Source organism: Heterocephalus glaber, unplaced genomic scaffold, assembly GCF_053883595.1.
Source record: "Heterocephalus glaber isolate CG9 unplaced genomic scaffold, H.glaber_assembly_v1.0 deba00001688, whole genome shotgun sequence".
Taxonomy (NCBI): domain Eukaryota; kingdom Metazoa; phylum Chordata; class Mammalia; order Rodentia; family Bathyergidae; genus Heterocephalus; species Heterocephalus glaber.
The window spans coordinates 10,310,891-10,455,069 of NW_028258413.1; the positions used below are offsets into that span (position 1 = coordinate 10,310,891).

The 144,179-nt window shown below is 41.4% G+C and overlaps 3 protein-coding genes across 33 annotated transcripts in view; 2 read left to right on the forward strand and 1 right to left on the reverse strand.

Annotated features, from left to right (window-relative positions):
* Positions 1-16,558: 16,558 nt before the first annotated feature.
* LOC101700953 (alcohol dehydrogenase 1) lies at positions 16,559-32,517 on the forward strand. The gene is made up of 9 exons (XM_004875423.3): positions 16,559-16,689; positions 18,008-18,109; positions 23,509-23,647; positions 24,696-24,783; positions 24,897-25,116; positions 25,295-25,555; positions 26,176-26,311; positions 28,793-28,931; positions 32,382-32,517. The coding sequence occupies exons 1-9, from the start codon at positions 16,651-16,653 to the stop codon at positions 32,404-32,406; spliced, it is 1,149 nt and encodes a 382-aa protein (XP_004875480.1). The 5' UTR covers positions 16,559-16,650; the 3' UTR covers positions 32,407-32,517.
* LOC101700329 (neuronal acetylcholine receptor subunit alpha-2-like) lies at positions 28,925-77,504 on the reverse strand. Of its 31 annotated transcripts, none has more exons than XR_015446412.1 (17): positions 53,374-53,658; positions 53,182-53,220; positions 52,987-53,090; positions 52,856-52,894; positions 52,704-52,743; positions 51,964-52,088; positions 50,043-50,173; positions 48,812-48,943; positions 47,942-48,178; positions 47,718-47,808; positions 47,185-47,323; positions 46,613-46,648; positions 46,092-46,246; positions 45,869-45,994; positions 44,984-45,139; positions 42,136-44,573; positions 38,726-40,421 (listed from the first exon to the last, which is right to left on the reverse strand). XR_015446412.1 is itself a non-coding variant. In XM_087198762.1 (16 exons), the coding sequence occupies exons 9-13, from the start codon at positions 48,027-48,029 to the stop codon at positions 45,944-45,946; spliced, it is 471 nt and encodes a 156-aa protein (XP_087054888.1). In that variant the 5' UTR covers positions 48,030-48,178; positions 48,812-48,943; positions 50,043-50,173; positions 51,964-52,088; positions 52,704-52,743; positions 52,856-52,894; positions 52,987-53,090; positions 53,182-53,220; positions 53,374-54,939; the 3' UTR covers positions 38,726-40,421; positions 42,136-44,573; positions 44,984-45,139; positions 45,869-45,943. The 31 variants fall into 31 exon arrangements, 8 of the variants coding, with proteins under 8 accessions (XP_087054888.1, XP_087054887.1, XP_087054884.1 ...); XR_015446410.1 differs by having other exon boundaries at positions 46,092-46,249; XR_015446422.1 differs by having other exon boundaries at positions 42,136-43,658; positions 43,863-43,952; positions 44,412-44,573; positions 46,092-47,808; positions 53,374-54,934.
* A 66,356-nt stretch (positions 77,505-143,860) lies between these two features.
* LOC101700590 (uncharacterized) overlaps positions 143,861-144,179 on the forward strand; it is an 8,440-nt gene continuing 8,121 nt past the window's right edge. Inside the window, exons 1-2 of the mRNA XM_087198766.1 lie at positions 143,861-143,981; positions 144,161-144,179. The exon at positions 144,161-144,179 is cut by the window's right edge and continues 42 nt beyond it. Of these exons, the coding sequence (XP_087054892.1) occupies positions 143,948-143,981; positions 144,161-144,179 (53 nt within the window). The 5' untranslated portion in view covers positions 143,861-143,947. The remainder of the gene's footprint in view (positions 143,982-144,160) is intronic.

Genomic DNA, 144,179 nt, shown 5'->3' on the forward strand with positions numbered 1-144,179 from the left:
GATAACCATTCTTTCTGGAGTAAGGTAGAATCTCAGTGTTGTTATAAAGCTAGTGATACTGAACGTTTTTTCACATATATACTGGCCATTAGTACTTCTTCTGAGAAGTGTCTATTTAGTTAAATTGCCTATTTTTTGAATGTTTTGGTCTTTTATTTTGGGGGTCTAATTTTTTTTAGTTCTTCACATATTTGAAATATTAATCCTCTGTCCTAGGAATAGCTGTCAAAAATTTTTTCCCATTCTGTAGGTTGTCTCTTCACTCTGTTGGTTTCCTTTGCTGTGCAGAAGATTTTAGTATGATATGATCCCACTTGATCCTTGGTATTATTTCTTGAACAATTAAGGTTCTGCAGAGAAAGTTTGCTACATCTATGTCTTCAAGAGTTTTACCTAGTTTATCTTCCAACAGATTAAGTGTTTTTGTTTTGACATTTGGATCTCTGATCCATTTTAATTTTAATTTAGTACATGGTGAGAAACATAATTTAAATTCAATCCTCTGCATGTGGATAGCGAATTTACCCAGCACCATTAGTGGTCCAGTGTTTATTTACATATCTTCCCTCTAGAGTATTATTTTGGCCTCTTTGTCAAAGCTCAAATGGCTGAATGTGCCTGGAGTTATTTCTGCATCCTTTATTCTGTTCTATTGATCAACATGTCTGTTTTTGTGCCAATACCATTTTGTTCTTTTTTAAATTTATTGGTACATTTTATCTATACAATATGATAACATTCATCATTGAGAATTTGTACCTTTACATGATATATCTTGGTTCTTATTTTTTTCCCATTCTCCTACAGGGGAAGTGGGATGGGTAGGGGAAAGGAAAGAAGGGAAAGGAGAGACAAGGTGAGCTGGTCCCAGCACCCAGAAGGAAGCTCCCTACCTCCATCCCAGGCTCCTAGGGCAGAGAAGGTGAGCCAGTCCCAGCACCTGGAAGGAAGCTCCCCTGCCGCCATCCCAAGCTCCTAGGGCAGAGAAGCTGAGCCAGTCCCAAAACCCAGAAGGAAGCTCCCCTGCTGCCATCCCAAGCTCCTAGGGCAGAGAAGGTGAGTCATGTGGGCACCAGAAGCACCACCCCCATGGAAATGAGAAGACACATAAACAAGCCTCAAAAAGAGACTTCCAGATCACCCACAGCAACCCCAAAGGGAAACAAGATGGAACAATCTGATACTCAATTACCTGGACTCTCTAAACTGGCAACAAAAGAGGATCTGGGAAAAATGAAATCAGAAATAATTACTCAGATAACAGCAAAGATTTTACTCATGGTACAAGACATGATTAATAAATCTAGAGAGGACACAGATTAAAAAAATAGAGGATCTGAGAAACATGATGGAATCCCAATATAGGAAACAAATGGAATCCATAAAACAGATACAAACAGATTTCCAAGAGATTAAAAACTCCATCAAAAGTCTGCGCAGCAGAATGAACCAGTGTGAGGACAGAATTTCACATATAGAAGATAAGATTGCAGTTAGTGAGGAGGAAGAGAAAAATTGCTTTAAAATTGTAAGGGAACACGAGAAATCAATCCAGCAGCTGCTAGACAATGCAAAGAAGAATAACATAAGACTGATTGGAGTCAATGAAGAAAGAGGAGAGAGTGCAGATGACATAAAAAAAATCTGTCCACAGAAGTGATGGCAGAAAACTTCCCAAGGAGGGGAAAAGAACTTGACATACAGATAAGTGAGGCATATAGGACTCCAGCTAGCCTTAATCAAAAAAAAATCTACACATAGGCATATAATAGTTAGGATTCCAGAAATCCAACAGAAGAACAAAATTCTACAAGTGGTGAGAGAAAAGAAACAAATCACATACAAAGGAAAGCCCATCAGAATCACAGCAGACTTCTCAATGCAAACCCTCAAGGCAAGAAGAGCTTGGAGTGATGTATTTCAAGCCCTAAAGGAAAACAGCCTCCAACCCAGATTGATGTACCCTGCAAAACTATCTTTCAAAATTGATGGAGAAATAAGATACTTTCATGACAAAGAACACCTCAGGAACTTCGTGAATACCAAACCAGCACTCCAAAAAATTTTAGACAATACCCTAGGAAAAGACAATGAGGATCACAACCCCAGGAAACCCAGCAGAATGAATCCATTGGGCGTGACAAATTAAACGCAAAGGGGGAGAATCCAACAAAAAGAAAAAGTCATGACAAGGCTTTTAAAACTTTTAATTTCATCTCCCTAATGAGTGTATAATTCAATCTTGTTATTGTACTGATTAGTATTTTTCTGATTCTAGAGTTGCACACCATTCCTTATGCCATACTGGCTATTTATCATCTTCTTATGTCTACATTTTAATTGGGTTGTCTATTAATGAGCTCTAAGAATTCTTTATATATTCTGGTCATAAGTTATATGCATTGGGAATATGGTCTGTTTAAGGACTACTTTTAATTTTAATGATGTCATTTAAAGTTCTAAATTTTGATGGAATCTCATTTATCAATTTTTTTCTTTTATACATCATGTTTTTTGTACCCTAGGTAGTTCTTGCCTACCCTGAATTCATAAATATTTTCCTTATAACTTCTTCTTAAAGTTTTATACTTTTAGGATTTCTTATTTAGGTTCATAGATCCTTTCAAGTTATTTTTATGTATGGAAATAAAGGGTTGAGGTTAATTATTTTTATATGGATACCAGGTGTTCTAGTGCCGTTTGCTGAAAACACTATCTCTTCCTCGCCTCTTGAATTGAGTTTATATTCTATAAAATGCTAATGCTAAATAATCTTTCAAAACGCAGTGGACCGTATATGTGTGGTTCTATTTCTAGATTCTCTGTTTTACTCCAATGATCTATATGTCTTTCCTTACACCAACACTGCCTTGATTACTATAGCTTTAGAAGAAGTCTTAAAATTAGGTACTAAACGTCTTCCAACACTGTTTTGGTTTTTTTGGTTTTTTTGGTTTTTTTGGTTTTTTGTTTTTTGGTACCGGGGATCAAACTCGGGTCCTTGTGCTTGCACAGCAGGCGGTGTTTTTGTTTTTAACTTTTCTAGGTCCTTTGTACTCCTACATAACTTTTAAATTTCAGTATCCAGTTCTTCATTTATAGCAAGTATACACAGACCTGAATTTTTATATATACCTTGTGTTTTCTAATTCTGCTAAATTCAAGTACAAGTTATTGGGGGTCCTAGAGATTTCTTAGTATTTTCTCTGTAGATGATCATTTCATCTACATATAAAGATTTTGCTTCTGCCTTGCCAATCCTTAGTTGTGTCATTTTATTGCCAGAGTATTTTGGTGGGGACTAGGTTTCAAAGTTTAATGGAGAGATAAAGAGTAAGCATATCTGCCCTTGTTCCCCACCTTAAGGAGAAAGCATTGGATCTTCTCCATTCATGTAAGACATTCTTGCTGGAAGTATGGAGGGCATGTCTTTAATCTGTTGAGAAGGTTCTGTTCTACTTCTAGTCTCCTGATAGCTTTTACCATGAACAGCTGTAGAATTTAGTCCAATACTTTTTCTCCAACTAGTGACAGGATCATATGGCTTTTTCCTTTCCTCTGTTTAAATGATGACTTTTGGGGGTGGATCTTCCCATGCTGAACCAACACTGCCATCCCTATAACAAAACCACTTTCTACATACTGCAAGATCTTACTTCTAATAGTTTGCTTTGTTAAACAAATTTCTACCTATGTTCATACTTTTTTCTTCTATTATCTTTATCCAGTTTTAGGATTAGCACAATGTTGATTTCCTAAAATGAGGGGAGAAGTGTTCCTTCTTTTTTCTGCTTTAATTGTTTGATATAATTTATCAGTTAAAATGTTTATGAGCCTGCTGTTGTCATATAGGTAGGTTTTCAAGCTAGGAATATACTTTCTTTTATAGGTGCTATTCAAATTTTATATTTCCTCCAGAGTTAGTTTCATTAATTTGTCTTCCAAGTTACTTCTTAGAAGTTGTCAAATTTATTTCAAAAAAGATTTTTGTAATATGCTTTCTATATCCTTTCAAATTCTGTAAAATCTGTGTTAATGTCTCCTAGATCTTAATACTGTAATTTTAAAAAATGTATAAATGATATTGTGTAACAGGAAGGAAAGGTCTAAAAGAGCAGGGGAATTGGGAGGGGTAGGGGAAGGGAAAAAAAGGAAAGGAAAAAATATGAGAAGAGGAAAAAATGGAAAAAAGGTCTTTGCAAATAGGGAAGGGTGGAGGGGGTGAAGGGAGGGCAAGGGAAGGGGAAAAAAATAAGAACCCAGAGACTCATGTAATGGTACAAGATCCCAATGATGAATGTAACTGTATTGTATACCTAAAATGTACCAATAAAGTTAATGGGGAAAAAATAAATAAATAAATAAATTTATTTTACAAATTCAAAAAAAAAAAAAAGAAGGGAAAGGAGAAAGTATGAGAAAGTGAAGAAACAGAAACAAAGTCTTTGTAAATAGGGAGAGGTGGAGGGGTTGAAGGAAGGGCAGGGCAATGGGGGAAAAATACCATGTTGCTTTTATCACTGCAGCTTTGTAGTACAGCTTGAAGTCCAGGATTGCAATGCCTCCTCCTTTGCTCTTATTACCCAGAATTGCTTTTGCTCTTCTTAATCTAAATGAATTTAGAATTGTTTTCTACAATTCTGTGAAGAACGCTATTGGTAATTTGATAAAGATTGCAGTAAATATGTATAACAGTATGGCCATTTTGACAATACTGGTTCTGCCTATCCAGGAAGAGGGAACATCTTTCCATTTTCTTTTTTTTCTTTTTTTTTTTTTTAGTTCTTTTATTGGTACATTTTAGGTATACAATTCATTTACATTTATCATTGGGTGTTTGTACCTGTACATGACATATCTTGGTTCTTATTTTTTTTCCCCATTACCTGTGCACCCTTCAACCCCTCTGCCCTTCCCTATTTACATAGATTTCATTTCCATTTTTTTTTCTTTTCTCATAGTTTTTCCTTTCCCTCTTTTCTTTTTCTGATGTCCTCTTCAATCTACTTTTTCAGAGTACTGTAGTTTTTGTTGTAGAGGTTATTCATGTCCTTTGTTATGTTAATTTCTAAATATTTGATTTTTCTTGATGCTATTTTGAATGGTATTATTTTCCTATTTTTTTCTCAGTGAATTCATTAGTGGTGACCAGGAACACTATGATTTTTGTGTGTTGATTTTGTAAGCTGCCACATTGCTGATATTAACTTCATTATCTATTTAATTATCCCTGCTTTGAGTTTACCAATCATACCATTGATTAGTTATTAATCTCTTTAATCATTTTTATTAATTGAGGCCTGTGGATTTTTACTATCTCCTTCTTGATGCTCCAGGGATTAGCTTTGGTAGAGTTTAGAATTTTTGGAGAGATTTTGCTGATTTGTCTTCCCATGTTCCTATTGTTGTGGTGTGTGTGTGTGTGTGTGTGTGTGTGTGTACATGTGCATGCACATGTGTGTGTGTGTGTGATGGGGCTTGTGCATTGATTATAGTGAAAAGACTTTGTTGCTAGTATGAAAATCTCTTTAGCTCATGTCTGAATTTTGGTGATGGCCTCCAGGAATGGCTAGCTATAAGCCTTTTTTCTCTGTCCCAAGATCTGACCACCTCCATTAATTTGGAAGAGGAAGATGCAGTGTAATTGGCTCATCACCCAGTTCTCCAGGAATAGACTGTAGTGTTGGATTTTTTTGTTGTTGTTGTTTTGGTACCAGGGAATGAACTCAGGACCTTGCGCTTGGGAGGCAGGCTATGGCACCACTGAGCTAAATCCCCAGCCCTAGACTATAGTACTTTTTTTTTACTGTAGTATTTTTAATGACACAAAGGCCATCCAAATATTAGCATACAAAGCAAATCTACTAATAGCAATAAATGTGCCACCTTGGTGATAGAACCTAAACCAGCAACAACAATAGCATCAAAAACAAATTGGATATTGACATACCATAAGAATCAATAATGTACTCCCCTTTACCATGGAAAAGGAGACCTCTCTGTCCATTCATCCCAGGCTGTGGCCACTCTTTAAGCTGAGACATATTCTTGCTTATTTTGATACATGGGGAGCATGATCAGACCTCAGATCTGTGCTTGATGTAGACGGCAGGCCAAGATTTCAAGCAGACAGTTGTGTTTAATGCCACTGCTTTCAGACCCAACCACTTCTGAAAGTCACATACCAAGCATGGCTTCTCACCATGGGGAGCAGGATTGTGCTGTGCCCTTCCAAGCCTTAGCTTAAACTTCTTTGGGGGTCTATGTCCAACTCACTCCCTGTTGGTAACTGCTTCCTGTGGCTCTCTCTTACCCAGTCACTGTGAATGGGAGAGTAATACTGGGAATTCTGAAGTGCAGTTGTTTTGTAGTTTTTCTATGGCTTACGCTTAAATAATCAACCCCTTCCAGAAATGGTGCTTGATTAAACATTCTCTAGCAATATGGTGGGCACTGTACTTAATTCTTTCTCCAACTGTAGCCTGCAGTGTGGAAAGAGTCACTTTTGGTTTAAAATGTCATGCTATTTTTGCAGTTAATAATAGCCAAAGGCTTTTCTTGGGGCTAGCACTGTTGGCCTAGTCCATTATTTCTCCCTGGAGCTCCTGACCCTCGGGGATTACCTTGCTTCTTTGGAGACAGGTTCCTTTTTGGAGGAGCCAGGGGGAGCTTCCAGACTCATTTTTTTTCTCTGTGGTTGTGCTCCATTTCTCCACCTTCTCTGTAGTTTGTAACTTTCCTGTAAGTTCTCTCCCAAATCCTGGAAATCTACTTTTTTTCTGTTTGTCAACTGTTGTGTTCCATGTGCCTGGATTCCAGGTTCCAGAGAGGCTGTATTTTGCTGCCAATTACTACTCTATCATTTTGGTCTCTCCCACAGAATTATTTATAGTAGCCACAGCACTCAGTAGCTTCTGAGGTACAAATAAATTGTCTTTCATGTTCAATGACAAATTCTTAAAGAATTCTATACCTATCTCCATGACTTACTTGATTTTTAAAAAAGTGTTTTGATCACTTTGTTATTTCTCACATAGCTTTTTTGTTTTGCAGATTATGAAACCAGAGATTGCATTCCCCAAATAGTGACTGATTACTTGCAAAGTAAGATTAATATAGATCCAATAATAACTTATCAGCTGCCTTTTAGCCAACTCCACAAAGCCTTTGAAATGTATCATGCTGGAAAAATGTGAGTTTTTGTCTGATGATCATTCTGTTTGGTAGAAACATAGAAAAAATGACTTTCAAAAACTTCCCAGTGAGTTTGTGAGAAATAGATAGTTGTACCTCTCATATCTTTTAGATGCTTCACCATGTTTTTAATGACTACAGTCATTAGTGTAACAAATGGTTATACTTGTAAGCCACTCTTTGAGAAAGGCCCATTTGACCTATTTTGGAGAGATGTTCAAGAATTTGGCATAACATTATTATATTTTATTTTGGTCAATTATTATTTTTCTTGTTGGAGAAATTATAAAAAATGAGTTGACATTTCTGAAATCAAAAAGTCTTGCAAAAAAAATTAGAGTCCCTACCTATGGAACAAACCTTTTGTAAGTCATTTCTGACAGATGGGCAGCTTACTTCTGCTAGAAAACTTCCAGACAGGGATCATCCACTCAGTAAGTGCTAATTTATTTACATGTTCTTTCAAAGCATATATAGTGATGGTGCACTCCTTGCCAGTAATATTATAAGTTCTGGAGATACTCTAAAGAACAAGCACCTTTAAAAATATAAGCACAGGGCCGGGGATTTAGCTCAGTGGTTCCGGCGCCTGCCTCGCAAGCGCAACGTCCCGAGTTCGATCCCCAGTACCAATAAATAAATAAATAAATAAATAAATAAATAAATAAATAAAAAATAAGCACAACTGTGATGAGTACTTTGGTCTTCTCATCTGATGCCAAGCAAGTCTCTAATGTTGTCCCCTCTACTTTACTGGCATTCTTAATTTGCTTAGCAGTTGCTTTCATATTTATATGTTTAAAATGTATTCTGTTATTTTTGTTACATTTGACCTACCACATTTCACGTAGCATGTCAGCCCATTTAAATCAGGATGAAGACCCAAAACCCCACTAATAATTTTAGAAAGATAATAAAGTATGGAGGCAGGCAGTGAACACTTGGCAAAAGGAAAAGAACTGGGGGGAAGCACTTCTTTTCTTTACCACTTAGACATTAAGCAAGATTCTGATCATAAAATTCTTCAGTGGAGTGTTAGCGTATTTTTGTGTTCATGCAGCCAGAGGGAATTGTGCTTAAAGATGAGGCCTTCCTTCTATGGTCAGTGTTGGATTCTGACCCAGACCCTACTCAGATGATAACATTAAAATACAGATGAATTAGGATGAAGGTAGAGTTGGTGATGGGAACATTTAGGCAATGCAAGTTTTTCAGGATATGGTGTTTAAGTATTTACTGAAATCATCATTTCCCAGGCGATTCTGTTATTTCATTATTGAAACTTTATGTTTCAGCATTTGGTGTATTGTGCTCTTCTGAGATCTCAAATTATAAAAACTGCAAAAGCATTCTTGGGGACATCCTTTTCTGTTTCACCTCCCTGATTATTTCAGTACAGTTGAAAGGGAAGCATCAAAGATGAGAATAGAGTGTGGTTTTACAAAATAAAGTAAATGCCTCTTGAATGTACTAAAATAAAATATATTCTAATAACTGGTAATATATGATTCATTCTGTGACTTTCTCTTTTTTTCATTCTGTGACTTTCAAAAAAAGAAATTATGAAATTTGATTGGTGACATACTGACACGCCCATCCACCCAACTGATCTGCCATTAGTCCAGGAAATTTGTCACTTCATGATCACTTGTTCCCGCCCTCAAGGTAACTTCGTATTTGGCAGATTTCCCTGCATCCTTTGCACTACTCCAGAGTTGAAATGATGGTTTTGCTGCTTCTCCAACATGCTATGGTGTCATAGTCTTTGGAAAGCTTTCTGAAGACACAGTAAGCCATTTTCTATTCCAGGGTCTTCACACATCCTTTGCCTCTATCTGTGATGTGGCACACTCCTTATTTGCCCCCAAACACACCCTATTTGGAAAAATTTGCTACCTCCACCCTATGAAGAAGGTACAGGACTCTCTCACAGGGACTCATAAAAACTACAACCTCATCTCTTCCTTTCAGTTTTTTTCTCTTCATCAAACCTAGTAGAATAAATTCCTCATTTGTGGTTGGAAAATTGAGAGAAGGGGGAAAACTCCATTCCTTTTATTCTAGTATTTTTATCTCTGACTTGAGTTTTTCCATTGTTTTGAAACACAAAAGCCACAAGAAAAATTGATTTTACACTCTGGTTCAATACCAATATTCCTTTCTAAACTTTGAGCCCAGAAGTGCATAGTTGATTTTATGGGGGAAATCCAAGTATCAAAAAAAAAATACATGAAGACCAAAAGAAGTGACTATTTTAGGTATGATCATGCTATGCTAACATTTTCTCTGGGACAAGCAATACAGACATCAAGGAAGAGGAAAAATTATCCTAGTGGAAAGATTTAAGGGATTGCATGAATAAAATGCTAGCAAATTAACTAGGCATGGTGGCACTCATTTGTAATCCCAGAACTTTCAGAAATTGAGGAAGACCACAATTTCATATCTAGCCTGGGCATCTTAGTGACTTCTCAAGACCCTGACTCAAAATAAAATGCAGAATGGGTGATGACTGGGAATATATCCGAGTATGAAGGCAGAGGGTTCAATACCCAAACAAATGAGCAAAAAATATTAGCAAATTGAATTCAATAGGACATTAAAAGGATTATGCATCATGTCCAAACAGATAAGGATAGCTCAACATATGTAAATCACTAACTTTGATACACCACATTAACAGAATTAAAGAGAAAAATCATATGATCACAAAATCGTTAGACAAAATTTATCATCTTTTCATGGTAAAAATACTCAGTAAACTGGGAACTAAGGGAGATTATCTGAATTTTAAACAGATTTTATATGAAAAACCCACAGCTATCATACTCAATGATGAAAATAGAAAGCTTTTCTTTCTGGTTCTGAAATAAGACAACATTTCCAGCCTTATGATTCTCATGACAAGAAAATACTGGAAGTCCAACACAGAGAAGTTAGGCAACAAGAAGAAATATTGGGCAATCACTTTTTAAAAGAAGTTAAATTTTCTCTGTCAGCAGAAAACATGATTTTATATACTGAAAAGACTCCACTAAAAATATTGTTAGAATAAGTGAGTTTCATGTAGTTGCTAGATGCAAAATCAATCCACAAAAATCAGTAGCATTTCTCTTTACTAACAATAAACTACCTGTTGAAGTTTGGATTTAAAATGTCTCCCCAAAGACTCATGTGTTCAGAGGTGTAGCTCTTGGAAAGTGACTAGATCATGAGGATTCTTACTTCAGGAGTAGGTTAATTCAATGATGAATTTGATAATTTTATGGGACTATTGGGAGATAATGGAAATGTAGAGGGTGGGGCCCAACTGAAGTCAATGGGTCATGGGGGCATGATCTTGGAGATTGTATCTTGTCCCTGGCAATAGTGATGCTATGCCACACCCTCTCTGCCATGATGCTTTGCCTCATTACAGGCCCAGAAAAGCATAGCTATGACCATGACTGGAACCTCTGAAACTGAGCCCAAATAAATCTATCTTCCTTTAAATCGGGTTTTTATAGTTATTTTGCCACAAAAATGAAAAGATGACTAACATTCCATTCAAGAAATAAATTCAGGTCAAGATGGAATGAAAATACTGGATTTAGTCGCTCATCTGAAATAACTTGAAATAACTGAAAAACATTTTAATAAACAAAGAATGCTACAGTAATACATACTATACAAAATATACAATACATAAAGCAATCGTTTCTAAGACACAAACATTGGGCAACGAAAGATAATATTCTAGATTAAAGGGAAACAAGTGAATTGAGTCCATAATTGTCCCAGTTTAATGTCTGGAATTCATTTCTAGTTTGGGGCACAGGGAGAAAAGCCACAGTTAAACCTCAATCATTTCATAAATCTAGAAGACAAAGCCTGGGGTACAAGTAGCCATGGAGGCCAAGGTGACTAGAGTTTATAGCACCAAGTGCCAGAAAGTAGGGCTACACAGAGGGAGAATGCTAGGAATCTACAAAGTGTTCTCTTTGAGTTTTCAGTTGAATGATAATGAGTAAGAAGATTACCTAAGGTTGAAGGAAAATTCACCCTAAATTTGAGATGGAAAAAGACAATACCTGTAGCAAACAGACTCAAAAATAATTCTGTTTTCCTCCAGATCCTATATAACCTTTTAATAAGGTAGAGTGCTCTAATGGGTTTTATCTCAGTAACATCACAAAACTAACTCTAAACTAAGCACTGCTCTGATCTTGATTAACAAAACCTTTAAAGCAAAATATTAAAGGATTGCACAGTCTAGATGATACTTTGAACTTCATGCCAAAAAGAAGTTCAAAGATATTTATAGTAATACAAAAACATCCAGCACACAACAAAGTAAAAAAGCCTGCACCCATTCAGAATTTAACAGACATGTTACTCTTGTACCATAAAAATTTATCCTATCATTTGTGATTATATTGATGAAACTGGAGATCATTATGCTCAATGAAATAAGCCAGGCACAGAAAAACAAATACCACATAACTTTACCCATATGTGGATTCTAAAAAAGTTGATCTCACTGAAGTTGAGAGTATCAGGGTCTGAAGAGAGTGAGGAAGAGGAAGAAATGAGCAGAGGCTTATTAATGGATATTAAGTTATAGTGACATAAGAGTAAAATCTTCTGGTTTTTACAGTAGAGTAACTATAGATAAAGTTAATATTCTGTATATTTCAAAATGTTAGGAAAAAATACTGAAATCTTTCCATCATAAAGAAAAAAGAATAAAGAAATAATGAATGATTGAGGAGATAGGTAGGTTCACCCATTTAAACATTATACAGTTTATGTGTGATAGTTAATTATGGTGTCAACTTGAATAAGAAATGCCTTATGGATTAGTTTAGCACAGCTCTGGGTCTGTCTGGCTGATGGACTTACTAAAGAGGAAAGATCCACCCTATGTGGATGGCACTAACCAATAGGCTTAAGTCTGTGTGGAATAAGAAAGGGAAAGAAGCAGGCAGTCTCTCTTTTATTTCTTCAGAGGAGCTCCAGTCTTTGCCATCACCTCTGAACATCCATTTCCAGGCTTCCAGTGCAGACTCATCAGCCTTCCAATGTAGAACTCACGCCACACTCTGCAGTGAGCTCCAGGCCTTCAACTTTTGACTGGATCTGCCGGCTCTCAACATGCAAAGGGCTCTTTTGTATTCTTCCACCCGGACTCTACAGGTGGCCATTGTAAGCCTAGTTTGTAAATCCATATACATGTATATATCCATCCATCCATATTCTGTTCCCCTAGTGAACCTTAATGAATACAGTATGTGTGTATTAAGACATCATATAGCATGCATGAATATATCCTTTTAGTTGTACTGTTGATGTCGCCCAAGTCCTTCACGCTAAGCTATATCCTCAGCCGTTGGTTTTTGTTGCTGTTTTGTCCTGTTTTGTTTTTTGACAGAGTATCACTAAGTTCCGCAGCCTGGGCTCAAACTTGCAATTCTCTTACCTCAGCCTCTTAGAGTGTGTACACATATCCTCTAGTCCAATCATAAATGTAGCCCTTATTCTCAATTGAATCCTCCTGAGGCTGGTATTTTGGTGTATGGGTGGAACAAAAAAATTTCTACAATTTAGATAAATTCAAGGTGTTTGATTTGCTGAAACAATTTGATTTTAAAAACTAGAGTTATATCTAATGACCCTTAAATGAGCTGCAGACTGAGCAAAGATGAGAAAAAGGAGTAAACTCCAACATCATCATATATTGAGAATCTTGGAAGGATTAGTAAAGTATATGTTGATTTACTCCTTTTTATCTTATGGTTTTTAATATAGTATAAGAATCCTTTAAAATTAAGTATAAAACTATCAAATGGCACAGCTTTTCTATTGCTAGACATTTACCTAAGAAATATGAAAGCATATGTTTTTAAAAGTCTTACACACAGACATTCATGGCAGCAATAATTACAAACCCAAAACTAGAAACAACACAGATGTCTATCATGAGAATAAATGGAACATATATTCATTCAATTGAACACTACTCCTCAATAAAATGAATGAGGTATTGATCAAATGCTACTGATAATCACTGCAGCAAAGATTAATCTCAAAAAAACATTAAATGCAAGGAGACAAAATGTTGCTTCCATATATAAAAAATTCTATAAAATGCAAACAGAACTATGGTGACAGAAAGTAATCAGTGGCTGACTAGAGACAAGTGGAGGAATGGAGAAGACAGAAGATATTATAAAAGAGCATAAGGAAATTTTGTAAGGACATGGATATGTGCATTATAATTGTGATTATATATATATATATATATATCTCATGGTGTGTATGCCCTTTAGATATTTGCTAGCAGTGAGAACTGCAATCTACAAATTAAATTATGACTAAAAATAGCAAAGTAGTCAACTGCAAATGATGTGTGCCACATTTGGTCCCTCCTTTTAATTCCTTTTAAAATGTATCATAAAATAACATTATTGTTGTCATTCCAGAGATAAATGGACCTCCCCTTCCAATTAATAAGTAAATTGTCAAGACTGATGATACCACACTGTTATGATTTTTATAGTTATGATTTCTTCCTATTTTGATTTTGAGGCATCTCTCTTGTGAATGGTCATAAGCCAAGGCAATTTCTAGGAAAGTCCTGATCAAGGGAAAATTAAGATATGTAGTCAGATTAGACACAACAAAGAGAAGCCAAAATGCATGAAAAGAGAAATTTATTACTCACAAGACTCAGAGAGGTCAGGAGTGACAATGGGAAACACCCAAAAAGTTTAGAAGCAGTAGATGGGGAGCAAGAGAAAGAGAAGAATGTGGGATTTTCCTGAGGAAGACTTTACTAAGTCCTCCATCCTGCTATGCCTTAGGGATTTCCCTAGCAGGGTTCTGTGATGGACTGGCTAGTTCAAAGAAAACATATGTGAAGTGGGAAACTTACTTACATGACTCTGATGTTAACTAGTAAGTTTTACCATGGCAACAGTGGGTGTGTTGGGCTTTGGGCCAGTGAGGTGGGGATCAAAGGGGTCATATTACAAACAACTACATGTGAAGGGAAGGTTTAATGAGGCTAAACGTGACAGGGTATGACTGAGTTTCAAGTAAGTTATGTCAGGCCAATTAATATTGAAGTAGCCACTATTTTGAACAAATTTATAGCACATCAATAGATTATGAAAAACTTTATTGCAAACATAATGAGGCATTATGGCAAGAGTATAGCAAGCTTTCAAGCAGGTTCAAATTGATTTAAGAGAACAAGTTTAAGTGGATGGCTTTGGGTTTTATTGTGGTTAAGGAGTGAGTGTAGGGTAAGAGTTCCACAAGCTCTTGCTTGTGTCATTTGAACTTCACACCAACACCAAAGGAAAAGGTTTGAAGACTTTCCTATAAACTTGCTCAGATGTGAGACAATAAAGGAAACAAGAGAGGTGAGAGTTTAAAGGTCACTGATCAGCAAACATCAGTTTGAAGACTTAAATTTGCCAACAATCATTTAATTGGATTTAACATAAGTAAGTCATTATGGAATTCTATGTGGCCTGTACCCTGAGCCTGTTAAAGAAGGTAAAATTCTACTGAATTTTTGTTCCCAAGCCTAGTTTTATATTGTGTGAAGGGAAATGAATAATTTGATCACTTACAATAATGTCTGTAACTCTGAAGGGAAGCCCTGTACTATGGCCTCTTAGAGAGGCCTTGAATTGTGCCCTTAGACTGCATACATGCATTTACATGTGACTTTGATTTATAATTTATAATTGTGAATATCTGTGAAACAGGAAATTTCCCAGAATTCTTTATTCCAAAGAGACCAATGTTGGATAAAATTTTGCTGCTACCTTTAATCAGACTAACTGAGAGTATCGTTGGCAACTGTGCAGACTTCATAAATATGTGTATATGGAGCTAATTATTGCCTGAAAGATCTTCTGACTAAGATGCCTGCCTAAAGATCAGTCAATTCTTCTAATTCTTGAATTCGATCTCTCCCAAGCAATATTCAGGTTAACAGGATGAAAATCAGCAACTCTTCAGTGAGTTTCATGTGTGTGATTGTGGCATTACCATCTGTAGAACATATAAAATCCTTGCTCTTCATTAGTTGATCCAAGTGGCTCATGATGTAGCCAAGGTGTCCAGAATAAGGGTGACCTCTTGCAGCACAATGACATCTGGTTAGGTACCAAGGACAAGTGAGGGCATTCGTCTCCTTCATGCTCCATGTATTAACCTACCTTTAACTCACCCCTATAGGTCTTCCTCTAGGAATCCTTGGAGGACATGTCAACCTTGCCAAGGCATAATAGACAGCTGGGTATAGAAGTTCACAGGCTCAGAGTCTGTAACAATCTCTCTCCCAAAAGAGCTCCATCTATGTTCAGAAGTTTTCATTTTAATGGTGCATAGTGTCAAGCCTAGAAATAGAGTATTTTGCATCAGAAGCCATTATTAAGTAAGCCATGCAGCTTTCTATGTGGTCTGCTGCCTAAGCCTTGTAAGGGAGAGGGACCACTTGAGGGCACGATCCCCATTCAGAAGCTCCAGGAAACATGAGACAGGTTACTAAAGCCTTTTCCCTGAAAGAATGTCTGGTGGGCACTAATGAGAGTGCCTTTATATTGTATCTTATGGATTCTACAATTTTGTTATAGGAGAACCCATTCAAAATCCGTTTATTTCAAAGTGACAGGATAAATTGGCTTAAGCAAAGCTTGTAAAGAATACGTTTCCTCTAACCTCCCTCCAAAGGTGTAAAAGATGTTGGATTTATTTTCACACTGAGGTGCTAGGAGAACCAGTGACTCTTTTCGGTTGATATCAGAGATGCAGTGGCCCTCATCAGACAGAATGATGCCCAAATGTCACTGAGGTTATGAGGTTGTTCTTTCTGTGGGGCAGTGCCCATACCCTATCATGAGTGCCTTAGAATTCTTGCTTATAATTCTTTGAAAAAATAAGTGCAAGCCTGAAGAAAATTAGAGGTTTTTAAAAGTCAACATAGGCAATAATTGACTCATAAACTTTTTTTTCAAAATTGCAATCTCATTCTGATATACAGCTAAACAATTGCTATGCTTTGCCTGTCCTCTTCAAAACTCATGTTGAAATTTAATTGCTAATACAATTGTATATGGAGGTGATATCTAAAAGAGGTGATTGGATCATAAGGTCATAAAAGAGGCTATTATTTTTCCTTCATTTTTTTCATTTTCTTTCAAAATTTTCATTTACTTTTTTTCTTTTTCACTAGCCCTCTTTCCTTTATCACCAAACCTTTCTCTTCTTCATCCTTCCTGTTCAATTTCATATCTTCCTTTTTTTTCCTATCTCAATGTTTTATTTCTCCCTTTTATCCCTCACTCATTAGTTGCTGAGCAGTGGCTGAGTCACTCTGAGGTGTGAGGAAACTCTAATATAAACTGAGTCTGGTTGGTGAGAAGACAGAGAGTTCTACTTCTGAGCCAGCCAGAAGGAAAGATGCAGCAAGCTGAAGTCTCCACAGAAACGTCAAGCAAAGTAAGTCATGGTTTGCTCTTGAAATGTAGTCTCATGTATACTCTCACTAGTAAATAAACTTTGCTACCTAAGGCTGTGTTGTAGATACTGCAGGAATGCATGTGTGCATGCTTTACACAAAAGAAATGTTCCTGGTAATTTGTAAGTTGATTTTTAAGAAATAAGATCAAAATGTGAAAAATGTAGTACCACTTAAAGAAATAACTTAGTCAATCCTTCTGTAAAACACAATAAAATATTGTACAAAATTAAATCATTCTCCAAATACAGCCAGTTAGTAATATAGAAAAATCAATAGATAAATATCAAAGCTTGAGTTGTGTAGAGATGTGTAAAAATAAAATGCAATGAATGAATATAGGTTATAAGACACAGAAATTAAGTATGAATGTAGGATGAAATGTTCTTCATATTTTACTAGAATGAACTTTGACAAAAGAAGCAAAATTAATAGTGCTTCTTGTCCTATTTACAAGATAATAGTCACTATTTCTTATATTATTCACATAATTCATTCTTATATTCTGTTTTAAATAAGTGATTTATATTAGAAATTACAATGCAGAAGTTACACTCAGAAAAATGGAACCAAGCTCCTCAAATCAGTTGCCCAATAAAAAGAACCTTGTGACATTTAGAATACAGAGAAGAAATCCCTTAAGTGTACCATGAGGCCATACTCTTAAGTGAAATAAATAGGACACACGTGTAAATACCGAATAATATCACTTGTGAGAAACTGAAAGTGTAAATAAGGATGAAAATGATTAAAACGAATAATTGATAATTTGAAATGGGAAAAGGTCCAAAGGTGGAGGGGTGGCGGGAGGGGAAGGGGAAAGGGAAGAAAGGAAAGGAAATATTATGTGAAAGAAAAAAAAAGGAAACAAAGTCTATGTAAATAGGGAAGGGCACACAGGTAATGCGGGAAAAATAAGAACCAAGATACATCATGTTCACGTACAAACACCCAATGATAAATGTAAATATATTGTATACCTAAAATGTACCATTTAATATATAAATTTAAAAAGTTGTTTAAACAAAAACAGATGTCTCCCATTATAACAGTTTGCATTATTCATATACATATATATATATCATATCCATACATGTCTCCCTTGTAAAAGTTTGTATTATTCATATATGTGTATTATACATGTGATTGTTTTCAGTAAATGTAGTAGATTATGTGTACTTCAGAATAGTAAAAGCAGAACCAATCAGTACAGTAAATGTGAATTTAACTTTATGTCTCATCTGATTTTAATTTAATAAGAGTAAGCTCACTTCATCATTTCATTTTAAATGTATGTAGGTCATCACATGCTGGGCAGCCATTGCCTGGACAGCAAATGCCCCATTGTCCATTGAGAAGGTTGAAGTTGATCCACCAAAGCCTGGTGAAGTTCGAGTTCAGGTAAATATAAATGAGATTTTTAGTAAGTATTGCTGCAGACGTGTGTTTAGAATGATTTTACAGTTTTAGGAGAACAAATGTCATATATAAAGATAATTGATATATAAAGATAATTAGACTTCCCATGGTTTACACCAGGTCTATATTGCCATACATAATATTTGATCATTGCATTTTATTAAAATGTCACAAAAATAAGATATGAAGCTACTTAAATTAAATATTTTAAATACACTATGGTTTTTAAAAATTTGAAAATCAACACAGGCTGTTGTTGACCCATAAACCTCTTTTTTCAATAGTTATTCTGGTGTGTGGCTATATAATTGTTATGGTGCAATTGTTCTCTCCAAACTCATGCTGAAGTTCAGTTGCCAATGCAATGGTGTAGGGAGATGATTGGGTTATGGGGTCACCACCTTCATAAAATGATTAAAGTTGTTATCATGGGAGTGGACTCTTCAAAAGGATAAATTCAGCATCCACTCTTCCTTTTGCACACACATGCTATGACACACAGGGAAGTCCTTGTCAGATGCCAGATGCGCTGTTCCTGGACTTCTTATCTTCCATAATGAGGAGCCAAATAAACTTCTGTAGTGTAAACATTACCCAGTCTGTGGTATTTTGTTATAGCAAAAGAAAATGGACTAAGAGGACAACAGAGCAGACTGCTCACAGTGAGAATGGTGAGAAGACTGAGCTCCTTAAACTCATCCAGCTCCCACCCCGAGTCTTCACTGCAGACACAGCAGATTTAGAAGACTGCAGCCGAGATCACTAATTTCTGTACCCCCAGTTCTCATTAGTAGGGAAGAAGTTCACACCATGAGGGCAAGATGAAAAGAACTCATTGTCTTCCCCAGGGGCTATAGTAGAATACCACTGACTATAGTAGAATACCATTGACATTTTGTTTAAAAACAAAATTCATTCTCACAGTTCTGGAGAATGAAAGCCTTCAACCTCAGAGTCACCAAATTTGGCTGTCTGCTTTACAATTTTTATAAGCAGAATAATTTACATCTATCCAATACATAGTACAGAAACTTGGCTGTCTGCTTTACCTGTTGACTATAGGTAAATAAATCATTTTTCATTCTCCCCTGAGTGCTCTTTCTTTGCTCTTTAGTATTGTTTTCAATTTCGTGCTCACTGGCAATAAATAAACCATTTTTAAACAGACTTTTCTGGAAAAGTATACTTCCTATTACCAGTAGTAAGATTTAAGTCTAGTTTTTACTCCTGGTCTTAGAATACTCTGTTTAGTTTCATTAAAAGTTATCAGGAGGGGCCGGGGATTTAGCTCAGTGGTTCCACTGCCTGCCTCGCAAGTGCAAGCTCTCAAGTTTGATCCCCAGTACCCCCCCAAAAAAAGTTATCAGAAGCAGCATTTAAGGGTTTTATTGTCTTCGACCTTATTCATGTTAGATATACAAGGTCAATATCCTTTCCTTAGTTAACTAAACAGTGATAAACTTCAGAACTTCTTTTTAAACAGGTAACTAATAGCCTAAACTGCAAAGTGGTAAATGTGCTCTGCAGCCATTAAAATGTTGAGGAGAAGAAGAATTTCTATATTACCAGCTGTCTTGTAACTGTCTCACACACAAAAAAAGCAGTGTTTCTTCCCACCTGTCTCCTATTCATCATGGCATTCATATCCTTCCTGGTATAAGATGTGTACTGCCCAATAACTTAGAAGAATTAACATCTAGCTGATAAAAACACATAAAATAGAATTCCCACTAGAAATAAATGATTCTATTTTCTCTACAATCAATATTTGGTATTATCAGGTATCTTATGACTAAAATTTACATTTTCCTGATGACTAAGGAGTCTGAGCATATTTCATACTCTAGTGGCCATTTGGATGTCCTTGGGTGTGAATTAGGTGATGGTCTCTTGTTAATATTTTCTAATTTGTCCATCTTTATCTTATTTATTTATAGTTTTAAAATATGGATATATACTAGATAATATAATATATAGACAGATATCTAGATTATATATTCCATATACATATGTGTTACAAATTTCTTCTTCTAGTCTGTAGCTTGACTTTTCACCTTCTTAATGGTTTATATATGAAGAGAATTTCATAATTTTATTGCAGCCCAATTCATGAGTACTTCTTTTTATATTTCAATTGAGAAATCATTGCTTGTCCCAAGTTCAGGATGATACTGTCCTTGTTTCTTGTCTAGAATATTAACTGATTTTTATTTTACATTTAGATTTACAGATTAAAATCATCCAGTAGCAACTTTTTCGTCTTTGTTGTACCCAACTCATTTTCTTCCTACTGTTTCAGAATTTAAGAGATCAGAGAGACCAACAGGTAGAACAGGAGGATTTATTTAGGTGTGCCCTGGCTCAGTGGACTCAAATACAAAGGCTGAGCCCAGGACAAAGGAAGACCTCTAGTTTTATACATAGTGCTGAAGGGGGATTGGTCTACCTAATGGTGCAAAACTTGTGGGTGGGCAAGCAAGTTTACAGAAGCAAAACAAACGCCAGTTTGCAACTTAGCACATCTTGGTAGCCTTGGAGGGGTGAAGAGAAACAGGCTTTTACAAAAACAGGATGTTGTGAAACTGTTACATATAGGAACAAAGTTGGCAGGACAAAGAACATCAGTCACAGGAAGGGGGAAGACTAAAGGGGAATTGCGTAGGTTGGGGAAACTTGTTTTTCCTTCTTTTTTAAAGTACTGCTTCACTACTTATATATTAAATTGATCTAGTCTTTGAAAAGCTGCATTTCACTCCTGTACTTCAGTGTCACTTTGTCGTAAATAAAATAGCTGATATGTCTGAGTCTGTTTCTTGATTTTAATTCTGTTCCATTGACCTATTTCTTTTATTCTTTGGAGTGGAAGACATTCATTTATTTATCTTTGCAATAAAACCAAATGCTGCTTTATAATAAGCCTTGATCTCTTACAGAATAAGTTCTGCAATGTGTTCTTCAAATATTTCTTAGTTACCCTTGACATTTTGCACTCTTGCCTTGACATGCCCCAGAATATTGTAATTCTTCACCACAAATTTTACCTGACTTTTCTTTAGACTAAGTATGGAATCGTCCTCACACCTCATTTTCAAAGGATTGCCACATTAGTTCATCAGACATGTTTTAATAAATATATAAAATAGAAGGTAAAATGCATAACTAAATAAGAAATTTTATATTTACTTTGTAGAATAGTATTCAGTTTAGTTGGTATGAGGTCTCTCAACTAGATCAACATCATGAACCTCTGGCAGGATTTCACTGAAATTTTATCACTACATTCAATCAGTTGATGCTCAGTTGGATTTATCCTATTGCTAGTCATCTGTTACATTGTACACAAATTGTTTACTTTTCTTTAGTGGAATCTTGAATTTGAAAAACCTTTGTCATAGTTGGAAGCTGAATTACTCATGTATAATTTCTTTTAAAAAATTTGTTTTTGCTTAAATTCTTTTATTGGTACATTTTAAGGTATACAATACCTTTACATTTATCACTGGGTGTTTGTACCTGAACATGATGTGCCTTGGTTCTTATTTTTTCCCCATTACCTGTGCACCCTTCACCCCCTCCACCCTTCCCTATTTACATAGGCTTTGTTTCCATTTTATCTTTTCTCATAATTTTTCCTTTCCCTTCTTTCCTTTCCCCTTCCCCTCCCACTTCCTCTACCCCCTTGGACCTTTTCTTCCTATTTCAAATTACCAATCATTCATTTTAATCATTTTAATCCTTATTTATACATTCAGTTTCTCACACTAGAGAAACTATTCAGTATTTACACACATGTGTCCTATTTATTTCACTTAAGAGTATGGCCTCAATGTGCATCCATTTAGCTATAAATGTCTCTAGTTTCTCATTCTTTATGGCTGAGTAGTACTCCATTTTATTAAAAAACCACATCTTCTCATGTATAATTTCTAATTCATACTTAAATGATCTTTTCAGTTAAGTACTATCATTCCAAGTTTACAAATAGGGTGTTTGATTTTGAAATTTATTTCAAACCAGTTAATTGAGACTGCCAATGACTGAGTATTAGACCATCAGGGATATTTGAAATAGTTCATTGAAGTAGGAGAAAAATAGAACACAAATTTCATTCATCATACAGAAGAATAGGCTAAAACAATATGGAAAACAAAAAGGAATGTAGAGTAAGATTATTTATAGAGCAAGAATAACAAATTATTTTGCTTGGAGAACTAAATAGAGACTTGAATGGCAACAACTAGGACATAATTAGCCAGAGATTTCCTATAGTCAAAACCTAATGCAGAAAGACATGACCTTGCAGGAGAGCTAATTGTGTCCAAAACCTGAGAAAACAGACCAAGGAAACAGATAAATGTCTTCCACCTTCAAAGATCAAAAAAAGGAATAAATAAAATAATGCACCATTGAACTAGTTGATCAATCAGATTGGCAAAATTACCAGAGCTCCAAGGATCAATATCTGCTGACTAGGAAGAAAAACAGTAAAGAGAATATCTATGTGGAACTTATTAGTTAGTGCCTTACCAATAAAGATGGAAAGGACTTGCCACCAACTCTATTCACCTGTAGGGTCCCCTTACCCTAGAGGCCGGCTAACTGACCATTTGAACTGAAAATCAATTACAAGTTGGAAGGAAGAAAAAAATACACCATGGCAGAGTCTTCAAGGAAAAACCCTTGCACTCTCCTTTTTGGGCATGTCAAGAACTAACATGCTAGGACCAGGATCTGGAAGTTAACATGAAAAGCCTTGTGCTTTAGCCTCTGACTGGTAGGTAGAGGACAATGCAGGGAGAGAAGCATAAGAATGTTCTCTCCCAGGATTTCCTTCCACTTGAGTATACGTACTAAAATAGACCTCAGAGTTTGGGTTATCTGCTTTCTTTCTTTTTTGGTACCAGGGATCAAACTCAGGACCTTGACTTGTCAGGCAGGCACAGTGCCACTGAGCTAAGTCTCTGGCCCAAGTGTTCTTTGCTTTCTTGTATTCCACTGAACACATAACTCTTCTTGGCAAGGAACCAGATAATTAAGTCTCTAGGTTTATGATATAAAGGAGATCTAGGGACCAGGGATTTAGTTCAGTGGTTTCACCGCCTGCTGCGCAAGCTCAACTACCTGAGTTCAATCCCAAGTACCAAAAAAAAAAAAAAAAGGAGATCAAGAGAAAAATTATAAAGACAAGGACATACTAAGTGGTTTGGTCCTTTTTCTGAAACAGCTCTACCATATGGACACAAGTGATAGTGCCTCAAATGAATAACCCAAGTTTTAAAGAATATATTTTGCCTCTAGACCTTGAAATATTGCATTTTTCTGAAAGATTCAGTAATTTTATGACAAGATATTTTATATCCAGTCATTTAATCACCTTTCAGATTATATCCTCTGGGCTCTGTGGCACAGATAAGCACATCCTGGAAGGGAAAAGCAGAGTACCACTCCCTGCAATTTTGGGCCATGAGGGAGCTGGCATTGTAGAGAGTATTGGAGAAGGTGTAACCAGTGTACAACCAGGTAGGTAACTGAGCAAGATGTAGTGCGAATGCCTTTTCTAATTCACTGTTTGATTTTCCCCAAAGGTATCATAAAGGCAGCAAAATCATCAGATATTGAAAAAAGCATTACAATTCATTCACATACCAGACTTAGTGCAAAATATAGGCAGTCTAAGAGTCAGAATTTTCCAAATTTGTGTTTGGCTGAAAGGACTTAAAGAAAAAGAATAGTTTTTCTGTACAGACTACCAACCAAAAGTTGAACCAATAATTGCAAGTATATATAATGTATCATAATATTGGTAAATTAAAAATATGTATGATTAAGAGCTTTTTTCTATACACACATACACACACACACACACACACACACACACACACTGGATAATCTTTTAAATTGACTGTGTCATTCATAATAATTTTCTCCAGAATTTCTGTTTGTTTTTCCACATTCATGCTTTACTTTATCTCACATTATTTGAATAAGAAACACAGTTTATAGATTCTTTTTGCCCACTTCAGCATGAGGAAAGAGAAGCTTTGGCAAAATTATCTTATTTAGTTGATTTAACTACTTAATGGCAGAGCTAGAATTAAGGACACAGGCTGCCTTATCTCAAATTCTAAACTCTTGCCCAGTAATAGACTATTTCATAATGAGTTTTAATTTTAGTGGTAACACTAGAGTATTAATTCATTCTTTCAACAAATATTAAGTATATAATAAGTGCAAACTACCTTTCTCCTGAGATAAAATGCTAATTAAAATACACAAGCTTTATACCACAAACATTGATTATCATTCTTAGAGTTAACCTTTCTTACCTTTGAACTTCAATGTTACTACAGACATAAATCTCAAAATTCTCATTGCCCTTTGTTCATTTGTATTAAAATTGATTTGTTTTCATTTCAAAATGAAGTGTTCATTAACTTCAAAACTAATGACAATTTTCATTACAACATGTTGATTGTATCTACTGCAATTTTCTGTCGATAAACATGGTGTTGATTCTGTAACGTCCTCACCCAAGCTGTTAACCACACACTTTTGTTCTCTTCCGTAGGAGATAAAGTTCTAATGTTCCCTGTTCCTGAATGCAGAGAATGTCGATTTTGCTTGCACCCCAAGGGTAACATGTGTTTGAAGGAAAAGTTAGTCTCAATTTCTTTCACTTCCTCTCACCCCATGTACTTTCACTGGCACAGGTATTGACTTTGAGCTAAAATCTTTTCTTTTTTTGTCTCTCTGTGTATCTGTGGAACAGAGTCCTCTCTCCAACTGGATTAATGTTAGATGGAACCAGCAGATTTACTTGCAGAGGAAGGAAGATTTATAATCTTTTTGGCATAAGCACATTCACTGAATATACCATAGTGCATGAGATTGCAGTGGGGAAAATCGATGCTGCTGCTCCTATGGATAGGGTGTGCATCATGAGCTGTGCAGTGCCTACAGGCTTCGGAGCTGTGTTTAACACTGCAAGGGTGAGAATACACTTCAGAATTGTGCGCAATGATTTTAGCTACATAATGCAAACCTGGGGTCATGCACTCAAAGAGCTAGTTACTACACTGTTAAAGCCAAAATGCCTTTTTTCTTTCCCTTTTAACACAGGAGCATCAGCTATGGATGCTTTGTAGAGTTTATTCTCTGAACTTTCAGGTCACCCCAGGTTCCACCTGTGTGGTTTTTGGACTTGGAGGAATTGGCTCAGCTGTTGTCATGGGCTGCAAAGCCTCTGGTGCTTCTAGGATCATCGGGGTTGACATCAATGAGAAGAAGTTTCCCCCGGCAAGAGCACTAGGAGTCACGGACACTCTCAACCCACGGAACCTCAAGAAACCTGTCCAGGAGGTGGTGAAGGAAATGACAGGCGGTGGTGTTGACTTTGCCTTTGAAGCTGTTGGACTCACTGATACCATGGTGTGTGGTCTCGGGGCACAGTGAGGGGTGCTGCCCGTCAACATATGGGTACACGTTAAATCAACTTCACAAAGACCTGAAATTACTCTAATTTTGTTTTGTGTTTTGTTTTGTTTGGGGAAGGTTGGAGAGGTTTTGTTTTATGTTGGGAATTAAACTCAGGACCTGGCATATGTAAGCACATTCTATCATTGAGTTAAACCCCTGTTTTTAGTACAATTACTAACATTACTTTTTTTTTGTACCAGGGATTGAACCCAGTACTTTGGGCTTGCAAGGCAGGCACTGTACCACTGAGCTAAAGCCCCAGCCCTACTATCATTACATTTAGTCTGAGCACATCTTATATGCCTCATATTGTGATGATACATTTTCATATTTTATCCCACTTAAATTTTGTGTCACCTTTACTAGTTAAGTAGTAATAGTATCCACATTTTAAAGATTAAAAATCTTAATCACATTGAATTTAAGAGTTTACTCAAGATCTCATGAGTGTACTGCATAATTTTCAATGCTATGGTATTTCTACCATATTGTTATCCCAAGAATATGTTTTAGGATTGTGAGTATGAAGATGTTGGGCTATTGAGAGGTTAATGTTCTACTTCTGGAATTAGGTTGCAGCTTTGGAATCATGCCACATGAGCTATGGAGTATGTGTGATTATTGGAGAACCACCCTCAAATTCACAGCTCTCCTTTGACCCAATGCTGATTCTCCCTGGGAGGACTCTGAAAGGTGGCATTTTGGGAGGTAGGTCTTTCATCTTTCTTTTTCCTTCCCCAGAAGCTCAGACACCCTGCCTGCTCCTTGGTAAGAAATGGAGGTGAGGGAAGGTAGGAAAAATAATTTTCTATGAAAGGAAATAGAAGATAGTATATCAAAAGCAGAATAGTGTGCATTTACCTGCCAACATAGATACTTATTACCTATAATAGCAAAAAGAAATTATGAGTTTAACATTGATAAGCTATCGGAGAGTCACATTTTATGGTATTTATTGGCACTTCGATATTCCCTAATTGGTAGAGAGTCATTATGTTTCTGGGAAAAAGATTAAAAGAACATCTCACTGTGTTGATCCATAATTTTCTCCTCATCAATCGCCCTAATTTGCTTTTTAAGAACAAAACATGTAACTCTGTGTTGAATGTCAGGCTTGTCTCTGTGTTTGAGGCTTGATCTCCAGGATGGTGCGATGGAACTGTAGGAGGTGAGACCTTTGAGGAGGTCCTCAGGTCACTGTGGACATGACTTCAGTAGGGATTGTGGTGAGACCTGGGTCTCTTCTTTCTCTGAGTTTGCTTCCTGGCTCATAATAAAAGCAGTTTTCTCCACCAAATGCTTCCACAATATGTGCCCTTGTTAGAGGCCCTTGTACATACAGTTGTGGATTGGAACCTCCAAAAATGCTAGTCAAAACAAAGCTTTTTCTCTTTGTATTAATTATCTCAGGTATTGTATAACAACGAGAGGTGAGTTGATATTTGTTACAAACGGTGCACGAGAGACTACCCTTTATGTGAGCAAAAGACTGGGTTTATTCTGTCTGCTGATAGGCTGAGATCATGAATGATTTCAGCAGCTAGTCAGGGAAGAAGCTACATTTTTATAGGGTTTGAGGATGGGGTTATAATCCTAAGGAATCTGGGTGAAATGCTTGGGGTCAAAGTTCCAAGAACAGCCACTGTAGGCGTTGCATGTAATACTGGGCTTCTTGGTGCCACGGAAATTGTATGTCCTGTCCTTAATTTTCTTTATGGCCATCTGTTCTGTTTACTGAGGGCAGCATGGCCCTTCAGTGGTCTCCTGTTGTTTATTGAGGGCTGCATGCTTGCTCAGAAGGTCTTATTAGCATCAGGCATGTCAATATTTATTAAGCAACATAAAATGTTTGTAGTCAGGGCTCTGATAAAGAGTACCAGCTATCTCTTTATAAAAGAGCTCAACTTTTCTTTGGAGCAAAGTCTTAATTAATATTTTGTTATGGCCCTAAATAAAACTTTAAATATCTATTTTTAAGACTTTGTTTAGAATATAAAGATCTAGGTTCAGCTTTGCCACTGTCTAGATGTCCACTGTTATCTTAAAATATACATGAGATTTGCTTTAACCAAGTGTAGAAGATGATATACACATAGACAACTGTCTCGAAAGAACATCTGCCTACAGTTCCCAAGAGCCATGGGCATTCCAACCCACACAAGGCCATACAGTGATGCACCAGGGTCCAAGAGGAGGAATAAGAAATGAAGTGGATGTTAGGGACCAGAACTTTATTATAGTTTTTAAAGGAAAGAACAGACAACACAGGGGAGGCAAGCAAGTTTAGACTTAAACAACTTGAATAATTTTGATGGATGGTCCTAGTTATCTGTTAACTGGCCCCGAGGTACTTTAGGGATAAGGATATTGTCTCCACTGTCTGATAACAGGAGGAGAGCATAGAGGAAATGGGGTTTTGTTCTTGATCTTGGTTTATTTATGTATCAAAAGTGTGCTCCTAGACAAGTTCTCTGGTCTCTCTAGGAATTCCCTAATCTTGGAAGGCAGAGACCCTCCTTGGATCCCCAGGGACGTAAAATGCAAAAGCATTATAAAATCTAGAAAATAGAAAATGTAATCAAAGCAGTCAATGAAAAATATTCATACTCTCTAAACTTTAGTCCTCTCAAAGTTATAAAAACAGAAAAAGTAACCTATGTATCTGCCTTAAGCCTGATGATCAAATAATAGATAGGACCTAGGACCTAGGACCTAGGCATGGTGCTCTATGGCAGCACTCTTCAAAGCACGACTACCGATTGGATATATCTCTGGGATTAAAATGTGAGTTCTGTGAAGTAGATGTATTGGAACTTCTTGTGGAGGGAGACCGGTAACTCCAGTCCATCCAGCTGGAAGGTAAGCTGCTAAGGGCGTGGTAGTGGCCTGCAGACAAAGAAGAGCTGTGGGTTCATGCACTGTGGTCAGCACAGCATGCTCCACAGTCCACAGGGCTCACCTAGGTAGGACTCCTCTAGAACACGCGGGCCACCTATTAATTGAGCAGTACCTGGATTCTCCTATGGAGTAAATTACCTTCCTTTTTATGCTTAGGACAAGGATGAAAGATGAGCAGTTGACTATCTGCTAACAATGCTTTTATAATCTTTATACACAAATAGTTCATTGAATTCTTTGGTCAGTTTTGATAGTTTTTATGTCATGTTACTTTTTCCTTTCCTTCTACAGAGTATAAAACGAGATCCTCTATTCCTAAACTGGTAATAGATTATATGCAAAAAAAATTTAACATAGACCCACTTATAACCCATCAGTTGCCTTTTCAAAAAATTAACAAGGCATTTGAATTGCTCCATGGCGGACACTGGTAAGTACCGTGTGTGAGTGGTGTGTGTGTGTGTGTGTGTGTGTATGTGCGTGCGTGTGTGAGTGTGTGTAAGATGTGCCAGTGTGAGGTATTTTACACATCTGACTTTATCAAAAATTTTATGAAAAATTTACTATTTCACATTTCAGACATATTTCTATGCAGAAAATAGTCATTAAACATTAAACTGTATGACAAAACTTTGTGCTAGGCCCACAAGCAAAATAGAGCTAAGTATAATGCTGTCTTCAGGTTGTGGATGATTTGGTCTTGGAGTGCAAGATACTATATCCTGTATATGAACAACTTAAATATGAGGCTGAATATTATGTCTGGTCAGAAAATCCAAGAATCAAGAGACCTAATTTCTTACTGAATAGAGTGAGGGGGGTACTCAGAGAGAAGGTGACCACTGGGGTGAGTCCGGGGAGCTTCTAGATCTGTAACATGAAGATTCTGGGTGTAAAGCACTGTAGAAATTGGGACTATGTACAAGAACCAGTTACATCAGGCAGAAGCCTGGGAGGCTAGGAGACCCTCTGCTTCCCTGGCTTGACCCTCTCACCCTGGCAGGAATGCAAGAGGTGAGGTAATGCTGACTCTAAACTGAAGATCCTCCAGGCATGAAATGAGGAACTCCAAAAAAAGAAAGAAAGTGAAGCAGAGGTTTAATTATCATAATCCAAAAGCAGGGACTGCCAAACAGCAAGCAAGCTGAGCTTCTCAGCCTGGTGTCTTTGCCTTATACATACTTACAGGGATAAGCTGATTTCTAAAAACTATTTTACTGATTGGTATAATCTTGGCCAATCAGGGTCTTAGCTTTTGTTTCTGGGCTAAGGTTTACATGGTCTGGCATGTAGCAAATGCATCCACAGTTCTCACAGAGGACAACCTCCATTGTAAGTGTGTGGTCATCTCTTCCACGTCAGCCTCCCAGGTCATGCCCTATACTGCCTACTTCCCCCGGTCTGTCCCTACAAGCCCATAGGAGAAAGAACAAAATGTGAATGTAGTAAAAAGCAAACAGTCCAGATTGCAAGGAACAGATTGTGTTAGTCTTTGGTTGCAAAATATTTCTTGTGTCAATAAGTAAAAGTTCAAGAACTTTGACTTCCAAAGAGAGCTAGGATTCTCTAGGAGGTTATCCTGCCTTTCCTAAGCCCAACTATGTGATATTGCTATGAAATCCTACTTTAAAGTGATGAGTATAAATCAATAATAGTTTAGGTTGAAATTATTAATTCTATTGAATAGACTGACTGAAATTAACTTAGAGCCAAAGGATCTGAAAAACACAAATGTTGCATTGTTTGATCCTGAAGCCAGTTGCCAGCTGTCAGACCTGTTCTTCTTTTATGTATATTGAGATCAGAGAAAACAAGACTAGGTTTTATAGGATCTATAACAATGTGACAAAGTAGATTTATAGACTTTTGAAACTGACTCTCCTTTAAAGAAATCTTTAGCTAAACATTCTGCTACCATACTCATACCAGATTAATCCAATGCTTCTTACATACACAATAATGTATATGAGAAAACCTAAACTAAAATTTAGACACCACATAGATTTTCATGAAGATTCAATTTAACATTCACAAAAAGAAATTTAAATCAAACAATAGGAATAAATAAAAAGACACGTAATTTTTTGAGAAACTGAGATAGTCATTAGTGCTATGGAGAATATGCTTTTGTTTATGGGGTGGCCACTTTTACAGAGTTAACACATGAAAAGAACATAAAAGCTCCCATTTTTGCTCTTCACATTAACAATGACTAACACTGTGATTACAGATAAACCCTGGCCATTAATTTTAAACTCTGAAACCTAATCCAGAACTTCCTCCTGGAACAAGGTAGTTCACCAGCTTGTCATAAATGCCTCAAGCAATTTACATTATAAGTGAATTATCAGCCAGTGTTACTTCTCTTTAAATTTTGTTAGAATTGCCTTGATAATTAAGCATTATTGAGAAACATTAGACTTTGGCACAGATGAAAAAAATTAACATTTTTTAAACATGGCAGTGTGTGTTTGGTAACAGGATAAAATGCAGTAGGAGGACCTCAATGAACTTTTCTGAGGAAAGAAAGCAAACCAGACCTCTGGAGCCATATAGAAACTCCTGGTCTACAAAAGCATTAGTAGACTTCAATCCCACTAACAGAAAGCACTCATAGAACCCTCTGTGCTAAGGGACCCTGAGAACTTAGATTTTTATAGGTTATGAGCAGATGAAAGCTCTGAAGCCATTTGATATCTCTTTCATTTATGGAAAAGAAAATTAAGACCCAAAGAATTACAAGCCATTTTCCAAGATCACACAGTTACCAGCTGAGCAGATTCTTCCAGATTCTCACTATTCCTTTGTTTTTGTGAATCTTCCATGTTATTCTCATATTTCATCATTTTACCTCTTGCACTCAACCCCTCAGTCACATTATGTGACTTCTTTCACTCCTTCCCATCCTGCTCCTAAGGATAATGGAGGCTCATGACCCTGTACCTTCACATTTGTAATCCCTCATGCTGGGATATAGCCCACCCATACCCACCTAGCCAAACTCTGTGGCTCTTTAACTCCTAGACATCCTCCAACTCTGGGCGTAGTGAGGTCCTCAAGATCCCTGGTTGCGCTCATTCCATCCTTACTTTCTCTATGCTAACATGTAAGATGCTGCATTATAATCACAATTAGTGATTTGTCAGATGAAATTCTTGAATGTCACTTTTTTTTTGGTACCTGAGATTGAACTCAGGACCTTTGTTTTCAAGGTAGGCAGTGATAACACTGAGCTAAATCCCTGGCCCTGTCACATTTTTAATTATAACCCCATCGGCAAGTACAATGCCTCAAACATGGAAGTTGCTCAGTAAAGAAAAATTCTGTTTAAATGAATCATTATATAATATCAGTTAATGAACAAATTCCCTAATGCAAATACCTTAGAACAGTGGATTTAGAATACTATACACATCTAGGGAGCTTTCCAGTATTCAGTGTATATTATTCTTCCTAATAGAGAACAGTTTGACAGCTATTAAAAGTAAGGGCATATGCAGAACTTAGAAACTAGAGAGGGCCTGTGGGACTCTTCTCCCACCAGACTAGCAAGCAGTCAGCTGGAGTGATCAGAAGTCAGAGCTGAAAGAACCCTACAACTTTGGATCACAAGGAGATAACAGCTCATGGATCCTCTTGCTTTAGTTTCTTTGCTACTTACTCACTGCTAAAAGAAGATCCTATAATTGCCAGTTACCCACTGGACATGATTCCAGAGACATTTTCTGGTGTCTGTGGGGGAAAGGAGAATGTAGAGATGTTAAATAAACATGGGTAGACAAGTCTGTCTCTTAAAATACATATGCTGTAATTATTTTGTATGAGTTGTATTTGGCAGGAAAGTTAATGGCTTCAATATTTGCATCTTTTTGTGTTTCAGCATCCGCTGTGTCCTCTTGTTTTGAGATCCAGATCATGAAGATTGAAAAATGAACATCTCTTACAATGATTCTTCAGTCTTCTTTGTCCCCTGGGTAACCTAGTTGCAATACATAGAGGCCAGGATAAGAAAGAAGGGATTTCAAGAATTTTAAGAAGTAAAACTATTACAATAAAATTAACTATTTTGGAACATGTTTATATTTTGGCCTAAATCTTGAGGAGAAGAAACAAGAATTGGTTACTTATAAAAATGGCTTTGAATCTACACCAAAGATCTCATTTTTGGGGGGAGGTGGTACTGTGGACTGAATCCAGGTGTTTTTTAATTGAGCTACATCCTCAGATTTTTTTAAGTTTTAATTTTGAGACGGGTTCTTGCTAAGTCACTTAGTTGCCAGCCCAGGCTCAGACTGAGAATCCTGCTGCTTCAGCCTGCATGCTAGGATTACAAGTGTGGACCACCATGTTCATCACAATCTCACTTTAAATTGGTTTTATTTTGGAAAGGTCTCAATTTGGCTTATGTTTTTAAAAAACTTATTTAGACTATAGAATGCTTCTCCACCACCCCATATGTATCTGAGTTGAGTTGTTTCAGAAATAACTTCACTGATGTCTCCCTTCTTGAATGCAAGCTAGACATAAAATGGGCCAAGCTTTCCTATTTGGATTGGTGGGAAGAGTAACTGCTGACCAGTCTTCTCAAGTGGTGTAACAGCTTGACCTGCACTCTTCAGTAAGCCTTATGTAAACAATAATGCATCTTTTCTATTGTCCCTTAATATGCTGTTCCATCTTCAGTGGGCCTGCAGTCATGGAGTAGACTTGAGAAAAGGCCCAGCTGCCTGCCACACACGTCCCTCTGATTCACAGACTTGTGGCTCTGCAAGATGAAGGGAAATATCCAGCCCAGTGGGAGGAGCACTTGCAAGGCTGCTCCTGCCCTCCCCAGATAGCAGCAGGCTCAGCAATTTCCTTCTGCCCCTGGGACCAAAGTGGTTCCCTCACAGGGCCTGACACCTATTGCCACCATGAGGCCCGTAGATAGCAAAATTAACAGGTGTTTTCCTTCTGTGATGTCAGTGTTTCCAGATAAGCCATTACTTTTATCACACTGTGGACAGACTCTGTCCTAAGCTGTCGTCCCCCAGTGCATGGGTGACTGTCACTTACCAAATACTGACTCCTTGACTTCGTGAGCCTGAGCTCATAGGCTGCTGACTCTGTCTGCTCTGTCAGTCATCAGGACATAGGTGCCAGGGCTGCAGGGAAAGGGCACACCCTTCCCTGGGAACCCTCAAGGCTCTTGTCAGATGTGGATATATAGAAAAATATGGAGAAATGTCCACCGTGACCTTGAGGATCACAACATTTTGTTTTCCTACGTGCCTGTTTGCCAAGTTTTATACTTTTATGATCAGAATAAAATATACATAAAACACTTTCCCCCTAATTGTCCTTCCTCCTTTCATTATACCTTCCCCTGCCTCTGCCATCCACATTTCTGCTCCTTGCCCCTTCCCTTGGATATTCCTGTAACCTATGCCCTCAATTCTAATTCCTTGATCTCTTCAGTATGGGATTGCTTTTGCCTTTGGATCACCAGTTTTAAAAGTCAGGCTGGCCAGGGATGTAGCTCAGTGACACTGAGCCTGCCTTGCAAGCACAAGGTCCTGAGTTTGATCCCCAGTACCAGGGAAAACAAAGTCAGGTGAAGCAGTCATTTCTTTGGTAACTTGTAATGTCTATTGCTACAGATCTTGAAACAATAGCAGTCTGTGGTTTAATTGCACTCACTGAGCCCTCCCCCATTGCATGCATTCACTGGATACCTACGGAGCGTCCAACCTGGGCTCCAAGCTATCCACAGCTTCTGTTCCCAACGCCTGCTAGAGACAGTGGGCCACCACACAACAGGGACCGGGAGGGAGCATAGGCTCTGTCCCCACATGCACGGAACCCAGACATGGTTACTCAGTTACTTCTCAGCACACACACATATGCACATGTGCACACACACACACCAGTCCGCTCCATTATTATTCACATAATATTGTCATTAAGCTCACTTCTGAACTTACTAAAATATATTGATTTGAAAAATGAAATAGTTAATTGCCTGGTCATAAATGGGAAATCAGTTCCACCTCCAAAAGTGAAAACAAATGCAAGGAACAGTAAGTGGGGTGATCAGAATGTACTGTGTCCCATTTCCTCATTATTAAGGGGGAGATGAACTTAAACAAGGGATACTAAAGCCTTAATGCCATGAGTTGAGAGCCAGAGTGATGAAGGCTCTCAAGGGGATTTTCAAAATGCTCTTCTTGTATGGCTCAGGATTATTTAATGTCTTGGCTGGCTGCTGTGTAAAATCACTTTGCATTCAACCTAAAATAGCTTCATGGATCAGAGCAGTGCTCATCTGTGACAGCCAAGGGAGGGCCTGGTGGAGGATAAACTGCAAGACTTTCATGAAAGGGCAGTCATGGGAAACACTCAAGGGGACATGGAAGGGGCAGTGAGGCACCGGCAGACAGGCAAGGGAGAGAAGCCTGGGATGAGAAGCAGAAAGCTAACTGCCACTGGGTCTGTTGGAACTCCTGGGCAAAAGCTGCCCAGGAGGCACTAGAGTCATGAGAGATACAGCCAGTGCCAGAAAAGCAGCAGAAAGTGAGAAGGGGGAAAGATCCTGACTCTTCTCCTTCCTTCCTTCTCCTCTACCTCTGATTGGCTGCCCTAAGCAGAAGCCAAATGACAAGTAAGCTTGGGAGATGCAGTCCACAGGGTCATCTTCTTGGGGCATAGAGCAAGGCCCAAGGGTCTGGACAGGTGAGAGAGTAGAACAAGTCCACACAACCTCCCTGACACCATTGTCCCAGGTCTCACAAGAGACACATAACCAGACCAGCCTGAAGCCTAAGTGGGAGGCAAGGATGGAGGGAATTCTGGGAAAGGCAAGCATGGCAAGGCTTAGAGGTGTTAGTGTTAAGGTACGGGTTAGGGTTAGGCTAGGGTTTTCAGTTATTTATGTTATCCACGTAAGATAGGACAATTGAGTAGTACAGTAAATCTCTACTCAACATTTGGACATTTCACACACGAGGCTGAACCATGTGTAAGGGTTCCAGCTTCTCCCCATCCTTACCAAAGCTTGTTATCTTAAATTACTTTATGAGTGCACTCACAAGAATGAAGTGGGATCTCACTATGGTTTTACTTTGCATTTCCTTAATGGCAGAGATTTTAAGCATTTGACCCTGTGTTTACAGGATGGGGTGGAGGGAGTCTTTTCACATCCAGCATTGTGGTATTTCTCTCAGTTGTCTGGTGTCAGTGCCAACATTACTGAGGTGATGCCCAAGGGCTACTCAGATAACAGATGAAACTTCCCATTCAGCCTTTGGGTTTTCTCATTCCTTAAGTCTGTGCCAGCAGGGTCTGCTCACAGCACTCCTTGCTCTTCTCTAGGGCACAAGTACATCAACAGTTCCTCATCCTGAGCAGCTGCTGCATTTCAATGAAGCCCATCTTTCAAAAATCTGTGTTGAGTTCTATCTTCACAAGCTAGGGTTCACTGCATTCTGCTGTGTGGAAGGAGGCAGACCAAAGAGGGAGGGACAGGCTTGTGACTGGACTCCACATCCTCCTATTTCCCTGTGGTGACCCAGACATGAATTCTGTGCCCCAGGGTCTCTCAGGCAAGTTGTGGTCTCTGTGGTTCAACCCTACCTCTATTCCCACTCTCACCATGGGGAGCCACATATAGCCATAGATATACAAACATACACAAATATATACATACACATATACACATATCCCAATATATACATATATGCACATATGCAAACATAAATGTGCATATACGCACATACACACATAAACATGTATACACACATATACCCGTACACACATATACATACACATGTGTATACACATATACACACATATATACATGTACACATATAGACATAAACATATAGTCATATAGACAAATACACATACATATTCATGCAGGCATACATATACACACATGTAGATATGCAAACACATATATGCATTCATATACATGCACATGTACGCATGTGTGCACATATCTACACATGTGCGTAAGCATGAGTATACGCATATATGTGTGAACTAGTGCAGATGAGCATATCTGAAATAATAAGGTGAATGTCACTACAGGAGCAAACAATCACGAAGTTTCATGGGAGTCTTGGTGTTCTGAGAGATGGACCATGGTGACAGGCAATCATGGCCTCTGAAGATGTCCACACCCTGGTCCCCAGGGCTTGTGCATCTGTTACCTTGCACAATAGGAACTTTTCAGTGCAGTAAAGTTAAGGATCTTCAAATGGAAAGATTATGCTGGACCATCTGAGGAGCGCCATGGGAGAGGGAGAGAGGGAGGTCAGAACCAGAGGGACTCGAGGAAGGAAGCTGAGGCTGTAGTGATGCTGCTGCTGTGTGGGGCCATGTGACCAGGAAGGTGCTGCCTGTCTGGGCTGGGAAAGGAAGGAGCAGATCCTCCACAGAAGGAGCACAGCCCTGTTGACACCTTGACTGTGAGTCTCTTATCACACCCATAGGAAACCCCACCTGGTGCTGCTGGACATTTGCAGTTGTCCATCTGGAAGCCACGTGTAGACCTCTCCTTCTGCAGGGTCCTTCGATCCACTGCTTTGCAGTGGTCAGCCACATGGTACACCCTGTCACTGCTCACACATCTGTGGCTGCTGCAGGGAAGTCAAGGTAAGCACATTTGGGGCATTTCTGGGCCTCCCTCTGGGTGTCAGCAACAACTCAATAGAGGCTCAGCTGGGCAGGTAGTACCATCTTAAGGGGCTGGCATGCCCCTGAAACCTGGCTGGCTTCCGGGGCAAGTTTCCCAGTTCAGATCTGATGAGAGGTCCACAGCCTTGGGAAGGCCATTCACTCACTCATTCATTTCCTTGGACAAATACTTCTTGCACTCTTATGTGCTCATTGTGGTATGTACTGGGGATGTGATGGCAAAAAGTAATGTCATTTCTGATCTCTTGGCTTGACAGTACACTGGTAAAACATATGTAAATGCACTCAAGCACTGCCCCTGATCATTCTCCTAAACATTGGTCAATGTGCGTATGTTGCTGTGAAGGAAGTTCTGTCAGACTGGATCAATGTGGGTTGGCTGGGATCTGGAACGTCTGCTATGCCCAATTTTGTGCACCCAGTCCAGCCTTTGTCCACAGCGAGCTCAACTGCCTTGGTCAACAGCCATCTTTGTCCTCCAATGGATTACTTCATACACAGATTGAGGAGATCCAGAAGCTGCTCAGCAAAGATCTGGCAAAGCTCAACAACAAGATGTGGCTGGTGCAGCATAACACAGTGAATTCCCCAAATGAGCAATGCAAGCAAATGTTCATGGCCTCCTACATCCTGGCCATGGATGCCAAGGACCTGCTGGATGCTGTGCACCAGCCCAAAGTTCTGGCCAATCTGGTACACCCACCAGCAGAGGGACCAAGGGTGGGAGCCACCTGCCTGAATCTCTGCCCCCATTTGTCCTGCACCTCCCCTGCCATGTATTTGGTGGTGTGGTCTTCTTGGGGAAGACAGGAGTGGAGGGCCAGAGAGAAGCTTTATTCAGGGGTCAGCTTGCTGGTGAATGAGGGATGGGCCTGGCTTTCTTATACAGTATATACTGGAATATATTTAATGTGTTTGGTCTGGACTAACAGCTGTCTCCAGGTGGGTCTGGGACACAGTCCACAACCAAGCTAATTAGGAGCAAGGGCACAGAATGCTAGGCTGTTACCAAAGGAAGTGTCAGGGGGAGAAAGAAGCCAAAACAGGACTCTGAACCACAATCTTTCTCTTTGCCTATCCCCTTTCTTACTCCTGCTTCTCTCTTCCCCTTTCCCACCTGCCCCTTTTCTTTCTCATGTTCGTAAAGAACAGTCTTATAACTTCTTGATTTGTGGTTGAATTAAAATTGTACCATTTGCTTGGTGGTTTGCCTGTGTTGTTTGATCTGCTGATCTTGCACCACCATAACCTTGGAAGAAATTAATTTGTGTTTATCTTGAGTACAGATCGAGTATCACTGACCTAAACCTCAGCCAAGGACAGCATGCAGTAACACTTGGTAGTGGGGTCACATGTGCTGCAGCCCTTTGCCCTGACGTGGGCAGTAGTCACCTGACCTAAGGGTAGCTTTCAAGCAGGAGCCAGGGTGGTCCCCGCCATGAACTTTCTCCTTCAGGTGCCCTCCAAAGCCCCTGGGCTCTGCAGGGAACTGTGTGATGCTGATCCCACTGAGATATGGATGGCAAGGACGAGGTGCACCATTGCCCAGCCAGTACACTCGGCTTTGTTTAGTTGCTTTACTCGCATGCAAAATGGACAGGAGACGTAAACAACAGGGCGAGTATCTACAAGCCAGATCATATCCAGTGCCTGTACAAGAGCAGAGATGGCAGAAGAGGGGAGGCCAGGGGCTACATTCACAGGGATGGGGAGGAGCCTGAGGAGGATGCCTGGGCCACAGTCATGGTACCCAGTTTCTCCCATCTTGCCAGGGAGAGGTTGGGGGGGGTCAGAAGGAGTGAACCTCCAGACTACAGGGAACTGGAAAGTCCCCCCCCCCTACTCTGCTTCTTGCCTGGGGTCTTGCAGTGTCTGGAGAGGTCAGTGCCCACCTCTGTTAGCTGCTGAGGTCTGGAGTCCTGCAGAATATTCTACACCATGCTGCCAGAGCAGGCTGCAGGGCCCAGTTCAGAGCCCTCTGGACACAGCAGTGCAGGCCTGGAGGGAACCTTCCTGAGGCTTTGACGTTACCCAGGTTCCTAAGCCATTCAGCTTGCTGCCCTGACCTTGTGGACCACACTTCCCAAGGGCTGATTCCACCTTCCTGACCCTGTGCTATGTGCTGGGGAGGGGAGACAAAGAAAAGGTGTTGGCTCTGCCCTGGAGGAGTTCAGACTGAAAGAGCTTGGAGCATGAACACCAGGGACCAGACCCTGTGGAGGGATGGGTGCCCTGCCCAAAAAGCTGGGGTTTTCTGTTTCTTTTGATTTTTGCAGTACTGAGGATTGAACCCAGGGAGCAATGACTATATCTCCAGCTCTTTCTAATTTTTATTTTGAGACCAGCTCTCACATAAGTTTACCAGGCTGGTCTCAGACTTGTGATCCTCCTGCCTTGGACTCCCAGAGGGCTGGGATTACAGGTACACATCACCATACCCAGCTCATGCTACAAGTTTGAGTTGGGTCAAGAATGACTCAGGATTGCTTGCTTGATTTGTCCACTGCATGGTTCCGTTTAAGGGTGCCCCACAGGCAGTGCCGCAGCTCTGTTGCCTGTTGGGGGTGACTTTGTGGCAAGGAAGGGGTAAGCTCGAAGCAGAGAGAGACCATGGGCTGAGATGCTTTGGTGGGGGTAATGGCCCCGCTACCTGCAGACAGCCACCTGCCGCTCTGTTCTTCCACCTTCCTCCCGCACCCAGTGTTATAGTCTTTCCATCCCCCCTCTTCCTCCTCTTTTCTCTATGTGCCCTTCTGGAGTTGCGTTGTTTCTCTTTGTCCTAGTCCGACCTCTCTATTCCACTGCATGCTCTGTCACTTAGGGTCCACATTGCTCCTCTGGGAGCATCTTCTGCCTCACATTGCCACCGCTGCATCCCAGCCTTCTGCAGAGCAGATGCCTTCACCTTTTCCAGCTCTGTAGCCTCCAAAGCAGGACTTTGTGTCCAATGGATCACAACACGGGGTGTAGTAATGTCAAGATGAACTGTGCCTAAAAGAGTTCAATGTCCTGGCCAGTTTAGCTTTTCCACAAAGGCACAGATGGCATTGACCCTGAAGGATAACCTAGAGACAAAAGGTGGTTGCCAGGGCTACTATAGGACCAACACAAGGAACATGAAGTCCTATCATTCCGGCCAGGAATAGCAGAAGAGTCCAGTGGCTTCCAGAAAGCAGACAATGATGAACAAGCACAGGAATATCCTATCAATGACCATGGCAACACACTTCCAGTCTTCCTTCACCTGCAGGCACAAGGGGACTCATGGTGACAGCGGCCAGGGCTTAGAAAGGGAAAGCGTCCTGCCCATGCACTGCCACAGAGACAAACACAGGGGCAGCAGCTATGGGCCAAGGAGACCTGGGGAGCCAAGGTCAGCCCAGGTACAGAGGTGGGCTGGGGGAAAAACAGGCTTAGCTCAGGGCTCCTCAACCTCTCCATGGTCCTGTCATATCTCACCCTCCATAGACCCCACAGGTAGCCATTGTTCTTAGGTTAAAGGTAAAGGAGGCTACAGGGATACAAGGACGTGCTAGAGAAGCCTGGGGACATGGAGCCTTCTCAGGCCTGCCATGATTTAAATGCTGTACTCCACAATTAGGAATGGTGAAGACTTTCCTGCTCATGTTGCCTTTGTGCCTACCTACAGGAGACGAAAAGGAAGACGAAGGTACAAGTTGTTTTGACCCACAGCTCACTGGAGTCAAGGTGAAGGTCTTTGTGGAGCTTGGACTCAGACCCCAGACCAGGGAGTCTGGACTCCTAGCTGTTCCCAGATGAATGACTGATTTTCTTATTTGCTCAATAAAGCCACACAGCAATCACAACTGGGCCTTTGTCCTTCCATAGATTGATAACATGAATTCCAATGCTGAACACTGGGTACACATGGGAGGAGCCAGAGAGGGGAGCCCACCTCACACAACCAAGAATCTGCAGGGCTTATGGGTAAACAGTGAAGTTCACAAAATGCCCAGAGCCCCTGGGTAAGGACAGGTGGTGACCCTCCAACACAAAGGAGGAAGATGAGGATACCCAGGCTGACATACCTGACAACTGCAGGCCGCTCTCTGCCCCACCTGCAGTGCAGATAGTGGTGAAAAACAGCTTCTCCTGTTCACTAAGGGAGGTGTATGTGTGTGGATATGGAAAGTACTGGAGATTAAATCCAGGATCCTCACATTTTTATTTTTGATTTTGATCCAGGGTCTTGCTAAGCTCCCCCAGTGGCATTTAACTCAAAATACTCTTGCCTCTGGGATTACAGCCTTGGGCTACAGGGGGCATTCTCGACGCCATCATACTCTGATGTCTGCTAAAGTGTCCCAAGATCTGCCAGTTAGATGTCCTCTCTCACAGTTGATACTAAACTCCAGAGAACAAGTCTTTGAGGGAAGGGACTGGGCTGACCCAAGCTAATGACCAGAGAAAAGATGGTTCCCTGCTAAGACACCCAGGAAGGGGCCTCACCCAGCTGCCACACACTGAAGAGCTGGTGACCTCAGATCACAGGTGCTCAGCATTATAGTGCACACCTTCCAGGCCCTTCTGGACGCAAGGTGACAGCAAGACCTCACACTTCCCTGGTATAGCCTCAGCCATGGGCCCATGAGGCCCTGGGGTGCAGGCCACCATGCCCAGAGAAGATACCCATGGAAGGGACTGGGAGGCCCATATACACCCATGTGTCCTCCTGCTCTGCCTCCTCCAACTCCTGGGGATCCACTTTGGTCTCCAGACAGTGATAAGAGGGGCTGAGCTTCAGGCCAGGGGTTCTTGGAGCTGCAGGGGTGGCAGCCATGGCCAGTTAATGAGGAGCCACCTAGACACACAGCCCAGCAGGGCCCAGCACACACACCAGGGCACGGTGTGGTGGTGGTGGTGGTGCACATTGTGCATTAAGATCAAGATGATGAGGGAGAGGGTCAGAAAGATTGAGGTGAAGAGCAGGCACTCACTGATGAGCGGGGTGACCAGTGAGGTGGTCAGGATGATCTCAGTGACGAGCAGCAGGAAGTCAGTGAGGGACAGCAGCATGCAGACGCACATAGGTATCTTCTCTCTGCATCTAGAAAGCAGGTGGAAGATGAGCATGGTGAGGCAGGAGACAATCAGGCACAGGAAATGAGGGTGACGGTATGGAAGAGCAGTAGCCAGTGGTGATGAAGCTCCAGGTGACATTGAGGTAGATCTCACTGTGGTTGTTGCCATGGAAATGATGATGGTCAGGCAGTGCTCTCCCACTAGTCCTTCAGGTCTGCTGTCTGATCTTGACCTTGTCGTAGGCCTCGGAGCTGATTTTATCTGCAGTTCTGCTGGCAGAAGGCAGGACCTCTTGCAGATGGACAGGGGCACCCAGTGCACAGTGTCTCTGGAGAAGAGGTGGGCCTTGGTTAAGAGGGTCACTTCCAATCCTCGCCTGTATGGGTGAGAAGAGACAGGCTGGGGCCCCTCTACACCCGCCAGGCCCAGAGACCAGAGGCAGGGAAACCCCAAAACACAGTGGTTTCTCAATGGCAGTGTGCATTCGTAAGTGTGAATCTTTCCCAGCAGACACACACACACACACTCACACACACACCTGGGTGTCTTTTCAAGTATCATTGTTTCCATTGCAAAAGTAGGAATTTTAAAGGTCTTAGTGGGAGGCATGGAGAATTTTTTAAATAATCACTATTAATATCTAAATGTTTTATCATATACAGGGTATGATTGAAAATACAGAAGTCATCATAGAAAGACACACTGCCATAAATTTCCTCAAAATCCTCCCCACACGCTTCATCCCATTGTAATTGCCACTTTCCGAAGCAGTTCTGGAACTTTTCTTTCTTGCTGTTGTGGCTGCTTCCATCCTGATTCAAAACATTTTCCTTTCATGGTCATTTTGACCTTGGGGAGGTGCTAGAAGTCACACAGTGCCAGATCCTGGGAATAAAGTGGACGAAGTAATACATTGTGAAATTTTTGCAAGCCTTTCTGATAGATGGCACTCACCAGCAGCATTCATCATGGTTTTGATCACACAGCACAAAGACACTCAGGAATGCAGACAGCTCCTTCACAAAGTGAAAAGAACAATGGGACAAATGAGTTCCAAGGCAGGGCAAAGATTCTGAGGGGAATTAATGGCAAATCTATCCTTTTCTATAATAAAATTTTTACAAATTTGAACATTCACTGTGTATTTTGATCACACCTCATGCGTGACTGTCATGTAGATAATTTTATAAGAGCTGTACATATTTGAGCTCCTGGGGTATATGCAGTTGGCCAGTTTTTGTTTGTTTAATAAGATTATTTCTTCTTTTCAGAGCGATTGTAGTTTCTCTTCTAACAGGTGGTGGGTCAGCCTCAGCTAGAGGAAGGTCATGTCTTTTCCTCCTGGATCATCGGTCCTTGCTAGGATGGGACCTAGCACTTTGGCTGGCGAAGTGCTCACATGTGTCATGCATTTCTGAGCCAGCCTCACTCCGTAGGCCTGAGGAATGGGAGACACCATTCTGAAGTTTGCCTTGACCAGCCCAAGATCTGGCTGAGATTTGGGAGGACAGTACAGCATCAGGGGGTCCCACAGGAACAAGGAACAGGTAGAGCAAGGGTAACACAGGGCACCTTGAGACTGGAGAGATGGATTCAATGGGGACAGTGGAGATGGAATTAAAGGCATCGGGGGACTGGACACCTGGACTCTGGGGACACTGGAAAAATGGTGACAGGAAGCTGAGTCCCTTTTCATCCCTTCCCCTTCAGTTTCAGTGGTCAATTCTAAAGCCTAGGAATCAGAATACAAGGAAGAGAGACATTTTTTAAAAAGAGTAATAAACACATCAATCAAAAGTTTAAATGGAACCAGGTGTGATGGTGAAGACCAGTAATCGCAGTACTCTTGGAGGCTGAGGCAGCAGGATAACATGAATGAGCACAGCCAGGGAAACTGAGGGCCTTTGTGATAGCCTGTCTCAAAATAAAGAGAGGATAAGGTTATCATTCAGTGTGAAGGCCCTGGCTTCAATCCCCAGTACCAAAACAGTAAGTAAATTAACTGAATTTTAAGGAGTGTTGGTCATCTCACTTCCACTAAGTGGTGACAAGCTCCCATCCTGGAGGAGAAACCAAGCAACTTCATTGACTTAACTAGGAGGGGGAACTCTTCTTTAATTCAATGTCTGCAAGTGTTTGGGCTTGAGAAGAATTTCTTGTGATAACCAAGTAGTCCTAGCCAAAGCCTTACCAGCAATCCTGAAACTCCCAAGTCATATTTGATGCCAGGACTTTGCTCCTGACCTCCACCAGAGGCACAGGATCCTTGGCACCAGCTCCTGGGCACAGGAATAGGATGGGGCTCGAGTCCTGCAGCAGCCATGGACACCAGGTACCTGCCGCCCTGTTAGGCCTGCAAGATAACCCTGTAGTGAGGGGTGCATCTTGGGTGGGGGCACTGGGCCTGCCCAGAGCTGGACAGTGTGAGGAAACCTTGTTGCTTCCCTCTGACCTATCTGGAGACACACAATACTGAAGTGAGCCTCCCCACCTTTATTTATCATTCAAAAACAGCATTTCCTAAGTTGGGACCAATGGCCAGGGGCTGGGCCAGCTGGAGGCTGGTGTCTTTACTGAGGACTCTATTGTGCTCAGGTGTCTTCCCATGGCCTGGGGTGGAGGGAGCTCAGTGGACACCACTGTTATCCAAAATCATGTGGCTGCAGCACCTCATAGCTATTTGTATCTCAAGGAAGCAGTGGTTTCCTCAAGGCCCTGCTTTTAAAAAAGTGTTTAGCTTGACTTCTCATGAAAAAAAATTACCTGACAGTGCAAATGAAGTATAGATTTCCATTTCTTTGATCAAAAATTAACTCAGTAATTTTTGCCCACTGGGATTCTCTTCAGCCTCCCCACTGCCTTCTGTGAGCTCCTAGTTCCTTTGGTCAGACTGGTCCTTCTTGGTTGTGCATGAGGAAGCTATGAATAGCATGATGAAACACAAGTCACACCAAGTGAGTTTGTCCCCTTCAAAGTCACTGCCCTGGGAAGCCTCTTACAGTTCTGACAACATTGCCATCATCACAACGCCAGCCCTTGAGCCTGCACTGTGTTTCCCAATGACCCCTCAGGACCTGCAAGTCTGTCCACCGGCACAAGGCCGGGCACTGAAAGGCAGTGGGTGCTCATTAAATGCTAGTGTATAGGAGTGAAAAATAAAGGAATAAGCCAAGGAGGTGAGAGGGAGGCAGGGCCACCCCACCCAAGCCTCTGTCACTACCCCACTGGGAGGTACCCCTGAATCCCCTCAAGACTCCCACTGCTTCCTACTTGTTGTAGAGGATAATTTCTGGGATCCAGATCAACTCAGAAGGGACCCAGAGGGAGGTAATGTCAGGGTTCTGGGTCAGCTTCCACTTCTGTGGTGGGGAAGGGGTCTCATCACCACACTGCCAGGGGCTATGATGCCAGAACAGGGCTATGCCTGGGAATCCAGAAACCCCTATCAGGTACCCAAGGAACCTTCCTTGTTCCAGCCCCCTGCCTGCAAGTCTGTAAAGAGGAGCCTGAGACCCCTTAGAAGCCTGGGGGTGAATGGTGTCAAAGAGATCTGCCCAAAGCCTCCATTGCAAGCATGAAACTTGGAACTGAGTTCCAGGCATGCACACAGGGCAGACATTCTGGTCCTGTGGTTTTCTGCATATTCACCTCTGCCATAGGGACAGGCAGATACCAGTGGGCTGGAGGAAAATGCTGTGTGCCAGGGTCTGGGTCCTCTTTCATTTACTCTCCAGCCTCCTCTGTGTTGGGGATTGGGGAGTGGCTGGGAAGAGCCTGAGGAATAGGATGGGATCTAATTAGGGCCTGTCCTTGAGTCTGTGCCAGGAGTGGCAAATCAGAGGGCCATACAGTCTTTGGCTATGCTCCTCACCTGGATCCAGCTGGATTCCTTTGGATCAGTGGAGTACAGCAGAACTGATGCTGGGCTAGTGTCCAAAAGTAAGAGAACCGCAGCAGCTTCTACTTCGTGCCTCTTGGAACTGTCACCTTGGAAGCCCTGAGCCACCAAGTGAGAATCCAGCTCCCCTGCTGGAGAAAGACCTTCCAAGTGCCTGACAGGGTGAGGATCCCTGTCAGGCCCAGCCTTCCAGAACCTTCTAGAGCCTTCCGGAACCTCCCATATCCCCCTGCCAAAGTACATACATGTAACAGAAGCAGCCTTGGACCTCCCAGAACAGATCCAGCCACCAGCCAGATGCCAAGCACTCTAGCCACAAAGGAGCACAGCTCTCAGGAGCTGTCTGCTGCCAGTTGGCCCTGGCCATCCTAAGCAGCCACTGTTCGTGAACCATGAATTCTGGATCTAGCTTCTCCTTGGGCCCTCACTAGCAGAAATTCCTACAGGGGCTGGGGTCAATGGGTTCTGTCCCTTCCTTCAGGGAAGGGCCTTACCTGCTTTAGCCAGATGTTGGTGGTCATCATCTGGTTCTTTACCAGTAGTATGGAGAGAGAAAGCACAATTAGACTGGCAAACCAGCCTGGAAAACAGGAAAAAGGAAGGCGGCCCACCTCTCCTGAAACTGCCTCAGGCACTCAGATTCCCTAGGGCCACACAATCCCCTGCTGCTGCCCAACAGTGTTCTTGGGAGGGTCTCCTGGGCTGGGCTAAGGCAAGGGAGAGAGGACAGGAGGAGGGCTGAGGGTCTGTGACTGAGGTGGGCTGGGATGGACAAGGCCAACAGACCCTGGGGAAGGGGCTGGTGGGCCAGGGGCCAATTCCAGGGAGCCCAGCGTGGAAGGACAGGGGCACAATGTCACAAGCTGGGTGGTGGACAGTTTGAAGCAGTCACCACATCCCAGGTGTGGGGCACTGGCCATACCCATGTTTGAAGAGGCAATCTTTGGCCTGGGTGTGGGGGCTTCAGGGCTGTGGGATGGGGAGAAAAGAGGAGGGGTCCACAGGAGGCCAAGGAAATGGTCTGGTCATGTGGCTTTCTGTCCACCTTTTTTCAGAGCCAAGGTACCCAAGACACTGAGCCTCCATTGGGTCTTCAGGCAAATGGAGGTGAGAATCCAACTCTGCTCCCACTCTGGCATAGACTTAATATGATGGTGGTGATGTCTATCAGAGCCATCCCATCATTGTTCACTAAATGTCAGCACCTAGGTAAGATTAGACAGGAGGTGGGGACTGTTGTGGTAGAGAAGCAGCAGGGAGTGGGGAGACCAAAGGAACCTCAAGGGGCACAGGTACATGGGGGAGATGGCTGGTCTATGTAGGGTGAGGTGCAGGATGAGTGCTTCATCCACTGAAGAGATCCTGGCTGGACCTGGGTGGAGAGTGGCCATCATCCCCACCCACAAGGCAGATGAAAGCCACCTACTGGCACTTGCCACTTCCTGTCAGGTAGGCAGAGAACTGTAAAATTGTGCTCCAAGAGGTTTTCACTGGGTTCTGCAAACAGCATCCCCACTCCAGGGCTCTGCTGTCCCAGCAAGTGGAGAACTCCAGCTCCAAAATCCAGAAGACAGCGGGCACCACAGTGACGACACCTACCATGTGTATGTCCTGAGTGATAGTCCAGCATCATTCAGTCCTGGAGAGGCCGATTGTACCACCTGCACTTTGCAGATGAAGAACACCGATGCTGGAAACATTTAAAGTACTGCTAAAGCCAGAAATCCTCGGCCTTCTCCCTTGAGTGCAATGGGTGGCCTGCAGGAGCATCCTCACAGTCTGGGGGTGCACAGGTGTGACAAAGTCCTAGTGAGGATACTCACCTGCTGGCATCAGTAGGAACCACCACAAGCTGAGCTTTGTCAAGGACAGGAATGCAGGACTGGAGAGGCCCTGGCTTCTCCTGCCCATCAGAAGCAGAGCAGGCCCAGGCTTGCTGTGGACTGAATCCTGATGCTGTTGGGGGCTCCCAGGTTGCTGGTGTGGCAGAGTTGCTGGACAGAGGAGGCCTGACAGAGGCTCTGGACTCGGTACATCATCGCACGATGGAGATAATCACGCTGTACAGGGCAGTCAACAAAAGAACACAGGTATGACTCATAACAGCTGATAGACAGAGGAACACATGCAGCTACCCAGACAATGCAAGATGCTTCAACCACCAAAGGAAAGCAGGACCAACATATGTTACTACACACATGCAGACTTAAGACATTAAGTAAGGTCAGCAGCAAAAGGCCACTTATCATATGGGTCTGGGCTTGCCAGACGTTCAGAACAGGCAAATCTACAGAAACAGAAGCAGATTAGGGGCAGGGACTGGGAGGAACGGGGCATGACTGCTTTGTGATTGCTGAGTCTCCTTCTGGGGCAATGAAGAAGCTCTGAAACTACACAGCAGCGATCTTTGCACAATTCTGTGAATACCCTGAAATGCACCAAATTGTATTTGGGGAGATCTTGGGGAATTGATCCCCCTCCATATTTTATTGTTTATTTTGAGGCAATGTCTTGCTAAGTTGTCCAGTTTAGACTAAAACTTGTGATCTTCCTGCTTCAGCCTCCCAGAGTGCTGGAGTAACAGGTGTGCACCGCCACGCCCTGCTTCCTCACTATACATCTTTAAAGGGTCAATTTTATGGTGAATTATAGTCCACAAAGTTGTTTGAAAAATGAACACCATCTGTCCATACCTGTATTCTTCTGCTGAGTGCCCCATAACAAGTGACCAACCCTCCTTAGACTGTGGGGAGGTGACACAGGCAGAAGCCAGCAAGCTGCCGTAGGAAGATGTCAAGGGTGGATGAACTGTCTCAACATCCCTGCTGGGGGAAACAGCATTTTTAAGATTACACATTATTTACTCTACTATCTGATTTAAAATGTGTCACTACAATAACATTAAGCATTACCTTTAAAAGCATTGCCATTCAAATTAGCCTCCTTTAAAAAAAGAAATCTCTCTCTTTAGGAGTCTAGGGTGTCATCTGTGTGGGTGCACTTTGTGCACACGGTCCAGAGACAGGACACAGGCTCTTGGTACAGACCCCAGCCCAGGATTTCCTTCTGAGATGATGAGCATGTTCTGCAGCCAGGTAGTGTGGTGGCTGAACAATGTTTTGAATGCACTAATTAGATGCCACTAATGGTAAACTTTATCTATATTTTAACTACAACTTCTAAAAATGAATGAGTAAGAGAATGCTTTAGAAATATAAGCCAGCCCAGGAATCCCAGAACTTGGGGAGACTGAGATTACCAACCTGAGTCACTTAGTTACTTAGCCAGCCACTGTCTCAAAAATTTAAAATATTATTTTAAAAGAATTAAGGATCTAGCTCAGTGTGGTGGCCCTGGGTTGGATCCCCAGTACTAGGGGGAAAAAACCATCACACACAAGGGGGAATCAGAATTTGGAGTCCACCTGGCAATTCTCATCCCCCACCATGTCCCTGCATCTCACCAGCCCCCCCCCCCAACCTCTCACCTGCCCTCTTGGTGGAAGAGAACTGGCCTGGCCAAGTAGCTCAGCCCTGCTGATATTTTGTCCTTTCCGTGAATAGGGGATCGCACACCTTACCCTGCTCACTTCCTGGGACTGGCACAGGGGACATGATTCCCAGAGGGTTTCAATTCAAAGACTCAGAAACAGATTTATATTTACCTCTGTTCCCTTGGGAGAATACTGCCTCTGACCAGCAGCCGCCCTTGCCTTTTGCCATACCACACCCTGCCCTAGGGTTCCCCACTTTGTCCTAGCTGAGAGGTGCCTCATTCCTTCCTGGCCCCCAAAACATCTCAAAACAGGGCTGTGCTTGAAAATTCTCCCAGAACAGACCCCCACGGGGAAAGGACAGAGGGACTAGCAGGGGCTGCTCCTGTCCACATACCGATGCTGAAGCTCCCCCCGGAGGGCAGCTTTACCTGGGAATCATCCATTTGCTTTGCTCAGTGCACACCCAGCCTGGGCCTCAGCAGCTTCTGTGGCCCCGCTGAGTGGAAGCAGCTGGGTCTGAGGTCCCTGGCTCCCTAGGGGGTTTTTCCAAGCTGCTTCTCTGCAAAGGAAACAGCACAGCCAACTTAATCTCGGGAGAGCTGTTGGTGCCATCTTGCTCCTTTTCTTCCCAGTGTACAGGTAGGTCACCTGTTTTCTCTGGGTGCATGAATTACAGGCAATTTCTACTTCTTTTTGACCTTTTTCCTACATTTTCCAAATTTCTTGCCATAAACATCCATTAGTGACCTAGTACAATGCAGTGTTTTTATGCACGTGGTGACTCCTGCTGTGTGATTCATATGGCCTCCCCAATCTCTCGCAGGATTGAATTCCCTGGAAATTCAGACTTTAGATTCTAGCAAAGTGAAGTGCAAGTAGTCAAGGCCAACCCTATGATGGAGCAAGCAGCCTGTGTCCATCAACAGATGAGCAGAAAAGCAAAATGTGGTCCAGGCACACAGTGGAAGATTATCCAAGCCTATAAAAGGAAATTCTAGCACACACTACAATATGGGTGAAGTTTGAAAACACTCCTAGGCAAAATAAGACAAACACCAAAGGACAAATACTGCACAGTACTTATGGGAGGTACCTGGAGTCATCAAATCCACAGAAATAGAGGGTTGCATGGATGTTGCTGGGGGCTGGGGGAATGTGCAGAGCTGCAGTTCAGGGAGACAAAGAGGCTCTGCAGATAGACAGTGGTCACTCCATTAGTCATGTTCCCATGCTGGACACAATACCCAACACGCACAACTTAAAGAAGCCTAAGGCCGGGGATTTAGCTCAGCGGTGCTGCCGGCTGCCTCAAAAGCGCAAGGTCCTGAGTTCAATCCCCAGTACCAAAAAAAAGAAGTCTCATGTTTTAGGAGGATTCATTCAGTCCATAGTCAGCTGGCTGCAAAGAAGAACAGCATGGTGGAAGGGTGTGGGCAGAGGGGAGCTGCTCTTATCATGGTGGTCAAGAAGCAGAGACAAGGAGGAAGATATACCCCTCACCGGCCCACTGACCTCCTCTCTCCAACAGGCCCCAACTCCTAAGAGCACATTAGTGATAAATTCATCAGTGGCTTAATCCACTCCTGAGTATAGCACTGCCATGATCCCATCACCTTCCAAAAGCCCCACATCTGAACACATGAAACTTTGGGGAGACATCCTAGATCTAAAGCATCATAGCTGAGCAACCATGCATCCTCACTGCCACCCAGCAGCACAATGGCTGGATTGGTAACCTTTGTTAAGTGTGTTTTACCCCAGTTGTGGAGGCAAAGTCAGCTGTGTTTAGCTGGAGTCATGTTAGAGCTGAGACACCTGAAGCCCTGAGATAGCTGGAGGATTCAGTGGGGTGATGTTCATCAGACCCAGCTCACAAGGCAGGCCCATCACTTCCTTGCTGGGATGATGGAGGTCAGATCTGGTGAAGAAGATTCTTGCATCAGCTGGTCTGAGAGTCCATGTGACCCTTATGATTCCATCCAAGCTTGAGAGGTTAAGTAAGTGTCTATGATGATCAGGTCATCAAGAAGAGCAGATATGAAAGCCAGAAGTGCACTCTATCCCAGAAGCACCTCTGGTGAGCAGCATTTACAAGAAACAGTACAAGGGATTTCCTTCAGGATATGGTATTGATGATTGTGGAAAAGCTGGGCAGACATTGAAGCTTGGAGGATCAGGAGCACTCCCCAAGAGGGGAGGAGTTTTTCAGGAGTTTGAAGGGTGCCCTTGAACCCCCGTCATGGAGCCCTGGCCTGGCCATTATACTAGGAAAGGAGGAGTAAGTAGCCCCTGTACCAACAAGGAATGAAATGGACTTATTCTCGCTGTGGAGACCTACCGTGAGCTTACCTGTTTGGATGGCGTTGGGGCCTGGTGGCCTGGTCTTCTTCAATCTAAAGAGCTGCTCCTAGTAGTTCTGTGGCAAAGTGATCAGAAGATGGCCCCAGGCTCTGTGTGGCTCCAGGATGGTCCATCTTAGTGACCAAAAACACAGAGGGGGATGGGATTTTTGTGGCCATGGGTTAGTGTCCAGTTTTTTAATAGCTAAAGCAAGGTCGAGAGGGTTCCTTTTGTGTGGGGGGGGGGTGTGCCTGGGCTTGAACTTGGGTCCTTGTGAGGCAGGTGGCAGAACCACTGAGCTAAATCCCCAGCCCCCAGAGGGTTCATTTTTAGAAGAGGCATCAGTGGGGGCTGCCTGTTTGATAGGTGCCACATTATCAGCCTTAAGTCTGCTCCTCTCTCCCTGAAACACCTTGAAGGCAGCCAGCATAAGGTCTCTCATGAGGATCGGGGGCCTAACCTCAAAATGTTTAAGTTTGACTTGGGTATCAGAGGCTTTTTGAGAGATGAAGTAGGTTTTAAGAAAAAGCTGGTCCTCTCCACACCAAGGATCTAGTCTTGTGTGGGCTTTAAGGGCCTCTGTAATTTTGTGTCATGAACTGGGCCATTTTCTTATTGGACCCTTGATGGATTTTTACTTGAGACCTGCTCAATTGAGGCCCATTTTAATATAACCTATAAAGTAGTCTCCAGTCTCCATGGTTAGGGTCATTAACCCAGTATAGATCATGTCTGGGAATTTTCCTCACCCTCGCCTGCCTTGAAAGTGCAAGGTCCTGAGTTTGATCCCTGGTACCAAAAGAAAAATATATTTATTTTTTTTTCAGCAGGCTTACCTTACTAACCTTATAAATAAGCAGGTGCAATCCCCTCTCCCTCACATGGACATCAGCAAGCTTACCTTGATATACTTGTAGATAAACAGGTGCAATCCCATCTCCTGAACAAAGACATCAGTAGGCTTACCTTAGTATCCTTGTAGATAAAACAGATCCATTGCCCTATCTTGCATGAGAACATCAGCAGGCTCACCTTTGAATCCTTGTAGATACACAGTTTCATTACCCTATCCTACCCAAGGACATCAGCAGGCTTACTTCAGTATCCTTATAGAGAAGTAGGTGCAATCCCCTCTCCTGCACAAGGACATCAGTAGGATTACCTTAGGATCTCTGTAGATAAACAGGTCCATTGTCCCTTCCTGCATGAGGATATTAGTAGGTTTACCTTAGTATCCTTGTAGATAAACAGGTGCAATCTCCTCTCCTGCACAAAGACATTGCAGGCTTAACTTAGTATCCTTATTGATAAGCAGGTACAATCCCTTTCCTGCACAAGGACATCAGCTGGCTGACCTTACTATCCTTGTAGATAAACAAGTGCCAGCCCTCTCACACACAAGGACATCAACAGGCTTACCTCAGTGTCCTTATAAACATGTGCAATCCCCTCTCCCTTATGAAGACATCAGCAGGCTCACCTCAGTATCTTTGTCATAAACAGGTGCAATCTCCTTTCCTGCACAAGGACATTAGCAGGCTGACCTTTGTATCCTTGTAGATAAACAAGTGTAATCCTCTCTCTCTCACAAGGACATCAGCAGATTTACCTTAGTATGCTTGTAGATAAAACAGGTGTGATCCTCTATCCTGCATGAGGACATCAGCAGGCTCACCTTAGTATACTTGTTAGTATACTTGTTAGTTAGTATCTTGTTATACTAGATAAGCAGGTGCAATTCCCTGCCCTACATGAGGACATCTGCAGACTGACACTAGAATCCATGTAGATGAACAGGTCCCTGTCCTGCATAAAGACATCAACACACTTACCTTATTATCCTGTGGATGAACAGATGCACTGGGAAAGAGGAGCATAGTTGTTATGCCCACTCTGGGCACACCTCAGTCCAGGAAGCTTCACACAGACAGCTACCTGGAATCTCTAGGTGAGGGCATCATTAGGGCTTGGAGAAGGGGCTGCTGATGGTAAAGATCTTATGGCAAGGAATTTAGGACAGGAGACTGAGACCATCTGAATAATGTTTAATAGTTAACACCAAGGTGCTTGTGTGGAAAGGTAAAACTAAATGTGTGAGACCAGGCATGAAACCAAGCAAGGCAACACAAGTCCACTGAGGTTAAAGAAGACCGGTGAAGTTGGGCCAAATGATGAAGAACATGCAGCTGAGGGCACAGTGCTAAGGGCAGGGTTCTATGCTAAGGATAGGTAGAGTTTTGAGGCAGGGAGATTCGGCTAGCTTTGCTAAGCACAGACTACATAAGGCAAGGCTTCAAAGTGAGTAAAGTTAGAGGAGATAAATAAGGCCAAACCTAAATCCTGCTATGCAAAAGTACATGCATAAGGCAAATGATGTGGGGCTGTAGGGGTAGCAGCTCCAAAAGTGAGGGTACTAGGGGCAATAACAATACAGACAGATATAATAACAACATAGACAGAGTCTACAATGCCAAGAATAAAATGGTAAAGGGCCAAGGGTCAAATAAGGCCAAGTGGGGGTTAGACACTGAACAAATCTAGGTGTGTAAAGTCTGGTTAGCAAGGCCAAGTGGCATGGCAAAACCACAGGACCATGTGGCTAATGTCTGGGTATAGCTGGATGGCTAACATAGGCAGCCTGAGACAGGGAGCATAGGACAGGACCCTCTGTGCAGTGTCTCTGGTAGGAAGTGCACCCCGTGGGTGAATGGCTCAAAGTAAGGGAAAGGGATTTGGTCAAGCTGCTAAGTACAGATTATTGACAGTGTGAGGACAGCAAGATTTAAATTAGCTCCAGATGGAGGAGAACTGGGTTTAGCCAAGTGTGTAAAGCCAGGAGGGTCCAGACAGAAGCTGGGAACAAAGCTTAAACCGTGGGTGGGGTAGGCAGGTGGGTTAGACTGGTAGGCTACAGGCAGAATTCAGTCAGTGGATGAGGCCAGGGAAGTATGGAAGGTTTGGAAACTGAAGAGGAAGGCCTGAACTTTAGCTTGGGTGAGAAACATCAAAATTTACTAAGTCCAGGGCCGGGGATTTAGCTCAGTGGTTCCGCCACCTGTCTTGCAAGCAGAAGGAACCAAGTTCGATCCCCGGTACCAAAAAAAAAAAAAAAAATTTACTAAGTCCAGGTAGGTAAGTTAGATGTACGGCACCTGGAGGTAAAGTCCTATGAACTATGGCAGGAGACTGAGAACTAGATATCAATATATGGACAAGGATGAACAGGCAGAACACATAGGGCAGGAGTACTAAAAGGCACTGCACCAAAGGGCCCAGAGTTATAGTCAGTTTAGAGTAGAAAGGGCTGGGAAGGAAGGCATAAATCTAGGTATACGAAGACAGGGGGAAAGGACAGTGCTGTGGTGGGGTAATGGATGTTGGAAAGCCATTAAACATTGATGAAGGCAAGAGTTTAACTGGACAGGTAAAGGCGGGATCTCAGGAAGACCTAAAGGGGAATGCTAGAGGCTAAGGTGAAATGGGAAGTCAGGTGGAAAAGTGACGTAGGTACAGCATGTGCTGCGCTAAGGCCTAGGGGCACAGGGGTACACGGCGAGGTAGCTAGAAAAGAGGCACTGAGGAGCAGGAGGATTGAAACTTGGGTGTCAGTCAGGCCTTGAAATGCATTGGTTTGGCTAATATTTGGAGAAGACAAGCAAGTAAGGAGAAAAAAGAATTCTGCTGGGTCATAGCATAAAGCCAAGTGTCAAAAAAGTTGGTTGGAAAATTATAAGTGCAAGGGGCACAAATGGACACAGGAAAATGGCCAAGTAGGTGTCTCATAAAATGTTGTTAACCATGAATGTTATAGAGTATGCTTTGTTCCGGCCAAGCAAGTCAGGAGATCACTGAGGTCTGGTTGAGAAGGCCACAGGCCAGGGCAGGTGGTAGGCCATGGGGTCTTTGGGTAGGGGTGTAAAGGCACGAGGCACCCTGAGCACGCACAGGGGCACTACAGTTGGGGGCTCTACAGGGCAGTGGTACTGGGACAAAGTGATTGGGTGAACACACTAAGCACAGATAAGTCAGGCCAGGATGCCACATGCCCAGTTTAAAGTCAGGAGAGAAATAAGGGCAAGCACTGAATGCCAGGTGGGAGAGCCAAAGACCATAACCAGGTGTGGAAGGAGGCTGAGGTCCACGGGGATGAGGACTGTGGACTGGGACACTAGGGGCGGGGGTGCAAGGGGACAGGCACCAGCAGTGGGACAAATGTGGCACAGATTTCAGGCAAGGCAGGTAAGCATGGAATAGTCAGGCCAAGACTTGACTGAAGAAGGATGGAGTTACATCAGGCCTGGTGACCAAGGCCAGGGGCCAAGGCCAGAGCACAAAGCCAGGGTAAACAATGAGGTGGGGATGGCACAGGGCCAAGGGCTCAGGATGCTAAGGGCACAGGCATGAGGGCCACAGGGTGTTGGGAGCAGGCCACTAGGGTAGGAGGGTTGGAACAGGAGCAAGTGGCAGGGGCTTGGCCAGGTTGTTACACCCAATTGCTTGAGCCATCACTTGAAACTGGGTGAGGGAGGACAGGAGCCAAGCGAGGCCTGCTGGGGCCCACCAGGTGTGAGGGCAAACAAAGCCTAAAGCCTCTTGTGTAAAGTGAAGTGGGCAAGGGCAGGGTTTGGAGGGTTCCTAGCCAGAGGTTCAGGGCACCGGAGACAGGGGACATAGGAGTGGGCCCGGGACCTACAGCCTAAGGACAAGCATGGATTACACAGGTCAAAAGTTAACTGGATGAGTCAAGTCAGGACCTGAAAAAGGTCTGATGGGTAAGGACATGGGGTAAGGCCATAGTATAAAGCCACTGGTGATGCAAGGCTGGTAAGCCAGTATCTGAGGAATGGGGACAGTCACAGCAGGGGCCAGTCCACCCAGGGCACAGTTAGGGTACAGGGCACTAGGGCATGGTGCTATGGGAACATGTGGTGTGGAACAGGGGCTATAAGGCAGGCAATTAAGCACTGAGTATTCAGACCAAGCCTTTGTATAGGAGGAGGTAAAGAAAGCCTGTTGCATAAGAGCAAGTGGCAAATGCAATGCTAGAAGCCACATATTAAAGATAGGTAGGTAGGTAAGCCATGAGCTGTGAGAACATGAGGAGCTATAGGGACCGCTCTTGGTACCACCAGGAACTAGGTAAAAAGGTAGTATGGAGAAGTTCAGCCAGGGCATCTCCCAGGTTGTCACAAATGGATTACTTGGGCTAAGAATTTAGCATTGGGTAGCAGAGTCAGGAGACAATAAGGCCAGTTGCGAAGGCCAGGTACTTGCCTAAACTCTATGTGGCAGGTGGTAATCTATGTGGTCTTACAGTTTGTGCTTAGAGGAAAGAGATGCTAAGGTCACTGAGCATGAAGCTTTGAACGGCAATGGCAGAACGCAAGGGAAAGGGATTATGGGGATAGGGGTTGGGCAGGGATTTCAAAGTCATCAAGTATAGCTCAATTGCAAGACTCTATCGAAGGTGTAATGGGTGAAGCCATGGGACAGGGACAGGCCTGGAGCCAGATGGGTAAAGGAGGTGCATAAAGGATGTGCCCTAATGACTTACAAGGCTGGGAGAAGGGGCACTAAGGGCTTGGAGTACGGTGTGGGGGTTTGGACTATAGAAGCTCGGCAGGACAGAGTTCTGTTGAAGCCATTATGCGAGCATTCCTTAGTCCAGGACTCTATGCTGGAGAGTAAAGGCAGGAGCCGCCTAAGGCCACATATGTGAACCCATGGAACAAGGAGAGAATGAAAAAGCAGATGGCCAAGGAAGTGTTAAGGATTGAGAGAAGCGTGTGCCAGTAGGGTTCTAGCATGGAGCAATACAGCAGCATGGGGGGCAGGAGCCCCATTCACCACACCAGGCTGTAAAATGTGGATTGTTTAGGTGCAGATTTTGACTTGGATAAACAAAATCAGGAGCTAAGGGAGGCCTAGCGGGGATAAGAATGGTTGATGAGTCAAAGCCTAAATCAGGTGGCAACAGAGAACTGAATGAGCCAAGGCATGTATGGTCGGGGTGGCAGTGGGCAGGTCTTTCTGGGCAAAGAGACAAGGGACAGCTTGATTCTGGAAGCACCCATAGCTGGACCGTCAAACAGGGATTATTTAGGCAAAGTACTTAAACTGGGTGGGAAGATTTAAGAGCAATGAAGGAGGCCTGGTTGCTACGGCACATGGTCTCATGCAATGCACTGCTTGGGAAAGGGATGCTAAGGGCATAGGAACTAGTGGCAGGGGCAGCAGGAGCAAGGGCACTGGAGTGGGAACCAGGGGTAAAGGCACTGAGCAGAGATTACAAAGGCCAAGACTGGGTCCTAGGGGAATGAGATCCAAGGCTAAATAGCCGGTACTGGGTAAAGCCTGGGGATAAAGACAAAGTGGGACACCAGAGGTCTCCATGAAGCCACGTAACCATGGGCTCTATGACCATGAGACATGTGGGTGTGGATACTAGGGGTGGGGGTACAAGGGCATGAGCCCCAGCAGTGGGGCAAGGGTGATTCAGTTCTTAGGGCAGATAGCTCAGCATGAAACTGTCAGGCCCTGATGCAGCACTGGGCGAAGAAGGATGAAGCTCCATCACTCTAGGTGACTAAGGCCAGGGGAGAGGGCTGGGGGCAAAGCCATGGGTGTACTGTGAGGTGGAGGTGACATGGGCTCCAGGGCTTGGAGCACTAGGGGCATGAGAAAGTGGGGAGCTGAGCAGAGCACAGGGGACCAAGGTGCTCTGAGGCAGGGCTAGGTCGATGAACTCACATCACTTGGCTATCTCTTGTAATTCCGAGAGGAAGGCAAGGAGAGCAGGAAAACCAGCTAGGTTTTGCCCCTCATGAGGCCAAGGCTTGAAGCTTCTTCTCTAATACAAGATGGGTAAGTCACAGGGTGCTACAGGCTGCCAGGTGAGAGGATCAAGGCGCTAGGGGCAAGGGAATTTGGACAATGGAGAGAGGACATTTATCCAGCCTTTGGTTAAGCACTGATTGCAGAGGCTCAGGTGTTGACTGAGGAAGGACCTGAGGAAGGCCTGGTTTGTAAGGCCACATCTCAAGGCCAAACCATAACGCCAGTGGTGGAAGGCAGCCTGGAAAGCCATACTGCCTGAGGGAGGAGGAATGTCAGGTAGGGGACCAGTTCAGTTACAGCTCACTTGGGCCAGGAGCCAGCAGGGTATAGCCCTATGGGAGCATGGGCTGTAGGGCAGGGGCCTTGGCTGGGTCTGCTGAGTTTGGAGTAGTCAGCCCATGGGGTGAGAACATTCAAAAGCTAGAGAAGACTGGTGCCTAAGTGCAGGGAGGAAGGGTAATGCATGAAGTCATGAAGACAGGGATTTAAAGCTAGCCAGTAAGGCAAGGTCTCTGTGAGGTTGTAGAGCCAGGAAAGAGCCAACTCTGGCACAGGGTGCTGGAGAAAGGCTGTATGGACAGGTGGTTTTGGCCAGGGTCACATCATCCAGGTTATAGCAGAGGGATGACTAAAACAAAGAACCTAAAGTTGGTGAGCAGAGTCCTGAGCAAACTTGAGTCAAGAGGCCAAGGCCATGTCTTAGCCAATGCCAAAGTCAGCAATATAAAGGGAAGTGGTAAGGCACGGGGTCTCACAGGCTGTGCTCTTAGGGGAATGGGTGCTGGGCTTTGGGCACAAGGACCTTGAGGTACAGGGCAGGACACTTAGGGACAGGCTGTCCTGTTTAGGCATTGGGCAGTGACTGGAGAACAATGGAGCATGAGTTCTTAGACCAAGGCTCTAGGTTGGGTGAGTAAAGGCAGGAGCCAAATGAGGTGCGGTGGGTGAAGCCATGGGGTAAGGTCAGACATAAAGTCAGATGTACAGAGGTGGTGGGTAAGGCATGGGTTCTAGGGGCATGGGGCAGTCAGGGCACAGGGCAGTCAGGGCACAGGTCACTACGGGTGTGGTCTCTCCACTCAGGGTGCTGGGGAGTAGCTGGTCCATGGCAGATGTCATTTGTCCCAGCCCATGCAGTTAACTGATGGTAGGAGCTTCATGCACTAGCCCAGGCAGTTACCTGTGCACTACTCAGGGCAGCATTTTGAACTAGGGCAAGAACATCATGAGTACGTAAGGCTCAGTAGTAGGAAAGAGAGATTGGTTGAGTCAGAAGGCATGGAGCCAGGTACTAAGAGGGAACTGGGTAAGACAAGGGGGTTGTATATGGGAATGGGGAGCTAAGGGCAGATATGGGATGAGTAAATTCCAAGGAGACAGGTTCCATGGGCAGGGGCTTCAGCCAGGCTGCTAAGCACAGATTATTCAGGCCCAGACTTTTAACTGCATTAGAAAAGGAAAGTGTGAAAATGGCCTGGCGGAATTCGCAGATGTTTGGCCAAAGCATAAAGCTTTGGAAAAGGAAGTTGTACAAGGCCTCCTGGGTCTCAGGAAATGCAATGTTAAAGAAAGTGGAAGAAAATATAAAGGTTTCTTCAAAGCCATTTATCATGGATTTCATGAGGTAAGACAGTGTCCTGGTTGAGTAAGTTCTATGACAAAATGAGGTTTACTTGGCTGATCCAGGGGAGAAGGCAATGGATAACACCGCATGGGTGTAAGTAGCTTGGTAATGCATGGGGCTGAAGAGTTTGAGCCTTGGATAAAGGCATCACTAGGGCAGGGACCCAGGGCATGGTTGGGTTGGTGGAGTGGGATTCAGGCAGTTACTTAAGCTTGAACAGCTCAGACTGAGATTCCATGTTGGATGAGCAAACTCTGGAGCTATATAAGGCCTCACATGCTTTTGGGCCTCTATTTTACCAAGTTATGTCATAGGAGGTGGGTGTTGTGGAATGATGAAGACCTAACAGGCTAGGGCTGTCACACTTGGGGCAGGGACACTAAGGCAGAGAGAGAGCCATGGCCATTGGAAGTAGGTGTCAATGGAACAGTCTGATTTTCTCAGAGGGTCTTGTTTAGGAAGTTATGCATCCAGTAGTCACCTGTGTGATCTGGTTAGGTAGTACATTTGGAAGGTATAGAGAGTCTGGTAGGGAAGGTCAGGGTTTCAAATCACTATTAATCCTAGCTATGTCACATCAGACAGGTAGTATGGGGGTATGAGGCCATTAGGTGCTATGGGTGTGGGTACTGTAGGTGGAGATAAAAGGGCAGTTCATTAGTCATATTTCCACATGGGTTAACAATTCTATGGAACAAATGTCTTCAGTCAGGGGCTTCCGAAGGCTGTTGAGCCTGTATCAGAATGAGCATCTTCAAAAGCTGAAGAACGCCTGGTTCGTAAGAGCCAGTGTCCAGGGCAATGATCTTAGCAGATCAGGCCATAATAGCACGGACACAAGGCTACATGATTTGCCAGACAGGGTACTATGGAGCAGCTGCCTTGTGGCGGTACTCTTATTCACCAGGCCAGGCAGTTAACTGTGTACTCACCAGGCCAAAATTTGAACTGGGCAAGATAGATCAGGAGTTAAGCAGGCACAGTGCAAAATGAGTTGAAAGGGAGAGCATGAAGCCAGGTACCAACATGGAGGGGGTTTAGCCAAGGTATGTACAGGACTGGGGAGCAGAGGGCAGGTGTGGGATGGGCATGGGCCACAAAATCAGTTGAGGGTGGTCAGCCAGGATCTTAACCATAGATTACTTAGACCAGAGACTTTCAACTTGGTGAGAATAATGAGCAAATTAAGGCCTGGAAGCAGAGGACAGATGTTAGGTCAAATCATAAACCTATTTGTAGAAAGGCATGTGGGTAAGGCTCTGGGTCTCCCAGAATATGCTTTTTAGGAAAACAGGCATGGACACTATGTAGTGGGGATTTTGGCAAATCCATTTCACATAGATTATGTAGTCCAAAGCTGTATATTATATGAAGAAAATCTATGATTAAATTATACACATTTGGTAAAGCCAGGGGATAAAGCCAAAGGGTTACACCAGATGTATAGGTAACTCAGCAAGGCATGGAAGCAGGAGCCACTTGGGCAGGGAGCAAGGGAGCAGTTGGATTGGTGCAGAGGGATTCAGAGGGATTCGGGCAGGCAGTTATGCATGGACTCCTCAGATCTACACTGCATATCTGGTGCTCAATATCAGGAGCTAAAGCAGGCCTGCAAGGAAACACCAGGGATTCAGGCCAAAGCATAAAGCCAGGTATGTCACAATATGTGGGTAAAAATGGGGCATGAGGACATGAGGAGCTACAGGTGCAGCTACTAGGGGCATGGGCACACTGGGCAGGAAGGTAGGGCTGGGCCCGTTACATGAAACAGTCCTATAGAGAAGAGGAATTGGGCAGAGGCTTTCTGAAAAGCTGTGAGCCCGGATCCTGCAGTCCACATTTTACACTGGCTGAGCAGTCAAGTAAGTAACTAAGTTCTGATGAGTAAGGTCATATGGGAAGACCAAAGCATGCATAAAATAAGGCCAGGAGTGTATGTGCAGGCAGGTAGTCATGGGGTCTAAGGCTTGGGCAGCCACAGGAGTGATAGGGGCACGTCCCCTCCAGGCAGAGGTATTGGGACAGAGAGCTTTGGCCAGCACCTCAGTCCGAAGCACAGGTTATTGGGGCCATGTCTTTACCCACTAGTTTAATTTCTCAGCTAAGTGAAGCCTAAAAGGGAAAGCCAGATAGAAAAGCCAAATCCTAAGGCCAGATGTCCACAGGTGGCTAGGTAGGAATGATCTATATGAGCATCTAGTACATAACACAGGGCAGGGTGCCAGGGGTGGGGACAAAGGGCAGAGGGGCCAGTGGTGGGCCAGTGGCAGGGGCCTTTGGCCAGGCAGTTAGGCCTGGATCTGTTAGGGCAAGACATGAAGTACATATCTCACTCAGGCCTGGTGGCTAGGGCCAGGGGTAGGGCTGGAACACAATGTCAGGGGTGTACAATGAGGTGAGGATGGCACGGTCCCAAGGGCTCTGGGCACTAAGGGCATGGGCACAAGGACATGGGAGCAGGGGCTCTAGGGACAGGGCTTCTGGGAAGCAGGTACAGCAGGCAGGGGCTTTGACCAGCTTGTTCTGCATGCGTCACTGCTGTCACTTGAACTTGCTCAGGTCAGGAGCAAAATAAAGTCCTCTAGGTCCAGCCAGGTGTGAGGGCAAAGCATAAAGCTTTTATATAAAATGAGGTGGTAAGGTAAGAGATTTAAGTGGATGCCCAAGCAGGGCATAGGGACCTAGGAGCAGGGGCACTGGGGCCAGAATTTCTGGCCAGGCCATTAAACATAACTACGTAGACCAAGACTTTAACCTTGGTGATTCAAGTCAGACCTAAATAAGCCCTAGTGGGTAAGGTCATATGGTAAAGCCAAAGCTTAAAGACCACTGTATAGGGAGGTCAGTGAGTCATCAGATCAGTGGGCTGTGGACACTCAGGGAAGGGGCTGGGGAGGGTAAGGCACAGTGCGAGCAGAGGGCAGTGAGGGAAGGTGTACCTGGCCCTGGGCTCACAGACACATGGTGTTACAGGAGCTCCTGTTGTGTAGCAGGGGATTTAGAGCAAGAAGTTACAGTCAGGTGAGACTCTGAAAGGGTGAACTATATGGAAAACATGAAGGAGCCCAGTGTATAAGAGCAGGAAGCCAGGCATTTAAAGGTGGTGTATAACGCATGGGCTCTGAGGGCACAAGAAGCTTGACAAGGCCTCATAGTGGCACAGGTACTAATGCAGAGGTGGTGTAGCCAGGTGGCTTCTGACCAGGGCCATCACCTCAGTTGTTTCGGATTACCTAGGTTATGGCCTTGAAGTAGATAGATTCAGTGTCAGGAGCAACGTCAGCCTTGTGGCTAAAGCCAGGTGTTAGGCCAAATCCTAACTTCAGCTAGGTAAATGCAGGTGTAACGCATGTGGCCTCATGGGTTACTCTGCCACAGAAAGGGATGCAGCACACCGTGCAGGGTTGGCACACCGGGCAGGGTTCTGATGAAGGGATTGTGTGTGTGCTGTACTTAGCCCAGGAGCCTGTACTGGCAGGGTAAAGGTAGGAGTACAGGGGTGTCATGTGAAGCCCTGCGCAAGGCAAAAGCAAATAGCCAGATGTGTAGTGGATGGCAGGTAGGGCATCAGGTGGGGGTGTCACCAGGTAGGGGTGTCACCTCATAGGGACAGGACGGGAGGCTCCAGCGGTAAGGCTTCCTGAGGCAAGGTACAATGGGGCAGCATGTAGGGGAGCCACCTCAAATATCAGAACAGGCAGTGAAGTCTGAACTATTCAGCTGAGGATTTAGAATTGGATGGTGAAAATCAGGAGCTGTGGAAGGCCTCATGGGAAGAGGCAGGTTGAATGGCCAAAGCATAAAGGCAGCTGGTAATGAAACTGGCTAAGCTCAGGCATGTGTGACCACGGGGAGCTCGGGCCAGGGTCATTAGGGACCACGGCCAAGGGACAGGTTGATTCTCAGCCCAACTGTTAGGCATGGATCATTTAGGCCCAGGGTTTAAACTAAATGAGAAAAATCAGGAGTGAAATAAAGCTTGGGGAGTAAAATACAAGATCTCACGGAAAGGGGCACTAAGGACATGGGCACTGGAGAAGGGGGGGCAGTGGCGTTGGGATATTGAGGTGGGAGCCCTTGGCAAAGTCATCAGGGATGGATTAGAAAGGCCAAGACTGGCCTGCTTGAGTAAAAGTCTAGGGGTAAATTAGGTGTGGTGTTAGGACACAGCAGGACAGGTGTGCGTAGGTTGTAGAGTAAGGCATGGGAACTAAGCACATAGGCCACTGAGAGTGGGCCCCTAAAGCAAGGGGGCAACGGATCAGAGGTCTTTGACCAAGCAGTTAATCATGGACTCCTCGGCCAAGACTCCCTGGTGGGTGAGCAAAATCAGGAGCTAAAGAAGGCCTGGTAGGGAGAGCCAGGGTAACGACCAGGGTGTAAGGTCAGCAGTGCTAAGGAGAACAGGTACCAGAGTGAGGTTCCCAAGGGGTGTAGCATTAGCTTTAGGTGCTCTATGCACAAGGGAGCTATGGGGCAGGTAAGCTGGGCAGGGCTTTCTGAAAAGCTGTCAAGCCTGGATTCTATGGGCCACACTCTGCACTGTGTGAACAAGTCAGGAGGTAACTATGGTCTGTTTGGTAAGGCCACACAATAAGACCAAATATCAATCCATGTATAGTGAGGTAGGTGCATAGGCCATGGGGTCAGAGGGCAGGGTGCTGAAGGCAGCAGTATGCTCTGGGCATTACAGGAGCACTAGGGGCAGGGCCTCTGAGGGTCAGGGGTATTGGGACCAGGTGCTTTGGCCAGCTCACTAACAGTAGACCAGTGAGGCCAAGACTTTACCCACCCAGGTTAAAGTCAGGAGCTAAATGAAGCCAGGCATGGAACATGAGATTGGAAAGCCAAAGCATAACAGTTGTGTAAGGAATGCGTGTAGGAGTGGGGTCTATGGTCAGTTATACCTGGGCCAGGGAATTAGGGCTGGGAGTGCAATGGTAGGGGGCCATCTGTGTGGCAGAGACCTTTGGCCAGGCAGTTAAGCATAGACTCCTTAGGCCAAGACTTGAATCAGAGTGAAGAAGCACGCAGCTGGTGGTTAAAGCCAGGGGAGAGGCCAAAGCACAAAGCCACAGTGTACTAAGAGGTAGAATGGCCTGGGCTCAAGGACTTGGGATGCTAAGGGCATGGCCACAATGGACACAGGGTGCTGGGAGCAGGGATGTTAATGAGCAGGGGCTTCACCAGTTGTTAACCATGCATCACTTGGGCCATCACTTGAAACTTGGTAGAGGAGGCCAGGAGCAAGTTAAGGCCTGCTGGGTCTAGCCAGGTGTGAGGCCAAAGCCTGAAGCTGTTTAAACTGATGTCAGTAGGCTGAGGGCTTAAGAGAACACCCATCATGGGGACCTACGAGAGTGGTCACTGGAGCAAAGATCTTGGACAAGGTAGGTAAGTGAGGATGACATAAACCAAAATGTTAAACTGGATGAGCCAGTATCAGACCTGAAGTAGCTCTGATGCATAAAGCCATGTCCTGAGGCCAAAGCATAAAGCCAGTGGTATATGGGAGATTGGCGAGGCAGCCAGGGTAAGGACCAGTCTGGGAAGGGACAGTAGGGCAGGGCACCCTCAGGAGAAGGGGACTCCAGCATGGTGGTTCAGGAGCAGCTGGAGGGCAGTGGGTGCCTTAGTTCAAGCAGTTAACTATGAAATAGTCAGGTGAAGGTTTGACTGGGGTGAGCATATTCAAGAGCCAAAGAAGCTCTGTGCCTAAGATGGTAACAGCAACACAGGAAGCCAGGTGTTTAAAGGTAGGTAGGTAAGGCATAGCTCTGAAGGCAAGAGGAGCTACGGGAAGGGCCCATTTGGACATAGTGCTAGAGGAAGAAGGGGTATGGACAGGTGGACTTGGCCCAGGGTCAGTACCCAGGTCATTAAGCTAAGTCCTTAAAGACGGTGAACAGAGTCAGGAGGAAAATAAGCCTGGTAGATAAAGCTAGGTTTTAGGTCAAAACCTAGAGCTAAGGCTGGGTGGATAAGGTCAGCAGGGTAAGGTCAGGTAGCAAGGGGTTGGGCAAAGCTGTGTGGGTAAAACACGAGTCCCCCTGAGTGAGGACTAGAGGGTGATGAGATCAGATGGGCATGGCTAGAGGTCAAGGCCAAATCTGTAAGAAGGTGGAGCAAGTGGCTATGGTCAGGAGTTACGGCCAGGTAGCTCCAGGAGGGTGAGTAAGGCAGACATGACTGAGCTTGAAAGCAGACCTGAGCGAAACCTAAGCAGTCTCCTTTCACTCAGAAGAGTCACAGCGTGTCCTCTCCGGCTTCCTTACCTTAACCGTCAGTCTCGGCCCCCATTGTCCTGACACAGGTACAGCTCCCTGTACTCTAGGTCCCCTTAATGACCTGAATGTCCTCACCTTCAGGATCCAGGGGAGTAAATGGGACACACTCACTCTTACCCTGGGTGCAGCGGCTCCCTTCTCATCTGCTCGCTCGATCAGAGTCAAAGTCATGGTGGCTGCAATTCTTCTGCAAGTCACTGATGCTCCTGGCTCTCCAGGGCGATCCTCATTTGGTACCAGGAGCAGGATGACTTCGTTGTGTACAGTCCTCATCACCACTAGAGCACGTGGAGAAAGACACACTTGGGAAAATGCACAGGGTCAGGCACTGCAGGTGAAGGCCTCAGTTGCCTCTGGTGGAAAATGGCTTCTGTCGGAGAGGGCAGTGGGGTTGGGTGGGGGCAGCTCTTTCTGTCAGCAGCGGCAGAACAAGTGGATGACATAACAGGGCCGGGGTCTGGTTTCTACCCATGCTCAATCCTGCCTCAGTGGAATCCTGCCTCAGTGGAACACCAGCAGCTCTGGCCCTGTGAATGAAGGACAGAGGGTGGGGATGTGGGGCACTCAAATGGCCCAGGACAGGGGAGCCATAGGAATCCTTTTTTGCAATCAAAAATACAGTGAATGCTGCTGCTGAGCACCATCCAGTGGAAAGACAGCCTGCAACACAATGCTGTGTCCTCATCCACTTATTCAGCAGATCTGCCAACATATGACATTGGCTCTTCCCGAAAGACAAAATGACCGTGAAAGAGAAACATTTTGAATCAATCCAGGACACTGAGGCAGCCACAACAGCTCAACTAAAGGGACTCACAAAAGAGGATTCCAGAGCTGCTTCAGAAAGTGGCAAGAGTGATTTCAAGTGAGGAGTACTTTGCGGGGGATTAATGAATGGTAATGTGCCTTTTGCTGTAATATATTTTTTTAATTTAAGCATCCACCGTATTTTTTTTGTCATACCTCATATTGTCATGTTTATTTTATTTATTTATTTATTTATTTATTTATTTTGGGGGGTATTGGGGATCGAACTCAGGACCTTCTGCTTGCGAGGCAGGTGGTGGAACCACTGAGCTAAATCCCTGGCCCCATCATGTTTATAAACCACACCATGTCGCTGCTCACCAAGAAGACCCATTTGTTCTATATACCCACACAGACAGTGTGACAAGAATGCTTTCGGCCAGCAGGAAAGCTCCTGCCAAGGCCGAGGCCCATCCTCATGGCCAGTGCCCACGCTGCACCATCCGCCTGTGCCTGGGAAGCCTCATCCCAGTGCCCACACCTGCCTGTCCATTTGCAGGTTTGCCCTGCGTGTCCCTCAGCTCAGATCCATCATCTCCACAGTCAGGCCCAGCTATGATGTGAACCTGGAGATGCAACCCAAGAAAACTCAACATATCACACACCACTCCGGGAGCCACTGTCCCTTTGCTTTGCTTTGGGGGAGAAATGTCTCTCCCGGCTCAGGGGCTGTGTCTCAGGCCATGCCATCTTGGCCCCCAGCCAGCCCTCCTTTCCAGAAGTGTCTCTTCCTCATCTCAGCCACTTGCTTCTTACAGTAGCTGCCTAGGGTCAACTGGCCAGGAGTGGCCAACTCGACTCTTGAGTAAGCCTCACAGGGGATGCAAGGCCCAGACTTTCTTCACTTCAAGTTTATGAGCCAAGTCCAATGGTAGTTAAAAGCCATAGGGACCAAGAAAGTAAAGGCAGGGAGTTGGCAATAAATTAAAGAGAATAGCCAGACATGATGGCAAACCCACAAACACCAATCTATTGACAGAAGCCAAGCACAGTGGCACACACCTATAACCCCAACACTCTGGGAGGCTGAGGCAGGAGGATTTTAAGTCAAACCTAGCCAGTTTAGCAATTTATGAGAACTTGTCTCAAAAGAAAAGACTGACCGTGTGTCTCAGTGTGATGCTCCACAGTTCGATCCCCAGTACCAGAACAACAGCAACTCTCTGCATCAAAAAATTATTGACAGGGCTGGGGATTTAGCTCAGTGGTTCTGCCGCCTGCCTTGCAAGTGCAAGGTCCTGAGTTCGATCCCCAGTACCAACAACAAAAAAAATTATTGACAAAAGTTCTAAGATCTTTGCTTCCGCTGTATGTACAAATAAGCATCATTTGGTTCTAGGAAAGTGTTTAAAATAAATTTATCTTACTTATGCTCATTAAAGTTAAGTTTCTGGCTGGGCTCCCAACCAAATAATCTAATAAAGAATTTGCTTGGCCCAGGATTTAGCTCATTGGTGCCAGGCCTGCCTCGCAAGTGCAAAGTTCTGAGTTTGATCCCCAGTACTGCAAAAAAAAAAAAAAAAGGGATTTTGCTGATTGACCGTGGTGAAGTAAAGAATCAACTAAATATAGCAGGAAACTATCTTACTCTTCCCCAAAAGGGAAAATTACTATTGCTTATTCCAATCTGTGGGTAACTGTAACTCCGCACTGAAATTCCACACAGCCTTTTTCCAATCTAAGATGCAGTACACCTACTTGTTCTTCAATCCTCACTGCTATCTGCCTTTAAAATGGACCAGTAACTACTGAGACATCTGAGCCCAAACAGAACAGAAAACACAGTGACTGTCAGCTTCCCTTCGTGCTTGAAAAACAGGGAAAGCTGTGGGTCAGGCAGAGAAAGTTAAAAGGTCTCAGAACTAAGCCCCCGCTAGAGAGAGAGTAGCTAAACCACAGAGAGCTGATAAGGCACCTGCCTCCTTTCATACCAAGGCTCAATTTCCTCCTCCCTCTATCTCCAGTTAAGCACAAAAGAAACAAAAGGGGGGGCTATATTATTTTTAAAAACTCACACCTAGACACTCACACACCTAAATATAAGTACACACACATATATATTATTCTCTCACCATATTAATAAACTAAAATGTGCATGTATCCTTTTTACTAATTCAGCCTTAAATGTAATTCTGCTACAAATCTCACAAGATAAGTATCTAGACAACACAAAGAGACCGCAGAAGTGCTTATCCAAAAATGTACACATAGGGAAAGGGAAAATGGCCAAATCAGGGGTCTCAGAGCCCCAAATAGCCAGTCAGTTATAACAACTCTCAAGCAGGATACTCCCTTTCTAGCCATGTGATAAAAGGGGCTGAGAACAAAGACCCCCATCCTGAGTTCTGCTCCAGACGCCCTACCTTACTTCAACAAGGTGGCTATCTATCTACTTATTTTCTCTCCTTTCCCCAATAAAATGGTTTTGCTTCCCCATTCCTTTTCCCTTTCCAATAAAGTGATTTTGTTTCTCCTTCTGAACTTATATCTCTAATTCTTTTATTGATACAGGGGTGTTGTTTTTTTACAGAGCCTAGATAAAAATCTACCATCTCGAGACATAACAGGAGTGCAACACCAACCTCCAGGAGAATTACAATGTTGTGTGGAAGGCTGCTCAATAATTCCAACACTCTTGGAGACTGAAGCAGCAGGATTGAAAGTTCCAGGTTACCCTGGGCAATTTAGTGAGACCCTGCTCAAAATAGAATAGGAAAAGTAGGATGAGCATTTAGCTCAGCACTACTTGGAAACAAACCCTAGTATTGTGAAAAGGGGGAGGGGTAAAGCTAGCAGTCATAGAGGTGGAGCCTCAAATAAATGACACTGCTGGTGACAACTACAAAGTGAATTAATAAACACACATGGGCCTGGAGGTGTGGTTCAGCGGGCTGGGATGCAGCTCAGTGGTACAGCAGCAAGTGTAGAGCTCTTGCCCAGAAGGCACCAGGCCCTGGGTGTGATGCTTAGTACCACAAAAAAGGAAAAGAAAAAAAACTTTAAGCCAAGCGCAATGATGTGTGCTTAAGTCTCATCTACTCAGAAAGCTAAAGCAGGAGAATCGCATGCAGGAGGCCGGCTGGGAGAAAGAACACTCTAACAAAATATTTTTCCCTCTACAGCTTTTGATGTGTTGTCCAACAGGCAATGAAAAAATAGTTGAAAAGCCCAAGTATGGCCTTGCACACTGGTAACCCCAGCCCTCTGGGAGGCTGAGGGAGGAAGGTCACAATTTTGAGCCCAAACTGGGCAATTTAGAGAAACCCTGTCTCAAACTTTAAAAAGTAAAAAGGGGCTGGGGATATAACTCAGTGGTGAGGGCCTGAGTTCAATCCCCAGTTTCACAAAAAGAAAAAGAAAAATCCCCAACCAGACAAGAAGGCAACTACAACCCAAAACCAAAACCCACAGAGCCAGATCAGTGGGAAGTGGGATCGTGAAATCTCCAGAAGTAAACTTGAAAATAACTATGATTAATGTGTTCAAGAAATTAAACCTCAAGATTGAGAATTTCATCAGAAAACTAAATACTGTAACGGCAACCTAAATACAGTTCTAGAACTAAAAATACACAACTGTACATTTGAGAGGGCAGCTAAAAGTGTCCAGTTTGTTACAGTCAGGCATCACTGTGCCTGACTGTAATCCCAGCTACGTGGAAGGCTGAGGCAGGAGAATCACAAATTCCATCCCATCCTGGGCAACATAGCGAGACCTGTCTTAATATAAAAAATAAAGAGTTGGAGATGTAGCGCTGGCTAGTGTTCCTGGCTTAGATCTCTAGTACCATATAAAGCAAAACAAACAAAAAGTCCAGTTTAAGCAGAGAACTAGGATGACAAAGATTTATGAGGGAAAGGGCATATGTGTGTGTGTATATATATATATATATATATATATATATATATATATATATTTTTTTTTTTTTTTGGTACCAGGGATCGAACTCTGGACCTTGCCCCTGAGCCGGAACCACTGAGCTAAATCCCCAGCCCCAAAAGGTATATTTTTAAAAGCCTTTAAAAATGAACAAAAGGCACTGTTCATATTAATATATTAATGTAAATTATAAAATGTTTTATATGGAACAGCATAAGATATATTGATTCTAAAGTCCATTTTTCCATATGTCCTCCCTTTTGTATCAAAAATATGAATAGCTTAGTTTAATAAATCAAGTTATAAAGCTCAAACAAATGCATTATTTTAACCCAATCAAGAACAGGGCAGAAACAATATTTAAACAGAAAACTACAGAAATAAAAATAACACTTCTGTTCACCACCATTACCATTGAAAAATTGGAAAAGCAAACCAGCACAGATGGTGTAGAAACATTTTTAACAAATAGACCTGAACCAGCACTATGTCCAGAACAGAGACAGAAGTCTTAAGAATCAGAGTAAGATTAACAACCCAATTCTTTGAAGAGAACAAGAGTTGAACAAGCTTCTAACAGAAGAGGTCATTGTGAAGGACAAGGGCACCCAACACCTTGTGAGATCAAGAAATGGAAACTCAACACCACTGGGCCTGTGAACAGGGCAAGGTCCCTGGCTGGCAGGGTACATGGTGCAGGGTACTAGAAGCTCCACTGCTGCTGGCAAGGACAGGGACAGCCACTTGGAGAAACTGTTCGGCATAGAATGCAAGCCCGTGAGCCAGGCCTGTACACAGATATGCACACGGATACACCCAGTAATTGTGTAAACAGGGCCTGCTGCCAGGGACCTGTAGTTTCAGCTACTCAGGAAAGGATGAGACATGGAGATGCTTGAACCCCTGGGAGCCAGGGAAGAAGGAGTGACAGGGAAGGAAAAGAATTCTTAAAAGATTTGTGAATAAATGAATTAAAGAGCAAAATAAATACAGATTATAGGAAACAGAGAAATAGATTTTTTGTAAAAGGGGTCCAGGAGAGGGAGGAAAGGAGATGGGAATTCAGATGTGTTATATCCATGTACCGGCTCCCCACGATGAATCTGATCTTATAACAAAAATTATTTTACAAGCAAAAAATACATTTGTATATGACATTTGTGCTAGGTTTGCACGTGTGTGGTGCTGAGGCTGGAACCCAGGGCCTCCAGCCCACACTCTACCACTAAGCTGTATCCCCTGCCCTGAGGAAGATGTGCAAAGCTATTTACAGTCACAACTGCCAACAGTGGGAATCAAGCAAATGTCTATTCGAACAGGTACATGCTGGATACCCAGGGGACAAAGTATTGAAGTTCTGCTATTAGCAGACCTGTTGACTTGTTCCAGGCTCGCTAAAGCCAATCACCCCACAGAGAGTGTCCACACCGCATGGGGAGACCCTTACATGACACAAGTGGTTCCTTTTAAACTTTTCATTCACCTGCATATTTAATATAATATGTGTACACTGTTAAGTATGCAATGTTATCATTCACCAAGGTTTTAAGTCTTAAGAATGTTAGAAAAATAGACAAATACCTTTATAGGTAGTAATAACCAGTAATAAAATATAATGGGGGAAATACTCATTAAAAACCAGCTTTTTGAGATATGGTCTTTATATCTGGTCTCAAACTCCTGGGTTCAATGGATCCTCCTGCCTCAGCTTCCCACTGTGCTGGAATTACAGGTGCGTGCCACCACTAAACCCATTTTTACTACCAGGGAAGGCTATTTGATTTCTAAACAAGAGACAACAGAGTCCCAAGCACAGTATCATCTAAGAGTGATGTGACGGTGAGGACAAAGCAGAAGCTATGGACCTGACCTGTCAGCATAGACTCTACAGTGGACAGAGAGCCGCAGTCCGGGCAGGGTCCACGCAGAGCGCAGCAAGAGCAAATGTCCAGGGGACAGCATGGAATGCTGGCCCTGAGCCACCTCGAGACTCAAATGACCCCATTTATAAACTGTCCTAGGTTTTTCTAAACAGACATCTTTCAGAGGCACACATTTAGAGATCATTTTCTAGATTATCTGTGGAAACAACCTAGAGGTCTATAGTCAGAGCATTTGCCCAGCCTCTCTGAGGCCCTGGATTCTACCCAGAGACCCAAACAAGAAACAAATCCAAAACTAAAACAATGTAGAAACACAGCAAGGGTGGGCACAGTGGCACAGGTCTGTGATCCCAGCACTTGGGAGGCTGAGGCAGGAGGATGAACTACATAGTGCGGCCCCGTCCCAAAACCAAAAACAAATAGACAACAAAAGGAAAACCAGCACTGATGACTCTGCCACATAAATCCAGAACCTCAGTAAGGAGACAGAAGGGCCAGCATATATATTTGCAAATAATGAGAATTTTAACAGGCTTCAGGCACAGGCTAAGCGCAGACCAGGGAGGAGGGGGTGTGCCTTGGAAGGGACCAGAACCACCAGGATCCCTGCCTGGATTCCAAGGGAAATGGACACAGGTGAAAAGATTCAAACTCAACACAGCATGAAGGGAGAGGTATCAAGAATAGAGGAGGAAGGGCAGAAAAGGGGACAGATAAAAATAATTAAGATGTGTTATGTAGGGCTGAGGATTTAGCTCAGTGGTTCTGCTGCCTGCCTCGAAAGCAGAAGGACCTGAGTTCCATCCCTGGTACCAAAAAAAAAAAAAAAAATGTGTTATGTACTTGTATCAATTCCCTAGAGAAATGTAATCATTTATTGCAAATATGTACTAAAATTTAAAAAAAAAAAAAAAAGAAAACAAGCAGGGTGTGGTAGCACTTGCCTGTTAATCCTAGCACTCAGGAGGCTGAGACAGGAGGACTGCCATGAGTTCAAGACCAGGCTGAAAGACATAATGAGACCCTGTCTCAAAAACACAAAAACTAAAGAAAAAAGAAAATACCCAGGAAGGGTAATACACGCAGCAAATACAAGTTTCACTCCAAGGTCAATCAAAATTACACTTGAAACTGCCAGCCTGGGGAATCTAATCTCTTCAGCGTGATTCTTTTTAAGTGGATGTTAGCATCTCAGCTTCTTCACTCTGAAAACTAAGATCAGATGGCTCCTCCAAGCTCAGCCTAGCCCTAGTCACCAGGAGCCATACTCAACTGTAATCCTTCTCCTCCCACACAGCTGATGCCAAACAGATGCAGAATCATTGCCACTGCGCTCCAGTCTGAAGGGCAGAGGCCAGCACTGCCTGCTCCAGGTTTTGCATGGGATTCAGCATCTTGTTCTCCTCTGAAAAGCTGAAAAGTTGAAATATACCTTTGGCTACTGTCAAGCTTGAACTGGTCATGAAATAGTTAATGAATATCTTCTTTAATTCCAAGCTACAGTTTGAGAAGATACAAAAAGCCACAACAAAACAGGCAGCAGTTGCAGGTGACTAACAAAGTTATCTCAGACACAGAACCCAGGATAGGTTGTTCCAACATAGAGCTAACAACTAAACAGTGCAGCATCTTTTCAATGCCAAGTCAGCTGAAAATATCCACACACCTGGCTTGAACGCTGCATGGATCCCTACCACAAATATTCGCTCTGACCCCTATATGTGATAGACGTGCCAGGCCTCTCTTTCAATGCCCTCTCTAAAGCTTCCTCCCTTTTCTTTGTGCAGGGCTGGTGGACTCTTGCTTGCCATCCGCCCTCTTCTGCCCGGGTGAATAAAGTCGGTACCTCTTGGCTTCCACCAGCCTGCTATAGCTATGCTTGAATCATTTGCTGGAGAAGTTCTGAGAATATGCAAACTATTATTTTCAAATTGAGCCTTAAATAATCTTGAAAGGGGCCAGGGATTTAGCTCAGAGGCGCCACGCCTACCTTGCAAGCCAAAGGTCCCGAGTTCACTCCCCGGTACCAACTCCCCGGTACCGAAAGGAAAAAAAACCGAAAAGAATCTTGAGGGTCACACTAAATAAGCATAAAGAACTATATACTAGAGAGAAAACAGCCAAAATTTAAGTTATCCGGCGCCTGCCTCACAAACGTAAGTTCCCAAGTTCTATCCCCGGTACTAAAAAAAAAAAAATTAAGTTACGTTCTCCCTAGATTTTATGAAAATGAGTTTATATTTCCAACTATGCTGAATATTAAAATAAGCATAATTTTCCATTTTGCTATCAATGATAGACAAAGGATTAGTATTATTAACTGATGGGAGTAGATATAAATCAAGAAATAGGGAAATGGGCCAGGGATTTAGCTCAGTGGCCATGTGCCTGCCTTGCAAGAGCAAGGTCCTGAGTTCGATCCCAGGTACTGAAAAAAAAAAGAAATAGGAAAATACCAGGAGAAAAAATGAACACAAGGTATGTTCATCAATTCATAGAGAAATAAAATGTTTTTAGGGCCAGGGATTTAGCTCAGTGGTGCTGCCACCTGCCTCACAAGTGCAAGGTCCTGAATTCAATCCCCGGTACCAAAAAAAAAAAGAAGAGATAAAATGTTCTTAAAAGACAATTAGTGTTGCTAAATAGTAAGCATTGCATTTTTGTTGTTGTTGTTGTTTTTGGGTTTTTTTTTCTGGTACCTGGGATTGAACTCAGGTCCTTGCTCTTGCGCAGTAGGCGGCAAAACCACTGAGCTTTAAATCCCCAGCCCAATAGTAAGCACTGCAACTAAAACAAGGTGCAGTTAAAATTTCAGTTACTGGGCTGTGGATGTAGCTCAATGACAAGATGCTTGCCTAGTTTGTGCAAGGCCTTGGGTTTGATCCTCAGAGCTGAAAGATTTTTGGGGGGCTGGGGATTTAGCTCGGTGGTTCCGCTGCCCGCCTTGCAAGCGCAAGTTCCTGAGTTTGATCCCTGGTACCAAAAAAAAAGATTTTTTTTGCACTTATCCAACTTACCAAGTTTTATAGGTTCTTAAATTGTCATTGTGAAGCCAAATGTTGAAAAAGGAACATTAAAATGGTCATTCTCCTACACTCTAGTGTAAATGTAATCAAACAATCTTTTCTTTTTTAAAAATTTTTTTGGTACAGGGGATCGAACTCATGACCTTTTCGAGGCAGGCACAGTGTCACTGAGCTAAATCCCTGACCCCAGACACAATCTTTTTGGAAACTATCAACAGGTCTGAAAGATATTATGTATTCCCAAGGTTTGGCCAGGTCCACTCCAAACACCTGTTTATGAAATTTGTTATCATCAGCTGGAAAAAATGCAATGTAGGAGCTTTTGTTCAGCTAATTTAAATCTCTTTTATGCTCTCCATTCATTCTACAGATAATCAAATCTGATTACTACTAGGGTTTATACAAGAAATTGATTAAGTGGACCTGGTTTTCATAAAGAGATTATATTAAAGAACACCTGAGAAATAGACATATGTTTGCTTGTATTTTAAAATGATTTTAGGTACAAATGTATCACATTAGTTATTTTCAATAACCAACAAACAATCAAAATTCCTTCACATGTCAAATAAACATACAGCTGCTAAAAACATGGCAGAGAAAAAAGACAGACATGGGAATATACAATAGTTGGAAAATAAAAAGATTGGCAAACAAATTCTACATTTACATCTTTGTAAAATATGCTATAAATATTATGACAGAAATCCAACAGGAATATGCAACAAAATACTAACAATTCTTCTCAGGCATGAACTAAGAGGTGATTTTATTTTCTTCCTGTTGCTTTCCAAGAAATTTCCAAACTTTCCACAATTAAAATTACATTTTCAAGATCAGAAGAAAATTACTTCAATTTATTTCAATTAATTCAAATTGTTTTTAAGTAGAAATCCTACTTACTGGTGACTCAAATAGGGATTGTAACAACAGAAAGTCCACTGGAGGGACAGACCAGCACACCAAGGTCACACAAAAACTCAGCTGTTCTACTAGAATAGTCACACAGAATCCACGGGGAAAAGATGGAATTTCCTCTTCAGGATGGGGAGGTCAGAGCTCACCTGTCACCTGTACAGCAGGGACAACGGAGACACAGGTGCCAAGCTCTTGAGACAGCTCTGCAAAATGAAGATTTGAGTTTCCTCAGAGCCTTCTCGGTTTTATACTTTATTGGAGCAGCCACTCTGTCTCCAGAAACCCATTTCCTCAGGCAAAAAGTTTAAAGCCTAGCAGGTAAGCAGAAGTAGAAAAGGCAGAGATACAATCAGGAACATTAATGCAAATTCAACAGGCTGTTGTCAAAGGAGGACACCGAGGTGGCAGACTAGGACCCACAATAGGCCGGGGAGGGCCCTGCACCTCCTCAGTTTCTTTTAAGCAACCTTGCCCCGGGATGAAAGCAGGCCTGTTCCCGGGATTTTGTACTTGAGTAATCTGAGGCTCAGGAGCCTCCAAGGAGCAATGGAGAAGCCCTGCCCTGGGGTCTATGAGGAATGTTGTCCGCAGAGCCTTGGCTGTGAACATTATCAGCCCATTAGATCTACAGGCCTTCTCTGCTGTTCTAGTCTATTTTATCAGCCAGCCCTTATTTTGTTTTTAATTTTTATTTTATGAATACATCTTTGAAGTACATGATGACAACATTCATCGGGGGAGTTGGTATGAGGACATAATGCATCTTAACCCTTTTTACAGCCCCTTTCCCTCCCTGATCAGCTCGTTTGGTCTTAGCCTGAGGCTTTAGATGGGTAGAACGGATGCATGCTGGAAGCTCCAGGATTAGGTGGATGCCACTTTACTGTTTGTTACAGAAAGAAACAAGGAGTGTCTGTCCTGGAGTTCTTACAGTGCCTGAGGCCCTAGGTTTAATCTTCAGCACCATTTTAAAAAACAATTAAAAATCCAGAGGGGCTGGGAGTATAGCAGTGTGATAGAATACTTGCCTAACATACAATGTCTTGGATTCCATCTAAGGACTGCAAAATAAATGCAAGACAAAGAAAAAAGGTTTTAATACCTGTGAAGTCCCCACCCCAAGAACTTGTTTTGAGACTTGCCTGCTATCTAGGCTGCCTGTATGCTGGGCCAGGGGACTTAGCCAAAGTGTCTCAGAAGGAGTTTGACACCATTCTTCTAATCACTAGTCATCTCAACTCTTAAGTCTATTTATTGTGAAAATATAAAGGTGAAATATTTGTATTTTATCCTGCCCATGTTTTAAACAAATATTCTAAGCTAAAAAAGAAAAAAACCCAGATTTTCAAAAGTTTCTCTAAGATAATAAAAATCTCCAAGCCAGGCATGGTGGCACACACCTTTATCACAGACTCTGAGAGGCTGGGGCAGGAGGAAACAAGTTCAAGCCCAGTCTGAGCAATTTAGCAACTCAGCAAGACCCTTTCTCAAAACAAAAAAATGTCTGGGGGGCTGGGGATTTAGCTCAGTGGTTTCGCTCCCTGCTGCGCAAGCACAAGGACCTGAGTTCAATCTCCAGTGCCCCCCCCAAAAGTGTCTGGGGATGTAGGTCAGTGCAAAGGCTCTGGGATCAATTCTTGGTACCACAAAAAAGAAAAATAAAAAGAAGCTCAAAGAATAAATAACTGGATTCATAAGTATGTGGGTTAATCTAAAATTATAATACCAGAAGGAGCTGTGAATAACTGATCCTCAAACTCAACCATCAAGACAAATTTAGAGCTTGAAATCTCACCATAAATATCTCCTGCTTCATCGTTCTTCCCTACAAAATAGGATTTAGAGTCTATCAGTAAAGTTTTATTTCAAATCCTGATTTTTCTGAAGTATAAGACAAAGGGCACAAACTGATAGCAAAGTCTATTCATAATAATACAAGAGAAACATAACTCCTAACCTGCTACATGTTAGATAAATCAAATTAGTATGCCAGAAATCGAAGAATAAATTTTAAGGAACAACCGGAGCTTAAGAGTAGGAAAGATTTATTGAGAGATAGCTCCTGAGAGACAGGAGGGTTTCCAAAAGTGGGGTGCGCCAAGGCCCTTTGTCAGGGTAATTTATACAACTCACAATGTGGGTACAAAGTGGATCAACTACAGTCAACCTATAGGATTACAAGTATAGCTGCTTAGCTAATATTGATCTAATAGGGAAGTGGTTCACATAGCAAGGTACATAGAAAGAACAGAGGCATTTTTGAGCAGGGATGGGTTTGAATGTTCTGGTCCCCATCTGAGTGACTGGATATGGATGTTCTCATCACCCACCTGGGTGACTGATGTTTATTTGAACTTTGTTGGACCAGGTGATATCTATCAATCACAGTACAATCTCAAGTTATCGTTTATCCCTCAGGGAAGCCTGCAGGCCTGGTCATTACATCTTTATCTTAGGGCCTAGCCTTCAACGGATGTGCCTCCAGCAGCAGTTTGGGTTGTTTTCATCTTTTGCTCTAACTATTGAGGGCCCATCCCTGTCTGACTGCCTATTAATTTCTATCTAACTTAGCTGCCTGTAATAATAGGACACACAAGATCTAGGTTATTAATACATTTATCACTGGAAGTAAAAGCTGCAGCAAAACCTGACAAGATCTCACGAACATTATCTTCTGCATAAGATGTATAATCTTTACTTGAGAAGTCCCCAGATTTTTATAAAAACTAGTATTTTTGGCCAGGGATTTGGCTCAGTGGCACCACGCCTGCCTCACAAATTCAAGGTCCTGAGTTCGACCCCCAGTACCAGGAAAAAAAAGAAAACCTAGTCTTTTGACTGTGGTTCTCAAAGAATCTTAATGCTCTCACTAAATAGTATGCACAAATACATGCTATTATCATCAAATATATTTAAACTAAAATTATTTACATTTAATAATAAAATTCAAATATGTCTTCCTTAACTTTCTATGAAAACGAGTGTGTAATTTCAACCACGCTAATTGAGAAAAAGAAAATTACTATTTTTCTGTTAATGATGCACAACTACTTTAATTGATAGAGTGGATACTAACCACTAAGGAATAGAGCAGTAGATGAAGAGAAAAATTAACATGATATGTCAACAACTCACAAAGAAACGGAATGCTTTAAAGAGAAAATTTCCATTTTAAATAAAAAGTATCATCTAAAACCTGATAAAAAGTGTAATCTTTCCTATTCAATTGAGCAGGTTTTCCAATTCCTAAATTGTTATGATTGAGCTGAGCTTTGAAAAGGGAACCTTAAGTGGATGCTCTCATACAAACTGTTGGAAGGAAGTGTAATCAGGTACAATCTTTTTGGAAATCAACCTGACACTATGCTGGTAGAACACAGTGTGTTTATGTATGTCCACATGTGTGTACATAGAAAACATACAGGCACAATTATACCCCCCGGAACTCATTCTAAGGATCATTGTGGGCTGGGGAAGATTAACCTAAAATTGAGGAAGCTGGGTAGCTCCCTGTGCACATCCACACTGTGCAATTGGCTGACTGTGTACACATTCCTGAGAAAGTCTAACTGGTGACAACACTTTCCTGGACAAAGGGTGTATCTGTACTTTGAAAGTTCAACACCTACCATTGAGCACACCGCCATGTTCATTCCAAACACTTATGCCTGCCAATTTGTTAGTAAAGACAGGAAAGATTTATGCTAAGAGGTGCATTTTGTGTTTTAAACTGCTTTCATTTTCTGCATAGATTCTGCAGAAATCATCTCTGAATGTTTGGGGATGTTGGTGTATGCAAAAAACTCCAAGCAGATGACTGCAAGTCAACTGTAGTCAAAAGTCAGTCTAGTCAAAATAATGGGGCATTCGTTCCTAAATTTTTTAAGTGTTTCACTTTTTATTAGCTATATTAACTTACTACTGCTAAAAAAGGGCAGAAAAAAATGACTGATATGGAAAAATACTGACAAAACAAAGAGGAAGAAAGTAAGGTTAGAAATAGAATGTTCACTACATTTGCATCTTTGTGAAGGATGCTTTTTTTTTGGTACTGGGGATTGAACTCGGGACCTTGCTCTTCTTATGAAGGAGGCAGCAGAACCACTGAGCTAAATCCTTGGCCTGGATGCCTTTTTAACATATGGTGAAATACAATCCAACAGAAATATATTACAAAATTCTAGAAATGTTTTTCAGTTATGAACAAATGATTTTATTTTCTTCCCTTTTTTTTCTAGAAATTTCCAAACTTGCTACTACCAACTTTATTTCAGGGGAAATATTAATTGACTGCTTTGGTAATTCAAATGACTTTCTTGTGGAAATCCTACTAAATGAATCATCAAGTATTTATTTTTTTGTGGAGTTTTTTGTTGTTGTTGGGGTTTTTTTGGTACCATGGATCGAACTCACGACCTCGCACTTTTGAAGCAGGCGCGGTGCCACTGAGCTAAATCTCCAGCCCATCATCAGGTATTTAGATAGAAAAGTCCTTTGGACTAACAGGCCAGCACCTGGAGGACATTCAATAAAACAATAATTGTTCCCACTGAGAATAGACTGTGATCCCACAGAATCAAGCTGCAGATGAGTTACTGTCTTCTGCAGGATGAGCCAGGAAGGTACTCAGAGTTCACCTGTCCCAAGGGCAAAGTGACACCCCAGAGTCACCACAGGATAGACCAGGCAGCAGGCAACTGAGAGTTGGGGACAGCAGGCAGTCAAGGCTCTGAGTTTCCTTGATTCAGGCTTCTCACACTCTAGTGCTGGGGCAGAGAGGCAGCCAGGTGAGGGAGGTAGAGGTGGGCCATGTGGGCCCCCAGCATACCAACCCCCACTTATTTGGACCCCCTCCCTGCAAGTCCACTTCCAGCCATCCACCTTGCTGACTCTGAGCAATGAGCCCTCAGAATAGGTCGCCAAGGATAAGGGACCCTGCACAAGGTTAGGGTTTTTTTCCCTTTAGAGACAAACAACTTCCTGAGGTCTAGGACAGAAACTGCTTCCACCATGTCTCCTCAGCCCAAAGAACAGAATATGCAGATGCTGACACCAGAAGGGTTGAAATCCAGTTTTCTTTCCACAAGAAAGGGGACAAAAACTAAAGATGCCTGGAAGTGATAAAGCAAAGGTAAATGTATAACTTGTCTCTCCATGTTCCCCTTCCCATCTGTTCCTTCTTACGATGGACCCTTGCCCACCTGTAAATGTTGAGATGGTTATTTGAGCCAAATAAAGCCTCCATCTCCTCAGAGCTAGCTTTGAATAAATCCTTTTTCCTTTTTTGCCCAAATACATGGCTTCCTTTAATTTGGTCAGTGGCAAGCAGACAAACCTAAAAATATGAGCCAAAATGGCTGCTATCATAAGGAATGGAGGGGTCTCCCAGAATGCTGAGCAGCAGTGAGGAGATCCCAAACCCCTTACCTGCCTTATGTTTTCACATGTTCAAAACTACCAGGGTTCCCCAGGCCATACTGCCTCTTCTATCCTTCTCTGTTCTGGAAGGAAGGCAACTGTCATTTGCTTGATGGTAGAGCACTTGCTTAGCTTGGCAGAGCCTTGAGTTCAATCCCCAGTACCATTAAAAAATAAAATAGTAACAACTACACTCTAATTAGAAATATTTTCTTGCAAAGTTATTACAGGATACTTTTTCTTTTTTGAAATAATTTAAATTTCATTTATTTTTCTTTTTTGGTGAAATTAGTTAACGGTTAATGTCACACATGCGGGATGTCACAAATGGAAGTTAAAATAGCTATCCTACCTTTTAATAGTACTTGGACAATAATAATGCAAACAGATGTCTTCTGTGGTGAAAATTGCTTCAAATAAGTTGTCTAAATTAAATGTCAGGTTTTCAAAAATTGCCTAAAGCTGGGGTGGTGATGCATGCTTGTAATTCCAGAACTCTTGAGAGGCTCAGGAAGAAGGGCTGCAAGTTCAAATGGAGCCTGGACAATTTAGCTACTTAGCAAATGTCTCTAGGACTGGGGGATTTAGCTCAGTGGCACCAAGCCTGCCTTGCAAGTGCAAGGCCCTGATTTGGATCCCCGGTACCAAAAAAAAAAAAAAAAATACTGTCTCCAAATAAAAAATAAAAAGAGATGAGAATATAGCTCAGTGTGGAGTCCCTGGATTCAATCCCCCAGTACCTACCATACACACACACACATACACACACACACACACTTTGCTTGAGCTAATAATCACCACAAATAACCAGATTAATAAATATGTGGATTTATATAGAAATGTACCAGACGAGAGATAAAAATGACTTTATGTTAGTCTTTATCATTCTTCCTTACAGAATGAGATTTAGTTTCTATCAATAAAGGTGCCATAAACCTAGCATGGTGGCACATGCCTATAATCCCAGCATTTGAGGGAGTGAGCCAGGAGGTTCCTAAATTCAAACCCAGTCTGGGCAGTTTAACTACTTAGTGAAATACTGTTTCAAAATAACTAATAAACTGGGCATAGTGGTACATGGCATTAATCTCAGCACTCAGCTGAGGCAGAAGGATTACTGTGAGTTCAAGGTGGCCTGGACTACATAGTGAGAACTTATCTCAAAAAATCCAAAATAAAAAAAAAAATTTTTAATCCAAAATAAATAAATAAATAATTGTCAGGTAAAAGACCATTAATGGACCATCTACCATCCGAGTCACGGCACCAGAAATGTCAGGTAAAAGGCCGAAGACCAAGACCAGACCACAACAAGCCTTTATTAGGGGAATAGATCTGCTGGGCTGTCTCTGAACAAAGGAGAGACTAAAGCAATATGGCCAGGGCAAGGAGAGTCTTTTATAGAGACTGGGGTGGGACTTGTAGGGGCTGAGGTGGGGTTGAGTGAGGTAGTGACTAGGGAATGGAGAGCCAGTGACGTCACTAGGTGGTAGGAGGTGAGTGAGTATTAGGTTACTTTCTAGGCGGGAACAGGGGCATGCCGGGAAGAAAGGTTTATTCTTTGGTGGGAGCAACCATCTTGGCATGACTTCACACAGGGGAGGGGGCAAGGCATGATAGGAAGAGGGCAGCTACTATACATAATAGCTGCTGAGGTAGTGGAAGTCCTATCAATAATAAAAAGGGATGGGGATGTAGTTTAGTGGGAAAGCCATGGGTTCCATTTTTCCAGTAAATAATAATAATAACCTACAAGAATAAATAGCTATAGTAACAAATATGTGGGTTGGCCTAAATTTATACTAGACAAAGACAGGTATGAACCAATAACTGGTTCCCCAAAGTTAGTCATCAAGACAAAATTTGAACTTGAAAAATTCTAAATATGATTTGTATCCCCATAAAAACTTCCAAATATCTTGTATATTTGCAGTCATCACATCCAATAAAGGTATCTTATCTAGAATGCACTACCAGTTTCCATCTATAAAAAAGAGATACAATTAGAAAATAGAGTTACCAAGGCAATTGTCAAAGAAGCTGTATAAAGTAACATAAACATTAAATTATGTTAAATTTCATTAACTATCAGAAAATGCAAACTAAAACCAAAATATAGGACCTCAATATGTTGACCAAAATAATTGAAATAGAGAGAGAGAAAAATTTCATCACTGACATGGAGGAACTATAATTTTCATACACTTTGGATAGAAATACAAATTAGTATGACAATCTTGGGGACTTCTCTAGAAGTACCTACTAAGATACATCCAATGACCATAAATAGTACTCTAGAAATATGCACTATAGAACTATCTACTTTTACACTAAAAGCCATATACAAAAATACTTATAGCCCAATATTATTATTATTATTATTATTATTTTATTTTATTTTTATTTTTATTTTTGTATCAGGGATCTAACTCAGGATGTTGTACTTGCAAGGCAGGTGGCAGAACCACTGAGCTAAATCCCCGGCCCTGCCCAATATTACTTTTAATAACTGGAACTATGAATAAACCAAATGTACACCAAGAGTAAAATGGAAAACCACATGGTGTTATATCCATTCAATGTGTATCCATTCAATACTCCAATGAGGGAAAAAAGTTGCTGTGAACGGATCTTACAAATGTCACCTTAGATAAACCCAAAGATAAAAGAGCACATACTGATTGGTTCTATTTGCAAGTTCAAAAACAGACAAAATTAATTTTTGGCTGTTAGAAGGACTGATGGTCAAGAGGTGATCTGAAGGCTTTGGTGGTTCTGTCTTATTTTGTGATCCGGGTAGTCATTAGCCGGCTTTGTTCACTTCGGCATGAAATTGAGCACCTATAATTGACCTAATAGATATAGATGTAAAGTATTATTTTACTAAGAATTAAAAGTTCAAGTGGGTCAGGGATTTAGCTCAGTGGTTTCGCCACCACCTACACAAGCGCAAGGATCTGAGTTTGATCCCCGGCACCAAAAAAGAAAAGTTCATTTAAGAAGTATGTATGAATCTTCTTATTCCTTAGCTGTTTTATTAATCCCTGTCCCTTGGAAATGATTCTTATTCTTTCCTTTTTTAAAAACCTGTCTTTTATTGGTATATGTTTGCAATACATAAAGATTGCATCTATAGTGGGAAGTTGGTACGTATACTGTACATACCACATCTTAATTGTCCTCTACTCCTCCTTCCTTGCTGCATCTCTAGGTCCTCTTCCCATTTCCAAGTGACCTAGCTCCCTGTTTCCTAATATCTATCTGTAATTTTGCTCTTTAATTTATTTACATGCAACTTGAGCCCCCAATTGCCTCTAGCACCAAATGATATGTCTGGGGCTGTGGTCCAGGACACCACCAATGCTCTTGTCTCTGTTCAGTGGCCCCAGAGGAAGGGTAAGTAGAAAAACTCATCCTCTGAGCTTCCACGGAGCAGCTCTCTGCTCTCTGCCTCTATGTGGAACTGACTCTGCTGGGAAAGTTGCTTCCTGTGTGGTCTCCAACCCAAGCTCTGGCCCCTTTGGAGGGCGAGTGGATAGGAGATTGCTCTGAGAGCTTGGCCTTTACCCTAGAATCACCAGATGATGCCTACCTAAAGCAAGACACCAGATCCTAAAGCAGCACACTGATTTATTTTTTTAAAGGTAATTCTAGAAAGAAATGAGAAGTGAGTGTGTTGGAAAAGACAGTAAAACTGACACATGGGATACAGATTACGGATTTAGAAGAGGACATGAGGAAGGATGCAGCTATGATAGCATCGCTCAGGTACAACATTTTGCACCTTGCCGATTCTGAAAGACTATGCATGCAAATTATAGTTCCAGAGAAAAACGCTCATTAATAAGCAAAGGCTTAGAACTGGAAGTAACGAATTGAGGCAGAAAGAGCTGCCAAACATAACTTGGAACGGACAATTATTGTAAAATATTTGTTAATGAACTGTATGCTAAAACCCTGTTTGAAACTTGTGCGTGGTTTGAAACTTGTGTGGTTGTGAAATTGTCCCTGCTTGGAAACTCTGGGTGGGCCTCCTCCCTCTTGCGGGGGCAACCTGGTCCCAGAGAGATTAAAAGTTAGCTTTGAAGTGTGTCTATCTAAGTACCCCGTACCTAATGCTGCTTTGCCACGTCCTTGCTACATTCTGTATAACCACAACTCAAGCTATCCTGTAGGCTATGATAAGGTGTAAAAAGAAAAAACTATCTTAACTCGAGGTCAGCCTAGAAGGACTCATTTCTTGAGGGTGTCCATTGCCTGGCAATAAACATCTTTTTTTATTTTGTGAGACCAAAGTGACTCCATTTTGCTTATGTGAAACCAGAATGACTCCACTTTTGCCCAAAATGGAGTAGTCTCCTTTGTCCTCTCACATTACTGATTAAAATGTGCTTGATCTAGGACAAAAGATACAATCTGTAACAAACCAAAGTCCCTAAATTAATTACTCAGCCATCTGTTTACCCAGGAAATGAACATCCTGGGCCCACTATCTGTAGGAACAGTCTGTTAATGTGCTGACTGTCAATGCTGGGTGGTCGTGACCATTAGTGACCGTGTCTGCTGACCATCAATACGTGACAGTTGCCCACTAACCTTTGTCCTTCTTTTCTTTTGTAAAACCTATACATAATCCCCCCTTACCCCTGATGAGTTCAGCCAATCAAAAATGTACACTTCATGCTCGCTAAATGTTAACCAATCATGTAACTTGCTGTAACCTCTATAAAAACCCCGCTAATTTGGAACTCGGGGCTCTCAATCTCGATCTGCTGTGTCGGTGACAATTGAGAGTCCCTGCTTAAGCTTGAATAAATGTCCCTCGTGTGCTTACATCAGAAACGGCCTCCTGGTGGTCTTTGGGACCTCACAATCTGGGCACAACAATTTTACCCAACGCTCCTGTCTCTGAAAGATCATTTCGATTTGCAGCAACAGAATCACTAATATTGTTCTCCATTTATAAAATCACGTGCATATTTTGTTCCCAGAAAGCTGATTTTTGCCATTTTTCATCCATGCACATTTGCTGAACCTTATATTTTATAAATATATCTGATTTTCATGAATGGAAAAAACTTTTGTGGTGGGAGAATGGACCGAGAGTAATATCTCCTATAAATATGGATATAAAAGCTCCATATCCCAATGAAGCCTGGAGACTGGGGAAGGTAAGGCAGCCATTAGGCCACAGGTCCTGAATAGGTAATTTAAAATAAACTAAAAGTCAGGGGCTGAGTGAGTTAACATAGCAAAAGGGATTATTAGGGCCTAATGAAATGCAAGAGACAGAGGACTTGTCCTTACCCAAAGGGGAGAGTCCTTAGGGAAGTAAAATGCGAATGAAGTAGATTCCTTTCTGGACCTCAGAGGCCTGCCTGCCATCAGGAGCTCTCCTGCTTTCTGTCACGTACACAGGTACTAAAATGTGAGTCCACCTTAAAACAGTGTCCACCTTATGGAACACCCCTTTCTGACTAATGGAGAGCTTTCTTTCATTCTTTATCATAAACACATATTTGGCTATTCTCCACCATTTGCTGTTTGCTCTTTTGTCATCTTCAATCTTTGTTACCCTAAAGCACAAACCCAAGAGCCAGACGGATCCGGTTAGGGCACCTTCCAAGTCTACTTTTCTCCGCTATCCTGATCCACTAAAGAGTTTCTTCCCACTCACCCACCCACCCGCCTATATTTGGAGGATTTTTTTTTTCAGTACTAGATATTAAACCCAAGGTATTCACACTGAACCACACCCCCAGCCCTTTTTATTTTTCATTTTGAGATAGGGTCTCTCTAAATTGTGTAGCCTGGGCTAGAACTAGTGATCCTCCTGGCTCAGCCTCACAATGCTGGGATGACAGATGTGCAGGGCCACTTGGAGGAATTTTTTTGTAGGGGTGATGATGATCATTTTTCTTCATGATATGTTCATGATGTCTCCATTTTGATTGCAAATATGTTAATCATTTTTTTTCAAGCTATTTCCATTCCTATAAATTTAGAGTGTTGTGCCCAGATCGCGAGGTCCCCAAAGACCACCAAGGAGCCGATTCCGATGCAAACACATGAGGGTCGTCTATTCAAGCTCGAGCAGGGACTCTCATCCGACACCGACGCAGCGCATCAGGATCCAGAGCCCCGACTCTAGAACACCAGGGGTTTTTATAGAGGTTACAGCAAGGCGCGGGGTTTCAAAAAGGCGCAGGGTTTCAAATCTCACGCAAATTACACAATTGGCTAGCATTTAGCAAGTTTTGAAAGTTTAAACCTGATTGGCTGTGCCTTGCACGCTGAACTGCAAACGCTGCTCAAGTCATCGAAAAGAACATCTGGGATACTGGGGTATTGGGGTAACTACTGATTAGCTCTTGCAGGCCATCGAGAAGAGCATCTGGGACATTGAGGCAGCTACTGATTAGCTGTTGCTAGGCTAGTTGCTAGGGGACTGCTGAACATTATCACAGGCAGGTGGCCAAAGTACATCTTGTGGTTTTTCTTGGAACTAGAATTTATGTCTAGGCCACCTCACTCTAATGTAAGACTGCTGTCCTTACCAAACGCTCCGAGGAGCTGACCATAGTGAAGCACACCCAGGGATCCCAGCGGTGCCTCCAGAATGTAAGGCCAAGGGCCTTACCAAATGCTCCAAGGAGCTGACTGCAGCGAAGAACACCCGAGAAGGAACACACCAACACACCGGACAATTTGGAAAGTGAACCAGACCTTAGTCTGGCCAGACGGCACTCCCAAAGCAAAGTAGCTTAGAGAGGCGTAGTCCAGAGTCCGAGGCTCTTTTTATAGGGGCTCACAGAGGAGTTAACAGGTGAAATTTACAGAAGAAGGAACAAAGGTTTAGTGGTCTTACATTTGTATGTTAATTAGCCTGACATGTACTGGTAGTCAGCAGATGCTTTGTAGATTGTTCTATAGATAGTGGTGTCCGGAACAAAGAGTTGGATAATTATGGCTGTTAGGGATCTTATCTAGTGTCCTGGAACTAAGAAACATCTTTATCTATTTACTCACATTCAATCGCAGTTGGGGCTAGGGGAGTTTTATGATTACAGAGTTATGCAGTCCTACACTAAGATGGGGCCAAATTTTAAAATGGAGTCACTCAGACCTCACAAGAGTTACTTTTTAAAAAATTAAAATCTTCTTTTCACTAAATTTTACAACCATTTTAGGAGAACTGAAGTGTGTTTCTTAAAACTGTTGTGCCAAGTGAGCCGATAAATCACCAAACACTGGGACCAACAACAAAGTTAAACTGAAAGGAGTTTATTTACAGGCGTGGACTCCACTCCCTAAGCAAAGTGAAGCCCCGAAGCAGGGGATAGTACAGGTTTATAAGTAACTCAAAAAAAGAAGTTCAGGGAGAGGCCACTATGTCCTTCAGCCAGCTGTGAAATATCTTTCATAACCCAGTTCTTTTTCATCCCACCTATCTTGCCAAGATAGGGCCTTCTGTGGCTACAGGGTTCAGTGGTTACAGGGAGGCACCGGGAACCATCTGTTCCCGGGGAGCGATAGAGCATGTTTACAGAAGCAGAGCAAGCTGCTCTCTTGTGGGGAATTCCAGCACTCTATAAGGGGAGGGGTATGAGGGGAATTTAATCACAGGCCAAGATGGCATTTCTTAGGTTCACTTTGGTCTCACAAAAACCTCACACCTTACTATTTTTTCTTTGGTTGAGTAGTAGACCTTCTGGTAATTTAAATGCAAGTACCTGTATTTATTTAGCTACTTTCCATTTTTCACCCTAATATAGAGATAATAAGCCTACAAAATTTTATATATATATATTTTAAACAATCTCTAACTTTAATAGTACCTTTTTTTTTTTTGGTACCGGGGATTGAACTCAGGTCCTTGCGGTGGCCCAGCAGGGGGCGAAACCATTGAGCTAAATCCCCAGCCCTAAAATTTTATATATTTTTAAAGAAATGCATAGCTTTCAGGCAAAAGGGCCGAAAACCAAGACCAGACCAGGCCACAACAAGCCTTTATTAGGGGAGTAGAATGGCTGGGCTGTCTCTGAACAAAGGAGAGACAAAAGCAATATGGCCAGGGCAGGGAGAATCTTTTATAGAGACTGGGGTGGGACTTGTAGGGGCTGAGGCGGAGTTGAATGAGGTAGTGACTAGGGAATGGAGGAGCCGGTGACATCATTAGGGGTAGGAGGTGAGCAAGTATTAGGTTACTCTCTAGGCGGGAAAAGAGGCATGCTGGGAAGAAGGGTTTATTCTTTGGTGGGAGCAACCATCTTGGCATGACATCACACAGGGGAGGGGGCAAGGCACCATAGGAAGAGGGCAGCTACTATACATAATAGCTGCTGAGGTAGTGGGAGACCTATCAATAGCTACTTATGAAGCTGTAATCATCTAAATACACAAAATTAGTGAAGCTTTTACAGTATTTTAAGAGAGCATTTTAATGCAAAAATATGATGTTGATCATATTAGAAATTAAACAAAGAGTATTTAGAGGGAATTGTCTTCTAACTGGAGTCATCAAGTTGTTATATGATGTTGATTTGCACTAAAGTGAAGTAGAAAAAAAACTATCTTAACTGACAAACATGACAAAAACATATTTTATTTTGTTAATATCTGCATTCAAATGACCTAGAACACAGTAAAGGAACTAAAAATTTCTAAATCAATAAAACTATTATAGCTACTGATTCAACAAATAGTACATAGTATAAAATAATGTGTGATAAAATTATTATAGTTAATGAAGAATATAGATCATAGGTGATACATATTGAACTTAAAGAGATTAGAAGATTTAAAAAAAAAACTGAATGGAACTTGTAGAAGTTAAACATACGTTATGAAAATATAAAAGTTAAGAATTAACAGGCCAGAAAACAAAAGAGAATAAACTATGCAACAACTGAAAGGCTAATGGAAAATGAGGATAAAATTAAAATTTAGGTAGAATAGTTGGAATTCCTTGGGGGGAGTGGAGGAGAGTTTAAATAACTGAGAAGTAATTAAAAATGGAATTTTCCAGTGAAGTTTCATAAACTCAGAGCAGAATAAAATCAAGCAGCACTCTTCACAAATCAGAGCATCAAGGCAAAAAGACTGTCTTCAGGCCAGTCATGATTTATATGGAAAGAACATCTATCCACAGTGAAACAATAACAGCAGACCTTTCAAAATAAACGACAGGAAAATTGGTGAAATTAAAGCCTCAGTTCTCTGACTTTAAATAAATTTGATTATGTCTTTATTAACTCACATGAAATCTTTTTCAGAAAGAAGGAAACTTCCAGGTTAACAGAAGAGAATATAGTTGAAATAATGTAGTTAAGCAGATAAAAATGGAAAGCAAGAAAATCAATAACATACACCCAAGATTTGGCAGAAAATGATGAATGTGTTAATTTAAAATAAAAGATCATATATAAAATTGGGATTTTATAACCATTAGAAGAGTAGAATATGTATATAAGTCTCAATCTGATAGGCAATCAAAATAAAATTTAAAGATTAAATGTAAATTTTATTAAATATATTACAAAATACAAGATTCCGGTGAATTTTTTCCTGTGAAATAAAACACCTTTGGGTAAAGGAAAACTATAGCTCCCTGTTAGACTGACCACAGACACAGCTGATGTCCAATTAGCACTCCACTGGGATCCTTCTTTCATCTCAGAAAATATGATGAATCAGTGCCTGTGAAATTTAACACACACCTGAATTAAGACACCTGAGAGAGCTGATTCCAAGATGAAATCACGCTTGTCAGATCCTAGACTTGGGAAGTTATGAAGGGGTGTGGGCTCCTGAGAATCTATGTGAGATAAGAGCCTCAAAATATTTCTTCTCATTCTACATGCACTCAGGATTCACATATTTTTCAAACTTTTCACACTTGGGAGGCATGCCCTGACAGAGTTAACATTTTAAAGATCATAACAAATTAGACCAGATGTTTTGCACATTACACCTGCCCAGCAAACACAACTCCACTGATGAGCTGACACCAACTCCTGCCTAGGTCTCCAAGGCCAATGCACTTTTACCATGTACATTATTCTCCCTGAAGTAGCAGTTTTCCCTTTTGTCTTTAAAATGTTCCCTTTCCTCAACCTCCTGGAATGAGTCCTTGGTTTACTGTTGTGTGTGTATCCTGGAATGAGTCTTTGGTTTACTATTGTGTGTGTAGTCTAAGGAATGCTGTGTCATTCCTAAGTAAATATTATTGTTTGAAGATTGCTTGTTTAGATGGACACATCAGACTACACAATTTGTCAAATATTACTGTACATCACAATGGGGTGTCTTAATGGGGTAGCTTGAATTTTGGTGTGGAGCTATTTCTTTTGATTATGGCAGGGATTCTGATCAATGGAGGCTATCAGAATGCTGCTCTTAGTAATTCTTTAATTCTCCAAGGGCTGGTTGTTTTAGTGCTTACAGTGTGAAGCACTGTAGTTTCAGGAGCATTGGGATTTAAGTTTCCTTGATAGTTTTTTGGTGGCAGACTTGCTATTTATCTTGTGGACTTCAGTTCTTTCATATTGATAACCATGCAAATTTTGGCAAGGTAAGGACAAGGTCCATTTTAGCCAGGTGTACATTTTTGAGATGACAACAACAAAGAGCCTTTCTTAAACATGTGCTATTGTAGGGGCCGGGGATTTAGCTCAGTGGTTTCGCCACCTGCTGCGCAAGCGCAAGGACCCAAGTTCGGTCCCGGTATCAAAAAAAAAAGATGTGCTATTATGATTTGCTCAGTGAGTCTGATAGAGGAGCAGAAGTCTATTTAAATTATGAGCTCAGATCCAGTTCAACTAGGAAGTCTACATGTGTACAAACACTGCAGGTAAGGCAAAAATATTGTAGAGTACTCAGAGACACACAAGAAAACTGGGCTGGTATAATTTCTCCCTAATAGTAGTCACTCAGTGCCTTCATAATATTGTTTTGCTCAGGTCCTATCCTGAAACTTGCTACTCGAAGTGAATTCCTCAAAAGGCACAACTATTAGTCTTCTTTCTGTTGCTAATCACACAGTGTCACCCCCTGAGTAAATCATAAAGAAAAGAGTTTTATTCTGATGTACAGTCCTGGAGGAGCAAGATCAAGCAGCTGCATCTGGTGATGCTCTTCTTGCTGAGAGATTCCCATGGTGACACAAGGCATCACATGGCAAGATACAGGGTATGTGTGTGCATGTGTTCTTCTATTTCTTTCTCTTGTCTAATTGCTGTGGCTAATGTTTCCAGGACTATAATTAACCAGAGTGGTGATAGTGGACATCCTTGTCTTGCTCCTGATTTTAGCATGAAAGATTTCAGTTTTTGACCATTTAGTATGATGTTGGTTTTTCATAGACAGCTCTTATCAAGATGTGTGCGTTCTTGTCTCTCTCCCAGTTATTTTTGGCACTGGGGATTTAACCATGCACCTTGTGTATGTGAGGCCAGCACTCAACTACTGAGCTACATCCCCAGGCATCTCCCAATTATTATAAAGTCATTGGTATTCATTCATGATGGCTTCATTCCACAAACCTTATGTTTTTTGTTTTTTGTTTTTTTGGTACCAGGGATTGAACTCAGGTCCTTCTGCTTATGAGGCAGGTAGCGGAACCACTAAGCTAAATCCCCGGCCCGAAACCTTATCTTTTAAAAAAAATCCTATTGGTACATTTTAGGTATACAATATAATGATCTTCATCTTTGGAAATTTGTACCTTTACATAATGCATCTTAGTTCCTATTTTTTTCCCATTCCCCTGCCCTCCCTTCTACCCCACCATCCTTTCCCATTTACAAAGACTTTGTTTCCATTTCTTCCTTTTCATCCACTAACCTTATCTTAATGAGAATCAACTCTCAAAGGTTTTATCCTTAAACACCATAGCTGAATCAACCTACCATTCATACTTCATAATTAGAATTAAATTTTAACATGTGGAACCTTGGGGGACACACTCAAACCATATTCAAAGCCTTGCAGCTTACAAATATATCCTGAAATGGGAAATTGAGTCTGAAAATTTAAAATTAATAGAGACAGGAAGATTTGATTTTAAAATTTTACCTTTTAAAAAATCTAACTAGCAAACAATACTTTTAAAGATTGTGGAATACAGTGTGATGTTTGAATATATGTATACAATGTTGGGTAATTAAATTAAGACAATATAGTCACATTTCATGTGTCTACTTCAAAAAAATTATTATTATATGTTTGCAGTATATAATGATTACATTCATTGTGGGAAATTTATACATGTACATAACACATCTTAATTCTTTTTCTTCCCTTCCCTTCCATCGCCCTTTTTGCCAGCATCAGATTGATTTATATATCTTATAAGTCCTATAAAGTTAATTATCATATATACAGATTAACAAACTAACAGGCCAAAAATCATATAAAACACATAAGACAGTTATACTAAATCAAGGTTTACTTTTAGATATATTGTCTATGCTAGATTACAATAACTTTTTTCTCTTGCTCTTTTTTACTATTATCTGGCTTTTATTTTGCACTTTATTTATATATTAACTTTTCTCATATATGAGAAATAATGTGATATTTAAGCTTGTGTGTCCAATTTACCTCACTTAACTTTATGGTCTCAAGGTGCATCCTTTTTCCTATAAATGACTCCAGTGTATCTTTCTTTATGACAGAGTAGTATTCCATCATGTAAAAAATACCACATTTTCTTTATTTATTCATCTGTTGATGAACATGTAGGCTGCTTCCAAGATTTAGCTTTTATGAATTGTGCTGCTATAAACATGAGTATGTATACATCACCATGATATGATGTGTTTAACTCTTTGGGGAAGATAGCTAGAGATGGAATAGGTGGGTCAAATTAAATTTCTATTTTTAGTTTTTTGAGGAATCCCCATACTGACTTCCACAGCAGTTGTAACAATTTGCATTCCTACCAACAATAAAGAAGCCCCGCACCCACAGCCTCACTAGCATGTTATTGGTTGATTTCTTAATGATAACCATTCTTTGTGGAGTGAGATGATATTTCAGTGTTCTTTTAATTTGCATTTCTTGAATGGCCAGTGATGTTGAACATTTTTTTCATGTATTCATTGGCCATTTGTATTTCTTTTTCTCAGAGCTGTCTATTCATTTCAATGTTTATTTTTGATTGAGTCTTTAAATATGGAGGAGCTAATTTTTAAATAAAATGTATGTTATTACTTATACAGCCATCAAATTGTGCAATGGATCTCAAAAACATATTCCTGTTCCGCAACTAAAACTTGTACGCTTTGTCCAACACATCTCCAAACCTGCCCTCCCACCCTTGCCACTCTAGTAATCACTATTGTGCACTCTGCTTCTGTAAGTTCAGCTTCTTAAAGAGTCCGTGTAAATGATATTCTGCAATAGTTGTCTTTTGTACATGGCTTATTTTATTTACCATAATGTTCTTCTGATTAATCCATGTTGTTTCAAATCACAGTTTTTTTTAAGATATGTCATTTTGTATATAGACACACCACATTTTCTTTTCTTTTTTTTTTTTTTTTTTTTTTTGGTACTGGGTACTGAACTCAGGAACTTGTGCTTGCGAGGCAGGCGGCAGAACCACAGAGCTAAATCCCTGGCCCTACACCACATTTTTTATATCCAAATATCCATTGATGTTTTCACTTCTTGAATATTATGAATGATGTTGTATTTAACATAGGAATGCAGATATCTTTTTGACATACTAAAACCTTTTGGATATATAATCTGAAGTAGAATTGATGAATCATATGTAGTTACATTTTTTTGGTGGAAACTCCATGCTGTTTTCTAAAATTCAGGTATTATATTTTTACCAACACTTGTTAACTTTCATCCCATTGAAAAAATCATTCTTACAAAGGTGAAGTTTGTGTTTTAAATTTGCAATTCCCTGAGGATTAGTGATGATGAGAATTTTTTCATGTACTTGTTGGCCATTTGTACATTTTCTTATGAGACATGTCTATTGAGATCCTTAGCCAATTTTTTTTTGGTGCCAAGGATTGAACTTGGGACCTTATGCTTGTGAGGTAGGCAGCAGCACTGCTAAGCTAAATCCCTGGCCCCTCCTTAGCCAATTTTAAGATCAGGTTGTTTTCTTGCTATTGATTTGTTGTTAATTCCCCATATCTTTTGGATTCAACTCAGCAGATGTGTGATTTGCAAATATACTCTCCACTTCTGTACATTATTTCTAACTCTATATAAGCTTTAGCTTGATGAACTCTATTTGTCTATTTTTACCTTAGTTGCTGTGCTTTTGGGATAAAATTTAAAAATAATGGCTCAGACTAATGTTGTAAGTTTTTTCCTATATTATATACAGTAGTTTTATGGATTCAGGTCTCACACATTTTAAGTTTTTAATTCATTTTGAGTCCATCTTTGTATATTGTTTGAGAAAGGTTCTAATGTCATTATTCTGTATGCAGTGAACAGTTTTTCAACATCATTGTTTGAAGAGTGTCCTTTCCTCATTGTGTATTCTTGGCACCTGTGAAAAATCAATCAAATGTGTGTTTGTGAGTTACTTTTGGTGTTTCTATCTTGTCCCATTGGTAGAGGTGTCTGATTTTGTGAAATAGTATGCTGTTTTAAGGACTACAGCTTTTTAGTAGGTTTTGAGAACAGTTAGTGTGCTGGCTCTAGCCTTGTTCTTTTTGTTTATGATTTTGTTGGCTATTTAGTCTTTCATCATGCCACATGAATTTTTATAATTTTTTTTCTACTTCTGTGAAAAATGCCATTGGAGTGTTTCATTTTTTTGGTACCAGGGATCAAACTCAGGATCTTGTGCTTACAAGGGAGGTGGTGGCACCACTGAGCTAAATCCTGGCCGCCGTAGGAGTTTTGGTAGCTATTACATTGAACGTGTAGATCACTTTGGTTATTATGAACATTTTAACAATATTATATCTTCTGATCCTTAAACATGAAATAGTTTTCCACTTATTCATATATTTTTCAATTTCTATTATTAATGTTTTATAATTTCCCATGTACAGATATTTCACTTATTTAGTTAAATATATGCCTAAGTTTTTGTTTTGTTTTTTTGGTACCGGGGCTCAAACTCAGGACCTTGCACCTGCAAGGCTCTACATTTTTAATTTTTGTGGCTTATAAATGAGATTATTGCCTTTATTATTTTCATCGTTGTGTGAAGAAATGCTATTGACTTTTGTATGTCAGTTTGTGTTCGGCAGCTTTATGGAATTTGTTTACTTGTTCTAAGAGCTCTTGATCCTGTCTTCTGAAAAGAGAGGCATGTTCCCTTTTTCATTCTTCAATATGGATGGTCTTACCTCTTTTTCTTGTTTCATTGCATTGACTTTGACTTTTAGTGCCATGTTGGGTGGCAGTGTTGATAGTGGGTATCCTTGTCTTGTTTCTGACTTTAATATAAAGGCTTTTGGCTTTTCATCACTAAGTATGATGCTACATGTGAGCTTGTGATGATGACCTTTATTGTGTTGAGTTATATATCTTTCTACCAAATTTATTTAGAATATTTATCATAAAACGATCCTTAATTTTACCATGTGTTCCTTTTATGTCTCTTGAGATGAGCATGTGGTATGTGCTTCTTTATTCTGTTAATGTGCTGCGTCATATTTATTGACCTGACTGTTTTCAAACATCATTGCATCATAGGGACAAACTCCACATGGTCACATAAATGACCCTGTTAATGTACTGCTGGATTTAGTTTTTTAGTATTTTCCTTAAATGGTATTTTGGTTATTCTATTTAAAAGGATTTTTGCATATATGTTTATGAGGGATATAGGCCTACAATTTTCTTGTAGTGTATTTGTCTGGCTTAGGTACCAGGGTAAAGTATGTCTTGTAAAATAAATTTGAAGTATTTTCTTCTGTCCAATTTTGAAAGAGTTTAAGAATTATTTCATTTAGTTTATACAGCTAATATTTAGGCTTTTTCTCGTGTGGTATCTTGTGGCAATGGAAATTTGGGTTACATTCTTTGAGGATTTAACTAATCTGTGGTGATGAAACATCACACCTAAAAAAACCCAGTGCAAATAGAGGATGGCACCTGTATCACAAGATTGTTGAGAGGTAAATTCAAAGCCCGTACAAGAAAGCGTAGAACAGAGAAATGAGACGGCTGCATTTGGTCCATTAAAACTCCCTGATGAACTGTCTCACTGAATATGTCCAACAAAAGAGAAAGAACTTCCATCAACTGGCTTCAATGCAGGATTTATAATGGCCTCAAGCTGTGAAGATATGTATTTCATGGCTGTGGCATAGATGGATAGATAGGTACATACATAGACTCTCAAATTTAGGAGCAGAAAATACATTTATAGGGAATAAACTCCAAATATGACCTACAGTGAAACAAATAACAAAGAAGAATGAGACATAATGCATAACGTATCTATATTAATTTGAATAAAAACACTGAGGGACAACAATAGCACACAGTGATTATAGATAAAGATATATAGAAAAGAAAAAGGGCTTGGAAAGGCAAATCAGATTTATGACAATAAAGTCTCAAGGAACAGAGTAGCGAGACAGGTCACCCTGGTCCAAGGCTGGTCAGGGCAGTGAGAACTCACACTTAGCCCGGACTCCACTGAGCTCTGAGCCTGTCTGCCCTTGCCGACCTGGGCAGTCACTTCCTGCTCCTGGCCCTAAGTGCGTTGCTGGCCTGCTTGGATAGGGGATCCAGAAGGCAGGACAGGTTGTAGCTGCAGGACAGAGAGGAATCTGTGAGTCTATCGAGAGTCCCACCTCAAGTCTTCCTACCAGGGCCTGCCCAGCAGGCCGAGTCCTGGTTCCCCACCAGTCACCATGTCTGTGGATGACAGTGGAGCCATGGCTACAGGTTCTCTCAGCTGTCAAACAGGGAGAGCCTCCTGAGCCCTGGGCTTTCACACAAGTCCTGCCTGGCTCTCACCTTTCATTCTCATTGAGACACTCCATCGACTGAAACTGGACCTCAAGATTTTCCTCACATTGGAAATTATATTTCCTCACTGCCACTTGGAACAGCTGTTTATCTCTTGAAGAACTTTGATTTCCTGGGGCGGGAGGAACAGACGGGGTACTGAGGGCTTGAACTGGGGCCTTGTGCAAGGAGAGAAGAAGTAAGGTTTGGTCTGTGGAACTTTTTTGTTCATTGCACCCTCCTCCCTAAAATCCCACCTGAGCCCCAAGCTGTTCTTAGAGTTATGTTCAAACAGCCCCATGTCCATGTAGTTGTACTTGTTTACAGTCTCTCACACATACCCTCCATTGTGACACTTTTAGTCCTTCTGTGTGAACAAAACCCTCCCAATAAGGCACAGATGCAGAGGGTGGAGGTGTCTGACTTCTGGCTTCCTACCCTCTAGGAACTGCAGGACACAGCTGCTTACCTTGTTTATTTTCTCAAAGTTGATAAGATTCCCCTGAAAGACAGACAGCCAAACTGCATCAGATAGACTCTGAGATCACTGCTCTGTTGGAATATTGGTAGAGTTTACTGGGGTCAGAAGTGCTCAAAAAAGGATGAGGAACCAGATCAGACTTTGAGCTCTGGAGAAGAGGCACATTGCAGAAGAAGCTGAGGGACTTAAGTCCAAATGCCTGTTGATGACAGACAGGGAAACTGAGGCCTCAGAGAGGAAGGGAATACTGGCCATTTAGGTGCTTCCTGGTTTTGGACGCCACCCGAGGGGACACTAACTTAAGGGAAGACCAAGTCCAGCTCAGCCAAGACCTTCTGCAGTTTTGCAAGCAGGTTCTCAGCTTCACAATTTGAAAGCTGAGGATCTCCTAAGAGTGAGTTTGCCAAGTGCTGGGAGCCACAGGTTCAATACAGGGGCCCTCTCTTCCAAGCCCTAGGGTTCTGGTCCCAAACCTGCTGCCCTCAAGGTCACTCACGTGCACATAATCCCTCACTGCAGTGTCCCACATCACCGGGGCAGTGAGGAACATGCCAAGAAAGGAGATGGCACCCTGTGACGTCAGGTGGTACTGATGATCAATATCCATTCCTAGGGCTCACTCCAGGCCTGTGAGGACCCCTGAAATTTCATACACCTATTTCCCACCCCTTTCTCGGGGCCCCTACTAGGAGCCGCTGGGACACTAAACTACCTCCCTCTAATTCTCTCACTCCTGTATTGCTGGCTGGCTTCCTATGACACCAAACATCCCTAGTTACCTCCATGGTAATTTTTTTTGGTACTGGGGAATGAAACCAGGGCCTTTCCACTAAGGTACATCCCCAACACTTGTTTTCTTTTCCATTTTGTGACAGGGTCTTTCCAAATCACTACGTTGCCCAAGCTCCAGCTTGAATTTGTGATTCTTCTGCCTCAGCCTGCCAGAGTTCTGTGATTATAGGTATGTGCCACCATGCCAGGCTTCCATAGTAATAATTAACCTGTATCACACGATGGGGTGTCCATCCCCACCTCTAACCCATTACTGTTATGAGTGCAGCTCTTCCAGGGTCTTCCTCTGGCTCTCTAACTGAGGCATCTCCAGGAACATGGCAAAGGAGAGAAAGGCTGGAGGAGGAATGCACCCTGTCCTCTTGGTTTGGAAATCTCCAGCAGGAAGGAAGGGAGGCTCTCCTGTCTTCTGACTGCTGGAAACCTTTCTACCACGGGACATTCACCTTCTGCTGCTGACACTGCCTCAAATGGGCTTTCTGAGGGTTCTCCTCCAAGATGGCCTCCTTGGAGAGCCCCTCCTGCCAGAGCCAGGCAGGGTTATTGAAACTTTTCTCCTCTTACTCAGTTACAGCACTTTCCCCCTGAGCTTAGACCCTGCATGCCTGGCTCATGTCAGCTGAGAGAGTTCTGTTATCACCTGAACTGTATTCTGCTCACAGACTCAACCCCAGTTCCCATGCTCCCTTGGTAAGTCACCCTGAGCATGTGGCCTAGCAACACTGAACATGCTTCCACATCTCGACATACACCTGCCTCACGGCCTCTCCTGAGGACTCCATTTTATATATTTATCATTGTTATTGTCATCATCCCTCTGAGGAAGATCCAAGAACAAGCACCCCAACTTTCTGAAAGTGTTAGGATGAGAAAGAGGTGAAGTTGGAAGAGGTGATGAGCCAGGTGTGGGTTTTTTTTCTCATTTAAACCTTAAAACATTCCAGGTGTATCTTCTGGAATCATAGGAAGGTGGCTCTATTTGTCCTTGGTTAGAATGGAAGCTTGGGGGCACCGAGGCTCTGGTTATGGGATGTCGCTGGGCTCTCCAGGAAGGGTGGATGAGCTGGCAGAATTAGCGGTCTCTGGCTGCCATGCTCATCTTTCCTGCTGGTATGTAGCTCCCTCATCCCATTGGGTGGGTGTGGTAAAGAATCTTTGTTCCAGCGATTTAGCCCCACAATTTATTTTTAGGAAATCAGGACCTGTTTCTCTTCAGTCTTCACTAAACGCTGACAGAAGGGGACACTGACTATAACAGAGAAATCCTGTTGGAGCAGGTGGTCAAGGGGAAGCTCAGTTCTCAGGTCCAAGTGGGTGCACTTGGGGCTGATTGATGGGAGTGCCGTCATTCCCACTCTCTGCCCCTTTCCACACGCTGATGGGCCTTTAGATCCCTACTTCATTGACCAGTTGGCAGCAACATTATCTCCAGATGGATATTAGCAGTAACTTGAGGACTGTATTCAATAGTGGATCCTAACTGATCAGATCTCAGATTCCACTTCCCAGGGAATTCCCTGCCTTGTCATTCAGACTTGACACCTTGGGAGACCACATTCTAAATGGCAGAGCAGAGGCTTTGTCAGAACTCCCTCAGGGGATTCATGGGAGGAGGTGAATTGTTGGGCCTGGTCTCCAATCTAGCTGTGGGGTAGAGAGTCCAGGAGGGCTGGGACAGCAGCAGCTTCTCAGGCATGCTGTCTGAGACACTCAGCCTTCTGTCACTGTGGATGGGCAGGGAAGGGTCTTTTGACACTCATGGGGAGCTCTGAGGATGAGACAGTGGTCAGGGGTGGTGCCAGGGTATGGGGTGAAAGCAGTTAAGATTTTTACTTCCAGCCGGTAGGAGGAGCTGGCTTCTCTAGCAGGGCTCTTGGAAATTCACTGACTCCTCTCTGACCTCAATTCCTCATCTAGAGAGAGGAAAGATGAATGCTTTGTGCAAGGTAGCACAGTGTGACACTGTCTGCGGCACACAACTTTTTGAATATTTTGAAACTTTTCCTGTTTGAGAGGAGAAACAGCAAGGAGGAACTGAAGAATAATGGGAGTTGTGTGAGTTCAAATTCCTTGCATTTGAGAACCCAAAGGACACAAGTTGCCTGGATGAGCGTTTCTAACTAGATTAATATAAAACCTCTGGGAGCCACAGGACTGGCCTGGGAGCTACCATTTGATCATCTGGGTCCCCTCCCCATTGAAACTCAGCAGCTGTTTGGCCAGTTAAGCTTTTGGCTGGACACAGAGTTCTACTGGTCTCCAGTGATTACTTGAAAGTCTCTTTGCCCACAACTGTCTGGCAGTTAAGTAACCTTAGTCCTGAGTCAGAAACCCTGGCCTAAGTTCATAGGGAGGCTTAGGGATCCCACCTAGAAAGCAACTGCTACCTTCCCAGGATCATGTAGGGGGCAGAGCCTGTCCTACTTACTTAATACACCCCTAGACTTACCTATGGGTGTATCTTCCTTAATTAAGGATATCATAATACTCAAGTAAAATGCTCCCAAGATATTACTAATGGCATAGCTTCCCATTACTAGGAAGCATTCTACAGCCAGGCGTGGTGGTGCATACGTGTAATCCCAGGACTCGAGAGGCCAAGGCAGGAGAAGGATTGTGAGTTTGAGACCAACCTGGGCTACATAGTGACTTGAAGGCCAGACTGAACTGCATAGGCAGACCCTGTCTCAAAAAAACAAAAAACAAACCAAACGAAAAACAGACATTCTGTAAAACAAGTGGGACTGCATTTATATCCATGGGTTTTTTTTGTACCGGGGAAAGAACTCAGAACCTTGTACTTGCGAGGCAGGTGCAGTGCCACTGAGCTACATCCCCAGTCCTACATCCATTATTTTTGCTAATCTATTGCAGTAAAGGGCCTTTCTCTTGTGACTTATTCATCTTTCACCGTTGCTAAACCTCATCTGATTGCTATTTCATTCATGTACCCCTCGGATGTACTGCTGCTGAATGAAAATGTGAAAGGAAAGAACAAGATTCTGTTCCTATAACATCACCTGGAGCTTTCATTAAAAATTAGAACACACACAAAAAGAAAACAATTGGAACACTTGGGGCTGGGGATTTAGCTCAGTGGAGGCATGCCTGCCTCAAAAGCACAAGGTCCTGAGTTTGATCCCCGGTACAGGAAAAACAAAAATTAGAACACTGGTTCTAATATGATATTATATGAAATACCAATTGGATAGGCCCTGGTATCAACTTAAAAGCATCTCCTCCAACACAGGAATATTTTCTAAAACTTTCTTGTCTTTTTTTTTTTTTGTACCGGGGGATCAAACTCAGGACCTTGTGCTTTTGAGGCAGGCATGCCACTTCTGAGGTAGATCCTGGCCTCCTAAAACTTTCTTAATTGTTAGTAATTCAGCTGCCACCTGAATATGCCACAAAAAAGAACTTTTTTGTTCATGTTGTACATTTTTCTGTACATATTTTAATGCTTTAATGTATATTTTATACATTATATAATGTATGCATGATACATTTTATATTACTAGCTTTACATTATTATTATATTATTATATTATCTGCTTTACATTTAAACCTCAAACATTTCCCAGGTCTGCATGGCTTTTCTCTCTCTATCTTTCTTTCATTTAACAGGTCTCAACATTTGACACTATCATCGGTTGGAGATTAGACACATGTGCCTTTGAACTTGGGCTCTCTCACTTATCTAGGTATCTTAATATCTCTCAGCTTCAGTTGCTCTTCTGTAAAGTGGGGGTAATAATAACTACAGGGTCATTATATTAAGTGATAATACACATACACCTGAATTTCAACCTCTTTCCTTTTCTTAGAGATCGAGTATCCAGAAGGACCCTGTCCCTGATCCCTAGGATCTCAGGGTTCACCGAAGCAGGCAGACAGTAAGTACTGATCCATACAAGGTTGTCTCACTAGAGCTATACACAGTATAGGCCCATATGTGTCTATGAGTGTGCGCGTGTGTGTGATGCTTCATCAGACTTTTTCTAATTATCTAAACATAATCATAACACTTCAAAAATTCTACACACATATATATAATAAATCCCAGAAACTACAGATAATCAAAAAGAAAAGAAAATCATGTTCCATCCTAAGCACCATTGATATATTGTGGTATTGAATTTCAGACTTTCTTTTGTTAGTGTGTGCTACATTTATATGAGTGTGTTACACTTTATATTATACATTTGTAAGTAAAGAGGATCACATTGAATATTGCATTTTGTGATCTTTTAGTTTCCTTCACTAATGGACTGAATTGCTTTCCCTTTAGTAATTTCATTCAGTATTTGTGTATGCAGCTTCTCCTTATCTCATGTTCTTGTCAAGTTAAAAAAAAAAACTAATTCTATAGAATTCTGTTAATTCTATAAAGACCCAAGCATATGGGGTCATCCAGGTGATCATATTCTTAAATATTGTTCTCAGGGACTTGAATTGTGGAATTAACCCCTTACTCTTTCTTTTTCTTTCTTTTTTTGGTACCAGGGATCAAACTAGGGACCAACCCTTACTCTTCATGTAGAAATAATACTGAAATCTTTCTGAGGATGCTTTCTTTTTCACTCATCACACGCAAAATTCAATGAAATAAAAAATACAAAATGTCTTACATATAAAAAGATAAAATTATTTTAGTCAGTTACCACAAATATATAATTTTAATGTGATTCTATTAAAAATTCAATAGATTTAATTTTTCTCTGGGGGCAGAGATGTTAATTCTTGTCTTACTCTGTTTTCTTTTATTACTACAGAATACTACAGACTGGAAATTTGTAATAACTAAACATTTGTTCAGACCAGGGTTCTGGAAGTCCAAGATCAAGGATTCTCAGCTGGTGAAGGTCATACCTCAGCTCTTGCCTATGGGTCACTACAGAGTCCTAAGGTGGAGCAGAGAAGATAGAAGTGCATGCAGAGACTGAGCCAAACTGGCTTTTTAGAGAGACCCACTCTCCTCATGACCCATAAACCCACTGATCTATGACTGTAAACCATTCATGACCTAATCACCTCCCAGAGTTTCACCGACACTACCTATTGAATATTTCACAAAGGGGATTAAATTTCAATATTAGTTTTGATGTGAAAATTAAAACCATAGCAGTTCATTTATAAAAAATAGAACAGCAGATGTAACTAGTGAAATGCTGAATGTTAACATGCTCTGGCTACCTCTAAAATATATTAAAAAATTATAAGCCTTCCAAAATTAAAAGATTATGCTAGTGTTGCTGGTACACAATTAGATAAACTAATGTAAAAGAAAACTGAACCCCAGAAATTGACCCATATCAAAAAAAATAAATGAATTATGGTGAATTGTATACTTTATTACATTGTCTATAAAGCAGTGAGTAAAATCATAAAGCTGTGACTTAAGATGGTGTTTTAAGAGAAACTGATTTAGGAAATTGCTATCAACTAGGAAAAAGTTAAAACAATTTGTAATGCTGTTATATAACTGGATAAAAAGTACTGGGAGATCTAAATGTTAGAAACAAAGTCACGATATTTGTAGGAAAAAATCCACTAAGGAAACATCAACTATGACTCAAAATGCAGAATTTAAAAATCAGACACCTAAGGCCAGATATGGTAGTGCACACCTGTAATCCCAGGACTTGGGAGGCTGAAGCAGAACTGCCTCAAGTTCGAGGCCACCCTGGACTACATAGCAAGTCCAAGGCCAGCCTGAATTACAGACTGAGACCCTGTCTCAAAAAATAAATAAATAAAAATTAGACATATAAAATTAAAAATTTAGTTTTTTGTAAACCCCCTCTCCCCCTCCCCCTCCCCCTCCCCCTCTCCTTCTCCTTCTTCTTTTTTTTTGTGGAACCAGGGATCGAACTTAGGACCAGGCAGGCGCGGTACCACTGTGCTAAATTCCCAGCCCTAAAAATTGTTGTATAGGAAAAACAGCAAAGTACAAAGACACACTAGGAAAACTACCTGTATCACAGAAATGGCACATGTTCCCAATGTATGGATAAACTCCTAAAAATAAAGAAACCTGAATTTCGGACCGATAGCAGATCTGAGAGAGGACTGGTCGTGCACACCCTGGTGGACACCTGTGTTCAGGTCCTGGGCCGAGGATTCTGGGTTTCCGGTCCATTACAACGCAGATGACTCTGCCTGTCACAGCTCTTGGGGAGCACGCGGGAGATTCCGTGTATCATAGCCCTGGTTTGAGGATGGAGGGGACATGGAGAATCCTGGGCAGCATAGTCCTTGGCGAAATACACTGAGTGGTCGGGGTACCCGAGCCTTTAAAGATGCCGCAGTGAAGTCTTGGATATAGTAGTCTTCCCGGGCAAGCACGGCAAGGATTCTGGGTAATGTAGTCTTTGGTAACGGGAACAAATGGGATTCTAGGCATCAAAACCAGGCCGCCACAGGGAGGCTTTGGAGTAGTATAGTTATTGGAGGAGAACGCTGAGGACTCTGGGTATGGTAGTCATTCCTCAGGCAACGTGGGAGGGATTTTGGGTATTGCAGTCTGTGGCCAAGTCGAAGATTCTGCATATTGTAGCTTTTGAGAAGATTGTGGCAGTCTTTAGGCTACCATAGTCCTTGGGAAACATGCTCAAAATTCAGGGTACCATAAACAACAGAGTAGGATGGTGTAAATTCCAGGTATTGTCGTTTTAGCGGTGGGCATGCCAGTGACTCTGGGTAATATCCCTGTTGGATCAAATATGGCGAAGATTTTGAGCCTTGCAGGCATGTGTCTGCGCGGTGGATTCTGGGTATGGTAGTCCAAGGGAGTATTGCTCCATGGATTCTGGGTATCGTAGTCCTGTGACTGCAAAAGAATTCTGGTTATGGTAGTCTATGGGGAAATTATGGAGAACTGTGGTTATTAGTCCTACAGCCCTGCAAAGGATTCTAGGTACAGTAGTCCAGGAGGAAATCATGGGGAAGAATCTCGGTACCATAGTTCATGGGAAAATTACTCTGAGTATTCTGGGTCTTGACGCCTGTGCTGGATTCTGTATAGGGTAGTCCATTGAATAATTGATGATTCTGACTCTCTGGAGGATTCTTTCTATGGTAGTCCAGAAGAAAATCATGCCAAAGATCGTGGGTATCATAATTCTGTGACCGCAGTAGAATTATGTTTGTTATATCTATGGGGAAATTACTCCACAGACTCTAGGTAGGTACTCCTGAGGCTCTGAGCAGTATTCTAGGTATGGTAGCACAGGAGGAAATCATGCCAAGGGCTCTGGGTACGTTGTCCTGTGCACTCACAGAGGATATTGGGTATTGAAGGCCATGGGAAAATTAATTATGTCAAGAATTCTGGGTACTGTAGTCCTCAGCCAGGGAGGACTGGATTCCCCAGGTCAGTGCTGAGCGAATATTTCTTCTGATGTCACCAACCCGGCCTCTGTTCCTGGTGAGCTGTGCTTCTGGCCTTGCTGTGTGCTCTTCCAGTCCTGGAAGGAGGACTGGAGTATCTGGTTCAGGAATAGTGGAAAGGCAGGCAAGGTTCTGTGCAAATACTGAACAATAGATGCTTGAGATGCTCTGGAGGGTGCAGGAGGCGCTAGCTCTGACCTGCTCCTCTCTGTGAGCGGGCGAGGCTGGAGCTGCACGGGCTGGGTCTGAGCCCCCTGGGTCCTTAGTGTGAGGGCTGGGGTGTGCGCTTGACTCCATGGGCTGTGTAGACGCTGTGCCAGCAGCAGCTTCATGGGGTGGATATGGAGCAGGCTCAGCAACCCTGCAACTTTGCAATACTTTGAGTCAAAAATATGTTAAGATTCTTTGAAATATCATGAGTGGTAGACTGTATCTCTTACAAATGGAATAAATCAGACACACAAGCTTAAACATCACATTGTGGTTTTTTTTTTTAAACATAAGAAACCCAGAATAAAAAGAAAGAGCAAAATAAAAGCTATTGTAGATAACAGGAAATAGGGAGATAGGTCGTTCATTCTCAAAGGGGAAGGGGATTGGGCTGGGGAGAAGTAATTGAGCTGAGGTATTGTTCAGTGGTGCAGCACTTGAACAGCATGTGCGAGGTCCTGGTTACAATCCCAGGCACCACAAAAAAGTCAACAGAAAACCATTTAAAAAAAAAGAAAGAAAATCATAGATTGGGGCCAGGTATGTAGCTTAGAGGCGCTGTGCCTGCCTGGCAAGAGCAAGATGCTGAGTTCGATTCCTGGTACAAAAAAAAAAATCATGGATCAACTGGAAAAGAGATTAAGATGGAGGGAGGTGGGAGCAAGGGCATCAAGCGTGGGGAGATTTTCCTGATGGGCTGTGTTTTCTGCACAGTAAGGGGCAGTGCTGCTAGGAGCATTTAGGATATTCTTGGATCCACTGGTAGAAAGCAACTGGAAGCTTGTCCTAGACCTGCTGATGTTCCTCTTTCTTTGAGTAATATTAATCTGTCTCCTTTTGTTATAATAAACCATGTCTGTGAATGTAATAAAAAATTCTTCCCTTCGATCCCCAGTACCAAAAAAAAAAACACTTCCTAAATATTGGAAGGAAATTACACTTTATCAGTAGTATGCTTTTATAGTTTTTTTCTCTCTCTCTTTCTTTCTTTTCTCTCTTTCTCTCTTTCTATTTTTGGTTGTTACTATTGCCCTCTCTCCCTCTCCTTCTCTCTCTCTCCCACCACACCTGGCTTAGGCATTAGCATATAAGAAGAAAATCAAGAGTATTCCTAAAAGATTTTGCTTTGTATATTTCAAAGATAGGATATTAACTGTATACTATAAGAGGTTGAGTCCTAGTTCTTAACCAAGTAACCAACGACTAACCTAGCTTCTCCAGCTGATGAATGACAGCAATAATAGTGGAAGAGGGACAGTACTGGGCTTTAGCTAAGGACTGTAAGATATAATGCCTGCTTGGAAAGCACTCATGTCTGACAGGTAATAAATACTCAGTAAATATTGGATATGTCATATTTTTGGAGGCAGTAACCTTATATCAATAATTTTTAAAAACTTTTCTCTGGCTAAAACTGGACTTAAATTTTAGGGCTTTGTTTGTTGTTATTCTTTTAGTTTGGTTTGCTTTTTGTTTTTGTTTTTTTGCAGTGTTAGGGATGAAACCTAGGGCCCTGCACATGCCAGGCAAGTGCTTTACAACTGAGGTACACCCTCAGCTTCAGCCTTGAGTTTTATTTAATCAGCCTCTAAATATTGCCATATCAGCTTCATGTTCTTAATGAATGTTTGTGTGATATAGCTCTTATTTTTAATCTTGTCATTTGTTTAAAGTTATATCTTTTAAACAGTACATAACTGGATTTTAGTTATTAGCGAAGTCTGAAAGTAACTTTTTCCTGAGACAGGAATTTAACTGACTTATATTTAATGTGATGATTGTCATGTTTAATGTACTTTTGCACTTCATTTTACATTTAATGTATGTTTCCTATTTCTCATGTTTATTCTTGTGTATTGATTGAACCAGGTCTTTTTACTCCTGTTGTCAATTTGCTCCCTCTTTTTTCAGAGTGTTCATTTGAAAAAGTAGCAGGTCTGGTCAAAATGATTATTACTTAGCATTGTTTCCTGCTTATAAGTTATATCCTTTATGAGTTGTAATCACCACATCCAATGAATGTTTAAATTTTAAAACAACAACTACAGTAAAATACACATTGCAAGTAATTCCGTGCAGAATACTCTGTCTCACTTCAAACACACTTATGCCATCATTCTTAGCACTTTGTAAAGCAGCTCTGGAAATCTTCTCTCATGTTTTTAGTTGTGCTGTCATGGCTGCCTCAATGTTGTGAATCAATTCAAAATGTTTACCTCGCATGGTCATTTTGAGAGAAGGATGCAGGTTGAAGGAACCTGAGATGACTCAATGCCCTGTCAGTCATTCCTGTATGTATGTTCTTATAGTTCCTCTGGTGGAAAACAGCCACAATAAGTTTGCCCCTAGAATTCATCCAATATATCAGTGTATTCACTGTAACACAGTTTCAAATAAACAGCTGAAATAGAGGAATGTGATTGAGGCTCAAGAAGATTAAAACTCAGGGCAGTTGCACTTTTTTGAAAGGGGAGGAACATATATGATGTGTAGGATTTGACTAGAGGAAAAAGAGATCGTTCTAAAGAGATTGTTCTAAAAGGTGAACAGAAAATGTAAACTTCCTATGCACAGAGCATCTTGTGATAATATTCAACTGGAATAGTGAGGAAATCACCAATACACAGGAAAAACTGGACAATTCACATTTGATTAACTTTTTCCTATACATTTTGTCATATGGAAATAAGTTTTGTGGCAACTTTGTTTTTCAATAAGTAATAATTCTTATATATTTTAAATCGATACACAGAATTTCTTTTTCTTCTTCATTGATAAGCTCATAAGGAAAGCAAGGACTCTCCTGGTTTGTATTAACAAATGAGTTAGGTATATTGATGTCATATAACTCATCAACATTGATAAAGCAGATGAATTAACTGTAGTGGGGAATAGTCTTAAATCCAGTGTCATGAAGCTGAGATGGATCTTGAACCTGATCAGGAAGGGCCATACCATCCCCTAGGACCCCCTTGGGCTGCAGACCTCTTTGTTGCCTCCAGCTGCTTAGAACAGCTCTAAAAGGAGTGTTGACAGCCACAAGCTGCAGAGAGAAGGAAAGTAGGTGACAAACGCGTAAGTTGTATTGGAAGTTTTGTCCTTTCCATGGTTTTTACTGGTTACTATGAGCTTTTCCCTGGAAAGTGGTTTTGATATGCAAAGAGTTCCTGGAGTCAAACTGAAATACATTTATATGAAGAAAATGTGAAAAGTAATTACAGAGAAAACTCATTTATATACTCTTCTAAAGAAAAGGTTGATGCGTTTGGAATTTTACTTTTCTCAGACATGTACTATTAATTTCATTAGGTTCTTAGTGTAGGCACAAAATACCCAACATACACAATTAAACAATAAAAGTTTTATTTTTGCTCATGGTTTCAGAGTTTGAAGTTGGTTGGTATAGGAGTCCAAATGAGGAATATCATAGTGGAAAGAAAATGAAGAAAGGTAACTACTATATGAGAAGCAAGAAGTACAGAGCAAAACTGCTACCAGAGAAGGGGGAGAGAGAAGATATGGTCCATACTGTAACACCTCCATGACTCAACCCAACACATCAGAACTGTACTTTACTAATATCCTACCCACCTCTCATGCCAAACAACATACTAATCAAGAGTACCACAAGACTTCAGGTAATATTTTCCTTATAGGAATATTAATGTGTTAAAAGATGGAGAGTTTCAGCTTGTGAGCAGGAACTACAGGACACAGGGAGCTTACAATGTGGAGTCCTTAGGTTTCCCTTCCTCAACACCCGAAAGTGGATTTAGTAACTGTAATCTTTTTTGGCATATATTTATTTTCTTAGCATAAATTGAGAAATACAATGTGAGAAAGTTTTGTCCATGAAGCCCCTTACCTTACTGGATATTTTTAACTTCTCACAACATCAGACCCTCCCTCCATTCCATTGTGTCCTGGCCTTTCCTGGACTCGGGGCATTCTCTCACAGTGATTTTTCTATGGTATATTAACTCTGGAACTGTCTTAGTAGCTGGGAGTGGTGGTGCACGCTTGTACACCCAGCACTAAGTAGGCTAATGCAGGAGAGTAACAGAGAGCTCAAGGCCACCCTGGGCTTTATGGTGAGTTCAAGAACAGACTAAATTATAGGTGACATTCTGTGAAAAAAAAAAACCAAAAAACAAAAAACAAAAAACAGCAGTGGCCACTCTGGAAAGTCAGAAGTAAACTCTGTTTAAATACAGTCTAGGAGCCAGGGATTTAGCTCAGTGGTTCCGAAGCCAGCCTCGAAAGCGCAAGGTCATGAGTTCGATCCCTGGTACCAATAAAATAAAATAAGTACATACATACATACATACATACATACATACATACAGTCTAGGACAAGCTGCATCCTGGGAGAGCAACTGGTTTAGCAGTCTCTGAGTTCCAATCTACCATTCCAGTTCGATTTACGCTAGTCCGGATTTGTTTCTGTTTTCACTGTTTCCGCTGTCACGCTCGGAGGGCGGGCACCGGAGCAGGAGCCAATCTGTGTTGAAGACGCCAAGGAACTGTCCAATTAGGATTGCCCGGGGCGGCGCCTCTGTTTCCTGCCCGGAAAGCCAGATGCTGAGCGCCTCGCTGAGCGCCACCTCACTGGGCTAGACCACCTTGCTTTAGGATTTCTACTGGCGGCAGCCTGCATCGACAGCACCCTGGAAGACCCTCCAGCCACGCAATGGTGATGATGTGGATGGGTGCCCTGCAGTGGGACGGAAGGGGATGCGATGTGGGAGGTCAACCCGGAAGGGAAGGGGTAGGAACCTACAATGGCGGACCGGAGTCTCGTGCCTGCCTGCCCCGGAGTCTGACTTCTTCCTGGTCGCTTGTCCTGTGTACTCTCTGTCCCTCCTGCCATGGCTAAGGCTGGCCCATCTTGGGTACCAAGCACCACGTCTCCCGAGCCACCCCGCCAGCTAGAGTGCAGTCTCGGGGATCCCGGCTCACAGCGGCACCTCCGCCTGTGTGCGGAGAGGGAATTGTGGGGAGACCCGGATTCAAGTGAGGGCTCGAGGTAGAGGAGCTGCGGGGTGCCGGTGCCCTGGTCGCATCCCTCCTACTGGCGGACCTGGTGGATCTCAGTTTTGTAAATGTCGGCGGTACAGGGTCTTAAACTCACGACTTAGCTCCTCAGGCCAATGCTCCGTCACGAGGAGAGTAAATTCCTAAATTTCCAATACGTCCCCACATTGCTACACTCAATGATAGGTGATGACAAATGCCGTGAGAATCCAGTCAGGTTTCGCACTCTTTGTGATGTGACTCAGTGGAGGAGCGCTTTCCATACGTGCAGTCAACTCCTGTGTGAAATACACAGAAGTGAGGAAAAATGTACCATCTTAATTGTGTAGGTGTCGCCTCTTTAACAAATAGAACATGTAAGTGAGGACTTCCCGTAGAGGTTAGAATGCTGAGAAAAATGGAGATGTTGTAAATGTATTAGCAGAGTCAAGAGAAAGTGTTCCTGCTAAGGACTACTTCCAGAAGGGGCAACCTGTTAAACACACTGTGTGGAACTCACTGAACTTGAGCATCCATGTGGCCATGTGATTTGGTAGGAGGGGAAAGGACAGGGTGGTCATCTCATGTAGCTGCTGTAGCCCTTGGACTGTTTGTAGACATTGTTTTAAAAATTGAAATTCTGCTTGAGATGAACTTTAGGAGTCTGCACTAGGAGTAAAGCACGAAATATGAGGTCTACAGGCATAAGAATGCCTAGGAATAAAGGTTTTTTTCTGTAGGGAGAAGAGAGTAAGTGGGAGAGGAGGGGATAGTGAGGATGGCAAAATCCACCTGTAGAACAGTGAAGGCATTACCCCAAAGTCAGATTTTTCTTTGTGTGACATAAAGGAATTGTGCCCTGGCTCAATCTGAGAGTGGATCAAAGATCAGAGGCCTTAGGGAAGGAGAGAAACTTAGTAAAAGTTAAATAAATATGTCTTCTGTTACTACTGATCAGTTAACCTAATCATTTTTGAGGAAAAATTGAAAATTAGGAATGTGGCCTTTTTGTAGGCTTAAAAATGATTGGATATGATCATGTAAGTGTGATGGGAAGGGATTTCTTCAGGATACAAAAAGCTGGAAGGTGTGGTTGATGTTTTTATTGCACAGAGGATTAAATTCAGGACTTTTGCTCTGAGTTACATTCCCCAGACTTTTGTTTTTTTAGTACCGGGGATCTTGCTCTTTTGAGGCAGGTGCAGTGCCACTGAGCTAAATCCCCGGCCCTGTTTTAAAATGTGAGATCAAGTCTCACTAAATTGGCCAAGCTGCAGTGAACTTCTGATCTTGTTTTAGCCTCCTGGAGTTTTGAGATGGCAGGCATGTGCCATCATGCCTAGCTAAGATGAGGCTTCTATAACTACCACTATTAAGTAGGATTACAATGCTGGATTAAACGAAACTTCAGTGATGCGTGTTTATGCCCAACTCATGTAGCACCTTGGGACTTGGAGACATGAGGATTGTAATACTGAAGCCAACCTGGACAGTGGAGCAATACCCAGATCAACATAAAGTAAAAATACTGGGAGTGTGTCTCGAATCTAAAGTAACTTGTGTAACATGCACAAGGCCCTGAATTCAATCTCTAGTACCGAAGAATAAGAGAAACTAATTAGTATTCAGTGGAAAATTTACTTTGGTTTTTGAATTTTATTCTATTTGCACACTGGTGGTTTATGGTACAGTACTTGCTCGCGATGCTGGGCATCATCAGCGAGTTACTGCTCTGTCAGTGACAGGACATCAAATGAAAACAGCAAAAGTACTCGTCCAGATAATATGAAACTTATCAGGTAGTTTCCTATGTTGAGCACTGTATTAATTAAATTCTCCTGAAGAGTAACCTGGGACACGTTATGAGTAGTAATTGGATAAAGGAGTATTGCTCTGGATTTTGTTTTCTCTTTTTTGCTTTGGTTTGGTTTGGTTTCATTTGTTTGGTTGGTTATCTGTCTATCCAGCTATCTATCTGTTTATTTTGCATTATAGAGAGGTACACCACTCCATTGATACTGTCCAGCTTGCTTTATCTGGACAAGAGAATAGGATAGAAATTTTCAATAAACAGACACAGGTCTGAGCAGTTTAACTGCAAGACACCAAGCATGTACAGTGCTAAAGAGAAAACACTTCCTTTCCTAATACTAATTTATACTGACTCTGGGAACCAATCTAGCTGCCTTAACCTTGGAAAAAATATTTGACTTTCCTCTCTGCCCTTTCATGTTTTCACACTTCCTCTTCCTTGTCCTTAATGGGCTGAAGTCATGTCTGTCTAGCACTGTCACATCCAAGTCTTGGGGCTGTTTTTCCTTTGCAGTGACTTACATCTCTCTAGGGAAAGAAATGATCGTGAGCCTTTGGTCTGTTCCATATGTGCTGGACCTGCAATCTCTGAAATTCCCCCGAGTTCTCCTGAATTCCCCACACTCTGTGGACAACCCCCTCATGTTGGTGTTTGGAGAAGCCCTTGGAGATGGTCTATGGAAAAGCTGAGATCTATAGCACAGAGCTTTAGTTCAAGCCACCCCTGAGTCTGGCCTCTGCACACCCCATGTGTGTCATCATAGCACACCCAGCAGTGGATCCTTTCCTAGTTTTCACTCTGGTGGCATCAGAAAGGCAGCCTAAAGAGGAGGACCAAAAGAAAGAGAGTGTTGACGTATAGGCTGGGAGTTATTTGGGTAGAATCACTCAGCTTGGGTTTGGGGTGCAGAGGTAGACAGGTGGCAGCTCTTGGGATCATTCTTGCCCTCTTAGGGTCCCATGTCATTCAGGAGCTTATGTGTCCACTGAATCTTCTAAGTCATAGAATTTCAACCACTTGTGATTTCATACTTCAGAAAACATGTGGATGTAATGTAACACCTTATATTGCCTTCACTGCAGTTGTGAGAAAGTAGGCTTTTCAAGTTCTGTCAATGATGTAAGTGTCACAGGAAACATTCTTTCTTACTGCCATAGAAACAGATTTGAGAAAATGCCAGAGATGCTCACATCTCCTTTTTTTTGGGTACTGGGGATCAAACTCGGGACCTTGTGCTTGCGAGGCAGGCATCGGAACCACTGAGCTAAATCCCTGGCCCCACATCTCCTTTTTTTAAATGTCTTTATTTGTCTCTTTTCTGTGTAAGCCCTTCTATAAATTATCTGCTTGTATTATGTGTTGATATTTGCGATGAAGATACTTTTTAATTAAATCTTCTTATCCATGTATTTATTTGTTACGGAGAATGAAAATACTTTCTGTGATTTTTCATTCGCACATTAATTTGATCAAGGATTTTCTTAGCTGAACAGAAATCCTAACTCTTAACTCTTTTTTCTTTTCAACATCACCTTAACATTTGAGGCTTTACAAATTTATATCTGGAGTTTTCTCTAATCCTAGATCAGGAAGTCATTTTTAATACTTTCTTCTATATTTCACATTTTTATATGTAGTATTTTGTCATATATTTGCCTAAAGTGCATCTTTGAATGTTTGTGATACAAAAATTTCTCATTTTTCATTGTGACTTTTGCTGTTAGCCTTATCTTGTTCATCTTTGTTCATTTCTTAGAGAAGAGAAAATAAGATGTCTAGGGCTGGGAATTTAGCTCGGTGGTTCTGGCACCTGCCTCACAAGCACAAGGTCCCAAGTTGGTCCTGAGTTCAATCCCCAATAACAAAAAAAAAAAAAGAAAAGAAGATGTCTGGAGTGAACACCAATAATACAAATTGAAAATAGATGTGAAGTGATATCTTTCAAAGACTAGTTAAGGAACAAATACTATCAAAATAAATATTTTATACAACAACCCAATTCAAATATGTTACTTAGAACATGCGTACTATGAAAAGCTTAGTCATCCATGTCTGGTTGCAATGGCACCAAATGCATGTATTTTCTTGTAGTCAATGTTAGAAAAACTCAATTAGTTACTAAACTCTGGCTTAAGTCTCATTTTACTCTATTACCATAGTGAATGCTAAAAACATTATTATTAAAGAGATGAGGAAAGAGACAAGAGTAATGCACAAAAAATTCCCCATTAACATAGAATTATTAAGAAACAGTTACCTGTCACTTAGATTCATATGCTCAGATTTCTTTGCTTGCCACTGACCAAATCAGAGGAGGCCAAATATTTGGGTAAAAAAGATTTATTCAAATCTAACTCCTAGGAGATGGAGGGATCTATTTGCCTGAAATCGCCACCTCTCCATTTACAAGTGGACAGGGGTCTTCTACAGTAAGGAACAGAGAGAATGGAAAACATGGAGAGATAATGCAAATCTCCACATTTGCTTTGCCACTTTTAGCCATCTTTAGCTTATTGTTCCCTTTGTTGTGGAAAGGAAACTGGGCTCTAGGCTTCCTCCTGTCAGCATCTGAATATTTTGTTTGTTTATCTGGGCTGAGGAGAGGTAGGGGAAGCTGTTTATGACCTTGGCCTCAGGAATCCCCTTGTCCTAAAGGAAAAAAAAACCCACTAATTTTTAAACTTTTATATTTCAGTGCCAGTTACTATTTCTTTCTTGCTTATTTCAGCCCTCAATCTTGAGTTCCTTGAGGTGCCACATCATCTATCTGCCTGGCTGCCTTATGTCAGGTTTGCATGTTGATTTCATGAAAGGTAGCTGGAGCATAAACAAAAGGAAGCCTGATGCTTGAGCTTGAAAAAGCATCTCACTAAAAATTGTGAAGTTGAATATAGAAGAAAGCCAAAGTCAGGAGATTTATAATCATTCTTCCTGCTATAAGGAGATTTTGGTTTTAGACAGTCATGCATAAGAACACTCTTAAAAACCTCTGCAGCTCTACTCATTTTAGTAGTGTTGATACATGGGTGGCACTTTGATGCTTGCAACTTTCCCCTTAGGTCTCTGAATGTATTTTCTTCTTTTTCTGAAGGGATTGGCAGTTAACCTTGTCCCCTGGTACCAAGATAGTTTTCCCAGGTAATAGTCAATTAGAATGAGTCCCAGTTAAAATGTAACACATAATTGGAGTCAGTGTCTTAAAACACTTGTTGCCAAATATGTACAGTAAAGGAGATTTAGAAAGAGTGGCTCTTAGTCTAATTTATCTATTGTCCCTTGTTGAGTTTAATCCTGTCTTATTTTATAGCCAGCACCTTAAAACATTAGAAATTTGACAAATAGTTACAAAGTTATATGTAAACATCGAATGAGCCAGCCAGGCATGGTGGCACATGCGTATAATTCCAGTACCAGAGAGGCTGAGGCATGAGGATCCCACAAGTTCAGGACCAGCCTGGACCAAATAGTGAGTTTGACACCGTCCTGTGTCAGAAAACCTAAATAAATAAATAAATAAATAAATAAATAAGTCAAACAAAGCAATAAGAGCACAACAAATGCAGTCTCTACAGTATCCTCAGGGTAAAAAACATGGAGACCAAGTCAATTAAATAAAGCCAATATTTCTGTGAAGCAAAATTCGTTTTATCAGAAAAGTATATTAAGCCAATATCTAAGAATCCCCTCTTGTAAACTGATGCGAGTCACCATTTAGGAAAAATCACACAAATTACTAATGCTAAGACCATGAATTTTGGTTTAGTAACTCTTTAGGATTTTTACGTACACTTACAGAACTGTAAATGATTTTGAATACAGTGTTAAAAATTTTGTCTATTTTGTCAAATAAGAGCATACAGTTTTGAACAAGGTTTTCTTGTTAACCAAGAGGTGTTTGACTTTCGTCACTTATATGACTATAAGCAAACCAGAATAAATTAGCAAAACAATTTAGTGCCTTTTACAGCATAATAAGACAACAATCATGATGAACTGTATTATACCAGGACAATTACATATTTTAAAATAAGGAAAATCACAGAAGAGTAGTTTGGGCAGCCAGAATTGTAAAACAAAACTTTAAGCAGATATCTAAGTATATATGAACTTCCTAAGACTTAATTTTTTTAAACATTTAATTATGCCAAGACAGGAAAGCACAAATTATTTTGACAAATTTAAAAATCTATTTTTAAAAGTTCTGTTGCAAACTGTATTAAGAACCAATCAAGGGCCAGGGATTTAGCTCAGTGACGCTGTGCCTGTCTTGCAAGCTCAAGGTCCTGAGTTTGATCCCCAGTACCAAAAAAACAAAAACAAACAAACAAACAAAAAACAAGGCTTAGGATATTGACTGGTACCTGGGATCAAAGGCTTGCAGGGCAGGTGGCGGAACCACTGAGCTAAATCCCCAGGCCTACATTTTTAATTTTTAAAACATATATCTCATGAGGCCAGTGATTTAGCTCAGTGGTTTCGCCTCCTGCTGTGCAAGCACAGGGACCCGAGTTTGATCCCTGGTACCAAAAAAAAAGTATATCTCAAACAATCTGTCTCTTAGGAATGTTTAACTCAGAAGTTTCAATGTTGGGCCAGGGATTTAGCTCAGTGGTTCCTATGCCTGCCTCACAAGCGTAAGGTCCCAAGTTTGATCCCCGGTACCAAAAAAAAAGTTTCAATGTTAACATACATGACCAATTTAAAGCAAAAACATGACATTTATATTATTATATAATTGTGTCACCTCACACAGGTTATCAGTCATTTAAAAACATACATTAAATCATATTTGTGTCTCAAACTATGATATGTATAGATTGAAGAACTATGCAACTGGAAAATAACATTTAAGATATTTGAGGTGGGAAAAGTCCAAAACCTTTGTTTCTGAACCTTATACAAAGCTTTTCTGTAAAAACAATGATTTTAGAAATTGTAAAAATCATTTAAATTACTTAATTTATGCGAAGACTGGACAGAAAAGTAATAGATTATCTATTACAGAAAATGAAGCAAGGGCCGGGGATTTAGCTCAGTGGTCCCGCCACCTGCCTGGCAAGCAGAAGGACCCGAGTTCGATCCCAGGTAACAAAAACAAAAACAGAAAATCAAGCAAGGCCTTTAACATCTCTTAAAACTGTCAGGATTAGGCCACATAAGCAAACCCATTATGAGATCATGGAAGTTGTAGCTATTAACCTTTTACTGAAAAATTTTTTTAAAACCACCTGTTACTAGAATATTAAATGTGTTTGCTTATATAAATTATTACATTTAGGATATTTAAATGATTTTTCCTTTTTGGTATCGGGGATCGAACTCGGGACCTTGTGCTGGCGAGGCAGGAGGCGGAACCACTGAGCTAAATCCCTGACCTCTTCTAAGATATTTAAAAATAATGAGCAATCGCTTCTCACCCTTTTGGCTAAGATCAAGTATAAAAACAATGAGCAGATAGAACGCACAATCACTTTGAAACATTCTTTAAAGCTTATTTTTAACTTGTTGATCTATAGGTTGACCAGTTTCCAAGTTTAGATGCATAATGAATTACTGGAGTGGTTAGTCAAACTTTTTTCGGGGTGCGGGGTACCGGGGATTGAACTCAGGACCTCACGCTTGCGAGGCAGTTGGTGGAACCACTGAGCTAAATCCCCGGCCCTAGTCAAACTTTTTAAAGATTAAATATTTTCATAGAGAAGAAATCTTATTCACTATGGGTGTGGTCTCATAAGTTGTTTAGTAGTCTTGTTCTCTCATATGTGTTCATGTGACTGCTCTCTCAACGGTTCCTGCTGAGGAACGGCAGATTGCCTTCTCCAAGTGCGCAGTCTACCTTGCTATGCTTTTCAAGAATTCTGGCTCTTCACTTGTTGTTTACCCACATTCTGAAATATATGAAAGGAGACCTTTGAAGAGTCTGACATACAAGATCAACAGTCCTGTCATATTCCTTCTCAGAAACAAGGATCAGAAAAAGAAAAGAAAGAAGGCCTTCCCCATAAAGCTCCCACTTAGACATTTTGTGTAGTGAATGGAAGCACAATTGGCCTGTGTTTCCACCCTTTCTCCCATCCATCTGGCCTCTCTCCTTCCCGTTCTCCCTCCCAATAGTTCTTCCTTGTTTCCTACACTCATTCCATCAGTCCTTCCCATCTCTCTTCCATTTTTCCTTCAGTTTTCTCTTCATGCTTCATTGCTTGCTCCCATACTCCTTTCTTTCATTTCCCTGTTTTTCACTTTCTTTTCTTTCTCCTTTTGTTCATTATTACTTGCTTTGTGAATAGCTCTCCAAATTCTTTGAACATTTACAATCAACTAAGTATTTTGTTTTCTGTGGAATTTACTAGAATACAATTTACTTGCCATTTAATTCATTCATTTCAAAGTATAAATAATCATCACCATAGTCTATATAGATTTAGCTCCTAAAGAAACTGCTTCTTTCTGATTTCTCCACTTTTCCCAAACTCTATGAACTGCTAATTTGCTGTCTACTCTATAGAATTTAATTTTCTGGCCATTTGGTATGAATGGATAATTCAATACTGTCTCTGTTTTTTTTTACTGTGACATTTGAAGATTAGTCTATATTGTAACATTTATCACAAGCTCATTTCTCTCTTTTTTTTTTTTGGTACTGGAGATCGACCTCAGGACCTTGCCCTTGGAGGCAGCTGGCAGCACCCCTGAGCTAAATCCCCAGCCCCTAGCTCATTTCTCTTTATGGATAGATGATATTCTTTTTGACAAATGCCTTACATTTTGTTATTCATTAGCTGATGGGCACTGGAATAATTTCTACCTTTTAGATTTGATGAATATTAAGTTTTAAACATTCATGTACAAATTTTTGTGGACATGTTTTCATATCTTTTGTTCATGTGCCTAGAAGAAAATACATGAAAAATTGAAAACTGTTACTGTATACTGATTTTTCCATTCAAATCTCAGTGTTGAAATCTAATTCCCAATGAGATATACTAAACTTTATCTGAGTAGATATGCACAGTGAGGCACTTAAAATAGAAATAGAAGTAGATAAATTTTCTTTCTGGTGACTCTTGTTGAATAATGGGATTGGAAGAGAGAGAGAGAGACAGAGACATATGTGGGTACTTGACTTTTCCCTGTGATGACCTGTGTGAAATTAAGACTCTATCAACATGAACTCCAATAGCAATACAAACTTTCCACCTTGGCCCAAAACTATGAGCAAAAGTAAACCTCTTTCTTCATTTAAAAAAAATTTTTTTTGGTACTGGGGTTTGAACCTGGTACCTTGCACTTGTGAGGCAGGCGCTGACACCACTGAGCTAAATCCCCGGTTCCTTCTTCATTTTTTACTGTGAAGTATTAGCTGTATGTTTCATTATTACAGAAACTAGAAGGGTATGTTCCATATGACTTCCCGTTTATCTTTTCATTTGTTTTTCATTAGTACATATTTAGAGCACATAATAATTACATTCATCTTGTGTGGTTAGTACATGTATTTTATTCATTTTTAACCCTTCACTTCTCCCCCTCTCCCTTCTCCCCATCTCTTGGTTCCTTTTCCTTTTATAAAAGATTAATCTTTCTCTTTACCATTATCTCAGTAATGGAATATGAGTTTTCTTCACAGTCTTAAGAACAATTGTTACTGTGTCTCTCTGGATGTTGTCTTATTAATGGCATTTTACTGTGGTATCACAAAACATTTGCCTGGTGATTAATGACAAACATAGTTTTAAGAGCTTCAAAGAAATGGACATTTTTATCCTAAGAAAAGTAGAATTTTTAGTTCTGCTTTGAAAATGAAGAAACATAAAGTATGATGTCTGTTCACTGTCTTCATTTTTAATGAGGGAAAAATATACAAAATAAACTTCAAAATTTGAAATGAGTGAGGGTCAGAAGAATAGATCTCTTCAGGTGATTGAAGAAGCAATTGTATTACAGGTATGTGGAAAGACATGGATGGAAACAAGAGTCAAATTTGGGTCAGCATTGGGCCGGGGATTTAGCTCAGTGGTGCCATTGCCTGCCTGGCAAGTGCGAGGTCCTGAGTTCGATCCCCGGTACCAACCCCCCCCCCCCAAAAATTGGGTCAGCATTAATGCAATGACACAGCATTGCAAATATTTTGTTCTTAAAATATGATGAATAAATACCAGTGTGAGGCAATTGAGCAGAGTTCTGGTGAGTTTGGCCTAACTGGCTGTCATGATTTATTTTGTGACCCAAAATAAATCCTATCTCAGTAATTTACTGAGTGTGAACACTTGTGTTTAGAAAAAGAAATGGACTGTGCATCAAATTTTTGTTAGCAGATGAATAAATACGCGTAGGTGCCATGTTTAATTATTAAGAGGTTTACCCTCAAAAATTTGAGTCGAGGGCTGGAGATGTAGATTAATTGCAGAGAGCTTGCCTAGCATATACAAAAACCTGGATTCCACCATATTATTACAAAAATTAAGGAAGAAAGGAGAAGAAAAAATTTAAGTTTAATTGGAATTGTTTGCACTGAAATCAGAATCTAAAAGATATATCTGTGTTCTCATACGCATTGAAGAATTACTAGACATGATGTGAAAACACTATAAATCCACTTCAGTGGTAGTACAAGTGAGTTTTTAGTGTAACTAGGGAAATAATAACTGACATAATTTAAAAGGAGGAAAGGATGGCTTTGGATCAGTTTCAGAGGCATTAGTCGTTCATCAACCTATTTCATTGTTTATAGGCCTGTAGAAAGGCAGAAATATTATTAGATAAGCATATAGTGAGGAAACTTTGTTACCTTCAGTTTACCCAGGAAGGGGAGGTATGGAGGAATGGAAAGGAACATTCTAGAGCATATTCCCAGGGACCTTCTTCCTACAAAGTCATCAATAAATTAATTTACTGAAGAGGTCAGAAACAATCCCCTTGAAACAAAGCCTATAGCACATGGCGCTTAGAGTATCTTTTATTCTAGAAAATGCTTGGATGCATATGAGTAGTGTGGTTTACTGTACAGTGGAATATAGTTCTAGTCTCAAAACATGACATCATGCCATTCATGACAGTATGTATTAACTTGGAGATCATTAGGTAAAATATTCTAAACATAAAAATTATAACATCATATTCGTACTTAACACCTACTAGTCAACTAACAAGCAGAGTTTAGTGATGGTTGATATGTGTGTGAGGGTTTTAAAACTAAGGATCATGGAAAGACACAATATTTTTCTTAACATTACAAGCAAGTTTTGGTGATCTCCTGGTCATTATGGTGAATATTATAGTATTCTGCATGGAGTTGAAATTGCTAACAGAGTAGTTTCTAGTGTTTTTAACCACATGCTCAAAAAATAACTATTATGATTATAGACATAACTAGATAAATTGTGGGAGTTATTTCTAAATATATACCTATATCAATCCATTCAATTGTATGATTCCATTATACACAGTTTTCCTTGAGCATTTTCCCTCAATGAAATGAATTAAATATTGTCAAGTTAAGCAAATTTAAAATGACTATGGTTACAAATATATCTAAACATTCAACCATTTACTGCATTTTTAAAAGAGTAGTAGAAGGGCTGGGGATTTAGCTCAGTGGTTTAGCCGCCTGCTGCCCAAGCACAAGGACCCGAGTTCAATCCCCGGTACCAAAAAAAACTTGTGCTCTCTAAAAGAGTAGTAGAGTTTTGCTTTACTTTAATTTCTGAAAAATCACTAGAATATTTTAATCAAATTTATACTTGATTCATCAGAAATGTGAAAGAATTGCTTTGGGGATATAATTTGGGAAATAATTGACATTAATTTTCAGAGCATCCCTCTCTTGACAGCTATATGCATGTTCAGAAAAGGTTCTACATTTTTAGGTATTTAAATATATTTTACCTTTATAAATATGGCATGCTGTTTGCTATTTATTAAACATTTTGTGTTTTGAATATATTATGTAGAGATTTGTGTGTGTCTCTTGGACCTGTCTGTGGGTCCCAAAGTACTTTAGTTTTGAACTTCGAGTAAAGATTTATTTTTGTCATAGGCTTCGTGTTAATACATTGACACTGACTGACTGAAGCATCAGCCTGTTGCATGAACTTCCATTGGTTACCCATGCCAGTAATTATGTGATTAATTGAGGGAAAGAAAATTGGGACCACATGGGTAGGTCCATCTTTGAGATTGAAATAGCACCTTGAAATACAATTTTCTTCACAATTGTGAATGCTGGTAAATGTCTAGTAAAACATGGGTTATAGATGATACATTCTAGCTTTGTCCTCACATGGCAAGGACAGTTTTTGCCTCTTATATGTGCATGCATCTCACTATTAAGACTCCTGACCCTAACCCTAAGGTACTCAGTATATATTATGGAAATCAATACCTGGGTCAGTGGAGGTGGGTGAAGTCAAGAGGTGATTTTAAAAATTTAAACAAAACGTGAATGTCTAGGCACAGAGCAATTCTTTGGGGGAGCTACACTTTTTGAAAAGGAGAGGAATTTCTAAGATGCTTAGGATTTGTTGTAGCAATGCATTCCTGGGTCAGTGGAGGTAGGTGAAGTCAAGAGGTGGTTTTAAAAATGTAAACAAAACATGTAAGTTTTTAGGCACAGAGCAATCTGGAATGCTGAGAGAACCACCACTGCACAGGAAAATAATGAATAATTTCCATTTGATTAGTTGATCTGTACATTTTGTAATATGAAAATTAGTTTTCTGGCATCTTTGCTTTTTCATTCCAGTGTGAGGTAATAGACCCAGGGCCTCATGCATGCTAAACAAGCACTCTACTACTGAGCTATAATCCATAGCTCTGTTTTCTAAAAAGAAATAATTATTTGCAAGCTTTAAATCCATATACCGTACCTTGGAATTTTTTTCTCTACTTGCTGTGTAAATATAGAAGGAAAGCAAGGATTCTTCTTGTTTAATACTGAATCATTTGCATTTAGTATCTTTGTCTCATTTAAATTCTCAGTGTTGGTGAGAAGCAGACAAATAACATGAACTTGGCAGCAGAAACTTAAGGTTGGTGACTTTAAGCTGAGACTCCTGTTAAAAAGCAAAGGAATAGCATTGTAGTTCTCTTATCTTGGCCTGCACAACTCCCTTGGTTGTAGCATTTATGTGTGTAGAACAGCTATAGAAGGGCTATTGATTATGACAAGCTGCATAGTGCTGGAAAGCAACTATCCCATGTGCACATGGATTTGGTGATCTATGTTTTCTAAAGTTGTGATTATATTCCATGAGGCTTTTTTTTGAGGGGGGGGGTGATTGGTTTTTACATACAAGTGATGCTATCATCAGACCATAGTTTATACATACAAAGAATTTCTGTGAAGGAAATGCTTAGAGAAAGATTCATTTAGGTGCTTTATTTAGGTCAGCCACATGCAGTGAATTACATTGTTTTTTGTTGAATTGACAATATGTATCAGATACATAACAGAAGAAAACCATTATATTGGCTCATCTTTTTTTTTTTTTCCTTCCAGGGATACAACTTGGGTCCTTGTGCTTGCGAGGCAAGCAATGGATCTACTGAGCTAAATCCCTGGCCCAATTTGCTCATAATTTTAAGGATATTAGTCCAAGTTCTCCTAGCTCCAAAGAAATACCAGGTAGAATAGCACGGAAAATTAAAGTGCTCACCTACTGGCAGGCAGGAAGCAGAGGGCAGAGAAAGATTCTGAGAGGAAAGGCTGGGGAAGAGATACATTTTATAAGGCCATGTCTCCATGCATGATTCAGACACACACAGAGATGTGCTTTACTGATGTGGTAGGCATCTCTCAAACCATTCAGGTTTATTCTTGTGACTAACCATCAGATGACTCCAGGCCGGGTCTTTCCTATAGTGAAATTAATGTGTTGAAGGAGAAAGGTTTTCAACATATGAGTAGGGGACCGTGTAGTTTGTAATGTTAAATACTTCAGTGTTTTTGCCTCACCACAGGGAAGTCACTGGGGATAAGGTTAAATTTCAGCTATCATTCTGGCCCTCGTGTTTAAAAATATTACTATTATACTCAGAACACAGATTTTTTCTTTGTGATCTTGGAAGAAGTCGATTGCCTGTCTGAGACAGTTGCAATATTTTCTTTCATGTTGATTCCTTTACATAATACTATCATATTATTCTAGTTTGTTCATATGTAAAATACTTATATTTTCTTCTCATCATGTTTTTATTTTCTTAAAATAAGTAGGTAAAGTATGCATTCAAGCCAACTGCCTCATTTAAATTTCTGCCCTCTGAAAACATTCAGCCTTCCCTTTGATTTCATTGTATCCTGTCATTGCCTGGACCCAACTTCTTTGGTGTGGGGGCTTTTCTCTATTAGACTGAGTCTGGAAGTGCAGGGGGTACATTTGTGACCTTGTGTTTAGGGACAAACATAGGAGGAGCTCATTGAGTAAACTAAGAAGATAGTGGCAGCTCTTCTACGCTAGGAGAAAAATCTGCTTCAATGCTATGATTCTCTCAGTGTAAGTCAAGTCAACATCTGGGAGAAGGCCTGGGCTAAGAAGAGTTTGGTTTGAGCCTGTCATATGGGCTCCATTCAAACAGGTATTACATTTTTTTTCTCTTGTCCCTCTTGGCTCAGCGGGCAGGAAATGAAGTAGCAATGCATCAGTGAAGAAGTACTGGTGCTGGGTGAGCTGTCCAGTCCATCACACTGGCCAGAGAAGGGAACCTTCTTCTGTCTGGCACCCAAGTCAGAAGCTCCCAGTGTGCTGCAGACAGGCACCCCAGCTGCCTCAGACTGATCTGCTATGTGGGTTCTACTACTACGATGTGGGAAGGACCCTAGGAAAACCCTCAATTCTGCATATGGTGAATGCAGGGTCCAGTGACCCAAGACAGGAGTGGGGTTTGTGCTGAAGGCATAAGATCTGACTGGTAGAGAGAAACAGTTTTGGCCAGACCTGGGCCCCTGCATCCATGGAAGGGTCTTTGTTTCCAAGTATCAAGTGCTGCTGGTATGCCCATGGGCTTTCCAGGCCCTGAGAGTTGGGCTGAGAAAGCTGCTCAGACCTGCACATCCTCCTTTGTCCAAGTGAGGTGACTACAGCTTGGCCATAGCCCTGTCTTGGGCTGTGCCTGCAACCCCACTTTTCACCATTATTGTACAGTGACTGGAAGGGTGGTTAAGAGACTTCTGACTCAGATGGAAAATTTGTGCATGGGTGGTGCTGTGGTATGATGTGTGCCCTGTGTTTAACTCATCAGCAGACCTGGTGTTATGATTTGTATCTCAGATGCCTCATGTGTTTGGAAGTTGATTGGACTCTGTAAACTATTCTCACTGTAGTTATTAATTTATGATTTCAGTAGATGAATGTGCTCTTAGGAGGCACATGGTTGGAGGTGGGTCACTGGTAGTGTGATTTGCAAAAGTATATTTTCTTCTCTGTCTCCTCCCATCTTTCTCTGCTTCCTTGCTGGATGAGTTGGGCAGCTTTTCTTTGACATCCCATGTCTTCCTTGTTGCCAGCTGATCATGAACTGAAACTTTGTGGCAAATTAATCTTCTCTTTTAAGATGTAGGTATTGTGTAATTTGTCTGTGGGATATGAAAGTGGCTTAGCCACCTGGTGATGCTAAATTTGGTAAGTGTTTAGTATATAGGGTATCACTGTATGTCTCTTCAACCTTAAGGTTTACTGTGATAACAGTGTATTCTTAGATTTCTAAAAACTCCACCACATTGCCAAAGTCATTATAGGGTGTTTAGGAAGGCCACGAAAATCTGAAGAAAGGTTTCACACTGCTGGATATGAGTCTCAGTGGTTGAGCACTTGCCATGTATGCTTAAACTCCTGCAGTTTATCCACAGCAAGGTAATCAACCAATCAGTAAGTAAATCAATGTAAGTAAATAGTCCCATATAGTTTAGAATGCCAAGAAAATCAGAGGGGATATTACAAATTTAGCAAAGGAAGATGAATATAAGCCTTCAAAGAATAACCTTCAGGAAGCACTGCTTTTTCAACCCACACTGAGAATCTCTTTGGATTAGGGCATTTACATGTATATGTGATTTGAGTACTAGTAGAAAGAGATACTTGAAATTTCTCACATAATTTCTATTGTCCATGTATGGTTTGTGTTCGGTCAAGCTGGTAAAGACTTAGCAAAATAACATAACCAGCCAATTTAGGGTCTGGGCAGAACCCCTGAAGATAATGCCTAAAGGAGAGTCTACCAGGAGTTATTGAACTGGGTTTTTATAGAGGGTTAGTGGGAAGGTTTTGGTGGGGGGAGGTGAGGGGGAGCATGAGAGTGGGGAGGTAAAAACAGCTAAGTAGCAAAGGCTGAGGTTTTTGCTTCCTGTTCTGAACTAGCCATATCTGGGTACATTAGGTTACAGCAGAATGAGTGGGGTGGAAACAGTATATGCCAGGCAGTTTGTGGTTATTCTCAGGGTATGGGTGATTGGGAGGCTATTGTTTATGGAACTTGGGCTGGTGGGGCCAGATTGAAGTCAGACCTGTCAGTTTGTAGATACTGTTTTAAAAAATGAAAGCAGTACTGCAGTACAAGTAAAGCCCCATGCAAGTCTGTAAGCACACCAATAGTTAGGCTTCAAAAGGTTTTCTGTATTGGAAGGAGTGAAGGGTAGTAGATACAATGTGGGTGTTATGCCAAGCGAGCCAGGAAATCACCAAACACCGGGATAAAGACTAAAAGGAGTTTATTCACGCACATGGACTACAACCTCTAGGAGAAATGAAGCCCAGAAGCAGGGGACAGCACAGCTTTTATAGGTAACTCAAACAAAGAAGTTCAAGGAGAGGTCAACATGTCCTTCAGCCAGCTGCAAAATATTTTTTACAACCCAGTTTTTTTTCAACCCATCTATCTTGTCAAGATAGGGCATTCTGTGGCTACAGGGTTCGGCAGTTGCAGGGAGGCACCAGACACCATCTATTCCCGGTGAGTGATAAAGCATGTTTACAGAAGCAGAGCGAGCAGTCAGAAAAACAGCAATCTTGTGGGGAATTCCAGCACTCTATAAAGGGAGGGGTATAAGGGGAGTTTATTTACAGGCCAAGATGGCATTTCTTAGGTTCACTTTGGTCTCACATTCCCCACTGGTTTTTGTACAAAATCAAAGCTTTGATTTATCTCTGTCAATTTTTTCAGGCAAGGGTTTATACATAATTGATTCAGCAGCATAATAGTCAAATTTAATAATCTATGAACCACTGAGAGCATCCCATACAGTAAGGTAGGCATTGTATGCCACAACACTATAACAACAAACATATGATTACAATGATGACTACAAGAAAAAGCTGTTTTAACCATTGTATATTAGGCAACCATTGAGTTAACCATTGAAACAAATCCCATCCTAATTTTTTATTATGTATTTTCTCGTAACAGGTTATTTTTTAAACCTTTTTAATCTTAGACATTTTGTAGTACAATTTTTATATATAGCACATTGTGTATTGTTTAACATAATCATCTGAGGTGTATATAACTTAATAACATTTTTTGGTTTAGAATAAGAGGGGGTCCCCCAATTGTAACTATCTTTATACATAAGATTTTTTTCCTGGGATGTCTTTAAACAGAGTATAAGGTTGTATCAGACTCAAGGGAGTGCACACTGGGATGAGACAGCTCCCTAATACATAATGTAAATTTATATCTACATTTAAACAGAACTCAGACAAATTAAGTGATTGTGCCAGCTGAATCCAAACATTACCAGTATGGTCCAATTGTTTTGGGGGTAATATTACCAATGTTCCAGAAAATATTAACAAGAAGGGGATGTATTTCCAACCCGTCCCAGTCTTAACTTTTTGTTGCCTGGTTGACTGATGATCCTCCATTTGTCCTCCGGGGTGTCCTCAGGAGTCACTTTGATGTGGCAGTGACGTATCCATAGTGTTTTTCCTGTGACCTTTATGGCAGATGGCATCATCAAAATCACCTGGAAAGGTCCCTCCCAATGTGGTTCCAGAGCCTTAGACGAATGTCTCTTTATCAGCACCAGATCTCCAGGCTGAAATTTATGGCAGGTGACATCAGGTTGAGGGGCCAGCCTGACCTCCCGAACTCAATTTCACAGTTCCTGTTGGATTACCTGGAGGGCTTTTAAAGAATTTAACAAAGTATGATTTTCACATTCTGATACATTTAAAAAAATTTATCCTGGACAGTAAGGGAGGTGGTCTCCCGAACATGATTTCATGAGGAGTTAACTTTTTTATATAAGGAGTGCACCTAGCCTGAAAGAGGGCCAGTGGGAGGAGGTCTGGCCAGCTTTTTCCAGTTTGTAAAACAAACTTAGTTAATGTTTTTTTAAGGTTCGATTCATCCTTTTCACTTGCCCTGAACTTTGTGGCCGATAGGCACAATGAAGTTTTCAATCAATGTTAAGGGCCTTGGCCACCAATTGAGATAACTTAGCCATGAAGGCGAGGCCATTGTCAGACCCCAGAGTATGGGGGAGGCCAAATCGGGGGATGAGCTCCTGTAACAACTTTTTACTATTGTAGCTGTCTCCCCTTTAGTAGGAAGTCCTTTACCCATCCAGAGTAAGAATCTACCCAAACCAACGGGTACCTCTATCCGTGGCTGTGCTTGACTTCAGTAAAATCCAATTTCCAAAATTCCCTAGGATGCTCACCTGGGCGCATGTCTGGCACCAAGTGCAAACATCCTGGACCATGGCAGCCAGCTTAGGAGTTAAGAACCTGGAACTTATCAATTGTCTGAGTTTCTATTTTCCTAGGTGAGTAAACTGATGTATTTGTTGAATTAGCTGTCATCCAAGAGCCTGAGGCAAGCAGACTCAGCTGTCGGGATGACTCCACCATCCATTTTTATCTTTTATACCTCTCACCTGGGCATTTTGTTTTTCCTTCTCTGATGAGTAATGTGGCTTAGTTGGCAGCTCGAAAAAACCTTTAAGGAGCAGGGTGGGGGCTGTCCCCACTGGTTTTCTGGCAGCCAGTTTAGCAGCTAGGCCTTTTGATTTCCTATGGCCTCCGTTGTGTCAGGCCTCTGGTGTCCCTTGTAATGTATTACAGCCACTGATTTAGGCTTCCATATGGCTTTTAGTAAAGGTAGGATCTCATGTTTATTTTTGATGTCCTTTTTTCCATTCGTGAGTAGCCCCCGTTGTTTGTATATCTCTCCATGAACATGTACAGTTGTAAAGGCATACCAACTGTCCATATAGATATTAACAACCTTTCCCTCACCCAGGTTTAAGGCTTGAGTGAGGGCTATCAACTCTGCTCATTGGGCTGAAGTTCCATGGCCTAGGGCAGTGGCCCATCTCGTTACTCTCTGGCCATCTACCACCACCACCCCTGCATACCTGACTCCTTGTTTGACAAAGTTGTTCCCATCCATGAAGAATGTCTTTTTAGGGTCCTCCAGGGGCACATCCTGCAAATCAGGCCTGGCCATGGTTATGTTCTGGAGGGTCTCCTAGCTTAGGTCTCCTGGTCTGTTTACTTGTCTCATAGTTTTTGAGAGCAGCAATAGTAACTTTTTTTTAGCTGCTTGATGACTGCCTCTTCCGGGGAGCCCCAGTTGTCAAAAACCTTTTGTCCTATACTCAGGAGCTCGGACCTGTTTTTTCCCTCACATCTTTCCAATCTCAAGTTTCTGTTTAATATCTGGGGCCGACTGAGACACAAAAGCCAGATTTATCATGGCTGTTTTCTGGAGCATCAGGATTAATAGGTGTATAGACCTGATATGCCTCTAGAAGGCACTCCAGGAAAGCCCCAGGGGACTCTGTCTTATCCTGTTTTACCTCACCTTGGTCAAATTAGCTTCCTAGCCACTTGATGGAGTCCCTGTAAAAGGTGCTGGCTGTAACTGGCCAGGTCTCTCCTACCTGCATCAGTGTTGGGGTCCCAGTCCAGTTGGCGGGTCAGCACCTCGGCCTCTGCTCACTGCAGATAAGCTGGAGTGCCAGGACCGAGGTCTGGGTTTGGTCCCAGAGCCACTTAATGGGCTCTTGAAAAATCTGGTCCTGCTCCTCCATAGTGAAGAGGGTGTGGAGCAGCTGCTGGCAGTCGTCCCAGGTAGGCTGATGAGTATGGAAAACAGATTCTAGGAGGTGAATCAAGGCCTGGGGTTTTTCTGAAAAAGGGGGAACTTGATTTTTTCAATTATAAAGGTCACTGGTAGTAAAGGGAATGTACACGAATCCACCACCTGGCTTGACCTGTTTTAAAGGAAGGACTGTGGACGTTACCTGACTAGTTGTCCATTGTGACTCATAAGCTTGTCGAGATCAGGTATGAGGGGGAGACGGGGTCAGATGGTGCAGTTGGGGCAGAGGGATTAGTGAGGGTGGAATTGGAAGGGGAATCAGAGTCTCCTTCAGGTTCTTCATCCTGGGCCTGATATGGGGGCAGACAAGGTCAGAAGTCATTCTTGTCCCACGGAGCCTGGAAAACCTTATGTTTTAAAAGAGGCTTAGCAACAAACACATCTGCCATCTCCTGGGAACTCTGCCAGTGGAGCACGTGACGACGGACCTTATTTTTACTAAACCTAGATGACTGGGCAACTCTCGGACAGGTAAGAAAGGAGGGGTTCCTCCACCAGGTCCATCTACACATCAATATAAGGGAACTGATCAGGGTGACAGGGCCCTCCCTTTCCTGTAACCCAATTCCAAACCTGTCGGGTAGTCTGAATGCTAAAACTTCCCATACTTGGCCATCCCACCCCAAACAATGGTCACTCTAATTGACATGGGTCCGGAGTTTTCTTTTTGAGAACTTGATGCTGAATTCATCTCTTTTCTGTGGGGTAGAAATTTGAGAGAAATGTTGTAAAACACATTTAAGGGGGGTGGAGGGAGTAGACTGTCCGGCTCCCATGGCTCACTGTAGAACAAAAATGAAAGCAAAAGGCACACAGAGCAAGCCAACAGACACCAAACAACAGATACACAGATATTTAGACAGACTATAGCCTTTTTTTACCAAAGGGATAAACTGACCAGGTGACTTCCCACTGTTGCGGCGAAGTCCCAGGTGTGGAAATTAGCACTGCATCTGACTTCCCTTTCACCCTCTGTAGGATCCACTGACTGAAAATCATGAGATTCTTACCTGACCTCCGGAGGTTTCCCAGATAAACTCCCTTTAGGATGGCTGGAATAGTCTGAATCCTCCGCTCGGGGGCCCGAGCTCCCAGGGCCCTGATCAAATGGTCAGGGTGGCCTCCCTGGGCCTATCTCTGGCCACAGCAGCCTGAGACAGGGGCCGTCTGCCGGACAGAAGTCACTGAGTGATGGTGATCTTGCTGGGGCCTCCAAAAATGTTATGCCAAGCAAGCCAGGAAATCAAACACTGGGACAAAGACTAAAAGGAGTTTATTCACACACGTGGACTCCACCCCCTAGGAGAAGTGAAGCCCAGAAGCAGGAGACAGCACAGCTTTTATAGGTAACTCATAGAAGTTCAGGGAGAGGTCAACATGTCCTTCAGGCAGCTGCAAAATATTTTTTACAACCCAGTTTTTTTTCAACCCACCTATCTTGTCAAGATAGGGCATTCTGTGGCTACAGGGTTCGGCAGTTGCAGGGAGGCATCAGACACCATCTGTTCCTGGGGAGTGATAAAGCGTGTTTACAGAAGCAGAGTGAGCAGTCAGAAAAACAGCTATCTTGTGGGGGAATTCCAGCACTCTATAAGGGGAGGGGTATGAGGGGAGTTTATTTACAGGCCAAGATGGCATTTCTTAGATTCACTTTGCTCTCACAGTGGGAAAGGAGGGAATGTTGGAAAGTGGCAAGGTCAGCTCCTGAAACACATGTTTTCCTTTGAGGTCAGAATGTTTTCAGTGTAGCATTAAAAGTAGGGTTGTATGCAAGCTTGGCTTGAATGTGAGTAAAATATCACAGGTCTAAAGGAAAGACAAATTTAGAAAATGTTAGATTAATATGTCTTCTGTTACTACTGATCAGTTTACTTCATTGTTTTTGAGGAAAAATTGGAAATTAAAATTAGTTTCTGCTGTGGGTTAAAAAATTGGTTGGATAGCATCATCCAACTGTCATGGGAAGAGTACTCAGGATTGACCACAGGACATTCACTCTGGTGTACATTCAGTCCTTTTTCTTTTTCTTTTTGGTACTGGGGATTGAACTTGGGACCTTGCAATTGCTAGTCAGGTGGCAGAACCACTGAGCTAAATCTCCAGCCCAGTCCTTTTTAATTTTTATTATTCTTTGTTTTAACTTTGAGACTGGATCTCACTGTTATAGAGGCTGCAAGTTGAATCTGTGAATGTCTTGCCTCAGCCTCTCAATGTGATGTGAGTACAGATGTGGATCATCAAACCTAGCTAGTATGGGTTTTTTTTAATCACTTCTGTTTATCAAAATCAAAGTGTTGGTCAAATTAAGCATCATAATTACTGTCGTATCCAGGAAGTTATTATTTTTGTCCATTGAAAATGTGTGAGGGATGATCTGGAATACATCTCTGGATTCTTCCTGCCTTAGGTATGTATCTGTAAATTTGAGATTAGTTCTGTGTGTAGGATAATTTTATTTTGAAAATATGAGTCCTTTCCCCCATATCCTGGAATAGAGGATCTAAAACTGCTATTATGTCCTGAAGAGTACAAATGTCTGTCTCTTTGTATCATACTAAGATCGAGGCAATATCTTCATTTTTGTTGCTGGAGTAGCTCGGTATGCTATCCTTTAATTACTTCAGGATGATGACTCATGATGAAACAACATCTCTTGCTTTGGATGGAATATGCACTTAGGGCACTGTAGTAAGACTGGGCTCTTAATTTGTCAGAATTCCGGTAAATCTTGATGGCGTGAGTTTTAAATTTTGGGTCCACTCTTTGCTGATAGAGCACTGCATGGTAGTCAGAAAATAGCACACATTTGGGTTCAGAAGAGAAATTCAGCCTTCAAGTGACTGTGAACCAAAATTCAGCCTGTGAACCAAAGAAACAGTTCTCCCTGGGAGAGTGGCTCTGCAGGGCATGGAAAAGTCCCAGTTTTAAATTTCCTGGCTTTGAATGCTTCCCTTAATCACTCCTTGGGAGTGAGCCCTCCCCACCCCCCACCCCAGGCCACACGGGTACATGAAAGTCACATGTACGATCAGGAAAGCATCTACTCTTCTGAATCTAGATTCCTTTGTAAACTGGTGAAGCAGGCTTCTTCCTTGATCTGCTTTCCTACTGCTTCTTCTGCAGGAAGATATTTGTATAAAACAGAAGTTACCTAAAGCATTTTTTTTTCATGATTTAACACAAGATTGTGATTTTCTTGGAAACAGCAGAGAAGCTTATTACATTGGAAGAATCAAAGAATACTTTGGAAGTAAATTGTGTAATTTACGTTTAACTTAAATGTGTATAATAATCCACAGAATAATGGTGCAGATTAACAAATCAACTCTTCGTAACTCCAGTCCATTTCCCTGAATTCACCTGATTAACCCCGGGATGGAAGACAGGTTGTGCTTTCTTGGACTTTCTTTATAGCTTTACCATCTCATCACTAGCAGAGTGTTACGTGGTTTAAACTCATTGCAATGTTGAATGAGCTAATGATTGAGATTAATGGAGCATTATTATTAGGGTGAAAAGATTACTTATGGTTTCCTTCCCTCAATTTACTGTCCATCGGGACTGTATTGCAGCCACTTCCCTTACTTATTCTACTGTCTCTAGACTTGGATTATTTCTAGTTGTTAATTTTTTTTTTTTTTTTGGTACTGGGGATCGAACTCAGGACCTTGCACTTGTGAGGCAGACGTGGTGCCACTGAGCTAAATCCCCGGCCCTGTTAAATATTTTTGATGTAGTTAAATTATCATGGTTGCTTTTTTTCTGCAAGTGATAACAAATTAGAATCTTTGAAAGTAAAAGAAAAATCACTCATGAGCAATTATGGGAAAATTCAAAATATGTAGAAAATACTAATATATGACTTGTATCTGATATTTTACATATATGTGCTTCATTATTCTTTGATTTGCAAACAGTTGCATGTTCTGATTTACTTATATTTATATTTATCCATCTAAGTTTAATCACCAATTCTTCATAATTTTGTCTTTAGAGTTTAACTTTTTTTTTTTTGGTACCAGGGATCGAGCTCAGGACCTTGCACTTGCGAGTGTTTAGCATTTTTTATATGTTGGACTTATAACATATGCAAAGTTTTTCTCTCTGTCTTTTATCACTCTGTGTGACATAGTATGTTTACAATTTCTAATCCAGTTCTTTATATTTGATACACAATTAAATGGGAGGTTTTGGGATTTTTTTTGGAGGGGTGGGTACCGGGGATCAAACTCAGGACCTTGTGCTTGCAAGGCAGGTGCTGAGCCACTGAGCTAAATCCCTGGCCCAGGTTTTTTTTGTGTTAGTCATGTATACCATGCTACACTATGTTAGTTCTAGTAGTTATTTGTTGGTTCTTTAATTTTTCCAATATAATGCTATATGTAAGTGAAGGCAGTTTTATGTGTTTTATCTTACTCTCCAGAACTTTAATTTTCCTTTCTTCGTTTTCTCTGCATCCATTGATATGATCTTAAGATTTTGTTCTATAGTTTTGTAATTTAATGAGTAACATTATTCCACAATTTAATTTACATATTTTTGGTAATTTTTTTTCTCATTGTGGTCATAATCCTCAGTGAATATTGACCGATAAAATTTGTTGATATATACTGAATAATTTACATTATTATCTTGCTGTTGTTTGTCTGATTTTATGATGTAAAATATTTAAATACTGAATTGAGTTCTTTGTTCTTTCCTAATGCATGCATTCATTGTTTAAATTTCTCTAGAATTATCCCCAGAATTGATAACAAGATATACATTCCTTTTCTTATTTTAGTTTTTCTTTTAATTTATATTTTTATGAGTTCATATTTGCAGTACATAATGTTTCCATTCCTCAAGAGAAGGCACATGTGCATAACACATCTTAATTTTTTAAAAAATCCTCTTTCCTTCTCCTCTCTCTTCCCTCTTTTCTTCTCTTGGTCCCTTACACAGTTGGAAAAGATCTAGCTACCTATTTCCTTTTATCTATCAAATCCTTAATGTTTGATTTGGCCTTTCATTTAATACATGTGTCATTTTAAAATTTATTATTTAATCTCTAATTCTTAGGAGATTTCTAAGTATGTTTGTACTGTTGGTTTCTAGTTTCATTCCAAGATGCTGTGAGAGCTTACTTTACATGATTTTCCTGCTTTGGATATGTTAAGGTCTTTGTTGTTGCTCCGAACCTGGTCTATGTTGGTGAATATTTTCTTGTGGTTTTGAGAAGACTCTGCATGATTAGATGAAGTATTATACAATACACAGTGAGTCCACTTGAGGGATGATGTTGTTCATTTTAACTGTACAGTTACAGATTTCTTGACCTGTCAGTTTGTCATGAAGATAATTGAAATCTTCAGAAACAGTTGTGGATCTGTAATTTTCCCTTTAGTTTCATGTTTTTGCCTCATGTCAGTTGAAGCCCTGTTTAGTGGGATACATATAAAGAACTGCTAGTTTTCATTGGAAAACAACCTTCTATATCATTATATGATAATTGTAATCCTTATTTTCTTTGAGGCATAGATCAAATAGTATCACATAAATATAACTTCAGCAGGTTTTGTTGAACCAGTGCGAGTAGTGTACCTTTTTGTATAATTTTTATTTATCCAATGTTTTAGGTTTAACTTTCATTATATTTTTAAAATATTTGTGTATCTTTTAGCAGACAAAAGTAAATTGAATCCATTTATAATTTAATTCCTGGTACTTTGAAGATTTACACATTGTCAGATGTTGAAATGGATCAGATTATTTCACAAACCTTTTATTTTTTGTAGTAAGAACACTTCAAATTGAATGCTGTATTAATTTTTTAGAGTACATTACAGTGTTCTGAACTACATTCATACTAGTGTATACTAAGTATACTGAGCTTATTTCCCATGCCCAAATAAAGTTCTAAATTTTTTTTAACATACCCATCACTTCTTTTCTATATAAAATGGATTTTTTTTCACAGAGAACTAAAGTTGGGTCTAGTTTTCTTGTCTACCCTTACATTCTCTCTTTTTTTGTTTGTTTGTTTGTTTTTTGGTACTGGGGATTGAACTCGGGTCCTTGCACTTGTGCAGCAGGTGGTGAAACCACTGAGCTAAATCCCCAGCCTCTCCTCACATTCTCTTTTAATTGTTTCTGCAAGTAACTGATGAATTAAGGACTTATGATTATAGCTTTTTTATTTCTATTTGCTTAGGCTGTTCTGGTTCCATTAATTTTTCTAGTTTCTTCTCCCTTTTATTTTATTTGAGTATGTTACATAATTCCATTTTCTGTTGTTGATTATGATATCCAGTAAGCCTGTGTGCTATTTTTTTCCTGATTTTTCAGTGTTAGAAATATCTACTCACAAATTATCTACCTCACATTGAGATAACAGTGTGGTTTTATAGGGAACCAGGAAGATGCTGCCAGAAGCTCTGCTGTGGGTCCTGGCTTCCTGTGAGCCACTACAGCACAAAGCAAAAGAATAAAGACAGGAAACTAGACTTAGAGTGAAGGTGGGTCTTGGGACCTGATCAGTGCTGCTCTGGGCAACAAAGACCCTCAAGCACATCCAGTATTTATTGAATACAACCATGGGAAGAAATAGGGAGCCAGGTATCCTTTGAAGGCATCTAGTGAAATACTGCCAAACACCTATCATGATGGTGCCAGGCAGGGGTGTAAGGGAGTAAGCACTGCTTATCTTGCTCAGATAGAACAAACAGATACCAGGACCAGGTACAATTAGCAAGCAGCCATTGGGTCAGTGAGAAGCCATAATTCAGGGGAAAGGATTTTATTTTGGGTCATGCTGACCTTAGCTGCATGTAACTCAGCAGATCCCTGCCAAGGCTTAGGCCTTGGTGGCAGCCACTGGGGGAGGGGCCATCTTCACCCTACCTGACATCTGAGATATCCATTTGAATCATGTAGGGCTTTGGCCTGACTCCTGATATAAAACAATATAGCTGAATTATGGAAAGCAAGAAGTAGGTGCCATTCGTAGCCCACTAGTACTGGGCAGGGATGTCTGCTACATAGTTTCAGAGACATTCATGGACCATAGCATATTCCCAAGTACTTCCCATCCCATGTACAATGTATGTGATTCATTCTACATGAGAGTGCCTCTAACAGCCTAATAGACTATTGATGTTATCCATTTGAACATAATTTCTTGCTAAATACACATAGAATCTATGGCAGTAAACTTATTTTAAGAATTTTCTACACTTCCATAACTTCAATCTGATCTTTTTAATAATGTCTAAATCTTTGCTGATGTTACTTTATACAAACGATTTTTCCTGCAGTACTTTGGATCTTTTTCCTTGGTTGCCTCTACCCATTTTCCCATACTTCAGACAGTTGTCTGATGGTCTCTATGTGAAAATTTTACTGAACTATCTCACATACTCTTTCCTCATTTTTTTTTTCATTTTAGAGCCATAGTTTCCCCATTGTCTGCATTCTTTGAGCATTTTTGTTGTTGTTATTAGTTCCTCACAAGAGATCATTTGATGAGTCTAATGAAATTAAAAGTCAAAATCATATCCTCCTTGTTTTTCAGTGTTGAGGGAGATGAATTAGAATGGTTGAAATTTGGTACTTCATCTGCTGCCAAGAATTTGGGTGTACAAATATCATAGTGGTTTAGAGTTTAGAGAAGTTCTGTTTCCCCCCACTTAGAACTTATTTAATAACCAGAATTTTCAAAATGGTTTTGGTCTCTCCACTCTACTCTCAGAACCATGAAGCAGTTTTTCTCTGAGTATTACTGTGAGAACCTGGCCATGCTGGTGGAGATAAAAATGAACAAAGCTGTAGGATGTCTAAAATCTGGCTGCAGGAGTTTCTACCTCTCACAGTTCTCTTATCCTTGTTTGTAAAGACAATTAACATATTTCTACCCTTGTTTTGTTCCTGGGTTTCTTCAGAGTAATTTACATTTCTGCCACACTACCTCCTAGATCTCCCTTGATCTTCAAGCGTTGCTGAATTTAAGTTAGGTTGTTTTTTGTTATTGAGAAAACATTCTTCTGTGTTTTTCCAGGTGAACTGAAAAGTGAAAGTGTGTATGTTCACTGTTTGATTTTTAGTGACAGTATGTAACCCTAAACATGGATTCTGCTGTGTCCCAATTAAAGATAATGTGATCAAAAGCCTAGGTGTTCACAGCTTTGGATCTGACAGGCACTTTGATAACCCAAACTTCTGCCTGGAGGAGTGAGTTCTCGATGTGTGTTCCCTGTTAACTTCAATAACCTCTCAGGCCAGGCTTTCTTCACTCTGTCAAGAGATTTGTTACATGGTTGACAGTCATGAGAACCTGAGTCTTCAGGTATAGGAATAATATTCCTTTGCATGTCCTGGGTTTTCTATACCATATCTTCACAAATGTGAATATAAAAGACACTTTTCTCAAGGATAGCATAGGACGTTGCTTCATAGATAGGATGTCTACTCATTAATGAGCTTGCATGTCTTTTACTTCTTTTATTTTCTAACCTACACTCCTGATGTACAATATGAAGCCTAATCACTGCTTCTTGAGTATCTGGAGGTCTTTTGTTTGCAACTGTGCTGTTTTGTTTACTGTGCCCAGTCTGTAAATTAACTTTTTTCCATGTTAGAATGTCAACAAACTTGTAAAAATTAATTTTCCCACGTAATTTTGTGTAAATATTTTTCAAAATGTTTTATTCTCAAAAAAGCTTTTTGTGATTTTTAACAGTAACAACAATATAAACATCATAGGAACCCTCAGAAAGTTTTGGAACTGGGGCTTGGACAGTGGTTAAGAGTACCCAGGTGCAACCTTATTAGACTCATCCTTGCCTTCCCTATGGAAAAATTGTTATGTTTATTTTGCAGTTTTTTCTAAGTTTACCATGTATATTCTTTTAGTTTTGCTCCCTTGAAATGTTCAATATGTGAGTATATAAAATTGTATAGAAAAGCATTATAGGTGGTTTTGTTGTCTCACTGTTTCATATGTGCTCATGTCTGAGTCCAGGCAGAGTGGTTTCTCATCTATTACAGTGGTCACATGGTTGAAGCTTTTTCAAGTTTACTTTTTATAGATGTGAAGAGTCACATTTGTTTCCAGAAGCAACAACACAGTGTATTTTCTGTACATTGGAATAAAATCCCTTGTGTGTAGATTTTGCTATACTCTAAAGTAGAGGACGTGGTTGTGGAGTGTATCATTTGATCCTTCATTTTTTCATAAGTCTACATGCTAGTTTTGTCTTTCCAAAATTCCATTTCCTTTGGCTCTTTCCTCAACCAACATCATAGATCTTGTTTATATTTGGTTTTTTTCTTGAGTTATATATTTTGTTTATTTTTCTTATATGTTTGTTGATTTTTACCCAGTGCAAAAATTCTTTTTATTGTATAGAGTGCAATTTTTTTTTTTACTTCTTGTCTCTCTTACTTGTCATAATTTACATAGGTATTAATTTCTCCCTCTAATTCTGATGGCTTCATGATTTTCTTCTGGGGAAACAATTTTTTCACATCCAAAAGATATTTGACTATGAATTCTCCAAGTATTCAAGTTTATCTTTTCCCATTTAAAAGTGGAACTTTTACATGGACAATGAAGAATAAAGTGCATGTTTCAATGTATATACCTGTTTATCCCTGTCTTCTGTATTAAACAGTCGGTGATTTCTGCCACTTTATACAATAAGAGTTCTATCATCATCAAAATTCTATTTCCATGTGAGCTCATTGAAGACTCTCTTCCTTTTATGTGATCTATTTGTCATTCTCACTAATAGAACAACACATTAAATACTGAATTTTGAGTCTCTTTCCTGTATATTAAAGGATCAAGGTTACCTTATTGTTTACTAGTTATTGAGCATTGTTAAATATTTGTTACACTGAACAATTATAATTTCCTTTGACATATCAAAGGTGTGATTTGGAAGTGTTAAAATTTTTTCTTCAATTTTTCCTTTTATTACTGCAAGTTCAGTTTGCAATATATGGTGTTCACTATATATAATTTATATTTTAATCATATTATTCCCTCATTTCTCTCCCATATGCAAGTTTCAAAATGCTGTCTAAATATACTCAAGGAAGGGATCAATTAAATTAGTAATAAGTTGAAAAAATTCTATGACCTGTGAGAGCAATTCCTCAGATATTCTTCTACCTTAGTTTTTTTACTTGAATGCTGATCTTGTAGGCTCCATGCATAAACCATGCTTTAGAGACAGTGTTCAAATAAAGCTGAGGTTAGCAGAAGAACCAGTGTTCTCCTTCTGCTATTGCTTTAGCAATGAATTCTAATCTAGCATCAGGATTCCTGTAGGAGATATGTACATGAATGGACAATAAGTGTTTGATGACTAAGACATGAAGTAAACATTTGGAGGACTCAGCCTCATTTCAGCTTTTTCTAAGTAGAGGTGAAATATTTCATGTTGTGAGGCTCACTCTTCTTCCTGGATATCTGTGTCTGATGATTTAGGAGGCAGTATCCTTTGAGGATGTAGCTGTGACCTTCACTGTGGAGGAGTGGGCTTTACTGGATCTATCCCAAAAGAAGCTCTACAGAGATGTGATGTTTGAAACCTTTAGGAATGTGGCTGCTATAGGTAAGGGAAATATAATTTTCTCAGGTAATCAGAGAGCATTGGTTATCAGTGCAGTTTGCTTTATGTGAAAACTTGATGATTGTTCCAGGCATGGTCATATTATACTATGAATCTAACCGGAATCTCTGAATTTTTATGTAATGTAGTAACATCATTACATTTCTCTTTTTACACTTTAGGAAAAACCTGGGATGATGA

Coding starts and splice junctions, on each gene's coding strand:
- LOC101700953 (XM_004875423.3), top strand. CDS start 16,651: ATGCAGCAAGCTGAAGTCTCCACAGAAACGTCAAGCAAA. Junction 23,648..24,695: donor TGTAACCAGTGTACAACCAG/GTAGGTAACTGA, acceptor TCTCTTCCGTAG/GAGATAAAGTTCTAATGTTC. Junction 25,556..26,175: donor TTGGACTCACTGATACCATG/GTGTGTGGTCTC, acceptor TTCTGGAATTAG/GTTGCAGCTTTGGAATCATG.
- LOC101700329 (XM_087198758.1), bottom strand. CDS start 43,421: ATGTACAGCTCTTATAAAATTATCTACATGACAGTCACGCATGAG. Junction 43,237..43,376: donor ACATGACAGTCACGCATGAG/GTGTGATCAAAA, acceptor CACTTTGTGAAG/GAGCTGTCTGCATTCCTGAG. Junction 42,597..43,174: donor AACCATGATGAATGCTGCTG/GTGAGTGCCATC, acceptor TCACCCATACAG/GCGAGGATTGGAAGTGACCC.